Below are 143,437 nucleotides of genomic sequence, written 5' to 3'. Positions count from 1 at the left end.
CCCAGTTTCAGGGAAGTTTGGACCCCACCTTTTGTGCTCAGGCTTGTCTCAGAGAAACCTCCGTGAGAAGCTCAGGGGAAAGCAATGCATTTCGGTGGCATCAAAGTGGCTGGTCTCAAGCAGACCTTTTCCCTGATCCCCCTTCTCTCTGCAGCCCCCTGTACCCAGAGAAGGAGCACTGGCTTCTGGGCAAGCCAGAGCTAGAAACCCCTCACTTTTAGGAGTTTTACATTCAGACACAGGGTAGGAAAAAATCTAGGGCTGAATCCTCAGCTGCTCCAATTTCACCCTCCCTCTAGCTGAGTGGGGCAAGGCAAAGATGGCTCTAAACCAACTTTCTATTGCCTCCAGCCTTAGGGCTGAACAGGTCCTGGGCATTAGAGATGTAGGCATTGGCCTGCTCTAACCTATGCTGGCAGGACTGTTCTACCAGGGATCTTTGGAGCACAGTTGCATTCTAGCTCTGCCCCGACACGCCACCTCCTTACCCCCAACATGACCTCGATGCCAGAGCTAAGAAGGGGAGTAAAGGTTCCCCAGCACTGGGGTGAAGCCTCAGCTAAATGATTATAAACACCTGGCAATTCCCCCTGCACCCTTGGAATGGCACAGAGGAGATTTCACTGGGGCCAAAGTCCCTTAGTGTTTTCTTCTGTCCCTGCTAAGGAAAAGCTGCTTTAGCAAAGCAGGGAGATGGCCAAAGGTACGAGGCCACCCCATTGGCAAACTGCTCGGGGGAGGAGGAGACACATGCTGCGGCCGTGAGCAACGTCCAGCAGAGTCGTTGTGGCAGGACAACGGCGGGAATGAGTCCGTTTTCCCCGGGAATCCGCTGCTGGGCTCCAGCCAAGAACACTCTGTTATCGATAGAGGAAGCAAAGTTCAGCAGAACCTTCCCCGGTGCTCTTGCTGTTATTTACTGAGCTATCCAGCCAGCTGAATGCAGTCAACATAAGCCCAGGCTGGTTACACCAGCAAGTGAGCTGCAGGAGGGCATGGCCTGACGGAGAGGAGCTGGGATGGGGGAGAAGGAGAGGGAGCCCAGGCAGGGAAGAGGAGGCCACTAGGAAAGAGAGATCCAGAGAACACAGACATATATAATGTGACACCAAACCAGGGATGTCCCAGGGTGCACTTGTCTGTTACAGGAGTATCTAAAGAACAAGTGCCTGAGCAGCACTCAAATCCTCTCCCCCTGTTTGCCACAGGGGAGCAGGGGGCTATTGCTTCCTCTCCCGAATGGTGGCAGGGCTGGTACTGGTCTCTCCCTCCAGCAGATGGGGCAGTTCCCGAGTACCTGGGCAATGTGGTTTGGTAGCCATGTGCCCCAGGGTTCTAATCATGGCTCTGCCAATGACCTGCTGAGCGACTGTGAGCCAATCACTTAGCCTCTGTGAGCCAAATCCATCCGGATCAGGAGCGTTTCATTGGGGATGAGTTTGGCCTTTGGAGCCTGTGAAGAACGAGGCACTTTCTGTGCCTCGATTTCGAAGGGGAAGGGTTCTATATTGAATAGGTGCAGCTGGCACCTACTCTCCGCTGCTGAGTCTCCGAGGGCAGAGATAATCCTGCATCTACTGCTTACACACAGTGAAACGCATTCCCACCTAGACTGCAACAAACCTGTGGCCACGCCTGACTTCACGATTGTCAGCAGGCAGGACACCACTGGGAATATCATGCGCAGCAGTGGGACGAGAGCTTGGCTCCGCTTGCTCCAAGAGCATGGGGCCTCACCACTTGAGCAAAAGGGGAAGCTCAACTAGCTGTTAGCAGGTTAGGACCTATGATCCACAGTTGAACAGTCCCGACTCCATCCAGTAGAGGGCAGTGGTGCAAAATAGCCAGACGGTTGCAATAAACGCACAGAGACACGTACACCTTGCACATGGCAGTGAGACACATGTTCACATAGACTGTGCCTGTTACTCTGTATGCAAGACTGCAAGCATGCCCTTACCTGTGTGCCCATCACCAAATGCATTGGTGGACCTTCATAAAACATGCTTGCATTTTGCAAAGGCTAGTTTCCAGCGCATTGCCACTGGATAACACGGTTGGCGAGAACCCTGCAGGATCTGTCTCTTGTCCCCTGAGTGCTTCAAGGTAACATTTTCTCACCGGTTTTACTGTGTATGTAGACCTGGAATTTGACAGGGAGGAAGGAAAAAAAAAAAAAAAGGGACTGTTCTGATGGCAAGAAATCAAACATCCCTCTGCACCCCTGACCTTCATTGTCTTAAAAATGAGACAACTCTGCTACTGAGAAAACCTGATAAGAATTGTCAACAGTGACCAGTGTGGCTGCTGCTAGCCCAGGTCATGGTGTTGCAGGGTTAGCGAGCTTTCTGCTGAGTGCTAACAGCCTTCTTACAGCAAGCTCTGCCATGGTTTATTTATCTGCTTTATCTTATCCTGTACGACCCAGCAGCCTGGTTCTCCCCCTTCCTTCCACCTTTATGGATAAAACGGCTGGCATTCTAAAGCGTGGGTTGTTTCTGGCTTTTCTAAGACATACTCCACACTCAGATCTTCTGTGCGGATCCAGTGCCCTGTCTCGAACCATGAGCAAGCAGGGCTGGACAAAACAGTTTGGATACAGTATCACTCTCTTCTGCCTTCCCGCTGGGTGCAGATATGCCCACCTCTAGCTCAGGGTTTTGCCACATATGGGGCATCTTTCCTCTGTCACAGCATAGGAATTGCTCTGTGGTGCCCTCATCATGTCCACTCTGAAAGCAGGCATGCCTGGGAATGCCATCACATAGCAGGGTAATGCTGATTGACTGGCCTGGCTACACCATTCCCTCCAGTGTCATTAGACAGTGCAAACACATGGTTTGATGGTACGGTGCCCTTGGCGATGGTGGAACAGGATCTATCGAGTTGGAGAGGACAAGATCCTAGGAGCCAGCTGAGATTGCTGCAATGATCCGCCTCACTCAGTGGCCTTTCTTTCCTCCATTCTGCAAGGATCTTGAGTGCTGGCTCCTTGGGCATCAGAATCCACTGATTGGAGGGAAGCAAACCTCTGGCCAAGTGATGAGTGGCCCAGTCGTGTAAAAATAACACACTTCCCACAAAACCCAGCAAGATATATGAAGTGCCAACAACAGAGAGGGGCGATAAGCCCTTGGCAGAGCTGAGCAAGATAGGGAGCCTCAGATATAGGCCCTGCAGTGTGCGTGTTAGTGGAACACTCGATCAAATTAATAAAGCTCCATCATTTTCAGAGGGCAGTTACAGCCCCAGAAGGGAAAGCCGCAAAGTTACAGAAAAACTGAGCAAGGGCCGGAAGAGGCGAGAAAGTCTCTCTTCATGGCACCGGAGGCAATGCAGGTTTGATTGGGCTGCAAGGGTAATGGTAACAGTTGACGTGAATGGGAGAATTCTGGAGAGATGTCACAGCAGAAAGTCTCTCAGCTGGGTGGCTGATTACAAAGGAGAAATGGAGTGACAGAGGGTTTCAGAAATGGCTTTAGATACCAAAGCAGCAGAGGGATTATTTAGGGGCAGGGTACAAGAATAATAGGATGATATTGAAAAAAAGGTTGAATATCAGGAAAAACTTATCGACGGGGAGGTGTGCTAGAGTGAGTGAAGAATTTCCCAGGAGAAGTGGTGGAAGCCTCATGGCTTAGAGCATTTAAAAATAGACCAAGCCCTGCAGAGAAAATTGCTGTCCAGCCCTCAGGGCCTGCCCCTGAGCCCACTGAAGTCTTTCTATCGACTGCAGTGCAGTCTAGATGACCTGCTGTATCTGTAGCCCTCATCCTCACGTGTTCTGAACATCTCCCATGTGTTCAGCCTGCTAATACCCCTGCAAGGTAGAGAAGCATTGTCCTGTTATATAGGGGAGTCTGGCGCACAGAGAGACGGAGTAACGTGCTCAGGAACACACACAAAGTCTGTGGCAGGGCTGGGAATTAAGCCCAGCACCTCTGAGTCCTAGCCCAAGGTCGTCCTTCCTTGCGTGAGTCCCTGAACACAGATGCTAGACTTGATGGGAGATGCATGACAAAACAGGCGTTCTAAAGTACTCTGGCTCCTTGCTAAGATGGGAACTGGTTCACTTTCCATCTCCATTCTTCCACCTCTAGCCTGGGTTATGCAAAGTACAGCCATTCCACACCCATGGGGCAGATCCTCAGCTGGTGAAAATGGACTCCATTGATTTGGATGGAGCTATGCTGATGTACACCAGCACAGGATCTGGCTCATACTTCTGGTGCCATTTGGCATAGCAATGACTCAAAACCCCAGGCCAACCCATGTTACCCACAGTCATAGACTTTAAGGCCAGAATGAACCTAGTCTGACCCCCTGTATAACACAGGACAGAGAACCCCACCCACGAATGAACCCAATAACATGTGCTTGGCGAAAGCATAGCAGGGTTCTGCACAATTAGTAGAGCGGATACCCCATTATTGCCACTTGTGGGCAAAGTTACCCATCAGTCCAACCCATACTTAAACTAGATATACCAGGGGGATTTGGCTGTTGAGTCACTATTTAAAGTCCAGGGTAGTGGGGCTGGATTGTAGTCTGCTTTAGAACTTCAAACAATGTAATTAAGGCAAAAGCTTAACTGAGTGTGCTAATTTGACAGCTGGCAATTTGCTCAGGCTAGAGAAACTGTTTACATTCACCTTCCGCTGTGTTTGGTTTCTGATATGAGCAGAACAGAAGGCGATGCTGTGGGTGTTTTGTTCTCATCAGGTTTATGGGGGGTTCCTATGAGAAAGAGAGAGATAGGGACCGAAACCCTGCCAGGAACACGGGCAGTGCTGATTTTTCCCCTGTTAGCTTTAATGCAACTCAAATAAAAAGAGTGATTTAAAAGTCTTGTAATAAAATAACTCAAACAGAAGCAAATCAGCACAGCGCTTTACAGTCAAGGGCTTGGTGTTGTGTTATGTAGGATCTATGATTACACTCCTTTGTTTGCCTAGTACTCATGGGTGAATTGTTCGCAAATAACAGGTGAGTGTATTCAAGTCTGAAAAGGGACCCAAGTCTGGGATTAAAGCAAGGGGTCTCTAGGGTCATTCCTGGCTCCCTAGGTGACCTTGGTAAGCTTCTCGTACCCATAACTCGAGCTGAGATGAGTAGCACCTTATGCTGCAGACAGTCCCCAGTGAAGTCAGTGGTGACTGGTGAAGCTGTGGAATGTAAGAGTATTGGAATCTGGTCCTCAGTGTCCCTGCCCCTTAGCATTCCCAGATGTAAATCAGTGATAATAAGAAACTGTGGGGGCAAGTCTGATATTAGCCTGGGAGCAGACCTGCATTAAATTCCTGGCTCTGCCACATACTCCCTGTGTGACCTTGGTCAAGCCATTGAGCAGCTTTGTGCCTCAGTGCCCCATCTGTACAATGAGGATAACAGCACTGCCCTGCCACAGAGGGGTGGGTCAGGATAACATGGAAGACTGTGAGAGCTCAGATGCTAAGGTAACAGGACTGCCCTAGATAGATAGATAGATGGATCCAGGCTTACATATCAAAGATTTACAAACCCTAACCTACATGGAGATCTTTTTATTTCTAATTTCAGGGAGCACTGTTTTTTGGTTAATCTTGTTCCTTAAACATCCTCAGCATCCTCTCTGCAGTGTTATGAGCCCAAACGCAACAGTACTGGGCCAGTGCATAAGAACCATTGACATGAAACCAGCTGGATGCAGATATGAAATTAACCAGCTGGGTGTCAGTGTCCCAGCTGGGTGAAGTGCAGAAGATAAACACTCAGCATCAGTGGTGAAAGGTAAAGTTAGATGATGAAAATGTTAAGGGATGTGTCTGGCGTGTTCAATAGACATCAATGCAGAAGTGATCAGAAATGTTCAGAAGGTGACAATTGCTCCTCATGTCCCAGATGTTCAAAGATAGGTCAGGCCCCGCTTGTTATTTTGGTTGCCTAGACGCATCTGACAGGGAAGCATCTGACAGATTGCAGTGAAGTCATATTTGCAATTGCACTCACTCATGGCATCAGTGGACTTGCCCCAGAGGATGGGCCAGGTCAGCACTGAATGACTGAGGAGTGAATCATGCAACACCGTCTTTATCTGGCCCCATCCTCTGGATTGCTGCCCTGCCTGTGTTCGCTCCAGTAGGTTGTGCCGGGGGGGGATATGGAGCCAGCAGAGTGCCATGCGGTGAGTCCTTGCTGTTTCCCAAAGTGTGGGAAAAGTGTAATCATTCCAAACAATCAGAAACCAAACATGCCAGCAACAAGCAATAAGCCAGTGAGGAATTCAAATGTGCATTCCAAAGGAGGGATGACAGAGTGGGCGTTGGCTGCTGCGGCTGGGAGCTTGGACCGTAGCTCTGGAACATGCTCCAGTTTGTTCTCCCCTGTTGAATCCTCCATACGGCTGCTGAGTACGGAGGGGGGGTGAAGTGCCTGGGTGGGGCTGGGAGATGGGCAGTTTAGAGGAAAACAGGGGCATAGCTAGGATGTCTCCTCCCTTCTTCCCGGTAAAGTAGGACACCTGGTTATCCAAGGAGAGTCAGCATCGGGACCAAGGCCACCAATGCTAGAGGCCTCTGCATCCTGTTTGCTACAACACTGTGGAGCTGTGTCCAGGCCAGAACTTCTGCAGCACCGCCATGCGTGCGCCCCCCACACTCTCCAGGCTGCTGGCCCGTATTGGTGCAAGTGCGTTCAGGGGAAATCTGGCTTTCCCATAGTGCCTCAGGAAGGGGACAGAGCTGCCATTGGGCATGCCCACAGAGCACCTCCAGCAGCCTTTGGGGCACGGCCCTGTGGGACATTCGCTGCACGGAAGGGGAACGGAGGAGGACTAGCTAAACAGGTTATGAAGCAATGGTTGGAGGTGGGTGGTCCCGTTTACACCGCAGATAGCCTGGGCCATTGGCAGGGCAAGCAGCACACTCCTGCTGTGACCGTTCCTAACCGGGCTCCCAAAAAGAGCTGTCATCGCCTCTCATGTCACCCAGACTAACAGCACAGATGCTGTGCCACGGTGCTAAGCCCCTTTTATCTCGGGAAGCTGCCACCCTTGCCCATCCCATGGCCTAAGCAGGCGTGAGTGTGGGGCCATTGCTATCCCATCATGCGAAGCATGATGACTATCACAGACAGCCCCGCCCGCTGTACATATGCCCAGCTTTGGTCACTGTGAGAATGCACCCTCTGTGGGAGGGAAGGCGGAGACCAAGAGCCATTCCTGGGGATTGGATCGGGGGCCCGGGTGGGCTCCACAGGCCTGCAAACCTTCGAGGAGGGGTCAGGGAGCTCGCTTGGCCTCCACAGGGCTCATGATGCGCAGTCTCAGCCCCTCGCTTCTCCAAGCATTAAACTCAAATGAACAACACCGAGCATCTTTTGTGCAACGTTGCCCCCCTGGCTGTTTGTGGATCCCGCCTCCTCCTCTCTCCTCCATCACGTGGGGCCGTCCAATGGGCAGTGGCTCATTTCAAAGACACAAAATTAGGGCTACATGGCTACAGTGTGCCGTGTGCAGTGTGCCATCTTTCACTCATCGCTTCAGGCAGAGCAGCCAGCCGGGAGCTAGCCGCGTGCAATTGTTCACTGATGCTTTTCTTTGAAGCTCTCATTCATCCTCCAAGGTCTGCATTGATTGGGGACTCCAGGAAAGCATCTGCCTTCCTCCGCCTTCATCAATGACTTTCCCACATTAATCCACCTCTTCCCTTGATAACCACACTAATTACTCTCCGCTAAGTTGACTTCAGAAGATCAGTGGAGGATGGGAAGAGCAACATGTTACATGTTCTGGCAGCATCTTAAAGCTACAGAAGAGCCCTGTCAGCAAATGGTCCTTTGGTGAAGGACAGGATTGGGCATACCTTATAGATGGGGAGAAAGGTATATGTGCCTTGTGAAGCTAGCTAGGGTATTCAAAGGGGCATCATTTGAGCAGAGGAAAGACAATCTTGTGGTTAAGGCACTAAACAAGGATGCAGGAGATCTGGGAGGGGAATACAGATTCCTCACTGCATACAGACCTTGAGAATCGTTCAGTCACTGATGGTGTCACTTTGCCCACTGAAAACTGGGGATAATCTTCCTTTGGCTACTGAGATCGCAAGTTCTTTGGAACAGGGATTGTTCTTTAGGTCCTGTCGAGACCAGAGTTTTTGGGCCCAACTTTACCACACCTTGAGTGGAGGTCTGGTGTGGCGATGGTTTTAAGAAAGTTACGGATTTGGTATTCCCGTTAGACGTGAGGAAGCCAGTTTCTTGTGCTATTTCTGTACATTGAGCAAAGCATCTGCTTCCAGGCAGATTAAGGAAAACAAGAGGAAGGAGCAAAAGTAAAGTCTCCAGGAAAGGGCACGGTGGTGTCTCTGTCCTTGGAATATGCTCCCGCCATTCTGAGGACAAAATGGCTGATGAGCTCTGAACTAAGGAAGAGTTCTTAGAAATGTAAAGGTGCAGTAGACAGAGAAGAAAAAGCATCACAAGTTACAGAAGCTACATACCCCATATTTCTCTCTGTCTTTATTTACTCATGCATGATTGCGACATGGACTCCGCTGTGTGCCATCTGCTGAAAGCAGGCAATGTTGGTCACACCGTGTTTGCTGGGTCTGTGCTGAATAATATAGGCGGGGTTTTGTGTGGGTGAGGGACCTGCATGTCAGAGCTGAGCTGTACAGGACCATTGGGCTGCTCTACAAACAAATCACTTCAAAGCTTTTGGCTTGGTAAATACTGCCTGCATATCAACCCTGCCACTAGGGCAACCTTCCCTTTGCCTGGATTTCCCTCCAGCCTGAAAGGCTGAAATGTCACTCAACAGCTGAAACCTACAGAGTTAAAGGGTCTAATTCTCCACCTCCTGCACCTTGTGCAGCTATCTTCACCTGAGCAAGATGGGGGTTAAAAGGCTGTGTTTGTACAGCTCCTAGCACAATGAGATCCTAGCCCATGACTGGAACTCCTGGGGCTATAGGAATACAAATACCCAGGCTATATTACACCCACTTTGCACAGGTGTCAATAACCAGACCTGCTGCAGTAAAGAATCAGGGGCTGAGTCTCGTAATGTAGAGAATTACTGATACAGCGAGGGACAGTTCAGTCTCCTGGGCTCATTCAACCCTTGGCCTTTCCCTTTCATGGTGACTGCTGTGACATAGCCACTTATCCATGGGGGAAACAGAGACCCACAAAACTCATTTCACAGCAAAGACCCATCAGGTGGTGTCAAGGCACCTTTCTCAGAGGCAGTATGGTCTAGTGGATACAGCACTGGACTGGGGCTGAGGAAACCTGAGTTGTGTTCCTGGCTCTGCCACTGGCCTACTGGGTATCCTTGGTTAAGTCACTTCCCATCTATGCATCCTCTTCCACCTTTGTCTTGTTTATTTAGCCGGTGAGATCTTCAGCTGTGTGTATGTACAGCGCCTAACGTAATGGGCCCCTGATCTCAGTTGAGGTGCTATTGCAATACAAATAATAATGAATGATTTTGAATCAAGAGTGCCAATCCAGGAGGGTTAACTCTTATGAGAGGAGACCTCTGTCCAACGGCTGAATGTGAGCTCCCAGCTGCAGCCAAAAAGGCTGATGCGATCCCAGGCTGCATAAACAGGGGAAACTCAAGTAGGAGTAGAGAGGTTATTTTACCTCTGCATTTGGCCCTGGAATATTGTGTCCAGTTCTGGTGTCCAATTTCAAGAAAGACGTTGAAAAATTGGAGAGGGTTTGGAGAAGCACCGCAAGAATGAATAAGGGATTAGCCAGGATGGGCAGGGATGGTGTCCCTAGCCTCTGTTTGCCAGCAGCTAGAAATGGGCGACAGGGGATGGATCCCTTGGTGATGACCGGTTCTCAGGGCCGGCTCGAGGTTTTTTGCCGCCCCAAGCTCCGAGAGCGCAACTGCCCAAGCGGAAAAGAAAAGGGGGGGCCGGAACGCTGCCCCTGGAATTGTGCCACCCCAAGCACGTGCTGCTTTGCTGGTGCCTGGAGCCGGTCCTGACTGTTCTGTTCACTCCCTCTGGGGCACCTGGCATTGGCCACTGTCGGAAGACAGAACACTGGGCTAGATGGACCATTGGTCTGATCCAGTAGGGCCGGTCTTATGTTCTTATGTTCTTATGTTCTTAAAGGATTAGAAAATATGCGTCAAGGAGCTCAATCTATTTAGCTCAAGAGGAGGTTAAGGGGTGACTTGATCACAGTCTATAGGTACCTACATGGGGCACAAATATTTAATAATAGGCTCTTCAGTCTAGCAGAGAAAGGTATAACATGGACCAATAGCTGGAAGTTGAAGCTAGATACTTTCAGAATGGAAATAAGGTGTAAATTTTTAACAATGAGAGTAATTAACCAAAAAGAACAGGAGGACTTGCGGCACCTTAGAGACTAACCAATTTATCTGAGCATAAGCTTTCGTGAGTTACAGCTCACTTCATCGGATGCATGCTGTGGAAAGTACAGAAGACGTTTTTATACACACAATAATTAATCACCCATTTTTTCATGGTTTGTGTGTATAAAAACGTCTTCTGTACTTTCCACAGTATGCATCCGATGACGTGAGCTGTAGCTCACGAAAGCTTATGCTCAGATAAATTGGTTAGTCTCTAAGGTGCCACAAGTCCTCCTTTTCTTTTTGCAAATACAGACTAACACGGCTGTTACTCTGAAACCAGTAATTAACCACTGGAACAACTTACCAAGGGTCATGGCGGATTCTCCACCACTGGCCATTTAAAATCAAGATGGGATGTTTTTCTAACAGATCTGCTTTAGGAATTATTGTGGGGGAAGTTCTGTGTTATCCAGGAGGTCAGACTAGACAATCACAATGGTCCCTTCTGGCCTTGGACTCTATGAATCCTGGATTAACCATCTTGTCATCTTCCACCTTTCCCTGAAACCTTTTCTTTTTCCCCACACTGTGTCAATCACTGGTGCCAGAGATGGAAGCAGCCATTCCCGCCTGGGCATTTCCCTGTCCTACCCCCCATCCCTACTCGCCTTCAAACGAAAACAACTCCAGCTTGATAAAGCCCCTACCCGGCAACACAATTAGTCCTTTGTTTTCCTGTGGCAGCAAGATAGCGTTGGTGAGAGCCCCTCGCCCGGCACTTCCCCTTGGGCCTCTGGCTCCCTCCTGCTTTGTTCGGCTGCTGCATTGTTTGGGCGAGAGCGAGCGAGGAGTGACTGGAAAAGGCCAAGCGCTCTGCAAGTAGCCGTTGGCTTTACGGAGCTGCCATCTTGGCTTCCCCAGCTGAGCAGCCGGCGCTCCTCGAACCTCGCCTGCTCCCTCCCAGCCTGCCAGCTCTGTGAAGCAGGCCTGGGAAATCGCCCCTTTGTGCCACTTGTGCTTTTGAGACGGGTTGAAAATAATTAGGTCAGGTGGCTGGGTCACTCCGCGGGACTTTTAGGTCATGTTCCTCCCACCCGCCCGACCAAAAAGCCCCTTTTGTTCTGTCAAACGGGCTGTTTCCAGGAGGTTCGGGTGACTCAGCTGAGCTTTACCAGGCCCACTTTGAGCCCCTGTGAACTGCCTCAGAGCAACAATCCTCTCTGCCCAGCCCGTGGGCAGCAGCCATCCCCCACCGTGTGCGCCAAAGCCAGGGCTGCAGAAGGCTCTGAACACAGCACAACTGCCTTCAGTGGGGTTGCTCCTGATTTACACTGGTGTAATGATGGGAGGAGCAGGCCCCCCTTGTCCTGGGAAGCTGCTTCCCCCAGGGAGGGGGGTGTCTCACCAGGTCTGTAGGGAGCAAGTGGCAAAGGAGTTATAACCGTTGTTTTAAATATTGTCAATTCATATTTTAAATATAAACAACAATACCAAGAACCCATTCAAATGCTTCAGGTTCTAGCCTCTGGGGCAGCTACCAATCAGTTTCATTTAGTGGCGGACTGTGAATGACACAATGAACGACAGGCTGGAAGACTTTATTTAAAATAAGAGAATTAGTTAAAGCAAGCAGGCATTGCAACCTAATCTCATGCTGCATTTTTCACTCCCCTTCCAAGGCGAACGGGGCACCAGGGGGTCACTCCCTGGATGGAAGAATGAGAATAGAATCCTTTCTCTAGCGGTACCTCGATGGCGGATGAGTGTGCTAATCTAAATTAGTGTACGACCCTCGTTATAATCCTTTATAATAGAATCCCCTAATTAATTAGCAGTAAGCCTGCCTTTTTCCATATATATATTTCTGTTACCCTCAGTAAAATACCTTTTACTCCCTTGTTAGCTGTTTAATATTAACCCTCACCTTAGTTATCAGCAGCATAAATGCCATTCCAATAACTATCAACATAGAGAGCATGTATCCTCAACATTCACATTTTGTTGAAAACTCTTATGAAAACCAGGTAGAACCAAGCATGTTTACAACATGTCCTGGGGAGATGTCTTCACTTATCTCTAACTTGCATCTTAGCTATCTCACTTCCGTTCACCCACAATTTACCGGGTCTCGCTATTGTCCAGCCTAAATGTAAGGCAACCCCTACTCCTCCCCCATTCTCTACTTCCATTTAGGCACATTTCAAGTCAACGTAAATAAACACCACTTTTATAGGCTGAGCCCATCTGGTGGATGCCCCAGCTAAGCCCCCCTCAATGGAAAAGACAAATCCTGCCAAGTTACTCTGTTCCTTAATAACCACATGGCTGCCAAGCAAGCTGGGTCTATTGAGGGATAGGCTGTGACACTGAATTGTCCCCACATGTCTGTAGGAACAGCCTTGCTAGATCTGACCAGTGGTCCATCTAGCCCAGTGGCCTGTCTCTGACAGTGGCCAGCACCAGCTGCTTCAGAGGAAGGTGCAGGAAATTCCACCCTGGACAGTTATGGAATAACCTAGCCCTGGAACAGGTGGCATTATGTAGCTAGGGGCACTGGCTGTGCCAATGGATGGTGCAGGGGGAAAGCACCTGCTGTGCTGATGCGTGTGTCAGGTGGCGAGGGGAGCGCTATATGCTAACACCTCCATTGGTCCTGCCAACTGAATGCCAATGGGGTGATGGAAGTACCAGAGGTGACGGGAAAGAGATCCTGGCCCCCACACCCAACCCTGCTTTGCACCTAGATCTTAGCTGATACTTCACCCATATTTAATTCAAGCAGAAGTGCCATGGAAACTCCAGCCCTTTTCCCTTCCAAACGGGCTCCCAACTCAGAGATGGGGACTATGGAGGGATGGAAATCAGACAGGCGTGTTACCGTGGATCAGCGTTACTGAGAGTCAGTGCCGTTAGCCTCCTCCTGGACTAATCCCCACCACTCTGGCTTTAGGAGAAGATTTGCGGTGCGGGGTGGGGAGAAGCACTCGATTGCTAGGCAGAAAAATTGCTTTCTGGAAACAGGGGGCTGCTCTTTTTTGGTGCCTCCAGGTATTCCCCATCCTGACTCCTGCGACAGGCAGCTATAGTCTGGCCTTCAGCTCCAGGAACTGAATCAACAGGGTCCCTTGGCTAAACGTGTCCCAACTCCAGTGCTGAGCAACGTGCTCCAAGGCTCATTGTTGCCCTCCTCCACTCCAGTGGTGGCTGCTGCATTTCTGTTGTAACTGTGTCATGCGAAGAGCTTTGGAATCCTTAGACACCAAGTATTATAATGACTTAGATGGGGAAACCGAGGCACAGAGCAGTGAAAGTAACTTGCCCAAGGTCACCCAGTGGTGACCAGAGATGGGAATAGAAGCCAGGCATCCTGCATCCCAGTCTGTTGTGCAGACCACTAGCTAACACTTCCTACTCAGCCAGTAAGCTCTTGTTCCTGTGGTTAAGGTGATATGTAAAATATCAGAGACATTCCTGGATTTAAAAGATGAGAGAGCTGCTTCAAAACTGTGGTCTTCAGTTTGAAAAGTTTCTCCGGGCAGCTCCCCAGAGCAGCTCTGCGATAGGCAGGATGGGGAGATTTTTTTGAGTTTGTTCAGGTGGGGCAGGAAACTGAGACACCCGAAACTTTCAAATCCATCCTTGGCCGTGCACAATCATTGTTTAAGCTACACTGCCATCTAATGGCCACCAATACCATGGCCATACAGAGCTCTGCCCAATCTTTCTGGGTGGCGTCTGCACTAGGCTCTCCTTTGCTCCAAATTTCCTACTCTTGTTCTCCACAGTGCAGGTTCATAAGTGGTAACAAGCGCGGGTGTGCTAATGTAGACAGACCTCCGGGCAGCCGCCGGCATTTTAAGCCCGCTTTGGACTAATGCTGCTCAAGGCAGAGCTCGTCTACGATGAGGCTCCCTGGGCTGCTATTATAACTCACTCGCAAGTGGGTGTTATGCATTCTCCTCTGTGGCTGATCCCCACAGAGAATGTGAGTCTGTTACTGCCACAGTTAGGGAGCCTTGATTGCTTAGCTCAAGCTATAGCTGCTCCTGCTTTTAGCTCTGGAAATCCCTCTTTCCATCCCCAGCGTGTTGCCAGAATGGCAGCTGTCGCACTGCACCAGGTGGAGTTGCATTGATGGAAACTGTAGCCTAATGCAGCCAGGGCTTCTGAAGTTGACGGCAGCCTCCATGTCTCTTTCCCAGAACTCAGATCCCAGTAGATCGAGTGACTTGTCAGTGCCATGCTGACGGTGGACTCTTTAGGGCAGGGGCTAGATTTTTGTTCTGGGCTTGTATAGCCCCAAGCCCCTCGGGGTCCTTGTGTCTGACTGGGGCTCTCAGATGCTATCGCAATACAAATACCGAATGCCAACGGTCTCTCTCTCCTGTACACTTGCACCGAAGGCAGCTCCCCCGAGCTCTCCCAGGGGATCCTACAATTACAAACCTGTGTCTGAAAGCAGAAAGAGATTGGCCCATCAGCTGTCCTCAAGTTGGACTAAATCACCCTGGAATCCCTTCTGTCATTTCTGGATCCAGTGGTGACTGGTTGGGTGACCCCAACTTGGGCTGTGCCACGTTTCTTTAGTCTGGGTCTCCTTTGCCACGCAGGTGTCACAGCCCAGCCACTCCTTGCTGCATGAAAGCACCCAGCTCATTAGGTCTGCTTGAGACACTAGGGCTCAGACCCTCAGTTAGGAGCCTAAGGCCCTTTGAGGATCTGGGTCTAGCAGCCTAAAACAGGTGAAGCCAAGAGTCAATGAGACATGAGCCAATAGGGGGTGTCTGTTTGAACTGCCAGCGCTCTGATTGTAAACATTAGGCCCAGTGCTGTCTTCCTTGTGCACCTAACCCTGACCTCCACTGCCAAAGGCGTAAGGGACTCAGAATCATGCCCACTGCCTGTGAAAAGCAGCTGCCTGCCTGGCAGAATGGGCAAAAATTCCCAGACTCCTGCTATGTGTTGGAACTGCACACTAGGGGGAAGCAGGTAGCCGGAAATTCTTGAGAGATGCCATGGAAAGAAAGATCTGGTGTGAGACAGCTGTTGGGGTGAAAGAACGGGATAGCCTAGAGGAGAGACACATTCACTAGCTTGTAGGTGGGGCACAATTTTGCAGAAATCATTGGGGAAATTGCCTTGCTTTCTGCAGACATATTTGGATCAGATGCAATGGGCCAGATCCCCAGCAGGGGTATATGGGTGATCACTCTACAGAAGTCAACAGAACTATATTGATTTACCTCAGTTGAAGATCCAGTCCTAAGTTTCACGTGGAGAAAACGATCTAATCCATCTCCCTGCCCCCGCAGGGTTTCCTAGGACATTTTCTAGTGGTGGGAACATCATTCCTTCTCTTTGCATCGTTTCCCTTCTGTCCCTTTGCTAACACCTCTCTGTCCTTTTTCCCCATGGCTGTCCCTCCCACTTCTTGCCTTGCCCCCCACTGCCTCAGAGCCAGGCTTAGATTAAAGTGCATGGTGGCTTAGAGTTCTTTCAGAGCCAGTGACTATTTATAATACATCTGAGAGGCCCCTGGGACTCATACTCACCAAATTAAAATCAAATTTGCAGCTCACATGCAAACATAATGTATCCTTATCCGAAGATTGTACTGGTTTGCAACGCAAATAAACAGTAACACATGGCTGAGCCCGGAAAAGTAATAACCTCGTTCAAAACCCAGAATCAAAGCCAGGAGTCAAAGCGTGTGGAGGGTTTTTAAAGTGAAGTAGTCAAACTCAAATGCAATGACCATGCTGGATAGTTTAGACCCAGGGCCATATCCCCAGCAGGTATTGAAGCTACACTGATCAACATCACATGAGGAGCTAGCCCCAAATATTTAGGTTTTCTACAGACTTTTAAAAAAGGTTTTGCAAAAGCTGCTCTGAATGGAACTGTCTTCGTGACTAAAAACAATGCCAAGAGAACTCTTTCAAAATAAGCATGTTCCCTGCTGTATTTTGCAGCCCAAACATTGCAGCATTGTGCTAGGGCATGAGAACCTGAAAGTGTGAAATTGACTGAAATAGACTTAAAAGTCTGATATTTGTCAGAGGTGCAGGGCATCGCCAAACTCCTACTGAAGTCAAAGGGAACTGCAGGTTCTTCGACTCTGTCATAAGTACCTGTAAAGCTCCTGTCCCATCTGATTGTCTCCTAACAACCCTGTGAGGTAGGGCAGTGTTAGCATCACCATTTTATAGATGGGGGAACTGAGGCACAGGGACGCTAAGTGACTTGCCTAAGGTCACACAGGAAGTCTGTGATGGACCAGGACATTGCACCCATGTCTTGTCATTCCCAGCATAGCACACGGACCATTGGGCCATCGTCCCCATTCTTCTTAAGCACCTTCCATCCTAGGTGTGGCCTGCGAGCCAAGCTCCTGGGTCTCTTGTGATGCAGCGTGTCCGACTCCACCTTCACCATCTGGACGGGGGGCCACTCACGGAGACTGCAGGGCCCATCTCGCTTTGGTCCTTCCGCGCCCAGGAGGAGACTAATGGTAGAACCCAGTTTGCAGGGTCAGATTCACTCAGTGCAGGCAGGGACCATCTCGACAGTTAAGGAGGCTGCTCTAACGTACCCCAGGGGCCAGACAGCCCCTGCCCCCTACCAGCTCCGGAATACAGGGAGGGCAAAGGTGGCTGAAAGCCACCTTAACCTCGCTGTCCCATCCCTAGCATGAGCACCAGGAATGGATTAAATGAGCCCCAGGCCCCTGCTCTGAATTCTTCCATACCCAGTGTGTGGCCAGGCCTGAGACAATCTTGGCCGTTCGGAGCTGGGCACTACGGACAGCAGCTAGAGGAGGGAACAGCGCAAGTGACGTGGCTGCCTCGTCCCCGGGGAAGGTGGAATTCAGCCCCCAATTCCCCGAGTGGTGAAAGATGCTGGACTGAGTGCCCTGGAGCCCTGGCTCCACACCACAGGAACGGCACCAGAGCAAACTTCCAGGCCAAAGGCCCAGATGGGCCATGTTGGAAGGTGAGAGCATATGTGGAGCAGAGCTGGATTGGGGCTCACCCCACCCCCTGCTTTTCCATCCCGCTTCAACCTGCACCTAACCCAATGGTGTGTGACAGCATCATACCCCAGGGGCACAGGGGACTCTACTGTAGTGATATCTAGTGGTTATAGCAATGGACTGGGAGCCAGGAGTGATCATTAAGGTAACATCGGCAAATCACCTCATCTCCCTGTCCCTCGGGTTGCCCATCTGTAAAATGGGGACAATGATGCTTAGCCCCCTCGCAGGGGAGCTGTGAAACCCACATGTGCAGAGGGCATTGGGGTTACCAGAGGGAACAAAATAGAAGAGAGCAAAGTATCATGGTCTGGGCACCTTTCTTACTCTCTGTGTGCTGGCTGCCATTATTAATGTTAGGGGCCTTGGCTACTGAATATAATAAAGGTAAAGGGCTCTGGTGATGGGAATGAATAAAAACAGGAATCAGTTCAAGATCTGATCTATTATTATATTTACTGTGTAGCACCCAGAGGCCCCAACCAGGATGAAAGTCCTATTGTGCTAGGTGCTTATAGACACATAATGCACCCAAATGGTTTACAGTGTAAACTGACAAGACACCCCCCTCTCCCCACACACTTTGCCACAGATCTCCCCCAGCTCTAAAAACTTCTCTCTCCAATGAGCTGGAACAGGAAATTAGGCAGTAAGTTGAGCCCCTTTCTGTTCCTAATGAAATCGGTTGATTAAAATGCCTCCAGGGGAATATAAAGATGAGGCATGATGAATAATAGTTTCTTCTAAGACGGAGCTCTCAAGGGTTGCCCTTAAGAGATGGGGCCCTTCCTAAGGGGTCTGAATGGATCTATGGATCTACACTTTGCCTAGCTCTCCTCCATCAGCTGGAAATAGGCAGCAACAGCCTTGGGAAGGCTGGAAGCTACTGCTTGGGCATTGCAGCTCCAGTCCAGCAGCGTATCCTTCACGGCGGCATGAGAGAGGCGGGAGAGCTTGCTGCCTATGACTCTTGGCTGGGCTGCAGGCATTGTAATATGCGCTACAGATGGCGAGGATTAACTCTACACGTCACTATAGCCATAAAGGGAGAGGAGGAAAGCCGTTGACAGAACACAGATGGTAGCGATAAGGCCTAAAACGCTTGCTATTGCCTTAATGATCACTCCCATAGCGGGTGGTTTTCTGTCAAGATGATGGGCACACAGCTGTGCCGACCTGCATGGGCAGCTCTCTATTATCTGGGTACCAGAGCAACTTGTTCAGGAGAATGTCTTCCTTTCAGATTGACAATACCATGGATGTGATGTACTGGTCACGTCACCGGTTCCTTCCTACTCAGAGGCTCTGAAAGCCTTTATGATGGGTACCCTGGAAAGTCTCTCTCTTTCCAAGGGTTAATACAACAAACTAGGTTTCAAACTCTGGCTTAGGTCCCAGATGCACGCGAGTTTGGTGAGCCCAATGGCGGATGTTAAGTCACATCACAAAGTTGTTGTGCTTGGAGTAAAACAGAGCGAGTCCAGAGAGGAATCAGGAAAATACGTGCCTTGGAAGAAAGCTTAGCTGAACGGACTGGCATGAGCAAAGTGAAATTCCAATTCCAGTTCCAATTCTAGATAGCACCAGAGAAAGTCCACTCGCAAGGTACGGAGTGGCAACTCGCTCAACCAATGAAACACCAGCTCAAATCATTGCATCATCAGAGCAGCTCTCATTGGCTGAGCATAGGACGGGCTTACTTAGGCACCTCTATCAAACTATCAGACCATCCAGCATGATTGTCGGGTGTGCTCAGGAGAAACCCAGGGCTGGTGTCACAGATGCATGGGGTCCCGGCACTCATCTGCCATGTGGTTGGCTCTTGCACAATGCAATTAGCCTCTCATTTCCCTGCCCCTTAAATTCACCCACAGGAAAAAAATACGAGCAAAATTCTGTCTCTGTCCTGGTCTTTGTTCTTCCCATCTCTTTCAAGGCACCCTGCAGTTCTAAGTACAACTCTGAATCTTTATTTTCATCTAATTAACAACCTGCTGCTTGCTCTCCTCTGGACCTGTTGCAGAGAATCTGCCTAAGAAAGGAAGGTTGGAAGCTGACATCTATTTGCAGTGGCATCTCCAGCCCACGGGGCTTATACTTCCAGTGCCACATAGGGTACGGGTGGGGCCGGCATCAGGGAAAATGGCACCGTGGGCAAACTTGTATTTTGGCACCCTTTCTTTGAGTTTGAGAACAGCGGCTGGGCTGCACAGGGAGGAGTGTCTGTGCCCAGGGGTTCCCCTGGCTATACACCCCTTGACCACCTAGCAGGAGGAGAGCGAGTGCATAGCCACTGCCAGTGCCCACGGGAAGGGGAGACCAGGGGCTGGCCCGCTGGCTCGGCAGGGATGAGCCCTGCTGCCTGCATTGCCTGCCCAGCTGGCCAGGGGCTCCAACCCCGGGCTCACCCACACTCACCGCCACTCCAGCAGCCCAGGCCCACCAGCTTGCAGCACTCGGACGACACCCCCCCTGAGTAGGGCGCCCTGGGTGGTTGCCCACATGGCCTAACCCTAAGGCCAGTCCTGATTATGGGAAGTCAGTCGTGTCTGAATTTCCCTGCGATGGTTCTGGAGTTCTGCCCAGGCAGAAGAAAGGAGGGGGAAAAGAGGAGGGAGAATGCAAAGAAGGGGAACAGCTCTCAGCGCTCAGCAACACAAAAGTGGGAGCGGAAGTGAGGTTTGGGAAACCTCCTCCTTCTGCAATTAGGACAATGCACTTTGTGTCCCCTGCTTTAGCAGCCGATCCCCTGTGATGAGACTCTAATGTGCACCACTTGGAAACGCGGAGAGGGAGAGAGAGACTAGGTACCTGGGCAAACACTGCAGCTGATTCCACGGACAAGTGTCTGTTTCAGTCTTGGGTGCAGTGTTGTTGTAGCCAGGTCGCTCCCAGGATTTTGGTGACACAAGGTGGGTTAGGTAATATCGTTGATTGCACCAACTTTTGTTGGCGAGAGAGACAAGCTTCTCATCTGGGGAAATTAACTTCATAGGCATCTGGGGCATGTGCTGGCCTGTTCCAGCAGGTGTCACTACGGAGCTCGGAAGCTGCACGCCCCAGAGAAATTAACGCTGACCCCCAGGAAGAGCGTTGTCCCTGGCTGTGGCGGGCCCTGAGTGCTCTGTTGTTTAGAGATGGATTTTTGCCTCCCTCCTTGATGGCCTTTTTATCATCAGGGCCCCAGCAGCGGCTCCGATAAGGGCAGCATTAGCTGCTTCATCAGTATTGTGGGTCTTCTTTGTCGGGGCAGTGACAGAGTGCAGAGACGTTTCCCAGATAACGCCTCCCATGCCGTCCTCTGTCCTGGGACCTGGGGAGACAGAGCTTCTGATCAGAGGCTGAGCTTCTACAGCTGGAGCCCCCCTCCCCCAAACTGGGCAGCTTGCCCGGAGACCCAGGGCCCTGGCTTCCGTCATTTTTGCATCAATAGCCATGGATGTCAAGGCCAGAAGGGACCATTTCGTCTCACCAGCATAACCGTGGCTGTGGAATTCCCCACAGCGAGCCCGATAACGAGACCAAAGCTGGCTGGGAAAGCCCGGTCCAAAAGGTGTTGGAGAAGAAACAGGAACAGATCCGTCTCCATTTTCCAACCGGAGCAGTGGCCAGGGCCGGCTCGAGGTTTTTTGCTGCCCCAAGCTCCGAGAGCGCAACTGCCCAAGCAAAAAAAGAAGAAGAAGAAAAAAAAAGGGGGCCGGAACGCCGCCCCGGGAATTGTGCCGCCCCACGCACGTGATGGCTTTGCTGGTGCCTGGAGCCGGTCCTGCCCGTGGCTGGCAACACCAGCTCAGCCACAGTGGCATCACTGGCCACACTTAGCACCTGGGTGGGAGCGCCGGGGGTCAGCAGCAGCTAGCTCACAAGGGTGGATTTTAGCCCCTATATTCACATGGAAGGCTACTGATGCAGTGTGGTGGGCCGGGCCGGGCCAACCCTGGTGCAAGGCTGTCGTCGGTGTAGGTACGCCTCCTCCCCAAGAGGCTGTAGCTAGGAGGACAGGAGAATTCTCCCATCAGTCTGACGCTGTCTACACTGGGGGTCGGGGCGGTTTAACTGCACTGCTCAGGGGGTGGATTTTTCACACTCCGAGTGACATAGTTATACCGACCTCATTTCCTGGTGTAGGCCAGGCTTTGGTTGGCGGCTGTACCTCCATAGCCATCGCTAGATTGAACACGTGCCACACAAGCGGGCCTGTTTGACAGCTTTCTTCTGTCGTTCAGAGGCAGGGGGGGTCTTTCTACTTCCCTGACCAGCACACCCATCCCTGTTGTGTCTGGGTGCTGTTGGTGGACAGAGGCTGCTGGGGTAACCACAGCTAACGGGTGTCTCTCCAAGGCTGAATCCAGGCAGCAGAAATAAGATGAATGAGTGTTGGGGAGAAGGAAATTGTCTGGTGCTGGACTCTCGCTCGGTGCCTATTAGAAGGAAAGTGAATTGTGGCGGGGGGGTTAAAAGTCAACTTCTTTCCCATTCACACCTCTCTCCTCCCCGGCTCTTCCTCTCTCCAGGCCCCAGGCAGAGAGCAGGGGGCATTTCCAAGGTTATCAGTGAAGGTCAGCAGCTTGGACTGATCAGGAGAAACAGCCAGGATTGCAGTGTCGATGCAGCTGTGAGAGACTGAGGGAGAGGAGAAGGCTGGTGCAGTGGTTGGGGGGATAGCCAGAGGCTTAGGTTTAATTCCTGCTCTGCCACAAATTGCCTATGTGACCTTGGGTGAGTTATTTGGTGTCTCTGTACCTCAGGTCCCCATCTGTACAATGGGGTTAATAGCACAGCCCTGCCTCACGGGGGGCGGTCTGAGAAGCTAAATACCTAAGATTCTGAGGTGCTAAGATGCTATCGGGAACTCTATAAGTGCCTTCAAGGAACAGAGGAACCTTGCTGTATTACGTACACCAGCGACCTTTCAGAATAGCACCCAGCTGCCAGAGCAGCTCGATGCTGCCTGAGGGTTCCTCACCACAAAGGGAATCAGCCAGGGGCTTGTCAAGCGCTAATTTGTGCCAGGGCTGTTAGTTCACCAGAACTAAATCCCCTTTGAAAAGAGCTGGAAGGGTATTTCTCCAATTCTTCTCCCCTACCCGTAACTCAGCTTGGTGGACATAGTTACAGACACTGTGAAGCTTTAACCCTATTAGTGCCCGGATGTGAGATGCCGTCCCAACAAAACTGTCATCAAAAGCGATACATTTCCATGAAACGTTTTGATCTGAATGCAACAGTACTTCGATGGGGGGGAAAATTCATCACATTTTTTTCAACCCACTCTGCCTCCTGCTGCCCTTTAATTTCAAATTGAGCATAGTTAACTCCTTAATGCAGCATCTTAGACTACATCTACACTGCGAGCTCGGGGTGTGATTCTCCTGCTTACGTTCACACTCGCTCTTGCTCTCATCGGGCTAGTGTGCGTGTAAATAGCCGTATAGCACAGGTAGAATCACGGCTGAGCTGTACCGAGTACGTACCCACTGGCTTAGGTACTCGGCCTGGCTCAGCCATGCTGCCATTACCTGGCCACTGTGGCTACGTGGCTATTTCTGCTCCTGAGCTCAATGAGAGAGCACACGAGCCAGGGAACCACTCCCCCAGCTCGTAGTGTAGACGTAGCCGCAGAAGCTGCTGCCCTCTGCACAGACAAATGGAGCAGAGGCTGGCTTTATTGATCTGTATTTAGAAATATGAACAGTTATTTGTAAAGATCACCCAAAGCACTCTCTTCTCTCCTGTCCTTGTGGGTTTTGCTGTGGGACTTTGGTCTGACTTTGCAAAGCCAAAGCAATCCATCCTCACCTGGAGCACCGCCAATCTGTGCAAGAAAAGGCAGCTCTAATTTTAGCCTTGGACAAGGTTGTGTTTTTGCCCCCAGATGGCACTGATGGTGCCATGTAAAGTCCAGCCAGCCAGCAGCATTCAAAGGGCCTTGTGTTCTCATGGGGAATCTCAGCAGGAGATCCTGTCCGTCCTGCTGACCTGTCAGCTTGGCAAGTGGCAGGCACATGACAGAACCCTTCACAGCCATAGGTCTGAGACTCTCGTTTCCATCTGACTCCGGATGGTCCAGACTCTTAAGAGTTGATGAGCCCCATAAGTACTGCATCAACCCTGTGATGGCCCCAGCACAGGGGTGAAATTCACCCCTTTCTAGGAGCAGGGCAGCATACATGCATAGCTTCTCTTTCACACCAACCGATGGTGTTCACCGTTCTTCAACTCTAGGCTGGAGTCTGCATTTCATGTAGAGGGGACTTTGAGATGCCTCCCTCACTAACTTGCTGAGATTGATCCATTACCACACTGCCCTGAAACACTCTCTTGGAAAAGGTACAGAAAATAAATAGATGCACTAATATCGAGGAGGAACCATCCAGCAGCAGGGGAAGGGAGTCCACTAAGCTTAAGTTATTAGTGGTAAACATTATGGTAAGTGTCCAAAGCCCCAGCTGATATGAGGGCCCCATTATACCAACACAGAAAAGACCAAATCTTTAGAATGACCTTAGTGACAGAGCTCGGGGGAAGTGAAACTTTTGTTTCCCCATTTCCTTTGTTACGATGAGTCTTGCGGCCACTGCGCCCAATTCTGCAAGGTCCGCCACCCCCATTTGGCTCCAGCTGGAGCTGAGAGCACTCATCAGCTTCTAGGATCAGCCCCTTCATTGAGTGTAAGCATGATGGACACTGAGGCTAGTAGGGTCTTGAGTCTTTCCCTTAAGTCAGAAATAAGTCACACTCCCCAGCTCGAAGAGTGCAAAGAGACTAAGTCTTTTAGAGCCAGCGACTCCGAGGTGATTTGATTAATCTGGCAGTAGGAGAGATCTGGCTGTGCTGCCTTGTAACATCTGGAAGGCATTTCAGGCTTGCTGCATGCTACACGGCAGTCCCCCACCGTGGTTTATCTTTGGAGGGAGAGAGAGAGATTACAAAATCAAACCAAACTGCTGCATTAACACCACACGGCGAAATACCCTTCGGGCCCGCGTGAGCCAGCAGTGCTATAGGGCGCTAACCCAGCCAACGGTTCACTGTAATGTATATAACCAGTTAACATCCATTGGCATGTACCTGAGCAGGGCCTTCCCACTTCAAAGGCTGTGTGACAAACAGGCAGGGAACATTGCAGACAATTCAGGTGCTGTCATTCAATAATAACAACACCTAGCTCTCGTATAGCACTTTACAAAGGAGTTCAGTACCATCAGCCCCATTGTACAGATGGGGAAACCGAGGCACAGTGAGGTGAAATGACTTTCCCAAGGTCACCCAGCAAACCAGTGGCAGAGTCAGGAATAGACCCCCGCCCCCTCAAGTTTTCAGAATCCCATTACAATGCCCTAGCCACTAGATGACACTGCCTGCCAGCCTGGTTTCTTCCCTTCTTCCTGACTTTCTTTCACTCTGGCCGGTTTGATACTGGCATCGCTCCATGACAGCTGGTGGGAGAAGATCAAGTATTTTCATGGGAAATTGTTAATTTTTTTCAGTTTTAAAAATTTCTTATGACAAAAAAATGTAAACAAAAAACCCTGGTTTTTTTTAACTGAAAATGGTTTTTTTTTTCCGTTTTTTTTTTTAAGTTACCTGGAGTTATTTGGTTTTTCATCTAAAAACTGGAAAAAAATTGACCAAAATAAAAGGTGGTTTTTTTGGTCAAAGCCATTTTTATTAAAAACTCCATTGATTCAGGATCACCGAAAGCAGGACTAATTTCTGCTCTAAGTTCATGATTTGATTGGTTTCTTTCCTCACTGGCATCGTAAGGAGCTTTTCATTCCTCCCTTTGGTTATTCTCATATCTTGTATTCTTGCAAAGTGCAACATAGAATCGTAGAATCTGCATCTGCATCATTGCCCTTGTCTTCACTGCGAAGTTAACTCGAGTGTTGCCTCTGACTCCCGTCCCATCCACACACAATACCCCGTCACTCTAGTGAGGAGCTTTTATCTGAAGCTGGCGGGGCTGAGAGGGGATACAGGCCAAAGCTGGATTTAGCTCAACTCAGCAGCTGCCCTAGTGTGGACACAAGCTAGCGCCACTGAAGTGCCGATGGTCCTCCAAGGCCCACCTAGAACTCACAAAAAGGATAAACAAATTCTCCCACAATTCATTGGGAAAGAATTCACAGAGCGGCTCAGCTTAAAGTCACGCTAGGAGCCCTGGGTGATGCCCCCAGAAGCCAGGTGCCACACAGGAGTGAGCCCAGCACCAGTGTGGACACAGCCACTGGAGTGTCACTTTGCAGGGTGGCTGCTCTACTCAATGGGGTAGCTTGAGCTAACTCTGCCGTGAAGGTAGACCCAGAGACTTCTCCTTTCCCCCTCCTGATCCTGTTTATGAGCATCCAACGTCTAAATCCTCAGCTGGTGACACTTAATGTAGCTCCACAGAATTCAATGGAGACTTGGCGATTTATCCCAGCTGAGGATCTGGCCCTTATTCTTTGGTGACTGGATGAATAAACCATGTGAGCTTGTCTGTTGATCTCCTACTCTTTTTGACGGCCCTTCTCACCAGCACCATCTGCTATCATCAGATCAGCACTGCTCCTGTCTTTTCCCCAGATGGACACTACAGCCTTTGAGAGATGTGCCTGGGATAGTCATAAGAACTTAAAAACAGCCATCCTGGCTCAGATCAATGGTCCATCTAGCCCAGTATCCAGTCTTCTCACAGTGACCAATGCCCAGTGCTTCATGGGAATGAACAGAACAGGGCATGTTCCTACTATCAGCACCATCCCTTAGTTAATTATTTGGCTAAGATGATCAAGTTTATTATGATACTTGTGATTTTTTAAAAAAACAACCCTTTAATTAATTACAAATATTTTGCTAGGCCCATTCATTTCCCCTGCTCTGATGTTTAGAGATAGTTGTAATGCCTGTAGATCTGGTTGCTGCTGCTTGAGAGGGTAGGTGTAGCGAGAGGGTAAGTGTAAGTTTCTGAGGTCCCGCTGGCCTAAAATGTGTACCTTCCTTTTCCCACTCACACTTGACTGGTGCAAATCGCGGGACATGCTACTTTAACTACAACTAGCATCCACAGGCAGGAGGGTAGAAGAACAAGTACTGAGATTTTTATGCCACAATTCAACCATGTTTGCCAACTTGCAGGTGCATTTTCTGGGTGCAGAGGTATCCCTGCAAAAAGGAAGCCCCTTCCATTCTGAAAATGCACCCCCTAAAGGCTAGCATTTGAGCTTGCAGTCAAGTGCCCCAGCAATTCTCCACCTGCAGTTGATTTCTGGCATGAAGTGGTGGGTGCAATAGACAGTTGTTGTTTTTAAAGTGTGGCCCTTTCTTTGCCTACCTATTTCAGAGCTCTTCTGCTGTCCAGAGGAAATGCCTGAGTAGGACCTGAAGCAGCGACTGCTGCCGTTGCTGGTTAAACTCCTGTTGGCAGCCGTTATGCAGATCAGGCTCCTTCTCCCAGACATGCACTGGTCCTAAGGGGGACCCTAGTTGCATTTACCCTGTTTTGATGATGATGTTGTTCCTGTGATAAACTGAATTGATTAAGTGTGTTTGGAGAAGGCTCCAGAATTCCTCCCATTTCAAGTGCTTTCTGCTTCAAAGGAAAGGAATCTCCCTGGCTTAGGTGACACCGTAGGTCAGTCCAACTCGCCAGCGATCCTAGCCCTGAAACACCTCCCATCCGTGCCACAGAGCCAGAAATAAATCAAACACGCGGGAGTCATTTATTTCCTTAGACTTTCAAAGGTGTGTGAGGCAAGATCAGGTCAGAGGGTGAGGAGATAATTACACGGGTCACTTAAAGCTTTGGAAAGAAGCTGGCGTTCTGTGGTCCTGTTCTCTAACCCCGCCACTTTATAAACAGCAGGCTGTTTGTTGACACTCTGGCTCTTCCCAGCTGTGAGCCCATGATAGCATCCCATGGAACGTTATTTGCCCATGCAAGGCCTCGCGCGTTATGTCCCAGCATCACCGATACCGGCACAAAAAGCCGAGCTCCATATTTCTGTCCGGAGTCAATGGGAGTGTTCTCTTTATTATTATTTGTATTGCAACAGTGCTCAGAGGCTACCAACCAAGGATCAGGGCCCCCTTATGCTAGGTGCTGTGTACAGCCCCTACCCAAACTGGTTAGAGTTTTACCAAGCTGTTTCCCTTCACTTTTGTTCTGTCTGGGTTTCCAGATAGGCTGGTGACCATGTGGAACGTGAGCCACAAGCCCAATGTAATTTCCTTTGGTTTCTTTGGTTTAGAGAACTATTTTCTGAAAATATTTGTGCCGGGTGGCAGCCCATTTTCGGAAGTTTATTAAGCAGTCTGATAGGAAGAGAACGTGCAATGGCAGTTTTGGGGAGCTAGAACTGCCCCCCCATCCCAGCAGATGTAGTGTTGTGCTGGATTCTCATACCTGCAACATGCTCTGCTATTCAGGGGAGGAGGCTCAAGGACACCTGAGTTCTAGTCCTGTCTCTGCATCTCTCTGTGTCTCAACATCTTCATCGACGTAGAAAGAGGGTAATAGTTACTCACCTTTATAAAGTGTGTTAAGATCTTCAAGTTAACTCTGAGGTATTATTGTTACGTCGTTTCCTTTTCACAATGCAGTCTGAGATGGGGCATTTCAAGCCAACTGGGCCACTTTACAGCTTGGTCTAAAAATATTGCAGACATGGTGAATGTGCCGGCTACAGGGTGTGCTGGTCCCTTAAAGCAGGCGACAAACCCGACACAGCCCTGTTCCAGCCCAGAACCAAGGTATCTTGGGGGTTCACAAAGACACCACACATTCAGCTAACTTTCCCCTCTCCCAGAGCCCCTTCCTCTTGGGCACTCTCCTTCTTCTGAGGGAAGGCTGCCTCTTATGTCCCCCACTATCCTTCCCAGCATGTCTAGCAAGACCCTACAGTTCCCTCAGCCCCTCTGGGGACTACGGCCTCCAGAATGCCTGGGCTCTGGGCTGAAGTGGCAACTGGGCCGGTAGCTTGCCTTACAGGGCTAGCGCAACCTGCTGCTGTGTCATTGCTTCGTGAAACCAGATGGAGTTCAGTGGCTTCCTCCAAAATTTAAGGTGATTCTGGTTCCATTCAAATCCAAACCCCAAAGTAAGCCTGGGCTGCATGAACCACATCTCCTTCTTCCCCTTATCTCATCGTCACAGGTCGGGTCATCATGCAAGCGTCCGCCATCTTTGTCGGAGGCAGCGTGAAGGTCCACCTGCTTATCTTCTTTGGTGCAATCCTGCCATTTCTTCCTTGGCTTTCCTTGGGGTCTCTTTCTTACCACCGTCTGTTGCCACGCTATCTTCACCAGGCCCTCTTGGTTCATCCTCTGCATGAGCCACATTCGGACAGAAAATGTTCACACAAATGTCTGCAAATTGGAGCTGCCCCTATTCACCTTTCTGACCCTGAACTGGGCTTGAAAGTGCTGTGAGAAGTCAGTGCTTGACAAAAACCGCTGATGCTGGCAGGATATGAACAAGTCTACAAACCACCCCTCCACATTCTCTGTTGTGTCTGCTGCTGTCTTCTATGTGGGAATAGAAAGCTTCCCCCAGGCAGCTACTCTTGTAGTGGCTGAGTTTGATCAGAAACGTCTCCGGCTCTTGGGTGATAGATTAAATGGATAGACAAGGAAGAAAATAAAGGATGTTGCTTTGGGCCCATGGTTGCGTGGTTTTCTGCTCTATCCGGCTGCACTAATACACACACTTCAGCACATGAGTCCTCACCATCTTTCCATGCGGGTAGGTGTCCGGGTTTATTGAAAAGGGGGTTTTCAACTGTTGGCTTTTGCACCAATATTTTCCTTTCTCTCTCCAAGGGTGACCAGACTGCTGGGGAAAGGTGCACAAGGGATAGCACTGGAGTCTCAAGTCTTCTCCTGAGCCAGAAAACAGGTACAACAAGGACAGCAGCTTTCACACACACGTACATCCTTGCAAATATTCCTCCACCCTGTCTTGGAAGACAGTCTACCAGTGTATAATGCTGGTACCGTTCCATGGACTAGCACCTTGCTCCCTGGGTCACATAACTGACATAACTCCCACTGACATAACTCAACATCAGAATCCAGCCCTCTGGTTTTAGAGCGCAATGTTCTATGTTTTGTGACAGGGTCAGGTCAGATGGCTACAGGAGAGTGATAAATGGCAGATATATTAGCCCCAGGTTAAATAGGTCCCTTTTCCCTGGGTAAGGTAACAGGGAAGGTTCCAGAACAATCAGGAACTTTCTGGAAACAATTAAGGCAGGCTAATCAGGACACCTGGGTTTAAAAAGGAGCTCACTTCAGTTTGTGGTGTGCATGTGAGGAGCTGAGAGCAAGAGGCACTAAGAGCTGAGAGTGAGAACGCGTACTGCTGGAGGACTGAGGAGTACAAGCATTATCAGACACCAAGAGGAAGGTCCTATGGCGAGGATAAAGAAGGTGTTGGGAGGAGGCCATGGGGAAGTAGCCCAGGGAGCTGTAGCTGTCGCTCAGCTGTTCCAGGAGGCACTCGAGACAGCTGCATTCCACAGGGCCCTGGGCTGGAACCTGGAGTCGAGACCAGGCCTGGGTTCCCCCCAAACCTCCCAACTCCTGGTCAGACACAGGAGGAGTTGACCTGGACGGTGGGTTCTCGAAAATGGCCAAACTGAGGGCTGCCATGAATCTCCGAGGCGAGCAAATCCGCCAATAAGCGCAAGACCACCAGGGTAGAGGAGGAAGTTTGTCACAGTATATACAGCGCTCGTAGTATCATATTGCCAATAAAATACCCATGCAATAGCCGGGACAAGTACCAGCAGCAGAGTGTGCACTGGGTTTGAATCCTTATTGTACACAGTCAGACTGGAGCCACGTTTTAAAAGGAGGACAAGGTATGCTTCACATTAAAGGCACATTCATAATACTTTATAAACTGTTATGAAATGATTCGCAGATGGCTAAATAAATGGCTAATCAACTGTTCTAGATTGTTATAGCCTCTACCAGGACACTAGGTTAATGCGTTCACAACCATCTACAACACACATGGCTTATGTCTGAAACGTGCTTCCGGTGCATAGTAATCCGCTATTAACCTGAAACCACTTACAAATGCACCCTTAATAGAAAGTGTGACTGGAGGGTCTTTACTTGGATTATCCAATAGATTTAGGATCTTTTGTAAGTATCCGTTGAATAGGTCCAGCTCATTAGCAGGAGTGCTCTACATGATATGTTACCTTCCAGAAATATATTCTTTCCACAGGCAGGATTGTGTCTTTATCACACATCCATTAGAAAGCCTGGCTCTGTATTTATCTATGTGTCTGATGCAACAGCAGAACCGACATGGTTTAGCGTGGACTCCGCTGGGTACAAACGTCTTTGGAATCTAATCAGCTCTCGCTTTGTTCTTGAGACGTGAGCTATTACACTCCCATACAATGTGTAGGGTCCAATCCGTTAGCCTGTCAGACCTTTGGAGGCTTGTGTTCTAATCTGGACGAGGTGACAAACCGAGCGGCTTTGCTGGACTCAGCTGAGCTGAATGCCGCTCTCGACCGGAGCAGGCTTTGGAGCAATGCTCAGGAAGATCTGCCAGGAGAACAGCAGAGGGAGCTGTTGGTCAGGTTTGGCCCTCATTTTGCAAGGCCCAACTGGCAATTTAGTTACGCCCAAGTCTCAGTCCTTCATTTTCGTGATTTTAGGTATTAATTGCACTTGCCCAGAAAGGTCCAAAGAAAGAAATGTCTGGAGAAGATAATGAAGGCAATCAACTAAACCAAGAGGTGCTGCTGATCTGGGGATCCCAAGCCCCTGGTCAGTGCTGGGAAAGTGGATCCACTGGATCTAACTCAACCAGAAAGCATTGTTCTTAGACCTACAATATCTCATCACGTTGACAAACCATTGTATCTTTTTTGGGTGTTACAGCACATCCCAGACAGGCAAACTGCAGGAGGCCCAGAGGTCTGGAGTCAGTTCAGAGCAGCTCTCAAAAATGTGGATGCTGATTCCAAACATGACTTGGGTTTCCAACCCTGGGATAGGTGATAGCACAAGAACAGGCTTACTGAGAGATCCCCTTGCCTCCCTGCTTCCCAGAACACTGAGAGGAAGGATGGCCCAGTGGATAGGGCGCCAGATTAGGAGACCTGAGTTCAGGTCTTCGCTCATCCTGTGTGACCTTGAGAAAGTCACCCAGACTCCCTGTGCCTCAGTTCCCCTGCGGTGCAATGGGGAAAACAGCACTGACCCACCTCACAGGGGTGTGGTGAGGGGGAACGACATTAAAAATTGTGAGGTGCTCAGATACCCGGTAACAGGGGTCAGCGAAGTACTTTATATGGAGGACAGAGAGAACATCATGCAGCCCCAGCTATCCTTGTGGTATTTTGGTCTCAGGTTATAGCAGAGGTACATGAAAAAATAATTTTAAAACAAGATGGACTCAAGCCCTGCTCAGATTCATGTAGGGCTCAGTCTGGTGTGGCGCTGAGCATCCACCAGTTCCACTGACCTGGATGGGATTTCAGAGCACTCAGCATGCCGCAGGAGTGCTCACCACCTTGCAAGGGGCAGTTCTTACGCATCATGGTGGTGAGCACATTAGAGATACACAGGTGTGTAGACTGATAGGCTCTGGGGCTTTGGTTCTATCTTCCCTGAACTCTGGGGGAAATTCAGCTCTTTGATCTGGATCACAATATTGTGACTTGTGTATGCTGAAATAAATGTACAGGGCCCAATCCTCCCCAGGTGCCAACAGGTGGTGTTCCATTGAGCTGTGTTGATTGACATCATCTGACCCATAATCTGAAAAGTTCTGAATTAGTTGCTGGTTCTGGCTTGGACATGGGTTTGGGTTGGTTCTCATTTCACCCATGCCCAGTCATGTCTACAGTGTCCTTGTGACCATCAAAGGCTGAGGCAGAGTGTCAGACATTTTCACATCCCTGACAACACCACGGCTCCTAAACTCAGGCCTGTGCAAACTTTTTTTGGGGTGGGGGAGGTTTACAATATACTTTTACCTCTCCTCCTGCTAGAAACCTGCAGACATCTGGGGCAAAGTTCTGCTCTCAGATCAGCATGGCAGATTCCAGCTCTGAATTCTGCCTTCCATCTGTAGATTTCATTGTTTGGGTTGATAGAAAGTCTGCATGTGGATCTGGGTCCAGACCTGAGCTTCACGAATGTTTCTCGGTGTTTGGTGCTGGGGCTCTGGCTCAATCTCGTCTCTAATTAACACCAATATGAAACCCAGGCATCACAAGCGAAGGTGGAACTGAGATCTGGCATGCAGGTCCGAGAGCAGAATTTTGCCCTTCAGTTGGAGAGTCAATGCCTGACCCTTACCATGAATAGTGATTGCCATTTTTTTGGTGAAATCCATAGCTGCAGAGAAGGCCGTTTTGCAAGCTGGGTGCTGATCTGCTCCTAGGCATTTAAGATCACAAATGCACCTTCTCAAGACCACGGTTACTCTAGGGAGAGCAAATTTAGCTCCATCCTGCAAGGGGCCCAGCACCCTGAACTCCCATTGATTTTGTGTTGAGCTGACATTCACTCTGTACTTTCCAAGTCCAGACCTATAGTGAGTGAAGCAATATATACCCCAGTTACAGTAAGTGCTTTTCTTCTTGCTAACAGATTATTCTGATGACTCTTGTCAAAATCTCCCTGGATGCTCAGGCCTGAAACCTCCTTTAGAACAAAGGTCAGACCCCGCTCCCCCAAAAGATGCAGAACTGCCTTTTGGGGGAGTTTGTCCAAGCTCTCAGAAAGCACCAGTTGTGAAGGTATCATTTTAAACCCATTTGTGTGCAACTGCTAGTCATGTTTTAGTGCTCTAAACAAAATAATAAACCTAATGACAAGGCCTTTCCCATCTGTTTCCTCTGCTTATATATCTTTCAGTGCACGCTCGCACCAATTTGCTGATTCTCTTTGTGTATCCCCAGACACCATTCCCAGAGGGGGCTGCAGCTGTGCTGGAAAAGCACCACTTGTCTGCAAGAGGAGGTGTTTCTAGACCTGGTGGGCAAGACATACTATTTATAATTTGTATCATTGTAGCGCCTAGAGGCATGATCCAAACATACAGAGAGAGGCAGTTCCTGCCCCAAAGAGCTTACAGTCTAAATATACAAAGGTTGGGATGGGCAAGAGAGCGACAGTGAATAGATGGGAATAGACCTTAGGCTTCCTGACACAGTTCAGTGCCCTAACCATTAGACCATGCTGTCTCCTCTGGGCTGAATTTGGATCTCCATTGCATTCCCTTCAGTGGAGCTACTTCGGCGTTATCTCAGTATAGCAGCCCTATTGGCTTTGAACTGATCTTAAGGAGACCTTCTTTAAATCCTGTGTTTTTATGTTTTCCATATGCAATCAGCCTAAATTGTTTTGGGTTAAGGACAACAACAAGAAAGGACAAAAGTAAAGTCCGTGTGAAGGAGATCACAGTGTGTGTTTTCTCTATGAACAAAATGGCTGTGGAATTCTACCTGCAGGGAGAGTCCTTAAAAGTTAAAAGGCACAGTACCCAGAAAACAGAAGGCAGTGCAGCATCGTCAATCCAGAGAGCCCATCATGAAATGCAAAGTTTTTTAAAAATATGGGGCATTTTCTTTCCATGCTGCTCTGAAATCATCAACATGATGAAACAGAACTATTTTTTTTAAGTATCTCTTTTGTCTAATTCCATTTCCTTGCTGGACACTGTTCCATGTCGCTGAGCCAGCCAGTATCGCCACTCAGTGCCCTGCTCTGAGATCCCACTATGAACAAGATGCAACTTAAATGCAAGATTTAACAACATCCAGTCGATATGCACTGGCAGGTCACTTGAAACTCCATCAAGGCAAAGGGAATTACTTGGCAGAGACTAGGTGAACCATGACACAAAATTACATTGCTGAAGAATGCAATGAACCGCTCCCTTAAATGACCATGGCAGCAAGGGAGAGCTGAGAAGGCAAAGCAGAACTCAGCTGTCCCAGAATCCAACTCATTCTCTTATGGCTGTAATGGCTCCTACAGGGCTAAGAAGAGTAAAAGACATTGCAGAACCAGCCTTTGCGGTTTTGGACCAGGATAACATAACAATTTGTGTATGAGAGACAATGGTAACTGATTATTGCCCACCATGCTCCTCCTCCCATACACCGGGCCAGGGGAGGGGGTAATTAGATCTCAAACAGATCAATTTTAAATAAAGCATGTGTGTATGATGGGGGAAAATCCCTCCCAGTTTTGTGCGTCAGAAGTAGAACCTGGCCTGTTTCTTTCAGCCCTAGTCATCAGTCAACAGTGAGTCAACATGAGTCAACAGTGTGCCCTTGTTGCCAAGAAGGCCAATGGCATTTTGGGATGTATAAGTAGGGGCATTACCAGCAGATCGAGGGACGTGATCGTTCCCCTCTATTCGACATTGGTGAGGCCTCATCTGGAGTACTGTGTCCAGTTTTGGGCCCCACACTACAAGAAGGATGTGGAAAAATTGGAAAGAGTCCAGCGGAGGGCAACAAAAATGATTAGGGGACTGGAACACATGACTTATGAGGAGAGGCTGAGGGAACTGGGGATGTTTAGTCTTCAGAAGAGAAGAATGAGGGGGGATTTGATAGCTGCTTTCAACTACCTGAAAGGGGGTTCCAAAGAGGATGGCTCTAGACTGTTCTCAGTGGTAGCTGATGACAGAACAAGGAGTAATGGTCTCAAGTTGCAGTGGGGGAGATTTAGGTTGGATATTAGGAAAAACTTTTTCACTAGAAGGGTGGTGAAACACTGGAATGCGTTACCTAGGGAGGTGGTGGAACCTCCTTCCCTAGAAGTTTTTAAGGTCAGGCTTGACAAAGCCCTGGCTGGGATGATTTAGTCGGGAATCGGTCCTGCTTTGAGCAGGGGGTTGGACTAGATGACTTCCTGAGGTCCCTTCCAACCCTGATATTCTATGATTCTATGATCAACTTACATCAGTTTGTTTGCAAGGCTGTTCACAAGGAAAAGGCGTAGGAACTGTCCTTTTAAAATGAGAGCTGGATGGTGTTATGATGTCTTTCCTGAGGTGCCAGGGCGATCCTGGCATGTCCAGTAGTTATTTTAACAGACATCGGCCATGTGACAAGACATTAAACTGTTTCCTATGTTTACCAGTGACTGCTTTGTTTCTTTCATTAGTCTATCTCTTGATAGATTCCCATTCTGTTGTATTTGGACCTGTTCTGAATAAAGATAGGATTTGTATTTCTGCTGGACTGTGCCACTGCATTGTGCTTGGCTGTAAAAAAGTTTTAAAAAATCATAAAGAAACCAAACTGGCTCTGGTTTGATCTGAGTGGGGAGTGTGGTCTTGGGAACCAGGAGAGCGGGGTCCATTTCTTGGCTAGCCACCGACTTACTACGTGACCGTGAGCAAGTCACTTATCCTCTTTTCCTTCAATCTCCTCATCTGATAACGAGGCTGATGATAACCATACTGACCTAGCTCACCAGGGGGGTTGTGAAGATTAACTCATTTAGTGCTTACAAAGCGCTTTGAGATGCTCTGATGGAAGGTGCTATAGAAATGCAAAATATTCTTAATTATTTGCATCACAAGAGTGCCTCAAGACCCCAGTCTGGGACTGGGCCCCATTATTGCAGGCACTGCACACACCTGTATTAAAAAAGACAGCACTTGCCTCAAACAGCTTATACTCCTTGCTTCTGGAGTACGCTGGGAATGGCATGAGGTTGGGTTTCTGCACCTTTAACCGGGCCTTTAATCAGCTCCCCTAAATAATCTTGGGGTGGATCATTCCGGCAGGGATTTGAGGGGCAAAAGGCAGGGAGCAAAATGTTTGGAAATCAGGTTATATTGGCATCTCTTAAGTCTGCAGGCCTGACCTGGAATCTCCTGAGAAGACACTTTCTCTAGGGATTCCCTTCCTTTCCCCTGCTGATCCTCGCTGGATCCCAGTTTAAAAATGAGCAGAGGGGGGAATGTTATTTGACTGTGTCCGAGCCCACGGGAGGCAGTGGCTGTAACTGGTAGCACACGGAATGCTGGGTCAGGAGACTTGTGGGCAAGTCACTGAGCACCAGATTGGCAAGTGCTCAGCACCCACCAATGAGGATGGATTTTCAAGAACTCGGCTTCCAAGTAGGCACCTAAATAAATGATAGATTTCCCAAAGGGCTGTATACCCAGTGGGTGGAGCAGCTCTGAGAACCTGGCCTCTCGTCTGGGTGTCTCAATGGGTGCGGAGTGTTTTTGAAAACCCAACACTGGGGGCCTCTCTGCACTATAAAAATAACTTACCCGGGGTCCAGTTACAGCACATTGAAAAGTTGAGTTTCAATGAGGCCTAGCTGTCTCCAACCTGTCGTGTAATCAAGCTAAAGCCTTGTAAGTCTAACCGGTTGAGAGGTTAAATGTGTTGTAAGTGGGTCCCGTAGTAGGGCTGTTTTTGGAGAGGGAGACTTTTAGCTCATCTTGGCAGCAATGCTGCTGACCTGCCTTTGCAAAGCACTTTGCAATTCATGAAGGAACGGTATCAAGTTGAGCAGGTCAGAAGATTTTCGATGAAACGCATTTTCATCAAAATATGATTTTTTTTGTCAAAGCCAAAATGTTTTGTGGAGACACATCGATTTCAATGAGGTTTTCAACTGGAGGGTTGTCTGGCCACTTCTGATCAGAGAGACCGGAATTGAAAACCTGATCTTTTAAAGCCAAAACGTCACGTTTTGATCCAATTGCATGTCAGGACAACATTCAAAAGGTGTGTGTTTCATTGCAATGTGGAACAAAAACAAATTTTGAAAACTTGCGGAATGGACTTGTCATGCTTTGGCCAGCTCTAGTGTTAAGCATGAACCTTCAGGTGCCCAGATACCAGAGTGATGGGCATGGTCTAAGAACCTCAATATCAAAGAATAGATTAATTATTTGTGTTGATGTTAACAATGGACAGAGGATTAGGGGAGCTAGTTCACTGTTATTTGCTGTCAGGTGTGCTGGGGTATTTTGTAACCAGGTTTCGGTGCACAATTTGGCTAGGATGTACAGGAAGGGCTGGATTCTGACCACAGCATGGCAAGAATTGGACTTTGAGTTTCAGGGGCAATTTTGTGATTTTTTGAAATTTCTTTTGCTCCACAATGGAATGAAAATGAAAAAAAAAATTCAAAATTTCCTGTGAACCAAAATTCTAAAAAAAATATTCATTTTGGATTGATTTAAACATTTGTTTTGACAAAGTGGCAATGTTTTGTTCCTATTTAAACTTTTTCCCACTCTATAGTACATTTTATAATATAGAATTTAAAAAAATGTAAACACAAATTTGTTTTGAAACAGAAAATTGAAATGTCACAATTACAAAAAGGTCAAAACCAACCCACTTATCAAAACGCTTCTCTTACGTTTTGTCTCTAAATGCATTTTCATCAAAGGCGACATGTTTCTGGGAAACTTCTCAGTTTTGACAAGTGGGCATTTTCCGATGGAAAAACATTCGATCAGAAAATCCTCCCCCCCAGCTTTAATTTTGACCTTAGGTGCTGCCCTGAGCAGGGGGGTGTAAGCTCCCACCCCACCCCAGCAGTAGCCTCAGGATGCAAAAGTATCTGAGATACCCCACTGAGGCAGAATGCCTGCTCATTCTTCCCCTTGGCATGGGTTATTGTTGGCTGTATCAGCACCAGATTGTGCACCCGCCATGTGTCAATGAGAAGAGAGGGTGCAACTCAGTCCCTGCATGATTTCCACCAACTCCCTGCCCAGAAACTCCAGAGATGGTGTAAGTTGGCAAGTGGCCCCATTGCTCCTATGCACCTGGACCTAAGGGTGAGGTGAAAGGGAGGTTTTTCCTCCCTAGGTGTGTGCATAGTTCAAGTCACCATCTAACTCTCTATTTCCCAGTGGATTCGGCCTAGAGAGTATTGCCTTGCACGTTCCAGGCCTTGCCCTGATTTCCTGACTCTAGGAGGTCAGGAGATGACTCGTTCTCACTGCCTGTGGCTCCCCACGTTCTCCGGCCGTGACTCCTGCATTCTATTCTGTGCAACAGCGGTGGGAATAGCTGGGCCTCCTGGACCGGCTCGTGTTGTCCGGGAGGGCGACGGGCCTGCTGGGGGCTCGCCGGCGCGCTGGGAGGCCGAGCGGCTGAACTCGGCTTTCCGCCAAGTAACAAGACAGGGGCACTTTGAAATTACCCACCGTGGAAAAAGGCTTAATTATCTGCCTCTTCAGAGTCTCTATGCTCTTGAGGGCGCCACTGGAATGTGCCTTGTGGATGCCGCACCAGGCAGCTGAATGGAAGCGCCCCACTCTCTGACAGGAATGCAGCGAGGCTCTCGCTGTGCCATTGTTCCCTGGCAGGCTTTCAAGGAGCAACTGAACTGTAAAAATGAGAAGATGGAGGGAGGGGGGAAGTACAGAAGAAGGTGGATCTCCCTCTCACCCCCCATTGCTTTTAAAGGCACCCCACTGTTCTCATCCCTCGGTCACTCAATTTGCTAAGCCTGGTGGCTCTCCTAGTAGAGTATCCGTTGCCTTAGGTGGCACCAAAGGGGGGATCCCTCCATTGCCTTCCTATTCCTTAGCTTGAGAGGGTGGAGACAGCAAAGGCCCAGGGCGGCTTCCCCCTCCTCCCTTCTGCTCTCTCAAAGGCTTCACCTGCCATGGGACCAAGTGAGCCGTTTGCAGGGGAGGGAGGTTTCTTCATTAGCAGCCCTTCAAAAGCGCCACCTGCCAGGGTTCAGTGCTCGTGGCAGATTTCGGAGCTGCTCTTTCTGGCTCAAGAAGCTGGGCAGGTCCTTGTGTAGGAATCCACGCCCTTTACTCACTGCTCCACCAAGGTCTGGCGGTGGACCCTGGATTTGGGGTCCTTCCTCTTTGTAGGTGCTGCAGGGCCATGCTGAACTCTGGAGAATCCCATTCCCAGAGGGAAGTAGTGCCTGTAACTCCCGGCAGCTCTGCCAGGAGCTGCCCCCAATCAGAACCGCTTCTGGAAGCTCTGAGATTGTTGAGCTCGGCATTTTTGCTTCCGCTTTCCAGACAGGGCCGGGAAGGTGGCTTCGGGGCATCGGTTTGGTAGGGTGACTGACTTTTCAAAATGCAAAACCGGAACACCTGCAGGAGCCCTGCCCCCTTCGGTGGCCCCGCCCCTGCTTCTCCTCAAGACCCCGCCCCCTGGCCAGGCTGGAAGCCAGAGACAGGCAGTGGTCAGAGCTGCCCAGGGAGCCTGGGCAGCTGTGAAGAGCCTTGGACCCTCCACCTGTCCTGGGTGGGGTGCCCAAAAGCATCCCCTGGCCCGTATCCCCACTACCCAAGGCACACTGCCCAGGGGAGGTGGAGGGTCTGGCGCTCCACACAGTCATTCAGCCTGGGACTGGGACTTGACCTCTGCATTTCGGGATGGCCCCGCCCAGTTTGGGATGGGTGGTCACCCTACTGTTTGGGCCTGTAGTGTGGTCAGCAAGTCCCTTCCAGGACTGCTGACTCCAGGCCAGGACTTGAGAAGAGCCTAGGCCTGATTCGTCTCTCATTTACACTGGTGTAAATCAGGAATATTTGCAGTGATGCAAATGGAAAGACAGTGGTGTTAGTGGGAGGAGAATCAAGCCTACCATGTGGTGGCTTTAGAATAAGGCCTAGCTCTTTTCATCCCTAGCTCTCCAAGCACTCACGAAGGAGGAAGGGTAAGTACCAACATCACCATTTTTACATCTGGGGAAACTGATGCACAGAAAGCTGAAGCGGCTTGCCCAGGGTCAGAGCTAGGAATAGAACCCAGGTCTCCTGACTCCCAGTCCAGTCCAGTCTCTTATCAGCACAGACCATGTAAGTTGGTCTGGGACATAGAAAGACAGTGAGAACCAGAGGGTCTAGTTGTGTCCAGCAGACTTAGTTAACCGCCCCCCCCCCCATATATTTCATAACAAAGCCCTGTTTCTGCTCTGCTGTGAGGGGCCCATCTCTGCCTTGGAGATACACCCATTACTGCTGCCAATGCAAATCCACCAGCTGATGTTTCCTCCATTTCTTTTGTTCTCTGCAAAGACCTGAATTGGTTAGTCTCGAAGGTGCCACAGGTCCTCCTTTTCTTTTTGCGAATACAGACTAACACGGCTGTTACTCTGAAATTCCCAGTACAGGCTCTTCAGACTTCCTGGTGTGATTTTCAAATGTTCGAGTAGGATTCTCTGTGTCAAAATATTTCCCGGAGATCCTCTGCTATTTCCCTTGATCTTTATTTCTGTCTCACGTCTGCTGTTAAGAGAGAGAACCAGGAGACCCGATAATTAAAGTCCAGACACAATATAAACTCTGAGTGGTGGTTTTCACTCAGCTGATGGTGGAAGCATCCTTGACTTTTCGTTTGTTTCCATTTAGACCACCATTTTCTAGCAATGATTTCTTTCTCCTCTCTCTTCATCCCCCACATCTAGCTGACCAGGTGCAGCACTGCTGGATTTAGTTATCAAGCATAAAAAAAAAAAAGAAACTAAAAATACATAAGCTTTTACCATTGTGGAGAGAAAAGATGCAAAGGAAATAAACCCAGCAAGCAAATGCTGTCATCCTTCCATCAGCATGAGCTCTGTAGGTGTGGGTACCATGACAAAAAGGGCAATACAGACAAGGATATCGCCAACGCAGCGCTTTGGCATCTCTCCGTTTATTTGATAGGGAAGTAGATAATCCCGAGGTATCCCCTAGGCAGCGCTGTAGTGTGGAGGAGGAAAGGTGAGGTCAGAAATGTCTCCATCTGCTGGCGAGAAGGTCAAGGTGATCCAAAAGGTATAAGGCCTGGCCCTTTAATAAGGGAGCCAGTCTTGTAACTCTACCCTCTACAGAGGAGAGCAGACCTATATATGGGAGCATCGGCTGTCCTGCTTTCCTAGTGGGAAGACTTCACTTGGACTGAATGTGCTGCAGCATGACCTTGGGCCAAGTCACTTCCCTTCTCTGTGTGCTTTGAAATCTATGGAAAGTGCTAGGTATTGTTATCACAACCCTTCCCCTGAAGCCAGCTCCTCACCCTCTCAATTAAGAGGACACTCCCCTTTCCTAGCCCCTGGGGAAAACTGGTGGGGTCTGGCAACAAGGGGAGGCCTGGCTGCACGTGGCCAGTGCAAGGATCTTGGATGGGGATGTTCTCCAGGGCTCTTGCTAGCTCATGGACAGTTCATGGAAGGAGCCTGCTCTCAGGTGACACACACAATAGGGCTGGACCCAAGAAATAGACCCAGGATTTCAGGCAATGCAATTAGCAAACTGGAAGGCAAATTAACACACACATACGATCCTATATTCAGCAGCAGCTTCCATTACCTCTGTGCACCCACATTTTCCCCTCTCTCTCATCTAATCCCCTGGTTTTGCTTAGCCTCGCTGCAGTCATCTTCTCTGATACTGTCTGCTCCCATGCTGGAACCAGATAGTATGAGCTCAGCAGTGCAAACTTTGCCTTGTCCACATGCCCGGGACTGCTGTATTTGTTTTGATGGGCAAGTTGAATATTGTCACCACCATGAACAAGATCATTGTGTAGCATCTTGGACCCGGCGCTGGTATATTTTGTGGTGAAGTTTTGCAAGCCTGGTTGGTGTTTATGGTGGGGTAATCACATGTGCGACTGCAAATTCCTTTGAGCAAGGACTGGAGCGATCAATGGGGCAGCCCCACTTCTGCCAGGGTTGTCTTGCACAAAGGTACAGGTGCTTGTAAGAAAGAGGGGCCTGATCCAAATCCCGTTGAAAACAATGGGAGACTTCTACTGTGTTTCTAGGAGCTTTGGGATCAGGTTTTATATCAGACTCTTTGGGATCAAAAGTAGTCCTGGAGGAATCCAACTTGCATTAAGCAAGTGAATGGAAAGATCCTGCGATTCTGGAAAACCAATGCAATTTAAATCACAGTGGCAGCTTAGATTTTCCTTTCCATTGTTCTGCTTCTCTGCCTGGCCCTCTCAGACGCTCCTTGCCTTTCTTCAGAGGAAACTGGCAGCTACGCCTGGGCTTAAGGCATGGCAAGGCTATTGTGTCTAGGCAGATGTACAAATAAATCGGCAGCCTCTGGTATACGTTCCTGCCACCTAGCCCAGCTTAGGAATGTGCCTTTGTGTGTGTGTATTTCCATCACATCCTCTCTAACATTGTCTCACCAGGGTCAAGGGCTCTGGTTAAGCACCGTCCCTTTTTAACGGGAAAACAGGAAATGGAGTCGATTGCAGGGATTTGTTTTATTACCAAGCTAACGTTACGGCTTTTTACAAAGTAGGCCTGGGCTGGGGCACCGTCACGTCATGCACAGCTTAAAGCAGGGACCCAGAGCCTGGGCGAGGCTGCTGTGGTTCTCGATCTCGTCTGTTCCAGAAATCAGCACAGCTTAGTGTCCAGTGCATCTGTATACCCCAGGCACACTTCGTATTGGGCTTTGGTTGCTGAGCTGCGTGCTGTGATATGGTGACTCAGCTGGGAGAGATGTGGCTGATGAAGCATGATGGGAAATGCGGCCTGCAGGACCCCAACCCGCACTCCACTTTTAGCAGGTCAAATCCAGCTTCAGCTCAATCAGCTACAAGAGGCTGGAGAAATTCACAGCTGGCCTGCACTGTGTGTCGTCATTTACACCCAGTGCAAAGTGACTGGGTGGCTTTGCACACTTGCTCTTCCTGGGTGTAAACAGCTACAAAACACGCAGGGCAGCAGGACACTGAGCGCTGAGGTTACGTTCAGGCTGGCCAGCTGGATGGGGATCGGAGGGAGCGAACGGTGGGCAAGGGCCATGAGCAAAGTCAGTTGTTTGAACAGGGACGGATGGGAGGAAGTGGGGAGGGAACCAAGTGGCTTTTGAAATTTAAAAAAATGGCTTCAAAACGTTCCCCAAACTTCCCCTAAGTGCCAAGCCTCTCTGAGGCCAAAGCTGCTGTATGAAAGAGATGATCATTGTATGATAGGGCCAGCTGATGTAAATTGACCCAGAACTATGCTGATTTACACCAGCTAAGGATCTGGTCCTTGGACACTCTAGAAAAGCGGCCTAAAGACACCCTTATATCGCATAACCCCATCTTTCTCTCTCCAGGCACTCCCCCATCACAGGCGTTAATGTCTTTAGCTTCACTACACCCCCATGAGGCAGACTCATCACTCAGGGCAGGATTGTTCCCCATAGCACATTTTCTAGGTCAGGGCATGACACAGCAAGAAATGACGGGCGATGCTGATTCTTGGGGTAACTCAGTGGAGCTTGGTTTGTGGGGCTGACTTTGCTTCAGCATCTTACAAAGTCGCAGTTACAAACGTGCCATCAAAGTACCAAAGTTCAAACGGTGGGGAAACTGAGGCACAGAGAGACTGACCAAGATCACGCAAGACCAGGGTTAGACTGGATGACCCTTAGGATCCCTTCTAACAGTATGAATCATGATTCCGCCACTCCCCACAAACTCAGGGGAAGGGGTTTACTGGACAGAGCAAATTGTTAGCAAACATACCACCTTCCTTCGTAGGACACCAACCCATTTCATACCTCTCCCTGAAACCCAGAGATAGTCACTGCTGTAATTTAGTCAGCTAAATTTGATGTCCGATTAGGGGTTTATTTGTTTCTTTGCAGCTCTGTTTGTAATTTTCAAGGTGATATTTTAAAGTGCAAAGGTTCAGATGCTTTACTAGTGGATCAGAAAGAGCTTTTGGGCACTAGCTCCAGTTCCCCCCCCGCCCGCCCTCCCCGCATCAATCCTGCTGACACATTAGACTAACAGTTGAACATGCCTCAGGTCCAGAGGGACTCCCTTATGTTATCTGTGTAGAAACATCTGTAAGTGATCCCGCTGTGCCGTTTTACCAGTGTTTACACAGTAAAGATACACCACAGCAGACAGACTCAGAGGGCAGTGTTAGCTCTAGGATCTCTTCCTGCAAATGTATACGGGTGCCGGATTTCCAAGCTGGAAATTCCACCCCGATTCACTGATTTGCTCCAAGGGGCTGCATTGGAACCGCATTAAACTAGTGGGCTGGTTTTGTAGTTTAAGGGCCTGATTCACCCCTGTGTTACTAACCTGGAGCTTGCCACTGCTGCAATGCTCTGGGAACCCAACTGCAAGAAGGCAGGAGGGACTCAGCTCCTCAGTACTGGGTGGAGGGCTAGCATGGGCCATGGGTGACCTGGGTTCCATCCCTCCTCTGCCATGGACCATCTTGTGTGATCATGGTCAGCCTCTCAATTCTCCATATGAACAGTAGGCCTGCCCTGTCTCACAGGGATGTTGCCAGGTTAAATACATTAACAATGGCGACGGGGGTGCACCTAGAGAGATAAAAGTGAGGCTACTTGGGGGTATAAGATAACCGGATGTAGTTAGATAGAAACGGGTGGGGAAAGGAATAAGAATATCCGGTTTAGTGGCTAAAGCTGTGGATTGTGATATTTAAAATGAGAAGTGATCTCTTTATTATTTCATATCCAAGATGGACCAAAAAATGCATCTCCTCTGCCCTCTTCTAATGCTGGGGACCTGAGCAGAGCCCAGGGCAGCATTGTAAAGTGGGCGTGAGCCCTGCACAGCTGCGATTGTGCAAGGGGAGATTTGCTCGGGTGTCTCTTTCCACGGTTAGCTGCACAGGATCCTTTGTTCTTTCATTTTCCCATGAAGGGGTGGGGGGGGGGGAAGTGAATGAGGACTGTCAAAGGCACCCCAGTTAGAGCAGGGGCCTGGGAGTCAGAACTCCTGACTTTTTTTCCCAGCTCTGCTCCTGGCCCACTGTGCGTGCTTGAGCAAAAATCACCTGGCCTCTCTGAGCATCCACTTCTCTTTCCACTTGCAAGTGAGCATCCACTTGCAAGGGGGATAATAGCACCTCACCCCCTGGCTAGGAAGGTGGCGAATTAATCGCCCAAGTGCTGGGAGATCCTTGGCTGGAAGGGAGTAAAGAAGCAGTTTCTGACCGAGCCCCTGGCCTGGGGTCTGGCGAGTCGCTGGCTGCTCCCATCTAACCGTCAGCCCAGCTGCAGGCACATTCTGGTTTGTATCAGACCTCGCCTGAGGCTGGAAAGCTCAGCCAACACCCCGAAAAAACTCGCTTCGCTCTGCGGTTCACTCTGAAGCGGCCCTTCTCCAAACTAGGTTTGTTTTCCCAAAGAAACAGTGAGGTTTGGATGCTGCTTGCGTTGTTTAGGGGTGGGGTGAAGGGTCCTGCAGAGACTCAGACTGTTTGCTTTCAGTTTGCTTTCATATAAAGGCAGCTGAAGAAGTGGGGTTTTTACCCACGAAAGCTTATGCCCAGATAAACCTGCTAGTCTTTAAGGTGCCACCGGACTCCGTGTTGTTTTTGTGGATACAGACTAACATGGCTACCCCCTGATGAAAGGCAGCTGAGGCGGGGAAGGCACCCTCTGAGCAAACAGCAGAGAACAGCTTCCCACCCGGGGCTGGGCCATGCCACGTTGAGCTGCTCGCGGCACGGGGAAGTCTGGGTTTGAAGGGAACGAGGACAGTAACAGGGGTGGGGGGGCAATGAGACTCATTTACTGCTGGGCATTTGCGGCCGCTGATGCTCAATTAGGTGCAGATGGGCGCCAACGTGGGGGCATCTCCATCCAGCGCTGCTCAGAGTAAGCAGAAGAAAGATGATTTCAATTCTCCCTGAGCTCCTAGAGGGAGCTTCCTTCCACCCAGGAGGTTGTATCTGTTCCCTTCAGGTTTGCAGCATTCACTCGGACACCAGAGGCATCCCACTACTAAAGTGGGCATCTGAAACCTTTGTGAAGCGGGGGGCGGGTGGCACTCAGGAGCTTCAGTTTGGCAGAGCTCCTAAACTCGCAGCTAAGCAGAACTTTGCTAATGAGCAATTTAGCATGTAACCTGAAGGACTTCAGAAATCCATGTGAAGCTAGGCTCCTGTGGAGCTCCTAAGCAGGAGGTGGCCTTCTGGCAAGGGGCATAAGAAATAGGGCTGGCCAGAAAGCAATGATCTTGTTTTGCAAAAAAATGCCAAGGTTACGGAATGTTTTGGTTCTAGTGCCGAATGAAGTGGAGACCTTTTGAAAATATTTATGAAAAATACAGGACAGAGAGACTAGCCTACCCAGCCCAGAATGGCCTGGTACTTAGGGTCCTCCGAGGAGAGAGGGTATATCCTGGGTCAAGTCCCTCTTTTGAATAAAATTTCTTAACCAGCAGGCTACACTGAGGTGGCTCTTGCGCCCTCTCACATTTCTCTGATGGAAAAAAAGTTTTCTTGAATTTTTTTCAACCAGCTCTAATAAGAAATAATGGTCGTACTCAAAGGTTATCAGAGGTTTGCTGTCACCTGGGATGAGGTTTCCAGTGGGGTCCCATGGGGGTCTGTCCTGGACCTGGCACTATTCAACATTTTCATTAATGACTGGATACTGGAATGGAGACTATGCTTATAAAACTTGCAGATGGCTCCAAGCTGGGAGGGGTTGCAAGCACTTTGGAGGACAGGATTAGAATTCAAAACAACCTTGACAAATTGGAGAATTGGTCTGAAATCAACACAATGAAATTCAATAAAGACAAATGCAAAGTACTATACTTAGGATGGAAAAATCAAATGCACAACTACAAAATGGGGAAAAACAACTGAAAAGGATCTGGGGGTGATAGTGGATCACAAATTGCGTATGGGTCAACAATGTGATGCAGTTGTGAAAAAGGTTAATATCATTCTGGGGTGTACCAACAGGAGTGTTCTATGTAAGACACTGGCAGTAACTGTCCCGCTCTTCTCAGCACTGGTGAGGCCTAAACTGGAATAATGTGTCCAGTTTTGGGAGCTACCCTTTAGAAAAAGATGTGGACAAATTAGGGAGGCCAGAGGAGAGAAACAAAAGTGATAAAAGGCTTCGAAAACCTGACCTATGAGGGAAGGTTACAAAAAACTGGACATGTTTAGTCTTGACAAAAAAGGTTGAGGAAAGACCTGAGAACAGTCTTCAAATATGCTCAGGGCTGTTAGAAAGGGGGAAGTGATCAACTATTCTCCATGGCTACTGAAGGCAGGACCAGAAGTAATGAGCTTAATCAGCAGCAAGGGAGATTTAGGTTAGATATTAGGAAAATCTTCATAGCTATAAGGACAGTTAAGTACTGGAATAGGTTCCCAAGGGAGGTTGTGGAATCCCCATTATTGAAGGCTTTAAGAACAGGTTAGACAAAAATCGCTCGAGGATGGTCTGTGTTTACTTGATCCTACCTCAGCACAAGGGGCTGGACTAGAAAACTTCTCAAGGTCCTTTCCAGCCCTACATTTGAATAATGCAGGGCTTGAAAAACTCAGGGCTTAACTCTCTCATGCCTTTCATCTGAAGCTCTCAAGGGATTTTATAAATATGAATTCAATTAAATCAACATCTCTACCCCCCTGAAAGGTAGGCAAGAGAGCTCTCATTTCACTCACCAATGAAATGCAAACCCCTCTGGGGTATGACATGGCAGCTGTTTATCTGCACACTGCAAGCTAGCCCAAGAAATAAGGAGAACAGCATATCCAAATGGAACCGTGGGGATTTTTCAAGACTTGAAATTTTCAGCCTGCATCTTGAATCAACTAGTATTCATAAACCCACAACATGTGGGAGTAAAGGGCTGTATGATGTGAACTTACAAAAAAGAAGAACACTCAACTATAAAATTTCATAGGGAGTTTAGGAAAACTGTATGCCTTACGTGAGCTAAACGTGTTGAAGCACAGCCAGGTCAGAATTGAGTGGCTTCTGTAAATTATTCTCCAGCAAACATAATATGTTTAATCTTACTGTAACCGCAGAAAGTGGCAACTCAGATCTGGTAGGACCAGTTTTTATAATTACTTAGAGAAGGCCATATCTTGTATCCGTCACCCTCAGAAGCATATCCGTGTTATAGAGAATGGAATGCAGATGGACCAGCATACATTGGATGAGCCCTGGACTGGGGACAAAAGAGACTTAAAGCCACCTTTACATTCCCACTCCTGCTACACCATGGCATTAGGGCCACGCTTAGCTCATTCATCTGGTAGGAATCAGTATTGGAATCCGGGGAGAGCGTTTGTTTCAGAGTAAATGGGCTCCTTTCCGTCTGTGCTGTATCCTGCATACAGGGCAGCCAGCTTGTGAGGGATCGCTGGCAGCTCTTCTGTCCTGTCTATGCATAAGCTGCACTTGAGCAAGAAGAACATCTTTGTGTTGGCTGTCGTTGTTCGTGAATTGTCCAGGAGAGGGGTGTGTGTGCTGGGACTGGGGTGTGAAGGGGTGGGGGAGATAGGTGTAAATTACAGGGAAAAATAGTTTCCAAAGCAAACTAGTTCTGCAGATTCCAAAAGTTGTTTGGGAGTTTGTAACGCCTTGAACCCCTTGGGGTTAATCCCATCTCTTGTGGGTATCAGCTACTGTTGTAATTTCTTTATTACATCATCAGCTCTTTCTGGTGCTAATGTCCCTTTCCCTTTCCCTAAGCGCATCCTGCAATCCAGCCCTTCAATCGCTGCCCAGCCTGCGTCTTTGTGGTTCCTGAAGCACCCGTTGTGTCAAAACTGACTGTGAGTGTGTTCGCTGGAAACAAAATGAGCTTCCTGACCCAGGCCTCTGTGACGCCAGGGCTCCTGCCGCTGTGACTCCTTCATGGCTGAGCTAGACGCGTCCTGATCCTGAGGCTTCCACCTAGAAATGCTGACACAGCCTTGACGAGTGAGTGCAGCATGAACCGTCCCTAATCAGTGCTCCTCCTTCTCCTCCGTTCGTCAAAGCAGAGGAGGGGGAGGGCTGCAACCTGCTGGGCCACACCTGACAACTGGCAAGCCTGTGAATTTTTTGGTAGGACACCGCTGTGAGGAAGCTCGCCACGTGTCACAGCCTGGCGGGTTATCTGATGGAGGGATAAAAAGGGAGCCACTAGAGAAGGGCACTCAGAAGGGATCTTTATTGCCTGCAGATTCTCACTTGTTCCGAGGATTGCCATGGTCTATGAGTAAAGGGTTTGCCATGGTCTATGAGTAAAGATCTGCTATGTCATGAGCCAGTCAGAGTTACTGGCATGAGGACGGGTCTCAAACACCTGTAAACCCCTTTCTAGGAAGAAGCACCAAGGGTTTTGTTTCTCTGTGTGGAGCTGGTTGTAACGCACACACGCTCTCATCCACACTCGCACAGGTTCCTCTTTCCTCTCCAAGGCCAGCCACAGGCAGGCGGGATTAGTGATTTATTAATGAAGCAGAATAAAAGTGCAGCCGGAAATGTCTGCTCCGAGAGATTGGATAACATTCCGACCCACGGCCCTTTGTAGCCTCCAAACGGCTGCAGCTCCGAGAAGCGTGATATCCTTTTCCTTTCGGGCTGGCCAGCTCCCTCCCTCCGGCAGCCTGGCTGTCAGGGTCAGGCAGATGAGTTACTCCTCACCTAGCGGGGGGCAGAGGGAGCTGCTTTACACACAGAGAGGGAAAACCTACAGTACAAGCTGCTTAGCCAAGAGTCAGGTCCTTGAGCCAGGCTCAGAGGTGATGCATCAGGTGGTGTACTTGGGACTCTCAGGGTACGTCTACACGGCTATAGAAAACTGAGGCATGAGTCTCAGAGCCCAGGTCAATTGACTGAGGCTCGCAAGGGTTGGGCTGCGGGGCTGCTGTAGTGTAGGCATTTGGACTCAGGCTGGAGCCTGGGCTCTGAGATCCTCCCGCGTTGTGGGGTCTGAGGGCTCGGGTTCCAGCCTGAGCCCAAATGTCTATGCTGCAATTTGTAGCCCCGCAGCCTGATCCCCACTATCCCAAATCAGCTGGCCCAGGCAGGCCGTGGCTGTGCTGCAGGGCTGAGCCATACCCTCATGCTCCCTTACACCCGCTTAACCCATGCATGAGGGGAGCTAAGTTGTTGCCAGGGGCTCTGCCTTCTACATCACCCAGAACTTGGCCCTCTCTCTGCAACAAAGGGGAAGGAAAGTCTGGGCTACCTCCCCGAGGGAGCGATTCAAAGCTCCTGAGTCAATGCAAAGACGCTGACTTCAATGGGCTGAGAGTCAGACCCTTAGAGCTGTGAGATGGTGCTGTAACAAAGCCATGGGCTCTCAGTTCTTTACAGTTGCATCTCAGACCCTCACCCAAAAGCACTGAGTAAACTCACTCTGCTTTACAGGCTGCGTTGAACTCATGGGCATGTGCCTTAGACTCAGTGTCATGTTGGGATCTGAGGTGTGTGCTAACTCACATGACCAACACTGAAGAACAATGTTTGTGTGGAGCTCCGGAAGCCGGAGATGGGCCTGACCCCAGACCTGAATCTGAGCAGCCCTGAATTCTATGGAAAGGCCTATTTGTCCAATGGAAACCATCACGTTTCATGCAGTGAGTTTCAATGCAGTGGAAATGTGCAAATTGCAGTGTGTGTGTGTGTGTGTCTGGTGGGGGAGTACAGCAGGGGACCTCTTCTAGAACCAGCTTCTCCTCTGCACTGCAGCTATGTGCATCCTGCTCTCTTTCCTCATGCTGAGCATCCACTGATATCGATGGGTGTCTCCTACCTGGGAACAGAATGCAAACATGCAATAAAGATAGCCGCAGAGACTGCAGAGGTGTTTCCATTGTTCGTATCACACACCCGCAGGGCAGATCCCCCGCAGTCGACACCCACTGAAGATCTGGCCCCAAAACTCCATTACAAATAGCACTGAGAGCAGAGATGGTCCCAGGCTGTCAAGTTGGAAGTCCAGGGCTTTGTTTTGGGCCTAGCTGCCTGAAAACAACCAGACAATACTCAGATTCCCGGTTAGCGCTGGCAACCTGTGAAATCATTGGCAAAGTCCCCAGCGTAGCTCAAGGCGAAGAGCCGAGTCAGGCTTTGTTTGAACTGCTGGGACAGCATGAGTCAAACCACCGTTTTTGGCCTTTGATTTCCATAGTCCTTAAAAAAAACCCAACAAAGGGAGCCATCAGGGATTTACTATTATTATTACATTTAGAATGAAGGCATTTTTAACTGATGGGAGGATTAAAAGTAAACATCCAGAGTAAGATTGTTTCAAACAAAAATTGTTCTCAGGCTAAGATCTCGCCTAGGAAATCTGCAAATATTTATGGCTGAGTTGTAAGCTGCTGCGAGAAACGCTTTTCTAATGGAAAAGCTTAGCCAGGGCAGCTCATGCAGCGATGCTCCCATGTGTGGGCTGGGGGCTGTGTATACAAGAATCTGTCTGCGACAGGCCTGGGCCCCCTATTTATGATAAACATTTTGAATGGTAGAAAGAGGTCGTGTTACAACAAAGATCCATCACCTGGTGGTCCCTGCAGTTGAGAGATGCGGCCCAGCAGCAGTATAGTGTGGCAGGGTCTATGTCAGAACAAAAAGGCCAGGAGAGCCGAAAGGGGGAAAGAATGTACGGAGATGACAGACGTGCGCACACACGTCCGCCATTAAACTTCATCCAAAGGGGCGGTTATCTCTAAGTAGTGATTTCTTACTGGAAATTAGATCGGACCAGAGGGGACGATAATTGCTAACAAAGGACCCCAGGATGGAAATGCCATTCTAAAATATTCAGACTTTCTGTCCTTACAGGGGAGTCCGGGGAGAACAATATAAAAGACTAATATTCTGGATTGCTCTTTGGGAATATTGATGCTGCCCTTTTCTAGGGCCCAATTCTGCAAGGTGCAAGATGGCAGGAACCCTCCGCCCCCACATACAGCTCTGCATCTGGCAGGATCAGGCCCTTAATTTCCCTCTGCAGCTCTCCTAAAGATGTGAAATGCTCTAGTGGTCTCTTAATCTCCCCTGTGATGCTTTCTAATTCAGGGATCTTTGGCGACAGGCCTTGCCTCATAGGGACCGGGTGTAAAATCTGGGCCATAAATCCAGTTTTGCTTCTGAACCAAACCAAAGCTCAGGGCTGTTTACAATTATTATTTGCCCTGTGCAGAGCCTGGTGGTGCCAGCTGAGACCAGAGCCCATTGGGCCAAGCACTGGACACGGTCACTGCCTCAGAGTCCATCAAGCGTCGTAGAGTTTCAGGCCAGAAGGAACCACTAAAGCATCTAGGTTGATCTCCTGTATATCACAGGCCACCACCAGCACCCAGCACCCTCACGCTGAACCCAACAATGGAAACGAGACCCAAGTATCACAGCCCACAGGAGACTAGCCCATGATGTGCCGCGGGCAGAGAAGATGAGGGACTGAGGGGCACCGGGCCTGAGACCCCTGCAATGGCAGGGAAATGATTGCCTGCGATAGATTCAGATAATCCTGGCAAGTGACCCCCACTGCACGCTGCAAAGGAAGGTGAAAACCCCCCAAGGCCACTGCTAATCTGATCTGGGGGAAATTCCTTCCCCAACCCACGTATGGCATTTGTGATCGAAGGGCCAGATTTTTTAAGGTATTTAGGTGCCGAATGCCCATTGATTTCAAGGGGATGGTGAGGCACCTAAACCCCTTCAGAAGTCTGGCTCTAAGTAAACAAGTTGGAGGAAAAGTCAGAGCCAGAAAGTGTCATTATGCCCATTTTACATAAGGGGAACTGAAGCACAGAGGGATTAATTGACTCACCCAAGGGCATACAGGGAGTGGTGGCAGAGCCAGGATATAAATTCAGATCCCCCATAGTTCCAATCCAGTGCCTTAAACCACACATTCATCCTTCCAGGATTTAGGGTCAGGCGCGTTGCTGTCTATGAGGAGCAAATCACAGCTGAGGTCTTTCTGATCCCAGTCTTTTGAGAACAATCCAAACTCTTTGAAACATAATTTTTCTTCAGCATATAGTTTGGTCATAACAAATAAATATTTTAGCATCTCCCATCTGAGGCGCTCAGACACCTTTCCATGCACGGATTAACACAGCCTCCTAACAATCCTGACATCGGGAAGCACTATCCCATTGTACAGAGGAAGGAACAAAGAGGTAGAGAGAGGCTAGCAGCTTCTAATTTGGGGTACACACCTTTAGACACCGTATGGGCTCAATTGTCAAGGTGCAAAGCAACCCGTGGCTTCCACTGGCTTCAAATGGAATAGTGGGTGCTCAGCACCTCTGAAAATCAGCCCCCAAAACTGAGGAACTCAAAAGGGGAGGCCACTTTTGAAACTGTGTCCCAGCCTCCTACAGGGAGGCCAAGCTTCCTGCTCTCACCATTGGATTCCAGACTCATCGATCACACCCTTTAATATGAGACCAGCTCCGCTCACTCCCAAAGATGTGACAGCCAGGGCGTGTGCCTCGTGACTATCAAGGTCGATGGGGTTAATGGGAATTCAACCCTCCTGTGCCGAGATATTAACTGTTAATTGTTCTCTTTCATCTAAAGAGGAAGTGGCATTTATTTAGTTCATTACTTCAATAAAAGAGACGTCTCAGGATAATTTGGATCCAAAATAGCTCACAACAGGGCCATTAAATGTAGGTGGACAACACCTAGCAGCCTGTTTGGAACAGGAACCTGGAAAAAGCTAATGTAGGAGGTGGAAATGCTGTCTGCTTTCAAAGGCGTGGGGAAATTCGACTTGTGGAGAACACAGCTCCTCGCCGGGGCCAGAGTCTGGACTGACTTACATTGGCTGTAACTCCATTGGCTACGGCTATGTCTACCCCACTAGCGGGTGTGTGGGACTACCGGACAAGCATGTGCGCTGTCTCCTTGGGCTAGCACAAGCATAACTAGCAGTATAGTCAGGGTAGCACAAGGAGGCACAGCTCAGCCATGTTTCCACTGCCGCTATCTGTATTACCATGGCCGCCCTGCTATTTCTATTGATGCTAACTCAGTGAGACCTAGTGGGAGTCTGGGTACGCCAGCCGGGGAACCACACCCCGCACTTGTAGTGTAGACAGAGCTTTATGCCTGATTGACACTGGAGTCCGTGAAATCAGTCGGAGCACCAAGTAATACAATACGAACAGCGCGCTCCCCCGCTCAAGATCTGGAAGCACTTTAAAATGCAGAGAAGCGTTGTTATCAAACTGGGAAACTGAGGTGCAGAGAGGTCAGTTGCAAAGAGACTGCGAGGCACAGAACCCAAATAGTCTAATGACTAGCTCAGTGCTTCTCCTCTAAACTGGGCTGCCTCCCATATAATGGGCTATGACAGGACTGGGGCTGAAAAAGGGATTTCCATAGAAGCATGTGGCTTTGCGAAGACTTCTAGAGACCCCTCTGATGATCCAGTCTATCCCCTAGCATAATGGCTGGACAGCTTCCGTTACATTTGGTTTTCAGTGTCCTCTAGATAGAAGATGCTTGGTTTACACCTATCCCATCCTCTAGAGAGTGGTGACTGCTGGGTACATAAGAAATAAGGGGCATGGTCCTTCTTGCATCAACAAATACTGAATTGCATCTACTTTCCGGGAAGTATCAAAAGAACTCAGAGCACCCTAAATCCTGTCACAAAGTTCTATGCAATTGACAAGGAGGATGCTTTCAGGGACAGATAATTTTAGAATCTCCTGCCCCTGGTGCATGTTAAATCCCTGCGGCAGTGCTGCATTCACATAGTTTTATTTGGGGGAGCGGCGAGGCAGTGGTGGTTGCACTTAGTGGTATCTTTAATCGGAACCTCCGGGCACTCCTGTCAAATCTGTAGCAGACGGAGCCACAGATCCACCTCCTGGGAGAGCTCCCCGCTGACTCAAATTGGCACCATCTGATGGCTGCTTGGTGGCCTGTGTGAAATGAATGAGTGGCCTCCGTCGCCACATCACAAAACCCACCAGCAAAGGGAGCACTAAGTGTGTTTTCGCTGAGAGGCCTGGGCTATGGAGTGGACACGGGTGTTGTCTTCACAGCCGGAGGCAGGCCCACGCACGTTGGTGGGGTGTGTGTGTAGCGGGTGGGGTGGGCGGTGACAGGGCTGAGTGTTTGCACGGTAGGTACCAAGTGCTGTCCCTGTCCTGTGGGTCAGTAGAAGGCTTTTTTGTCTGTGGGTGCCTCTCTCTGAACTATTTATTGGGATGGGCACAGTCTGGGCCGCTGGAGCACCTGCAGCCCTCACACGGATCTGCCCTGTTGCAGAGCCAGTCTGGGAACAGCCGTGAATGGGACACAGCATCATCTATGCTAAATTTCTCCCACATTTTTCTGAGTGGGGCTATTCCCTTAAGGGATCCCGTGAGAGTCACGACTAACTGTCCTTCACCTTGGAAATGTGTAACAACGAAGGTCAGGAATGGAAAGGCCATGCTGTTTTTACCCAGTTTTAAGTGTCACAGGTCACTTGTCCAGCACCCTGCTAAATGGCAAATCAACTGATGGTAAATTTCCAGACATCTCCCATGAAATCGCCTCCCACCAAATTGCCTCGGATGGTTTAGTCTGTTTAATGTGCCCTGGAGCCCTGAGCAAAGGATCCATGAGACCAGGCAGTGACATCAACAATGGATTGTAAAGGACATGCATGCCCGCATGCGTGTGCTCGCCCCAAGTGAAAAGAAAAGCACAGACAAGGTGGCTGCTGGGAGTTGAATGAACAGCTTGCCTGCTGGTGGAAACAACATTCCTTCAGAGACGGAACGCTCCTCGTCAGGAAGGCCTGAAAAAAGCCAGGGACAAAAGGCGGAAGTGATGCCTGCTGTATCTGAAGTTATCTTGCCATTGCACTTGGGGGACTGTTGACTGACTGCTCTTTTCTGTTTCACTCCAGAGAAGCAGGAAACACTCATCTCCGCCTGGTCTCTTCCTGCCTTGACTTAACATTAGAACTGTGGTTTACCATACGCGAGAGTGAGGGAGTCGACCCCATGAACCTGCTGCTAATGGGGGTTGCCTGAGCAATCGTCTGACAGCACCACCTGGAGAGCTACTGAGGGGTGGTGGAGCCCAGCCCAAGGAGCAGCTCCATAGCCAAATGGCGGTGCAAATGCATTTATAATGCCGATAGCTCTCAGCAGAGCTAGAAGCTCTGTTATCCCTGGGGAGGTGCTTGTACTGGTTATGTCCACGGTCCCAACAGGGTCAGGGTCAGCTTTACTGGGCTGTGGGTTTTTAAATAACTCAGTGCAAGCTGTGAAATGACTGGTGTTAATTAAAAGTCATTAACGGACAAAGCTAGTGCCAGTGGTGCAGGGTTACACGATACCTGCCTCTCTCTGGGCATCGTCACGGCTCGCCCAGTGTGGTATACAACGTAATAAGGGTGTTTACCAGGCCCCAGGCCCTTTTGCTTCTGAGTCACTGGTCCCAGTGCTGCCCAGGTCAGTAGCACACGAAAGTCATCCCCACCTGAAGGCTATTTGGTGCCCTATATAAAATGAACTTCATGGTCTCACTCCAGTTCCCCATTGATAATCATCCACATCACAGCCCCGATTAGCACGAATTGGTTCCCCGTTAGGACTGAATGGTTGCTGAGACTGAAAACCCCTTTGGATCGCTAGGTTAGACTGGCAGTACCCTGGTATGGCATGATGTCGGGGAACTTCATGCTGCTGCTGCTGGCCAGGCTGGACCTGGGCTGTGGTTTTCCTTCCATGAAAGCTGCCTAAGGGATTTTGACCACATCCCATTAAAACTAAATGTCTTGGAAACTAGGTATCTAAATCTTCTACTCTGGAGTATGCAAAATCCTAGTGTCTGATGTGTGGAGCTGCCTTTCTCGATCTCGTCACAGCTCATAATCTAGCAATGATAATAAATAGTAAGACCCAACTGCAGTTAGAGCTGGTGATAAACAAATAAGACTGCTGATTTACTGAGAAGGGGGAATTTATTTGCTTACCCGTCATTTCATTTTAATTCAAGCCTCACACTCATAGTCCCTGCTACATTTGCTCAGAGGTTGCACGTCTCTAGAGGGCTTGTGTAAAGGACCCCAGGACAAGAACCTCTCATGCTGTTAACAACTCTTCCAGCATGTGGAAGTCCCCAGTGGCAATAGCTAATGGCACAGGAGGCTCTCAAAATAGTAGCACTCAGCTCAGGATTCTGGAAACAGCCGAGAGGTCTAATGTAAATAAAGGCCATTGTTTAAGGAGAGGTGCCGTGGTGCGGGTGGGGAGGCTGAAGTCTGGCAGAATTTGTCAGGGCTGATGGTTCCGCACTGGAATGTTTCAAATAGTTTTTATTAATGAAGGTTCTCTGCCTACCGATACACTTTTTTTAACATATGCTCTGTGTACTGTCGGCTCCATATACACTGGAGAAAGACCCACACCAGCGCACCTGATTCAACACAGCCATCCCCCGGTATGATTTAATCTTGAATTTGCAGCATAGATGGGAGCTGAATCATAGTTCAACTGTTTGTGCTACACCCCTGCAAAGCCCACGGCTGAGGCATGCTATAGGAACTTGTTTGCCCCATCTGCTCTGCAAGACCATGCCAGGCTTTAAATGTGGTTGGGGATGGCTGTGTATGATGGGTCCCCCAACACAGCATTTCTACAGGGCAGACAGGATCGTTGAATCATTGGCCTGGAAGTGCCAGTTCTGTGCTGAAAGGACTGAAAGGACATTCAGCTTGCCTCTGTCTTCAGTTCGGGCCTGGGGCTGTCCTCTGCTGAATTGCACCTTTGTATCTTCTTCCAGGGTTACGGCTCTGCAAATACCAGCAGCGACATCTGCACCTTCTAGAGTGACACTATTTTCTCTCTGGTGGTAGGTATGGAAGAAACACAAAGATACGCTCAATCAGACCACCCGCCTTTCTACGTTGTAGAAATGCTTCCTCTACACTAATAATACTTTGTTCTTTAATCAACTTCATTGGCTGAATTTCACTCATTAATCAATTATCTCAGTACTACTACGAAGTTGGTACTTTCATCACAGAGAGGTAACTTGCCCTGCTTAGTGCCACAGAGCGGACTGTGTTAGCCAGGGGATTAGAACTGAAGAATTCCTGTCTGCTGCGCAGGTCACTAGAATGTACCTCTCTCTCTACAGGACCTGACGCTGAAGGACCTAAAGCGAGGTGGTTTCATTTGGTGTGTTAAACCCATCAAGCTACATTTGATCTGAGTTGGGTTTCTTACAGGAGGATTTTCAACATTCAGTCAGATTGTGCTTTGTAGCAATCCACCTTTCCCCACGTTTGTTAGGCTTCAGTCGGGTATGGTCAAAAGTCCATTTTTACAAGCCATTCGATAGCCAAACCATTTGCCAGCACTGCCATTAGCATTGTGTAGTTCGCCCCCCGCACCCCCCTGGCCTGTGTGGGATTTCTGGTTCCTTTATCTAGTTTTACAACCCCCTCACACCGCCTCCACCCCTATATAACTTGGTTTGTTATTGTAAACAGCATTTTTATGATATATCATTTGTAGCTGTTTTTCCTGCATGCGTGAGAAAGAGCAAAAAAGGTGGAAACCCTTAAAACGTGCTTAGAAAATAATTGAAATACTCTAAACTCTGAGCTCTGTCAGAGAAGGAAAACAACAGGGACTAAGAAGTTGGGTTAAAAATATGTAACAATCAACAAGCTAGCCTGATGCTTTCCCACTGAGAAATTTGGAGCCCATCTTAATGTGGGATATCTGAGAATCTGGACTGAATTTAATTTCAGGTGTGAAGAATGCTGCTGAAAATGCAGCTCTTGTACTACGATCCTGTGGGCTACATTTTTTAAAGTGACTAGAGATTTTGAGTGCCTCAGTTTTACAGGGCCCAACTTGAGACCCTTTAAAGATGGGCCTGATTTTCAGATAGGGCTGAGCACTCACCCACGGAAAATCATCATTTAAGGCATTTCACGTTGGTCACCTGAAAATGGAGGCATCCAGAATCAGTGGTCGCTTTTGAAAAACATAGCCCTCCAAATTTTAAATCAACGTTACAGATTTAAATGTCTGGGACATTTCAGATGAGAATTAAGACATCTCCAGTTGAGTTGAGCCCAGGATCAACAATTTGGAGCTGAACCTAAACTTTCCCAAAGTTCAGAGGAGTATTGATCTAGGGTTTCAGACTCTTCTTTGTTTGTAAGTACAGGACAATGTAAACATTCACCAAACATTACACTAGCATCCGTTTTGCATGATGATCATGTCAACCGCACCTTAAAGTGCTTTTGTTTTTCTCTGGAAAAGAGAAAGAGAGAGACAACCCTGGGCTGAGCAGTGTTATGTTGACAGCAAATTTTCTAGGGCCCAGTTCCTAAACTCTCTTGAAAACAGGACTTCGTAATGGAAATGCTGAGCCAACAGTAATGGTGGTGTCCTGAACACAATGCTAATTAAGGAGAGGAAGGAGAACTGAAGCAGGATGTCCTGTTTGGCTGCCCAGCCTGGAAAATTTGTCACAAATAAAGAGCTTTCTCGTTCTTTGTCTTTATCCTTTTGCACAAGGGCCTCCCAGATGCTGCAAAAATGCATTTTCTTATCTTTCGCACATTCTTTCCCAGTGTTTCTTCTTGAAAATAGCTCCTGACAAGCATGTTGTTTCTCTGCCATATTCCCTGGCAGGCTATAAACAATGCCAGTTGGGAAATGAATGTCATCTCCCTGAACACCAAGCCAGTGTGCTGTTATCCCCTGCACAAAATCACTTGCGTGCAAAGGGCTGCTCAGCTCCGTGCACAGTGACTCCCAGAGCGAATTGTTCTCACAACAACCTGCAGCAGGCACAAAGGGACAAGCAAATCCAAATGCTGGCTCTCAAAACAGTGTCATGAAATGTGTCCTTGCCAAAATACACTTGCCACTGAGCTAGCTCTAGGGTGTGTTGCTAGCTGTGTTAGGTCTGAGAATAGAAAAATAAAAACAAAACGAAGAAAAACAATAAGATGAAATACATATTTAATCTGTTCCACTGTATTCCAGTGATTTTCATCATACATAATCTGTTAGAGAACAGTCCTAGGACTGCAGGGCGTTCAGCAGCTGTGGGCATAGGGCTATAGCAGCAATCGTGCTGGGTTTGAGGTACGGCTCTTGCTCTGGAGATAATGGTCTCCTGCCGCTACCCTCCCCAAAATCTGAGAGAAAACTTGATGCATTTATGGAAAATAAATGTGTCGAAACTGAAAATGTTTATTTCCAAAACAGGAGGCACTGGTCATGTGACAATGTTCTGGCCCAATGAGTTGGTCTCTATTCCATCAACCCACTGGTATAGATGTTATCACTTTGTCTATGACATTAACTCACTGTGCCTTTACTGACCTTCAAAGTCCTCATTGGCTTAGAGAACAGACCCATTGTGCCCTTCAGCCAGTGAGAGAGCAGCTTTTCACAAGAGTCTGATTCGTTAAAGGATGTTGCATTTTATGAATAAAGAGGCTAAAGGGTTATTTTTCTTTCTGCCAATAAATATTGGCCCCGGCCTTCCAGCAATCTCTTTGGCTGGCACAGGTTCCATTGCGTTTCATTGAGTAAGAAAGATCCTATAGCAGTGGAGAGAAAACCTTCACATCTTCAGACTGGCCATGGAACGCACTAAAAGCTGTATCTGCTTCTAGCATGTCTGCTTCCCCTTACGCTCTCCTCTCAGTGCAAGTGTTTAATGCATATAGATGGCACTTGCAAAGGTAGATCAAAGTCTAACTCTTGAGGTCCTTTCTTTCCCCTGTTTTCTCCCAGTCCTTCTCCTAGCTAAATCCCATTGATTTCAGTGAAAGCCTGAGTAAGGACTGAGTATCAAATGAGCAGGACCTCCGTGCTGAAAGAAACCTATGGAGCTCTCTGGACCATATTGACATCCGTGCTTGTCAGGCGGACCCATGTTGCCCCTTGCTTTGCTAATAGCCCCTGCCTTGTCCAGCTGCTTGTCATCTTCACACAGTCACCTCCACCCCTTCTTCTGCCAGCCCCCTGTGTACAGTACAACCTCCCTGAGCTCATCACAGAGCCCTCCTACAGCATCTTCCTTCCAAGCATCTCAGAGCGCTTTAGGAGCAGTAAGAAATTTGGTCTCTCTTAGGATATAGGTATTAGCCCCACTTTATGGAGGGAAAACCGAGGCGCAGAGGGTTTAAGTGACATGTCTGAGGTAATTGAACTAAGTCTGTAGCAGGGTTGGGAAGGGAACCCAGATTCACAAGTCCAGTGCTGTGACTCCCCACTCCTTTGTGGAAGATAAAATATATACTGGATATCCATGCTACGGAGCATTCTGCCTTCTAGCCAGAACAAAGCCAATTCCTTGCCCTTCAAAGAACTGTTTGCTGAGTGTTATGTTACACCAGTGGTTTTCAACCTTTTTTCATTAGTGGAGCCCTAAAAAATTTTGAATGGAGGTGTGGACCCCTTTGGAAATTTTAGATGTAGTCTGCAGACCCCAGGGGTCCACAGATCTTAGGTTGAAAACCACTGTTTTATGGTAACAACAACCTTTCATGGACCCCTGAGACATAACCTTTGGACCTCCAAGGGTCTGTGGTCCACAGGTTGAAAACCACTGTGGTACACAATGTAAATAGCCACAATCCAAAGTGGGGAGGAAACCCAGGCTCCTCTTATTTAGCTGTTTACATCGTCAAAAGCTCTATCTCAGATGATGGGAGAGAATCCCATGATAGAATTTCACCCAGGTGACTGCGCTCATTTTTCAGGTGTGTGTTTTCTCCATGGACGTGTCAGCCAATTAGCTCTTTCTCAGCATAGTCCACCAACTCTCTCTCTCTTTATCCGTCTCGCTGTCTTTCCCTTTTTGCTCTAGCCCTTCAGGCCACAGGCTGCATTCCTGATAGGCTATTTGTGCATTCTCTTACAGTGGGCCAAGTTCATTGTGAAGCTCTGTAGTCTGAATGACTAGGTGAGAGTTTGGAGAGTTTAATGCCAGGCTGACCAGGATTTCAGATAACCCAGAAATATGAACGGAACACAGTTGAGCCTGATCCTGAACATTATTACTCAAGTGTGGAAACTATACTTATATACATAGTCTCGTTATCCTCAGTGACCTCAGGGCTTAATATGTTAAAGAGACAGCTTAATACATAAGGGGAGAAATCCTGGCCCCATTGAAGTCAATGGGAGTTTTGCCATTGTCCTCAAGGGAGCAAGAATTTCTCCCTTGAACTCTAATAAATTCTGTCTTGTTGCTGTAGGTTGATTGGCTACATTCGTTAGGCCTTGTGTGAAATTAATCAGCTAATAAGGTAAAAGATGTAAATTCCGAGCAGCCTAGAGGTTAACACGGGCAATGAAACCGCAGAAGACAGAGCAGCCATAGAGAATGACACCATTTCCTGATATACGGTGACTAATAACAATAGAGGCCACTTCCAGATGCACCTTTGTCCAGCACAAGGCTCAGATGACACATAATTTTGACAAAGGTGATGCCCACTCCATTCACAAACAATTACATCTTTCACTAAGCTCCTCTATGATCTATGGTTGCGTGTTTCCAAGTGCTGGACGGATGGTGATGCGACTCCAGCTGCATGCCAATTGAATCCTGGTCCTCAGGACAAGGAATGTGAATGCCTGCCAAGATGTGGTTGGAGGATGGCAGTTTTAGCATCGGGAGCGGATTTCCCTGGTAGGGTTTTTTTATTCTATGCAGTGTTGTTGCAGCTGAGTCAGTCTCGGGATATTAGCGAGACAAGGTGGGTGAGGTAATACCTTTGGTTGGACCATCTTTACCCAGAGCTCTGGGTTTGGTCTCTCTCACCACACCAGTTGATCCAATAGAAGATATTCCCTCACCCAGGTTTTCATTGATGTACTTTTTGAAAATGCTCCTCTCTGTCGTATTTGCCCACCGATTACACGTACCCCAAAGTAGCAATCATTAGTTTAAGAGATGGCAGGCATTCGCTCTCCCAGCCCATGGGCAGATGTAAGCTGTCATGCAGGAGGAATCAGACCTAGGAGGTACATTCCCGAGAGTCCACAGCTTGGGCGGTCCTTCCGGGCAGATACGGGAGAGAAGGTCTGCAGAAAAAGAGCAGTGCTGCCGACAAGTAGCAAAGCTTAGGCTCAGTCCAGTTGCCTTGGCTGTGAATGCCTTGGCCAAGACCCCATTGCTGAGCACTGTGTGGACCTTCTCCCTCAGAGTTTGAATCTGGGTCCCACCAGCCTTAGCTTCCCTCTCAAATGCAGCTAGCTCACAAGGGTGTATCTTCATGTTGCAAGGCCCTAGCCTATTTAGGGCTTGAGAGACAAAGACCAGGATCCAAAACCTATGCCAATGCCCGACGACTTCAGTGAGTCCAGCACTTGTCCCCAGAACCTTAAAACCTGGTATTTGCTAGGTAGCCAGTGCAGATCACACAGAATAAATCAGTGTAGTCATAGGGCCGAATTCTGATCTCAGTGAGTTCAACTGGAAAGGGATTGGGCACTAAGAAGCTGGTTCTGCTGCTCATAGCGATCAATGGGACTGCCTGCCTGAGTGAAGCCTGTTCATGTAGGAAGGGAGCAAAAAAATTATGGATTTACTTATTGGGCCAAATTAAATTTCCTGGTGTGCCTGCATGGATTTCAGCAGAGTTCTCCCAGGGAGGAATCTCGCCCCTTTTGTCTAATTAGTTTCTGTTCCTTCCACTGACATTCACCAACATTCACTGCTGACATTGCCCAGCTGTGGTTTCATGGGCTGAACAAATATTTTGCTTGGAGGAGAGGAAACCTGCTCGGGACTAGCTTGTTTAAATATGTGGGAAGAATGATTCTTGCAACATCCCAAAGGCCCTCAATCAACCATCCCCTATAAATTACCTACAACACGTGTGGCAAGTGTGACAGGGAAAATGATGCTCTAGCTGCAGCAGCCAAAAGGGAGCTGAAAACTGGAACATCAGTTTAAGGCAGCGGGTCCTCAGCCGGTGAGAACTGTGGCATGGCCCCATGGTAGCCAATGGAGCGCTGCTGAGTTACTCCAGCTGAGGATCTGACCCAAAGTGTCCAGTAATTAGAGCCGGTAGCCAGGAGTCAGGACTCTTGGGTTCTAGTCTTGACTATTTCACCAGTGCCTCAGTGGTCCCATCTGTACAGGGAGTTTAACAGCCCCTACCTCAGGGGGCCATTGTGAAGTCTAATTAATACTTGTGAAGTGCTTTGAGATCTCCAGGAAAAAGACACCAGAAGGAGGTGAAACGTGCGATTTCCTTGTGTTTAGTTACATTGGGCCAAGATCTGAAGTCATGTTACAAGGGCTTATCCTGCCCGGTGCGGCACAGCATTGACTTTAGTGGGAATTCAGGGTGCTTGGTACCCGCAGCCTCAGGCTCTCCATTCGTACCCGGTCAGAACTTCCATTGGCTTCATCTCCAATGGGAACCTGGCCTGAGTAAGTAAGTTAGTTCATTAGTACCCATTACGCCTCTGGTGTTTAGGGTAGCAACGAAGCTCCTCCACACCTGTCTATTTCTGGCAAGTCTTTCAATGGTTCCCTAGCTGTGCCCAAGATTTTTCAGCTCGGCTTCCACAGCTCTTCGCTGTGTTGTTTTCAGGTGGCCTGGTTTTCGCTTGCCTTCACGTGTCCATTTGATTGCTGTTCTGGTGATGGACTCAGTGTCCATCCGAAGCACATGGCCAATCCATCTCCAATGCATCCTGGCAATGATGGTGCTCAGATCCTCTTGGCTGTACTGTGTGAATACGTCTTGGTTTGAGATTGTTCTGGGCCAAAGGATAGAGGATTTTTTGGAGGCAGGTTGTATGGAATGAAGACTATTTGGTCGTATCATACTTTGTCAGTCCCCAGCATTCTGCACTATAAAGTAGTGTTGGAAGTATGCAGCTCTGATAAATCCTGAGTTTGGTCTGGATGTTGTATTTTGATGATTTCCAGACTGTATTTAAGCCTGAGTAAGGTATGGGCACAAAATGAATAAGAACTTGACCCAACATATATATGTCTCTTAAAATGGACCCCATTTGCTAATTAAGGGCTCCCTTCAACAGCCAGTGAAGTCGATAGAAACACTCTTATTAATTTCATTGGGGGGTGGATCAGGGCTATAGGGCACAATCCTGCACTGAGGGAGTTCAGTGAGAGTTTTGTCATTAACTTTAAAGAGAGCAGCTTTGGCTGTTCCACTGTTAATTCTTGTCTCGGGGGCAGGTTGTACTGAAGTCCTATCTGCCAGCACTGGAGAGCTATCAATAGGGATATTTGGGAAGGAAGATAAGGACAGCTCTCTAAAGTCGTTGAAGTGCCTTGGGCCAGGAAAACTTTTGGAAGGGCTGCAGTAACAAATGGGAAATATTTTGCTAAAAAAACAGGGACTGTCCCTCCGAAACAGGGATAGTCGGCTGGTCTGGGCGACACCCTTCACCTGGAATAGCAAGTCAGGGCGTTTTCAGTAAGGACCCACCACTCCAGCCAGTATGAACCACTTGAACAAAGTCACTTGTGGCTTCTGGAATCATTACATCAGGAAAAGGCCTTTATGACTCTATTTGTGCAGGCAGCTCTAAATGCCTCGGCTTTTTATTCTTCCCGGCTTTTAAACTAAAGGTCAGTCTCTCTTCCCTTCCAAAAAAAGGTGAATTCCTTTTGACGCAGATCCCTTTCCCCTCTGGAGGAGAGTTTAATTGTTCTTAGGAGCAAACTCCAAATCTCCCCCTTGCATTCACTTCCTGTTTCCTGCCAGAGAGGAAACAGAGATTTCGGACTGTGTGAACCAGCATCCTTTATTTGAGGATACGAGAAAATAACCAAACGCTAATTCAGTGCAACTCCGTGCACTTTACCAGGGGCTTACAATACAAAAGAAAGAGAAACACATCTCCACCCTTTATCCATTGCATTGTAAACTGTGTAGTGAGTTGAGCATAATGGGTATTTATTAAACTTGCACTGAAATATTCGGTAAAGCCCAGTGCATGCAGAAAACCCTCCGCCCAGGAAGTTTTAGCTACCAAAAATAATCATTAGATCTAGTTAATATTTTTAACGAACACACATTCTTGGGAATTTCCTCTTCCTTTGGCTGAGATAAGTGCTTCAACAAAATACATGGCTGTGGCCATTTTGATTCACGTCAAATTTCAAAGAAAAACCCCATCAACAGTTCTTTTTTGTTGTTCTTCCTATTTCCTAAGTTTGGACTTCTGCATTCATTGCATGACTTTTGGGACTGAATTCTGCTTCTCTGCTACATTGGGGTAAATCCAATCAAGGCAGAAGGAAAGGCAGGAATGTAGAGCTCAGCGGTTTGAGCATTGGCCTGCTAAACCCAGGGTTGTGAGTTCAATCCTTGAGGGGGCCATTTAGGGATCTGGGGCAAAAATTGGGGATTGGCCCTGCTTTGAACAGGGGGTTGGATTACATGATTTTCTGAGGTCCCTTCTGACCATGATATTCTGTGAAAGACAGAGAACCTCTTTTGTATAGAGTCTTTAAAGCAATGGAGAGAATTTGCTGACAGGGGTATAATTCTCTATTCCACACTACAGGTGGCTTTAATAATTCTATAGAAAAAGATCATGCTCCATTCAATTCTATAGGTTTTCGAATAATATCTATAGCTCTCTAGTTCATTTCTATAGAACCCTACTGGTTTAGTGTCTATTAAATTCTATAGACTGCTCCAGAAGGAAAGTTAATCTGGATTTACACCTGTGCAACCAAGATCAGAGTTAGGTCCTTAGAGTATATTTTTCACTGCGACAAGGTTTTCAATAAGGAAAACTCTTCATTGCTCAGTACTGTTCTATTAATCAATAATAGATCTCATCCTGCAAAGCGTTTCTCATTGACTTATTGTGACTACATCATTATCGAATATCAAGCCTCTGTCTACCCATGGTGTTTATTCCTTTCTTCTATGCTTCCGAATTTGTCTTTTCTTTTGCAGTTTTTCTATATCTTTATTAAGATATTTGGAATCGGATGCTCAGTGATGTGCATGCTATCACTGCTGAGATTGAGGGACGTGTCGCACAGAAATAGCCTCTAGGATTCTAATCCCGTCTTGTGCCATTCGAGGAGGTGGGGAAAATACTTGCCTTCTTATTGTAAGGTCTCTTCATATGGGGTCAAATCCACTTCTGTGCGGAGAGCCAACACAAAAGTACCACTTAAGGCCTACTTCAGCCCTATGGTGAGTAATCCCTATGTATCATTTAAGTCCCATTTACTCATCCAACTTGTCCTATGGGCTGGTGTAGAACTTAAATGGTGCATAGGCTTTTTGCTGCACAGGGATGAATTTCATTCTCTGTACCCTTTTTCGATGACCTATCTCCTTTTTGGAGCCATACCTCACAGTGCTACATAGAGGCCCAATCTTGAAGGGATTTTAAGTCATTGGAGTCAACGGCAGAAGGCAGCTTTCATTAACCTGCATAATCATCAGGTTCCCTATATGAGAAGCAATGGCAACACGCTGATTTTTAAACGTTTAAACTTGATTTACTTCTAAAAATGTTCAGACACCAGACAAGCAGATCATTAAGGTTGGAAACGGGGGGGGGGGGGGGCAGGGGGGCCGGGGGAATGTTTCTTTGCTGCATTCACACAGTGTAGGAAGTGTCTGGGATTTATTTATACTCATTTGATCATTTAATGTCATTTACTATAGAACATTCCACACGTATATTTTATTTATTTGCTGAAAGAGGAGCTCGGCTTTTAGGAGTTACACTTTGTTGGCAAGTGGTTACTAAAAAAAAAAAAAAAAAAGGAAGAATGATGATGCATGTAATTCAAGACAGCATGCAGCAGATATCAGCCATTAGGTAATGATCTGTTGACATATCCTGTGCTGATATAAAACTAAGGGGAAATGAAAAAAAAAGAAAGAGACAAACATTAAGGTCTATTTGCTTCCAAAAACATTAGTGGGGTGATTATGGAAGTCATGGTTAACTGTTTATACAGAACCTTCTAATGGAAATGAAAGATAGGTGAAACTAACTGCATGAAATTAATGCCTGGATTTATGTATGTTTTTATAATGTAAGAGTTCCTCACTACAGACCTTATCCAAAGCCCGCTGACGTCAATGAGAGTTTTACCTCTCTGGGTTTTTGATCAGGTGAAGGTAAATTCAAGGATCTAATCTTTTTACATTCAAAGAATAGATGTATAATGCACACACACTGCCCTATCTTCAACCAATGTAAATAATTTGGGACAAAATACTCAGGTTCTTGTTCAGGCTTCGGTAGTCCTTTTTATCATAGGCTTCAGTGAAAGATGAGAACTAGGTTAGGTCTTCAGAGCCCAATCCTACAAGTTGCTAAGCCCTGAAAAAAAGCTATTTACCTTGGTGTGTATCATGCCTCTTCTGAACACAGCCCATTAGTGCCCAGCCGTACAAAGAGAAACATCTGAAACCACAAATGTGATTTGCCCCACCTTCCATTTCTTTCCTTTCTCTGGTTTCAGAGGAGCAGCCGTGTTAGTCTGTATTCACAAAAAGAAAAGGAGGACTTGTGGCACCTCAGCCCCAACAAGGGAGATATCTTTGAGATAAGGGAAAACTCTTTCTGGCAAGACAAACATGAACCATTATCCCACACCAAAGAGAAGATAAAGAAAACCACCAGGAAACTTTTATTGAGTCAGCTTGGCTCAAGAGCGGCTGTGAAATTACTGCCACGGATTTTCTCTTTTCCATCCCAGGCCCTATCACTCTACAAATAAGAATACCAAGGGCTGATCACCGAGAATATAGTTTGAAGATGAGTTCATTCCCTTCCCAGCCACTTCATCAAATGCATATCAGCTGAATCATCAGTGTTGCGTCATTTGTTACATTCATGACATTTGTTTCCATCTTACAGACATTTTGGAGAATGCATGATATTAGAAAGTTCAATAAAGGATGATTATTTCTATGCTGCCAGACGGATTGCGGCACCTACTTCCTGCTAAAATGAATGGGAATTAGGGATCTGAATCTCCTAGGCAGCATTCAAAGATCTCAGCCACTGTTTCTCTGATAACTTACTCTGCCCCCGCTTTCCTACTCTGTGTTTGTTGCTAGACCCAGTGTCATGGGGCAGTGACTCATGGGCGTGGCACCTCCTGTTGGTCATCCTGGGAATTACCTCTTCCGGCCAGGAGCGTCCTCTGCAGGCCGGTGTCTCGCCCACCGCTGTCCCCCATGTCCCTCCAGGACCCTGGTGCCCTTTACCCAGGGGTGCTGCCCACCGCAGCAACCCACAGTCTGGGTATCCCCACTCAGGGGAACCCCCAACCCTCTATCCCCACCTTACCTAAGGGGCTACTGCTGGTCATCATCTAGCCCCTGCTCCTTAGGGCAGACTGCTATCTGTAATAGCCACTCACCATCAGCAAGGGGGGTTGGACCAGCTGCCTCTGCCTATCTCTGGGCTGCCCCAGGACCCTTTCATAGGATTTTCACTAGGCCTGCAGCCCGGGGCTTTGCTAGGCTGGAGCTCCCCAGCATCCTCTGCCCTTCCCCAGCCCTGCTCCACCTTAGATACCCTTCTCAGCTCCCAGGCAGCCAGGTCCTTCTCTCTCTAGAAAGGTAGAGAGAGTATCTGTCTTTGCTTCTGGCCCCCAGCCCTCTTATAAGGGCCAGCTGGACCCTGATTAAGCTGGCCCCAGCTGTGGCTGCTTTCCCAATGAGCCTGCTTTTCCCATTCACAGCCCTCTGCAGGGCTGCTTTAACCCCTTCAGGGGAGGAGAGGGGTAGTCACCCCGCTACACCCAGATTTCCCAGCCTGCGAGAAAGACATTACTTTGCAAAGCTCTTCGGTAGCCTTCCCTCTCTCTTGTATCTGGTTTCCCTGGAACTCTCATTTGAGATCAGCAACATACCAGAAGCAAGAGGCAAGGTTAATAGCACGTGGGGGTCTGATTCGGCAACAGCCACCTTGAACTTAATACATTAGCTACACAGAGGCTGGCTCTATGGAGCGTCATTGTCAGTGCAGAGAATGCTGCTGTACAATTTCCATTGTGGTGTGGCAGCAGGGAGAATGCAGTCGAGCACTTTCCACGGCATATCGTTCTCGCCTGGGTCCTGATTCAGAAAAGCCATTTAGCATGTGCTCCAGTCCCTCCCTTTTCGAGACAGCACATGAGCACATATCTAATTTTAAGCACGTGCTCAAGTGTTTCCACAACAGAGATATTTTCCTGAATAGGGGCCTTAAATCCAGGCTCTGTGAACTCTTAGCTACCCAAGTAGTCCTTACCTGAGCAAGTCATTCCGCTAAAGTCAATGGGGCCATTTACTCACACAAGGACTGCTCATGCAAGTCAGCATTGGTGGGATCAGATCCTCAGGCTGCCGTTGGTCAAAACCCTTATCACTTCCAATGTGAGACTGGGCCCAGGGAGTTGAATGTTTTAAATAATAAATCAATAATGATTAGCTCATGGTGTTAAATTAGGAGATGTAGCAATAAAAGGCTTGATCCAAATGGAAGGATTCGCACTGATTTCAGTGCAGCTGGATCAGACTATTAATGAATCCTTTCTTTATTTATATTCTGCTAGCAGCTAGATGGCCCAGTTAGGGGTCAGGGCCCCATTTTGCTAGGTGCTGTACAAGCAGAGATGAGAGATGGTTCCTGCCCCAAGAAGTGCTAAACTTGAATTCTGAATGAGATGGGGTAAAATCTGATATTTCTAGCTATTTCCTTTAGTATGTAAAGGTGCAGCTTTGATCTTGGAACTTAGAAACCCTTTCTAATTCATATCTTCAGACAGCTCGGAAGCACCTCCTGGGAACTATGAATTGATAACAAGAATCAGGCAAGTTGAAACAATATGGGAAAGACTTGACATGAACAGACTTTCCAGAATGTTTATTTTTAAAAAGTTTGTTTGAGATCGGCTCTTTAAAATAAGATCATTAAAAAACCCCCATCACAAACACCAATGACATGCAGCCAAATAGTCCAAAAGTGACTTCTCCTTCTGGTCCTTCCAGTTGTTTGGTTCCCAGTGTGAAATACCTCCTGTGCCCTGACTTGGGACACCCACAGGCTGAGGCAACCCAAATCATTAGCCATTTTGACGCTCTTGGCCATGTTATAAATCCCTCAGACAGATAGATTAGACAGATTAATTGACATGTCCTCCATTCCCCATCACCTTAGTACCCGAGTGCATTGTGTGGTTTCCTGCTGAGAAAAGCTGGGAAATGTTGTTCAGACCTGGCTGAAATTCTTCACTGAAATATTTTTTGTTTGTTGTTTCATTTTGTTTGATGTTATTTCGTTGTTTTCTTAACAAAACATGGCTGTTTCATGAAAACAAATTGCCATGGGAAATGTCTGATGTCAATTACTCTTTTTGTTTTCAAAACCAATTGCTGGTTGCTTTTTTTCACCCCACAGTTTTCAGATTATCTATGAAAGCCCCCAAACTTCTGACGAGAAAAGTTGGCAAAATCTTTTTCATTTTTGTCCAAACATTTTGTCCAAACTTTCATTTTTGCCAGGCTTCCCCTTGCCCCCATTTTTTGACCAGCTGTACTGTGGGGCACCAGGTTCACCATGGTAGCTCCTTTCCTCAAAGCGCTCTGTTAACCATGTCTGCTCCGCATGGGTAGTTACCCAGCACTCCCTAAACTCCCAAAGTTCGGGTCTAGCATGTGCTAGGTTCACTGTAAAATCTGGGATGGATTCTCAGATGGACTCTCAAGACTCCTGCCTTGTTTGTTCCACTGTGATTGTCAGAAGGAATGGCTCTGGGACAGCTGGGATTCCCCTGTGCAATTATTGAGCGGTGTGCATCGAAATCCTAGAGGTGGCTTTAATCATAACCCACCAGTGCATCCCAGGCTATATCCACTGTGAGAATCCTATTAAAGAAAAGACAAAGATAAGAATAGCTGCAGTTCAACTCAGGGCAAGTAGCATGTATCAGAAACAGGATGTACTCTAGGGGTGAAGTTTTGTGTGATGCACTGGGCCCAGGTTCTTGGATGTGCACATGTGGCTATGAATTCAATGGGAGCAACATGGGCATATTGGAGCCCAGCATTCATGTCAGTGTTTTCTATTCACTCCAGGCGCTCCTAGGTGATGAACACCTGCTGTGCTGCTGGCTGACAGGTGTGTCCCCCCAGCAAATCAATGAGGCATGAAAGGATGAGAGCCGCTAGCCAGGTGCCATGGAAGCCCAGCGCGGAAAGATTTTGTTTTTTCCCAGGGTCCCCAAAGCGTTTCAGGTTTAAAATCCCATTTCCAGCCACCTTTTCCAGCTCAGGTAAGTATCTGATTTCTCTTTTTAACAAGGGAAAGAAAGCCAGTGGGGTTCCATGTCATCTGGAATAAAAGGAGTCACCTTTATGTAGCACATTTCATGCGTTAATCTAAAAAAAGCTTTATAGACTTCACTTGGTTAAGCATCACAACACCCCTGTGATTGTACTGTAGGTTTTATTATCCCTGGATGAGAAAATGGAGGCACGAAGATTAAATACCTTTCCCAAGATCACACAAGAAGTCACCGAACTAGAACGCAGGAAACCAAGGCCCAAGCCCAATCACTAGCTAATCCTCCCAAATTCAACGTGTTGCCATAGAAGCCTGCAAAGGATTTACATTGCACCCTAGCTACTGTTTAATTCACTGGCAAGGTTTCTGTAAACGTAGCAAAGCTCAATGCTAAAGAATCAGAAGCCAGATCCTCAGCTGGTGTAAGTCAGCATAGCGCTACTGAAGCGAATGGAACTATTCTGCTTTACACCAATTGAGGATGTGGCCCTACACAGGTGCCTAAAACAAATGTGAGAGGAGCAAGGACAAGTGGCATAAAAGGAGTTGCAAGAATGGAAATCTTGTAAATTAAAGCTCCATGGCATGCAATGGTGCTTTTGCCATCTGCTTTAGTTTGCTCCCTGCTTCTTTTAATACGACATTGCAGACGTTAATTAAAATGTCACACCTTTTCATGGAATAATATTCTCCCAGAAAATCATTCAGGTTGTTGATTAAAATGCGAGCAAACAGAATATTGCGGCAAGCGTATCCTACTGGGGACCAGCTGCATTCGTGCCCATAGTTTCCAAAAACTAAAAGTTCAAACCAGGCAGAATTCAGCTTCTCTGAAAAAGAGATGAGACTTTGGAGTTAGGGGGAATAAACATTTATGAGCAAATGGATCTCCTGTAGTGGGACAATAACAGAACAAATTAGCTAGTGGTTCTTCTACTTCAACTGCCACCAGAGACAAAGGATCAGGACCGTGGAATGTCGCTGAGATAGAACACAGCCACAGGGGCAAGGAAAACAAATGTCCTGGCTTCTCTCTCTCTCTCTCTTTTAGGGTTTTTCTGTCGTGCCCATCAGCATAGTATATGAGTGCTGAGCTGATAGATTTGATCTCCATGCCAATGCCTAGTGGACTTCCTAGAGGGCCACATGGAAACCTTTGGGTGCAGGGTGTAAGGACTGCCCCTGAATGTGCCCCGGGGGCCAAACTGCCCAAACAAGGGGTGGGGTGCCTGAGGAGAGCAGGCTAAACGATCCTAAAGGTTTATCTTCTAAGCGCCGTACGCCCTGCTCAAGACAGATGAAATGGCAGAGTTTGGCCCACAGCATTTTGCTCATTGTCCTTCCCATGGGCTAGGAAGCCCTGCTTCTTTGTTGTCTTCATTTTCTTCAGCACTCGTTATTTCCCACAAGTGCCCTAGCCTGAGCACCTCCAACAGGGGACCTTCTCTGCCCCGCCATTCGCTCAGCTTGCACCGGGCTGCCCCTTCTTGCAGGTATAGCATGCGCCTCCCTTCAAACCAAGGAGCACCTCCCAAGCAGCAGCTCAGCCCGGCACTGTACACACACGCGGACTGCAGTCCTGAGTAGCTCCAGTCAACACAGCACTGTGAATGTACACACCCACCCACCACTTCAAATGCACCCACAGAGACACACACACACGGATTGCAGGACTATCTACAATCAATACAGCACTTTGAATGTGTACACACCCACACCCACGGATTGCAGGACTATCTACAAGTCAATATCGCACTTTGAATGTGTACACACCCACACGCGCATACACCCCCCCCCGACCGTTTTTACCAAAAGTCCTGACCTCCACAAAAGGATAACAAATCTCTTGGAGATGAAGTGTCATTATTTCAAATTTAAAAATACACAATGTTGTGGCCTCTTGTGACCATTTCCTGCCTCACCAGTTAACGTGAACGGTACATTTCAGTAAACAGGAAATGTTTTCCACACATCACATTTTCATTCCCGCTGGCTTGAACGAAGAGGTCAGAAAAAGAGTTCTCCACTTGTCTCCCTGTGATCTGTTGCTGGGTGGGTGGCTGATAGGCTCTCAACAATGGACTGTGACCTATTGCTATGAGTAAGCGAGAAGACATGGGAAAGGATGGGTTAGAGCTAGAGGTAGTTGCTGGAGCTGAGTCTGGATCGGATCTTTCCCAAAACTCCGGGGGGTGGGGGGGGCGGGGTTTGAGTTTGGTGACCTGGGGATCTTGGGACATGAGATTGCTCAGCACTTCACATGAGTACTCAGCACTTTGCAGAACTGAATCCATGACTGCACGTTATAGAGCATTAGATGAACTCTGGATCTGAACTTCCCAGTGTGCGGGGTCTCTGATCTGACATTATGCTGTCCTCCCAGCTCTGGTTAGTTACAATTCTGTATTGCTTTCAGTGTATAATGCATCTGCCTTAGCCTGATCCAAAGGCCACGCAGGTCAATGGAAGTCATTCCAGGGATTTCAATGGACTTTGGAAAAGGCCCTAAATACACTATTCAGGACAACATGCACTACCCAATAGGCACCCAGATACCATGGTGATGGGTGACAGATAAATGCTTTGGAAAACAATGCTAATAATAATAATGAATTGTACACAGTTTGAAATGACATATTTTTAAAAATATCAAATTAAAATGATGGTAGTAAAAATAACATTGAAAAGGCTCCCACTAAGGAAAATAAGTAAATCCGGGAAATAAACTGTCAGCTGATTCAGCTAAGGTTAAGTTCACGCTTAAGTGCTTTGCCAAATAGGGATGGGGACACTTGTGTGCTTAAAGTTAAGCACATGCTAAAGTGTTTTGCTATCTCAAGGCCTTAAAACACTGAAGTATGCACCTAACTTTAGACATGCGCATAGTTGCTGTGATTTCAATGAGCCTGTTCACATGACTAAATGCTGCGCTGAATGGGGGTGTCTGGACATGCTTATGTGTGTGACTGAATCAAGGTGTAAATGAGCACAGGTGTAAGTGAAGATCTCACCCCTACCAGCACAGAGAAAGGGAGGCAGCGCAGCTGTAAAGACATGTGCTGTGTTTTCGGATTCTTTCCTTGCAGGTGGATTAGGTAAAATGAGCAACAGTTTCAAATATCTTACAAGGCATAGCATGGTTTTCAAAACGTCATTTCTTTTAATCCAAACTGTGAATGTCAATGTTTTTAAAAAGGGGAAAATACGTGAATTTCTACCCCGCCCCCAATCTTTGACCGGCTACGGCTGGCAGTTGTACCAGCCGTGGTAGTTAAACTTTGATTGTGGAGAATTTTGAAATCCTGACAAACTATGGATGAAAATATCGGTGGGTTGGCCTGGGGACAAAATTCCCATGTTCTGATGGGCTGTAATATTATGCATCCCAATGTTTTCTTCTTCTGTTTCCCAATGAATGTAGAGCGGATGCTAAAGTGCCAGATGGCGATCTCTAGACTAAATGCTAAGGGAGGAAGGATGACCTGTGAGGTTCAGTTCCCAGCTTGACTATAGACTTCCTGTGTGATCTGGGACAAGTCACTTATTCTACCCTAAAAGAACAGGAGGACTTGTGGCACCTTAGAGACTAACCAATTTATTTAAGCATAAGCTTTCGTGAGCTACAGCTCACTTCAGGAATGCATCCGATGAAGTGAGCTGTAGCTCACGAAAGCTTATGCTCAAATAAATTGGTTAGTCTCTAAGGTGCCACAAGGCCTCCTTTTCTTTTTGCGAATACAGACTAACATGGCTGCTACTCTGAAACCTGTTATTCTACCCTGTAGCTCAGTTCCCCATCTGTAAAATGGGATTAACACGTCTCTACCTTGCAGGGGTTATTGTGAGAATTTAAAAAAAACCCTTAATGATTGTGATGTATAATTCCATGCTTAGATATGAATAGATGCAGTAATTAATAATAGATATAATTAGATATTAATCCAAATCCAGGTACAGCATAGACTGTGCAAGCTTCTCCCACCAGCGTGCCCTGAACTAAACCTGGAGAGGCCATGTGAGAGCATTGACTTCCAGCAGGCCACCAGCTGGGGACATGCATGCCTCCCCCTTGGGAACTTGACTGAGACTCATTTTGTGTAGGCTGCCGGACAGCCAGCAGATGCTACTGGCTTTCAGTCACTGCTGCCCTGGGATGAGTTCCAACTGATGAAACAGATAGGAAAGGCTCATTATCTTCTGTCCAACGCAGTTGTGGCTTGGCCAGGGTTTTCTGGCTCACCAGGAGTTTAGGGGTGGGTAGGTTTTCTTCACCCATCAGCCACTTGAGAGCCCGTGTGTTTAAATATCTCAGTGCGGTGGGAGTGAAAGGGATGCTGTGTTCCGGGCGGGGTTTAACACTTCTAGAAAGAGTCCCACTTGATCTTGGCCTGAGTGCAGCCAGAATGTCCATGGAAAGCATCGGGGTGTGCTCCGGGATGGAGGGCGGGGGGGTCAGTTCCACTCGGCACACAAGTGGTGCCCAGCTCTCCCCCCAGCGCCAATCCCAAAGCCGTGTGATGGGACCTTGTTTTGTAGGCAGCGGGTCTGGGTTTAACACAGAGCCGGAGGGGCAGCCAGGCTCATTGCTAAAAGCTAAGACATGCCAGTGTCTCTGAAAAGCTCCCCACATCTATCTGCCCGGTCTGAGGGTGACCCTCAGAGTAGCTTGGGGAGCTCCAGAGAGGGGCTCTCAGTGCAGCCACTTGGGGCTGTCCGTGTTCTGTAAGTCTGTGGGTCCCAGCACCACACGGCTTGGAAGTGGCCTAGAGAGGCTCTTAGCCCCCCCCTCGCTATGACTGGGGTGTCACGGGGGAGCCCACGAGGGCTGCTAGCTCTGCCTTGTCCCTAGGCCCTGTCCTTCTCTCGGCCTGCTGTGAGCTGTCCGCTGTGTTTGTTCTGTTCTCTGAGCTCGTTATCAGCGAGCAACACACACAGGAAGTCCTGTCTGGGATTGTCCATTCCAATCCTGATTTATACAGGAAGAAAAGCATAAAAAGCCTCCCTTCCACCTCTAAAGGGACCTCCTGCCTGCCTGCAGCACCAGTGACCAGCCACGCCAGGGAGGCACAGGAGAGGAGCAGATGCAGCCAGCTGGGGAGGAGAGGCTTTGGCCATGCAGCAGCGGCAAACAGCAGAGGAGGTGGAGGCTGGGTTGTGGAGAGTTGCTTGGAGCAGAAGAAGGTGGCCCATTTCCCATGGCTGCTGCAGAGGGGCACAGAGAGGAGGAGAGGACATAGCAGGTACTGTATGCCAGAGTGGGCATAGTGCCCAAGGGCTGCAGGTGCTGGGGATGGGTAGGAAAGCCAGCACATGAGGGTTAAAAGAGATGCCAATCAGAGCCTACTTTATCCCAGTAGCAACAGGCCAGTTCCTGAGGTCTCTCTCCAGTGGCTTCAACACGGCTTTGAACATCAGAGAACATGAGACCAGAGAAAGGAACTGAGAACCTCAGGGTCTGGCTCAATAAATAAAAAAAGTAATGACCCTTACAGCAAAGCAGTTTTTTAAAGCAACTATTGGCTTCTTTTGAGATGAGCCCAGTGTGCTCACATAGGGCCAACTCCGCTCTCCGTTACACTGGGGTAAATCCGGAGGAATTCCTTTGTCTTCAGCATTGCTGAGGGCAGAATCCAGCCCTTCGTGCAAATTTTTAATTTCACTTCGCCATCTCTCAAGCTGTTTGTCTTGAAAAGAGGAGTGATGGAGGTCAAATATAAGTTTAATTTATGTACTGTCCATGTACAGGTCAAAGTCTGGGTTTTAAGGCTGTGGGAGCAAACAGAGACAGTGACAAGAACTATACAGGTAGAGCTCATTGGTTTCCATAAAGTTACTTTCTTTCACTTTCCCCTCTGCCCCATATTGGTACAATGATTAAGATTGCTATTGGTACTGCATATGATACATGCATGTTGGTCCATAGCTCTACAGTGCAAATATGCAACCCTTTCTCCTCCCTCATCACCCTCATAACAATGATTCAAAGAGCTCTAATGCAAAGCTTATTACTAATCAGATCCAGTTGTTTTCGATTACCAATGCTAAAAAAGTCATTAGGCAAAATACAGCGCAGAATGATCCCTAGGGGCTGGGAACGTCCCAGAAATCTCAAATAGGGGCAGCATATCCTGGATATTTAGTGTGCTTCTATTTGCTGAGAATTATCTGATTCTGGCAAGCAAGAAGTCAAAGATCGTCTGAAGTTACTGCTATATAGCTGGGTGATTTCCATACTTTCTGCCCTGATTCCCTGAACTGACCTGAGGAGTTCTGTGTGCTGTTAAAGAGCTGTCACATTTCACCCCAGAGGGGGCTGCATTTCAGGGGTAGGTGATGTTACATCTCTACAGTGTGTGTGTGTAGCCATATACTGCCCGCAATCCAGGGCAGAACACAATGTGGGTGGGCGGTCTGTCTTTTGTCCTTAGTTTGGAGGGTACTTTGGGTGTCAGTTATTGTGATACTCAAAAGGTGGCTGGCACTGGAGATAGAAGATATACAGAAGTAAAATGTTAGGGAATGCTTTTTCATTGGGCATTTTTTTTCTGAGTGAAAAGACGATTTTGTCATGGTAATTGGATTAATTCACTAAGCAAAGAATAAAAGAACAAGGAATTGTAGGTGATGAGCTGATGGGCAAGCTTCTGACGCTCTCTTCATTGGCCCTGGGAAGCTGATTGCATGAGACAGCGACACAGATGTAGTGGCTGGACTCAGACCCCGTCCCCCATCATTAAATCTGGATCTACTGTGGATCACAGCGGAATTAGCAGTGGGGTAAGAAAACGCTGACTGTAACTAGTGTGTATATTTGTTTGACTTTTTAAACATTGTTCCCTGTGACCCACAGTCTAATTCTGGTATCTGAATTTGCACCCCTCAGTAATATCTGAGACCCAACTCCAGTGGGTTCCCCCACAGCTAATGAAGAGAAATTGAATCTCAAAGCTTGCTCATTTTGACATATTTCTTTATAATATGGATTTTGTGGAGGGGCAGTAGATTTACAAATTGCAGCAAAAGAAATCTAAGTCTCAATCAATATACATGGGCAATGTGACAGTAAGTCAATTCGGAGCATAAGGGGGGAGATTTAATGTGTGCCTTCAAAATAGACACAAAAGAACAAAAAAAAAGGGAATGAGGGGAGGGGAGAGAACGGATGGCAGAAAAAACAAACTGGAGAAATTAAAATGTTCCCATATTCAATCTCTCTCTGCCCTCCTCTCCCACTACAATACCCACCCTACAGTAATGGGAATTCCAGTATTCCTCACTGGTCTGCTTCTTGTAAAGCCAATAAGCTAGAAAAGCTCTACTTTGGTCCATGCTTATGTGCAATCACTTTCGAACCAGAAACGGTCTCTTAGAATCAAAGGATCATAAGAGAAAAATGATCTATTTTAAAATGATTTCTTCTTGAAGCAACTATTTGTTGGCAGAGGTGTGATTTAAGGACCAATTTAATCCATGCATGCAACTCAGCTTGATTCCCACAATGGATTGAGGGCAGTATATTTCCTTAGGGAGTAATTTGCTGGGTGAATGTACAGGAAAAAACATGGGGGCTGATTTCTCTCCTGACTTATGCCCATTTTACACTAGTGTAATTCCACTGAAGTTAATGGCGTGACTCTTGATTGATCCAGGTGCAATAGAGACCCGTGTTTTGTAAGTTTCTCTCTCTTGACTTTTATACAGTGACCATCACTGTCTCATCTAAATGTTGTGCAAATAATATGCAAGCATAAGTAATAATATATAAAAAACCTGGCTAAATAATAATATTAATGTTGCTCATACATTTTCTTTATGGTGGAGAAAATTAGACTGCAGTGAATTATTGCCATAGTATTTAATTATAAGAGGCCAGTCCTGAGGTCCTCACTCAGTGTTTGTCTTTACACCAGCAAAACATTTACCTATTTGCCTGAATAATGACTGTTGACTTTGCATCAGAGGTGCCCACAGCACCGGGCGATAGGTGAGCTCACAGGCTAAAGGCTATGGGCCAGGTTCTTATCTCAATTTCACTTGCTTTAAGTTGCACTGACTTCAGTGGAGCTACTCTGGATTTACACCGTGTAACTGAGATCAGAGTCTGGTCCACAGCAAGTGCAGTAGAGAACAGAATGGTGGGCAGTCTTTTTTCTTAGCAAACTTTGTGAAATAGGGGTTGCTCCTCTGTTTCCTTAATTTAAAAGACCCCTTTAAAAGTCTTCCAAGCATTCCAATTGGAAAGGTTTTCCCTAAAAAATGAAATGCTTGGTATCTTAAAAAAGAAGCACTAAAGAATCATTTGTTACTTTAGGTATCTGTTCCTGGAGCTATGCTGCATGCAAACCCCCCACTGCAGTCCAGGAGAGGTCATTGTGTAGAACAGCTACTGGGTCAGTCCTGATTTTGTAGCAAAATTGTTGCAAATATGTTTTAAGAATTTGCTTATCTATCTATCTATCTATCTATCTATCTATCTATCTATCTATCTATCTATCTATCTATCTATCTATCTATCTATCTATCTATCCTGCCCTTTACTGCCTCTAAGGCCACAGTTCAGGAAAGCACTTAAGCACATGTTTAAGTCCCATTGACTTTGTTGGGACTAGATGATCGGGGATGGATCATTTGATAAATTGCCGTGTTCTGTTCATTCCCTCTGAAAGACCTGGCACTGGCCACTGCCGGAAGACAGGACACTGGGCTACATGGACCATCGGTCTGACTCCAGTGTGGCTGTTCGTATTCTCTTATGTTCATGCCTTCCTGAATAGGGATAGTTTCCTGAATCAGGGCTTTAGTACTGCGTCTCCTATTGTGTCCCCTCTGTTAGTCATTCCTATCCATTTTTCATATATACAGGGCACCATTTTCTTTCAGAGCCACAAGTCCCTTGTGGACCTAGAGCCAAAGCCTGTAGTCCTCCCTCAGGGCCCTACTGCAGCATTTGCTGCACACCCAAAACTCTGATGTCACTGGGAACTGGGTGTGCAAGGGATCCAGGATCCTATCTTTATCCCACACTCAGCCTTCAGTGCCTAGGATCTCATGTCAGCTCTGCTGACGTCAGGGGGTTTATGTGAAGCAGTGTGCCTAGCATATTGCAGCACATGCTGGAAGAATCTGCACTGCAGGTGACATGAGGATGAGGGTGTGATAGAAGAATTTTACCCTTAAAATTTAACCTGGCTTTTAATTTAGAACTGATGCTGTAAAGCATTTGGAGTGTGGAATAATTAACATTTTAGTCTGTGGGGAAAGCAGCGTTGCCGTTCTAAGACTCTGCATTGGCAGACAGATTTCAACTTTTTTACAAATAAGAAGAGATGATGCAGGAATGTTTCCTTCTTGGTCTTGAGCCAAACAATAATATTAGACATAGCAGGAGTCCACTTTTAATGTCTGACGGGGTGCACCGTGGGTGAATCATCCAGACTATCAGTTTAGGGATGGTATCAAATTCAGATAGACTTAAACTCAAGAACTAAAAGACATGAACATTCTTTTCAGAAATTCTATAGCATTAACAGAGCAATAGGACAGATTTTCAGTGGTGTAAATTACCACAGCTCCATTTAAATTACGGGAGAGATCCCAGTTTACACCAGTTGAGGATTTGTGCCCAGATACTCAGTGGTATTTAAATAACTTTGAAGATCTGGGCGTTGGCCCGGTGAAGTGAATATTACAGTCCTGGGCACTGAATGCTTCTCCACAGACAGGGGATCAAATAGACTTTTATCAGTTTATCTTCAGTCCTGCCCTAGGTGACACTGATGTCAGTGAGAGTTTGCCTGATTAAAGATTTGTCCTAGAAAAAGGAGCAAAAATTCAAACATTTTAGCAATTAAAATAATTGCAAAATTATAAATTGCTGCAATGCACTTCAGAAATAATTAAGCAATAAGATAACAGAGAGCTTGAATTATGGTGTATTTATTCCTACCTTGTGTGTTGTTATTAGATATGAAGCTAAACGCTGTGTGCCGTGAATGCAGTTAGGTGTGAATTAATCCACTCTCATTCACACATTGGTATCTGAGTATGATTTTACACTTCTGTTACATAACTAAGGAATAATCCTGCAAAGCTGAGCACCTGCTACTACTCATTGACTTGAGGCTGAGGGTGCTTGGAACTTTACAGGATTGGGCCCCAAATTTTCCAGTCAAATGTTTCACCTTAAATTCAGATGCAGTTTGGCAAAGAGTGGTGTAGTGTAGTGGGTTGAGCACAGGCCAGGGCACCAGCAATTCCTGAATTCTATGCCTAGCTCTGACACTAACTTTTCCTGTGGCCTTTAGTGAGACACATAACCGCTCTGCCTCCATTTCCCCATCAGTAGAGCAGGGATAATATCGCTGACCTCCCTCCAAGGGATGAGATGAGGATTCATTGTGCATGTTGATAGAATTCCGCCCTAGGAATTCAAAGACAACTGAAATATTTGTCCATGGAGTTGTGTTTCTGTGTTTGTTGGCAGATTTTGAACACGTCTGAAAGTACTGTGGCTGGTATAACATAGTGCTTAGGGATGGGCACTGAGTATGTATAACATTGCTCAAGGATGAGTATTAGGGGTGGGATAACACTCGCTTTGCGGATGACATAGCATATTCCTAGGGGTGGGCCACTGAGAATGGCATAACATGCTGCATGGGGAAGCTATTGTGAAATAAACTAGGGTGTACTCTTATTCCACTTGGGGGGGGGGAGGGGAGGGGAGGGCTTTTTGTTTCCAAAGGGGATTACGCTAAACTGCCCAAAGGCAGTGCAGAATAAGAGCATACACATGGAGAGCTAGTGTAGAATGGCTATTCCGGGCTATTCCTCCATGCAGACGAGCCCTGGGGATGGGATAACACACTGCTTGGGGCTGTGTACTGATGCTTTAAAACTGGGATTTTCAAAGGAGCTTAAGGAAGATGGGAATTAAGCACCTAATTCAGCCTCACACATTGCTTTGGAATGACTTGGATACAGCATAACATAGTGCTTGGGGGATGAATACCAGCTCTGAGTTAGATGGTCCCACCTGGAGTTCTTTTGAATCAACATGTTCATTTTCCTGCCTATTTTATAACTGGACTTTGGGACAATCTAAAGTCACACAGGACCTGATTTTCCTCTGGTGCCAGGTTTAAACCAGTGGCACTCCACTGACTTTGGTGGGGATACCCCCAATTTCTACCAGTGTAAAGGATCCTGCTCATGCAAACCCCACAGAGAAAATGTGTCCTCCAGGACTTGCATTGCACAGAAAGAAAATGTACCATCCCAAGGACGGACGCTGTCCTACAACAGCGCCAGTCACTTCTTTCCATCCCTTCGCCACCAACACATGGTTGCATTTTTGTAGTGTGGTTCCATTATAAATATTCGCTAAAAGTGTGCATTGAGATTGGGCCTGATCCTGTACTCCTGCTGCCCCACCCAGATAGTCCGGAGGGAGAGCTGGGTGCACAAGGAATCCAAAAGCAGGCCCAGAATGATCAAGATCTGAATCAAGGAAATCATACGTCAGGAGAATGGCCGTGCATAACCGTGGTTTTATTTGTTCCGACAGTAAGAAATCATGGTGCCGTTTAAAGGAAGCATCCTCCGTTCATGACAAATGACTGATTTCAACAGATCAGGTGAGTGACACAGCAGTGAAATGAAATCCAACACCTTTATGGACAAGCTTTTCACTTGGCTAATAGAAATATCTTTGGAAGCAGAGTTCCATAGCAGGCACTGTTCATTTCCCCCAGGCAGTCGAGCTGCAATAATAGACTGTGCATTAAGGTTATTACTGTCCCTGTGAGGCTCTCGGGAAGGGCTGTCTGTGCGTTGAGTTTACGAGATTAAATGAGTTTAAATAATTCCCCAGGGGTAGATGGATCCAGACGGAGGAATAAAACAATTCCCGTTTCGTGCTTACATAATGCAAGATGCCACACAAAGGGGAGCTGCCTTTTCAATCAGAGCCAATCACCTTTTCCTTTGGTGGGGTTGCTTATCACCTTTGCTTGTGGGGATCCGGACTCCTCTCATGTGCTCGCTCCGTCCCATCACACGCAGGGCACCTCATTCTCCACGCCCCTGCTCCTTGTCATTTACACCAGGCCAAAGGGGGGATAACGTGCTCTCAAGCCACAACGGCGGGGCGAGTGCCTCGGCTGATGGAGCGAGGGCGCCAGCTGAGGATCTGGCTCGTTGTGTTTCACGCTCACTTGGCACGGGTGTCAATGAATGCACAGCAGCGGAGAATCAGCCTCTAGCTCCAACCTTCAGCTGGTGTGACTGTGGGCAGGGGGCAGCTGGGCTTAAATCAGCAGCCTGCACAACTCCCAGACAGTAGACGTGCCAGCAATTTCTGAGCTGCTGTTGTCTATTTCCCCTAAATGTCCATGTGCTAAAAAAAAAACCCCAACCCAAGCCAGAGGGTAACAAATATTCCCATGTGGACCATATCCTGACCTTCCTTCACACACCAGGCTCCTGCTGGCTTTGGGGGAAATTCTGTGGACGGCCAGGTGGCAGGAGACTGCGCTAAGTTGTTTTAGGAACAATAGCGCGACTTTGCTCTAATTCCTTATGAGGAAAGATAGAAACAAAGCAAATCCTGGTTTGCACAAAGGGACTGAACAATTGTCTTTGATAATTGACCAACACATCTAACAAAATAACATGCAAAGTGAGGAAGTCTGTGGACAGCTGGGCCATTAGGCTTGATGTGTTCCTTGTAGTGAAACTGGGTTAGAGGAAATGAAAATGCACCAGGGACACATTTGGGCCCTAGCATTTAGGCTTTTATCTTATTCTGTTGTGTAACGTCATGTGTAAGGAGCTGATCCTGCGAACTGCTGAGCACCCCTGTCTTCACTAGAACTGGGCCCTCTGCCCTTGAGCTTTGATGCCTGGTTCTTGGAGTGTCATAGGATTTGTTAGGTCAGATTTATAGGTAAAAATTAGATCGACCTAGCTACCTGGCTCAGGGCTGTGAGAAATGTCGCGCCTCGTGCGACACTGTTAAGTTGACTCTTTGTAGACATGCCTAAGTTGAAGGAAGAATTCTAGCGTCGACTTAGTTACTACGTCTCGTAGAGATGGATCAACCGTGTAGGTGGAACAAGCCCTTCCGACACTAGGGCACTAGAGCGGCACTGTCAGTGGCCGCAGCCCTGGCTGTCCTGTAGACGTACCCTGAGATGTGTTGGTAATTTGGAGAGTTCTGAAGGCTATTTCACTGACTCTCAGACCAGAATTCAAATTCCCTTTAACTCATTCTTAGTGTACAAGCCACTCCGATTAATAATGGCATTCCTCGGTCATGCACCTGAGACATCCAGACCTTCACTGCTGCTTTTGGGTACCTCAAAAACCACTAGAAAGAGTTTTCCAAAGTTTTGCGAAGAGAAACAAATTGGCTTCTGAGCCTAATCCCTTGTGCACTGAGTCTCAGCCTACACTGAACTGAGTTATCAACCTCTGGAAAGAGAGATTTGAAAAAAAAACAAACACTCACAACCCAACCCTTTAATCACAATGACATAATTGGGACCACTTGGAAATAAAAGGCAGAATTAACACCCCCCACAAAACAAAACAAACAAAAACACCCCACCCTGCTATTTCCATGAAGTAGGGAGCAAACATTGCTCTAAAGTGCATTGAGAACACATGTGACAAACACATGGTTTAGTTTTGCATTCTGCGGGGGGAACATGTTAACCCGAAAAAGCCCTACCCCACCACGGGATGAACTCTTCTCTCTGGGGAAGCAGCAGTCTACACACCAGGCAACTCGATCGAGTTGGATGGAGAGCAATTTAACCCACCCAAGGAAACAGAACAGAAGGCAATTTAAACCACCCAAGGCAACTAACCCCCAGAGCTTTCAAATTGCGATTGGCTTTGAGATGGGTGGTTTGCTTGGCGCCCCCTAGCGAGCACGACAGGCAGGTGAGCAGTTTAGGTTTGGACACTCCGTGGCATGCTGGAGACCTAATCCTCGAGCCACCCTCACGCCCGTGTCCGTGCAAGGCGGCTGGGTGTGCTGTAGAGCTTGGCATTGGCAGGCTGGCTAGCAGCTGTGTTGAGGGGACCCTAGACAGGGCTGATCGTTGACAGAGGAGCCAGGAAGCGCTCACGAGCCCAGAATTCAGTCTCATTCGCCACCCCCTTGTGCAATCCGCAGCGAGGGGTGCGCTGGCTGGATCGGAGCGCACGTTGCTTCCCTGGGAAGGGGGTGATTTTAGAAACCAGTTCAGGGTACCACGCGTGGGGGGGCAGCCGCGGAACACGCACCCCGCTGGGATTCCCCCTTCACCCTGCTCCTCTTTGCACGGCCCTGCCCCGCTGTGATGGGTAAGCAGTCACCCCCAGGGCACGATCCGGATTCCGGACCCCTGCTGAGACTACCCAGAGAGGTAACCCCGGAGGTGACCATTAGGCGCAGGTGCAAAGGCGAGGGAGGATTTCCCCCTCCCCTGGGGGGGGGTCGGGAGAGGCTGCAGGTGGACCCCCCCTGGTAGGGGGTGTTTCCAGCCGCAGGGGGAAGGGGAGGCTGGGTCTTCCTTGGTGCAACGTGGATTCTCCCCCGAAATGCTTTGTGGGTTTCACTCCCGCGGTGCAGGGCTCGGCTCTGATCCTTTCCACGAGCTCATTGGATTAAGAGGCGAGGGACGCGGCAGAGCCCCGGGGGGAAGGACATGCAAAGGGGCTACAGACTGCGGGCTGGTCCGACAAGGAGGCAAAAGCTGGGGGCTGGGGCTCCTGCGTGTGCGCAGCTACTGTGGGGCAGGCGAGCTCCGGGAGTTCGCGCTCTCTCCCTCTCTGCAAATTCGCCTTCCTCGGAGCGGCAGGGAAAGTAAGTAGGCTGGAAATTGGAGATTGTAACTTCGTGGCTGAGCCCCGGGTTTGCAAACCGCTCTGACCAGGGGGCTGCAAAGTTTCGACTCACGTGCGTTGAGGTCTCTGCCCCCCCCCTGCTTGCTTTGCAATTCGGATTTCTTTGCACGCGCTGTGTCTGCTGGGTCTAACTTTGTGGGGGAAGCCTCCTCCTTGCAAAAAGGCAGCGATGGTGGTTGGGAGGGAATGGATGCACTGGGTTATTTGCAAAATCTTGACGCGCTTCGGCAGGAGGGGTACCCAAAGCGGCAGGAGCAGACCCGAAAGGGGCGAGCATAGGGGCCAGGTGGTGGTGGGGGGCGGGTTTGCAGAGATGCAAAGGTAGTGGCATCAGGACCTGCGCCGGCATCACAGATGCCCCTGCACCCAGTCATCCCAGACGCGTGGCTGGATCAGCCGGAAAGAAACTGAGCTGGTGACTTGGCCTGCCCTGATGGAGCCCCTAACATGGGGTCCCCCCTAGCAGGGTTACCCTGGGTCACTGGGTCCGCAGCGCGCGCCCACGCCGGCAACAGTTGCCTTGTCTTTTGCAGGGGAGCTCGGAATAGCTCCAGGGGTCTGTTTGACCCTTAGGAAAGGGCCCCCTCTAGCGGCTCTGAGACTGAAATGCCCAAAGGAGGGGAGGCAGCGAGATGGACAACTCCCTCGTTCAGGAAGTTGATGGCTGTTGACAGTTGTCTTAAGTGGGTGACTGACCTTCAGGGTTGACAATCTTAGCAGAATCCTGTAGCGCTTGCAGAAGGAGACACGTCTTCCCTGTGTGCCACAAGGGCAGATGTTAGAGTCATCTCTATTTTAAAAAAATGGCTAATTTAGAAAAAGATTTGTTCAAATTCTTAACCGGACACCCCAAAGTTTGGCAAAGTTTGGATCTGAGCTGGGGCTCATCTGAAATTTTTGTCTATCTATCTGTCTATCCATCTATCTAACCCCATCCACCCCTTCTTTCTAATCTTATCTATCTATCTATCTATCCCCATCCACCACATCCATCTATCCCCATCCAGCCCCTCTATCTATCCATCCCCATCCACCCCCCCCATCCCCATCCACCCCTTCTCTCTTTAGCATCACTGACTGCAGGATCTTGTCCTAATATGCTTACTGAATATGACATTTCAGCTGCACAGTACCCTACTGCAGAGGCCTGTGGAATACTAATGAGCCCCAGCACCTGTCCTGGCAGACTGGAGGAAGAATTGCCATGAGTAGTTTGGGGGTCCCTGAGAAAGTTGCTCTGTCTCTTGCTCAAGTCCCGAAGAGTTTGAATTACACATCTCCAGGTAGGATCGGGGCACTCCCGTGATGGGAACATGACTCCCAGAAGTCCCACATGACGAATGTCAGAATGGATCCTTCAGGAATGTTTTCACGCCCGGAGGTGAATGTGAGCTGGGGGGGGCTGAACCCTCCTGCGCCACTTAGAAAATAGTCCCCGACACAATGATTCAATAATAGACGTTAGCCGGTTCTTGGGTTTCAGCTACAGAGCTGGCGAAAGTAGGACAGCTGACACACAACATGTGATAATGTTTTCTGTTGGCTCCCGCAGTAGTTTAGGGACCAGCTCTGAGGGCAGGAGTTTTAGCGTATATTTTTGGATAGAAGTCAGATGCAACCACTGGAATCATATTTGGCTACAGGCGCTCATATTACAAGGCTTTGGTGCTTCCTAGCATTTCAGGAGCATAGAGCTACATACAGTAGCTTTATATGAACAGAGCAACGTACTTTACATTATAAAACATGAGGCACTGTTGAGATTAGAGAGAGTGTGCAAAAATGTATTGTGTTGGGGTTTTGTTCTCGTCACACACAGATTTTTCTGGGACATAAACAGGAAAAGCATTGTTATCGCTGCCAATCATTTTAGAAAAGAGATCAGAGAAAAGACAGCGCTAAATTACAATTTGACAAACAAGCATTAGGCGTCTTCTGCAGCTCTCAGGGGTCCTGGCTTCCTATGTGCATTAAAATGTGTAGAACAGCTCTAATTTGATCAAGATTGGATCTTGAGCTGACGTTGAACAACCCTGATTTTAAAACACTGTGGAGGCGGAGATACAGTCTGACGGGTGAGGGGAAAAACAATCCTGTTTTAGAGTCTTTGATTTTTAAAAACAGAACAAAACAAATTGTCCTTCTGGACCCAGGCCTCTTTGCCACCCCCACGCAGGCAAAACTCCTACCTCCATCAGTGGAGTTCGGTCGAGATGATCTTCGGGGTTTGATTTCGAACGCGGAATTCAGTCTCGTTGAAGAAATACCATTGGCATGGAGGATTATGATTTCACTGAGAATTTGCACCCTGCTCTAGCCTAGGTGAGGTTGGAGGGAATTAGAACGGCTTGGGTGGTCTGATGACCCTCCTAAGATGTCTCCCTGTGCGCTGAGGTGTGCAAAAGGGTTTTCTTTCCTTTCCATTGGTGGTTGACGTTCTTATTTCTGTAAATGAACCTAAGCTTGATTCCTTGTGGAGGCCAGCACCACAAATTACTAACTAGAGGGTGAATTTGGCGTAGGCAGCCAGCGCAAGCTCTGTGCAGCATCTGAGCAGGTGTTTTGTCACCCATGGTGGAAAAGATTTTTGGCCCCTTTCCTTCCCCCCACCCAAAAGGGGCAACAAAACAACTTGGTGGTGATTTGGCACCAGTAACGGGGTGGCTTGCCCCATGGGCTGGAGAGCCTAGGGCTAAGCCAGCCCTGAATACAGGATGAGCCCCACCTGAATGAGATCAAGTAATTCCCTATAAAGAGCAGCAGGGGGCTGCAGTGAAGTGGGGGGATTCCTTGGGCAACAGAAGATGAAGGAGCTGCAGCTGGCTTGAAGAAGCTGCTGTTGGGAGCAAGTTTGGTTCCTGGGAAGCCATTGAACTGTACTGGGGTTGGGTCAGAATGTGCTTAAGGAGTGAACACATACATTCAGCTCCCAGGTGGGGAATGTGTTAATTTTCTTTGGAATGGTGATTGTTTAAGGAGCCCTGGAGAAGGGGAAAACAGAGCCAGGGCACTGCACGTGCCTTCCCCCCCCCCCGCCCCGGCCACGAGGGGGCGCATGGGAAGCAGCCAACGCTATCAATGATCCTAAATACAAACTATTTAGGATTAATCAGACCAAATAGGGTGATGTGATGGCAGCCTCTGTGCCTTTACAAGAAGAGGGAGGTTTGCTTGTCAGCCTTCTGATGGAGTCTGCGGTGCTGTTTTGGGGCCAGGTGACTGTAAAGTCCTTTCTGGCCTTCAAATGCATGGATCTAGTCCACGGAACTGTCAGGGGTGAAACTGAGCTCAGGTTTTTAACCAGCTTCAAGCCATCCGTCTCTTTCTCAATTGCTTCTGTGGGCCGTTTCCCTCATGTTCTCTAGGGGCCCAATCCCGTGCCTGGGCATCACTGCATTTGTCCTCTTCAAGGATACAACCTGCCTGCTAATATGGGTCCCCTCATTGGCTGTAGATGACCTAATCCAGCCGTACCTTGAGCAAGAGTGTTTGAAGCGAGAGCCTGTGTTATCTTTTCTATAGCTCTTGCTCCTCTGATCTGGACCTCACTTTCCCCTCTGCTCCAGACCTTCCTCGCTGCTTCTGACCTCTTCCACGGTACCTCTGGACATAGGATCCAATCCATGAGGAGTTGGTTTGTGTCCCATCACCATTATTAGCCATGTGGCCACCTTGCTCTGCTTTGAACCAGATGCTCAGTTGGCGTTGCACCGGGTTTCAGTGGAGCTATACCAGCTGGAGAGCTGGAAATTCTTCTAAAGAAGTGCCATGACACGAGCCTGGATCATTCCAACTCTATTTCCAGCCTTGATTTCCCCTTTAACAAGCTTTTCACTATATCAATGTGATATCGCATTTCCATGGGGTTGTTTCTTATTAAGCTTGTGTCTCCCAATAAAAGTGATTTGTTTCAGAGAGTACAGTCAGAAAGGCTGACCCTCTTTCATTGTCATGTATTTGATTTGTTGTTTTTCTCCCTTTAACTTCCATCACCTGGAGGTCAATGGATTGTTTAAATTAGATATCATTATTGACCCGCTAGAACGCTGCCTTATGTATTTGCCTTCTGCAAGCAGAATCAATGCCTCTTTGTTCCCAACTTGGTTAGTATTGGCTTTGCAGAGAAAAGATTCAGCCTTCTAAAGCCCTGGAGAGGACCCTTGTGTTTAAGAGGGAATGAGACCTGATTTCACTATTTCATTTAGTGAGACATGTGCGGCTTTATGATGCCATATATATTGCAGACCTTTGTACTGGCCTCCCTGTCTGGCACTAGTATCATTCTGAAATATGCCACAGCTCAACAAGCCATTTACTCTATTCCTCGAAAAAGAAAAGCTTCTTAAACTTGTGGGTTTAGAAACTTGTGAGGCCAGATTTTCAGAGGGTGAAGATCAGTGTAATTTCACTGGCTTCATTGGAGCGATGTGGGTTTTTATGCCAGCAGAAGTTTTGACCCAGAAGTACTTAATGTGAATCAGATGCGAAATAACAATAACCCTCTCTAATTTTTTTAAGCACTTTTACATGGAACACCCTTCAGGCTCAGCTCTGTTACCTTCTTTTCTTATCCTTGCTGGTACATGCACAATGGTTTGGTATCGGAAGGCTGCTGAACATGCTGGGTTGTCAGTGCAGAGTGACTTGGGAGCTGCAGGCTGCATGGGTGCTTTGTTATTGTAGGGTTGGTTGTGAGCGTTGGCCGGACATACTGGTTTGTTATTACAGGGCGACTCGCTCGTGAGGGCTGGGCTGCACATGCTCCGTTGTCGTTGTAGGGTTACTTGTGAGCAGTGGGTGGCCGGCATTAGTGATGTTTGTTTATTTTAAAACCCATCAGGGGGACTGCTATCCTAATGTTACTAATCGTGCAGTAACAACGAGGCCGTGCTAGAGGCTGTACAGACAAATAAGAAATGCCAGTCCCTGCCCCAAAATGCTTAGGGTCAAACGAGACAAAGGAAATATTTTTATCCCCAGTGCCAGATGGGGCACCTAAAGTGATTTGCCCCAGGTCACACAGGGAGATTTTGGCTGAGCTGGGTATTGAACTCAGATGGCATGAGTCCCAAGCCAGAAACAACACCATGAAATTATTGTTTTTGCTGCTTCACTTTTAAAACCTACTTAGCTCCCACTGTATCATTGTAAGAGCATATCCCGCATTGCTTTGCTAGCGCACAGCAGGGAAATTCCTAGTCCCTTGGAGTGAAAGCAGCAAAACACCTTGCTCCCCTGTGCTGTCTTTTTCGATAGGGCCAAAGGGGGCTATTGAAATGTCACCGTCCCAGAAAGGACGCTGCTTGGTAAGGTCATTATTCTTTTGGTTCCAGGATTCCCCACTGAAGAGAGACATGCAGTAAGAGCCAGTGCTTTCCACTGAAGAGTGACACCCCTTCATGCCACACAATATCGCACAGCAGGAAAGAAAGAGCCAGCAGAGGACAGGAAATGCAGAGAATCAGCTGCCTCCTCACGGGATTTGTCTTAATCCTTGGTGTGACCAGCACTGAGCGTTTTGCCCAGTCAGGGTAAGCCTCTTCTTTGTCCATCCTTCAGAAGTCTGGCTTGCCGCATGCATACCGCTGGGCTTCTCTGCAAGCCACAATAAGGATTGGCCTTTCAGGGGGCCAGGCTCAAGGAGACATGAAAGGCCAAGTTCAGCCAGTCTGCTGCACATGAATGAGCCTCTTTCTAGGTGTGGGGACAGGCAAGAGACAACCTTGAAGATGCTTCTTGGGGTAGTGTAGGTGTTAGCAAGCGTTTGTGGTGTTTGTTTGCTGCGTCCATAAAGCAGAAAGCCATCCAAATACATTCAAGCTTATTGGTCTAGGTCCATGCAGCATATACAAAGAGAGTATCTTTGTCACTTGACTTGGGGAGTCAAAAAGCTAAATAGAGCACACACAGCTAAAGATTTCTTATTGTGTCTTTAGTGCACACTCCTGCATGCATAACACCCCCTTCAAGCATAAGTGCAAACACACTACCAACACACCCACCAGCATGCATTCACACACACTTACACATTCCAGATGCACCCCCCAGCCCGTACACATGTATATATGCACGCACACACAAATGACTGGTTCACCACGTTCAATATCCTGCCACAAGGAGCAGCCAATATGAGAGGCATCAAACTAGGGCAACATCTCATACCCCTAACTCAGCAATGCTGTAGATGGTGGAACAATTCCTTCCTGACCACCGTGCAATCAGTTTGTGCCTTGAAGCATGGGATTTGATGTCCCCTATCTTTGATCATGCATAACTGCTGTTAATATTGTTATTAGAGATGGGTTTGAACCAAACCCCTGGATCAAAACACTTTGAACTGGGGGGAAATTCAGATTTGGATATAAGCTGGGCAACGAGCCCTCAGCTCTCTAATGGGTCAAAACAGCATCCCAGCTCCAAAGCAAAACTTCCCCCTGACTGCCATCTTAAAATTTAGGGAAGTCTGGATTTGACTCCCCTCCTCCCCGAGTTAACTCATTTCCCACTAACTTTGGAAATATTGATATCTGGACCCCAGTTTTGTAGTTCTGACCTGTCTCGTATGGTTTTACAGTGAATGACCCAGCCCATTGCTACAGTATTGAATCTTTTGCAGTCCTGTAGTAAGGAAGTCCACAAGCTGAATCTCTCTGTCTTGTACGCACACACACGCGCACACACGCGCGCGCGCACACACACACACACACAAGGCTGGCTGCTGATATACATACACACAGCCAGAGTAGATAGATCTTTATAATAATGTCAGCAAAACTGCCTCTTTCATACCATTAATCCAGCAGGATGAAATGAGTTATCCTGAGTTAATGGAAGGCATCTGGTATCAGTGTTAATTTTCAGCACTTTAGTTCAAGTTTCTAATTTGTCTGGGAAGCTGCCACAAATAATCGAGTTTCTTAATGGGCTTCTACTCCAGAGGCTAAGATCTGTGCCAGACAACATCCAGCTGAACAGAACCTCGCAAGCTGGCAAAAGGGTGCAAAAATCTTTAACCAAGAACTCTTTGGATGTGAATTTCATGAACCTTTTACATTGTGTGTGTGTGTGTGGGGGGGGGGGGGGGGGGAGAGAAGATCCTGATCTCAGCAACCCCGGTGCAAATTTAGAGCTACTTAGTGGAAGGGATTTTACCACACTGAACAGAATCTGGTCCTTGCTGTTGATTTTTGTCATCACCTAGGTGTTGTTTTTCAGTGCTGTCACGGTCTCGGAACGAAAACAAATCAAAGGCCAGCTAAAAAATAAATGATTTTTCTTACAGCGTTGACATGTCCCCTTTAATCTGCTGTTCAGGGGAAAATGATTCCCCCCACTAATAGATTTGGATTCCTCTCCTTTGTACGGTAATTTTACAGCAGCCTGTGTAGGCCTCTGTTCTGAGACCTTGCATGCAGTCACCCAGCAGCCCGTTCGCTGCGGATACCTGTTCCCGACATTGGAATGAGTGGCATTGTTTTCAGGGAGATTGGAGATGGCCAGCCAGGGTGCCTGGATGCAAACTGTAGAGTAGCTTTGCAGCTCTGAGGGGGGAAGGGAGCGAACCTGCGGGTGTAGAACCTCGTCGAGATATGTGTAGAATATAAACTCTCAGTTGCGTGAGGCCTGCTGCAGTGGGGCAGGATATAGAGCTGATATTCAAGGGATTTACTCATGTTAAGTTTTGGAAGCCCCTATCAGCTCCTCTTCCCAACTGCACCCCAATAACTCTGCTCCAGTAAATGAGGAATTACGGGGGCCTTAGCAATTGCATCTTAACTGACCCTCTGTGAGGTTCTTGGCCAGAATCTCTGCTAGTGGAAATTGGCACAGCTCCATTGGAGGCATGGGGCCATTGACACTAGCTGAGAATCAGGTCCCTCAAGGGCCAAATGCAGCCATGGAGTAAGAGGGTACAGTTGCATAGACGGAGCTGGATTTGGCCCCATGGAGGGGTTTTCAGAGCACATTCCTTACCTGCATTCCTACACCTGCCTTTGGGCCTGATTCCCCGTTGCTTTATGCCTGTCGCTTTCACTTTGTGTGGGACACGATGCCTTCTGTCTAGCCGCAGGGTGTGCTCTGTAGAGATGCAGAAGAGAGCCGCTTCGTATGTGGAGTCCCATGTGCAGCCTGTCTACCAGCCCTACCTCACAACGTGCCAGGGACACTGGCTCTGCAGTTCGTACAGGTGAGGAGAGCAGCCTGCTTCAGGGAATGACGGGCGCCATTGCTGCAGACAGACAGGTGGCATCTGGCATAGCCAGTCTACTCCGGGGTTGGATTACAGTCTCCGGGAAAGCTGAGGACAAGGATTCGCCCAGAGACACAGCATCTCCCCGGGGTGCTTGTTCAGAGGTGTATAAGGAGCGATCACCCCTGCACACTAAAGGGAGGAAGACCATTCCCTGGTACCCCTGTTGGGAAAGACAGCAGTACTTGAATCTTGGGTGCGGGCCTGGCCCCTACTCCTGGGAGCATGTGGGCAGGGAGGGATAGGGAGTCGGCAGAGCCAGGCTGGCACAACAGGGGAAGTAAGTGGCAAAGGGATGACCTGGTTTACTCCCTAACCCTAGGAGCAAGGCAGGGGAAGGATTGTGACTCTCCCCAGGGTGAAGCAGTCGGCTTTCTCCGCACCCCATATGGGCTCAGTCCCTAACTCCTTTCCTGAACCTTATTGCAGAACCACATACAAGGTTGCCTATCGCCTGGCCTACAGGAGGTTTTCCCAGCCCATGTATATGTGCTGCCCCGGATGGAGACGGGCAAATGCCCACGCAGTCGGATGCAGCAAAGGTAAATGAGTGGCAGAGAGAGAAGAATATGGATCGTGATGAGATTGCAGCATCTCCCCTTTGGTGCCTTGGTCCTGCTCTCCCTTACACTGGTTTTACACCTGTCTTTTTTCATTGATGTCATTGGCTTTCTGCCTGATCTACACTGGTGTAAAAAAGAGCAGAATCAGTCCCATAGCCTTGAGAGGGACAGCTACAGCCTGGCTTGAGCACCGACCTGGGAGTCCGGAGATGGGGATTTTGTTCCTGACTTTGCCATTGACTTGGCAGGGGCCAATCACACCCTCTTGGAGCCTGAGCTCACCCATCCGTAACACAGGGATTGTACCTACTACCCCCATGTTGGCAAAAGGGTTTGTGCTTTGAGATCTCTGAATGAAAAGTATGGGCGTGGATCTCCTAGTACAGAATGCTGGTGAGAAGGAAACACAGTGCAGCTGGTGGAAAGGAAATACAGTGCAGACAGGGGCTGTTAACACCCTGCCGAGGGCTCTCAGCGCCTCTCTGATCACAACCTCTGTGTGCCTCAAAAGCCTATCCAGTCACTGCCCTTGTTACCAGATCTGTCTGAAATTAGTGTAATTCGCTCTTGTACTAGGCAGGCACTTTTCCTTCCAACATCCGCCTGTGAGAACAAATCGGTTTCAATTAGCCATTCATTTATAGCCTTGCTTTGCTTGCCTTGTGCATATATCGCTTTATTAGCTTGGCGTATACCAGAGGAGAAATTAATAAACCCTTTCCGCATAAATCAGCGGTAATGGAACAGCTCTGCTTTTCAGGGGAAATAGTGATGAACAGCGCAAAGGGAATGCCAAGCACATCAGAGGCTGATCTCTTACTAGATCAAACCAGACTGCGATATACTAACGCTTCCCAGAGCCTGTCACTGATTGAGAGCTGCTGCAGGCCCCCTCTTCACCCCCCCCCCACCCCACTTCCTTCGCAGACTCTAAAGATGTCTTCCTCTTTCCAGGGCTGGAATGGGTTAAGCTACAAATGAAAGACTGTTTATTGCACAAGTGGAAAGGCTTTCCAGGCATCACCTCAGTGCCATTCAAGACACCGTCCTAGATCTGTTGCTTCATTTGATGAGCTCCCGGAGTTATTAGAAGGCTGTATGAAAATACTGAGTTAGGCTGACCAGACAACAAGTGTGAAAAATCAGGACGGGGGGGGGGTAAAAGGAGACGGTAGAAGAAAAAGCCCCAAATATCAGGACTGTCCCTATAAAAGCGGGACATCTGGTCACCCTATACTGAGTTTCTGGGGCTGATGTCTCCTTTCTGATCTGCTCAGGGATCTCTGACCAACTCTGGGCCGGATTGCGAACCTCTTACATCCACTGGGAGCAGCTATTTGCACACGTCGTCTCGTTGCTGGCCCATGGGATCGGGGCGTTCACAGCCTTTGCCCTCTGTGAGTCACGGTGGTGTATTCTACCGCTTGTCTCACGCAGAATGCCCGTCAGCCTCACTGGACGTGCTGAGCGTAATACAGATCTGATTCACATGGAGGCTGTGGCATTCACGGGGTGGGGTCCTCAGCTGGTGGCAAGGGGCCGTGCGACACTGATCTTAACGGAGCTATGGGTATTGACAGCTGCTGAGGATCCGGCCCCATGGTTTCACTCCCCTTTAACAGTCTCCTGACTTCTGCTGGTGGCACAAAGACATGGACAGGAGTTCTCAAGTGTGTAATAAAATCTCCCCGACAACAGGAATCCGCAACGGTGGGAGCTGCATGTGGCGGAGGCCCGGACATTTGCCTCGGCAATATGGTGACCGTGCGTTACTGTTTTACAGCCATTTGCAGGGTGCCCTGTCAAAATGGAGGGAGCTGCTCAGCCCCAGACAGATGCACCTGTCCCCCAGGCTGGAGGGGGAAATCCTGCCAGACAGGTAACAGCTCTGGTTTCCCTGTTTTGTATTTCTGTATCTTCCCTGGGATTCCCTTTGCCAGGGCGATGGGAGCGGGGCGGGGCGGGGGGGGGGGGCAGCGGAATATAGCAGGTGACCCGTAGACGGTGATTTGCTGTGGCTGCCAAGAATCTCCTGGATAGGCCAGTGGCACTGTGAAGCGCACCCAGGCCTCATGGTTTCCTCTGTTGGCTCTCAGCAGGGAGTGAACCTGAGCCATGCACCACCAACGTCCCAGGCTGTGGGCTGAGAGAGTAACTCCATGCTCTGTTAGCTGCCAGAGAGTCTTTACACGGACCTGCCTGCAAAGGTGGACCCAGCACGCTTACCCCACCCGTGACACCAGCTGCATGGTGCCTCCATTCCATGCTTTTGGTCAGCCCCTCCGCGAGGCATCAGCACTGGACCCGACGCATGTAATGGGCCATCAGGCATCTTCAGCAGCTTAGTGCTGCCCTAGTCCTTGTGCCTTCACCCATGGTCAGGCCAGGTGCTTGTGCAAAAGACGCTCCCTGCTTCCTCGTGGGTGAGCCCCGTCATTTAGAACAAGGGCTGCCTTCCCAGGGGCGTGGGCATTGTCGATCATGGGCAGCGCTGGGGGAGGGATGATAGGACTGGCTCGTGGATCTGGGCTCTGGCACTGGGTGACTTTGGGCAGGTCACTGGACTTCTCGCTGACAGCAAAGGTCTGGGGGCAGCGTGGGGAGGGGAAGCGCTGTTTCGTGCCCACAGCTCCCACAGACCAGCAGGGAGGGCTTGGATGGTGTAACACTGTTGACCCAGCAGAGGGAGGCAGAAGCTAGCTTGTAGCTGGCAGATTGGGGTAAGGCATTCGGGTTGCTTGGTGGATTGGGGGTGTGTGTGGGGGTGCTAGCTGTGGGAGATGCGCTGGAGGCCTTCCCTCCATTCCCTCCCCCTTCTGCGAGTGCTGCGGCTGGATGCCATTGAAAAGCAAACAGGCCAGAGCCTCAGCTGGGGTAAATGGGTGACGCGCCCGTGATGGGGGGGGGGTGCTCGGCTGCTTTACACCACTTGAGAATCTCTCCCTAAATGGCCTTTCCTGCTCACTTTATTCGAGAAGCCTCATTTTGGGGGGGCTTCATGGTACACACCTGGAGCAGGCACAGGCCTGCCCAGCCCCAGCCCAGGAATTCAGTCCTGTCGCAGCCTTTCCATGGGCACCGCTCGGGCAAGCTGTGTGCCAGGCCATGTCTCATGTGGGTGGGAGTCGCTCAGCCTTAGCAGAGACCCACCAGAATCGTGAGCTAGTCCCACAATTGCTGCGAATCGGCCTGGCTCCGGGGACGGCAAGGGAGCGCTGCTGAGTTACACCTCCGGAGGCCTGCAAGGTGTTGCTGCCGTTCTAGGTACAGCGCAGCTCAATAAAATCTATTCGTGGTGCAGGCAGTGATTTTGCAGCCCACTCCGCAGTGGAGCTGGGTCTCCTCTCGCTTACCACAGTGTAACGCAGGAGTAACTGTGGATTCAAATGGTGTAAAAACCCGTCCCAGGCTAAATCAGAGGCCCAGTAAGTCCAGTTCATGGTAGGAGGCAGAGGCCTGACAGGTGTAAATCAGCTCTCTTGAAGCCGGTGAAGCGGCACGAACGTCCCCCAGCTGAGGATCTGGCGCATTTGTAAGTCCAAAGCATGTGTGTGGAGTAGGCACGACTCACTGGCAGGCTGTAGTGACAGCTTGGAGCCCAGCTCAAGAGATTTTCCTGGTGCCTAGAACAGACTTGCTCAGGCACGTGGGGGGAGCTGTCATGTTCATTTCACTTTGTGGGCACGGCTTTAATAACTGCCCCTGTGTGAGGCAAGGCTGTTGGGCTTCACACACATGCACGTGAAAGGCTAATAGCACCTCACCAGGGATGGCCTGGTGCGTAGCCAGAGCCAGCGGTGAACAGTGCTCACCCGATCGGGGGGAAGTGGGATCCAGCTCCAGAATTAGGGAGCGTTCAGATCAGGGGCTTTGTTTTTGCCCTTTTTAGACGTACTGGGCCTGATGCGTCACGGGGCTACTCCCGTTTTACCTGGTGCAGCATCAGTGGCGTAAAAATGGGAGTAACACAGTGGCGAATTAGGGCCATGAAATTTAGCTCCTGCTAGAAGAGAGACCCGAGCTGGCTGCATTGATAGCAAAAGAGATTCTTTACTGGGGCAGCCTGGGTATGGACAGACCCTGGGAGGTGCTCTCTAACTAATCCAGCCTGCTGTCACCGCACAGGTCTCCCCAACTTGTAGCCTGGATGAAGCCGTCTCACAAGGGATGGCTGACTGCTCTCAAGTCTTAGCTGTCCCCTGTACGCTCTTTGTGAGGGGCCCATGTCTTGTTTGGTGGTGTCAATCTGCCGCGCTCTGTGCTCACCCTGTCTTCACAAGGGCTGCTTCCTGATGGCCTGCGCTCACCCGAGCCCCTGTGAATTTAACCTCTGTACTTTCAGATGTGGATGAATGCGCTGGCCCGCACCACGGCTGCAGCCAGCATTGTGTCAACACGCGTGGGAGCTATGGCTGTGCCTGTCAGGCTGGGCACAGGCTCTCTGCCGATGGGAAATCATGCCATGCTTCGGCACCGCCCACTGAGACAGAGGCCTCTGCCTTCCCCGCCCTCAATCGATCAGGTAACAGCCACCCCTGCGTGGGCTGGAGCTAGTCCCTGGGCATTTTACTGCTTGGCTGGATGTTAATTGCATAGCCTTAACCAAAGGGTGTGAGGCAGCGGGGGTCTCTAGGAGCTAGAGCAGGGGTCTGGAAGCTAGGCTTCCTGGGTTCGAGGCTGACCTGTGACCTGGGCCAGTCGCCGGCCCACTCCGTGCCTCGGCCGTAAAATGGGGCTAATGGCTCGCGGTGAGGTTTAACCGAGTACTGGGCGAGACCGCCCCCTCGCTGGTGGGACTTCGGTCTGGCCAGTAGCTGGCTTCCAAAGCCCCTGAGACGCCATGATCAGCGTGGAGACAATGGGGTCAGCGCACCGTCACCTTTTCTCTGCGCGTGACTCCAGCGCCACGAGGACGGGAGTGGCGGCGACGCTGGTGCCGGCCCATTATTACTTTTGGTACGCGCTGTGACACTTCAAACTCGTACCGTGAGTAATAATGCGCTGCGGCCAGCACTGGCGACAGACGGGAGCAGCGCGGGGCGGAAGGGCTGCGCCGGCCCGTGTGGTCGTGGACGTGATCCCCCGGGGCCTGCCCTCTCGGCTTTCTCCTCTCCAGAGCTACCGGGGCAGGGCACCTTTCCGCCTTTGGGGCAATCGTGGCCGTCTCCTCCTGCATCACTGCAGCACGTTTAGCAGCACGGCTCAGGTTTGGTCACGATTATTTTTGGTAAACGTGACGCACGGGTCACGGGCAGCAAACAAAAATTCACGGGACCCTGTGAGCTGTCTGTGACGTTCGGGCTGGGTGGTGGGGAGGAACGAGAGCTGGAGTCCCGGAGGGATGGGAGGGACGGACCATCTGAACCCTACTGCCTCTGGGGGAAGGTGGGCGCACAGCCCTGGATCCAGCGGCTGCAACCATGGGGTGGGGAGTAGGCATAGGGGATGGGGCGCACAGCCCCGGCTCTGGAGCTGGGGGGCAGGGGCACACAGTCCCAGATCCAGCTGCAGGCGCACAGCCTCAGCCACAGGGGGGGAGGGGGCGCAACAGCCCTGGGAAGCCAAGAGGGGGGCGCATGGCCCCGGCCCCCCAGTGGAAGCTGGAGGATGGGGCACATGGCCCCAACCGCAGCCCCCGGAGGAAGCCCCAGGGCAGGGGCAGGGGAGCGCACGGTCCGGGTTCCAGCTGCAGGGCAGGGGCGCTGAAGCCAAAGAGGTCATGGAGGTCCGGTAAAGTCATGGAATCTGTGACTGCCGTGACCTCCGCGACTGAGGTCTTCTTTGTCAATAATTCTGTCGTGGTACAAGGGGCACAGTTCCACCCACGGCCCCAGCTTTATCGCTAGTCCTATGCAGGAGGCAGAGGGCTGAACGGGATAGAGTCCCACCCTCTTGAGCAAATTCTTTGCTACCCCAGCTGCCCAGCCCTGAGGACAGCAGCAGCGTGGCGGACAGTGCTCGAGGAAGGGTGCAGGTGCCCTTTTACTCTTCACACTGGGTAGATACAGCCCCACTGAAGTCAATGAAGCTGGGCTGGCTCGCCTCTGCTGTGGATCCAACCCATGTTGCTGTCGTCCAAGCCCATGGAAGGGTAGGACAGACCATGCATACACCACAGCCCAGCCTAGCAACACCTGCGCCGTTCAGCAGACCATCAGTGGCTATTTGTTTGGGCTTTGCGGACGGGGAGCAGGCTCCAGCGAGCTCATTAAGTGAAAGCAAGGCCCTGCTCAATCACGTATGCACAAGGACAATTGCTAGCACGGGGCAATGGGGCATCCCATTGCTAATTGTACCTTGCTGCAGCCCACTGTTGTGGGCCGGGCGTCAGACCCTTCCTGCTTTGCCAGAGGAGTGCAGCTTTAGGGCCCTGTGGATCCCAGACCCCAAACTGCCTTTTGAAAAGCTGCCAAAGCCAAGGAATGAAAATGAATCACTTTCTAAATATCGTTGGCACCTGAGCCTCTCTAAGGAAAAGTGTCAGAGGCTGACGGCCTTCTCTTAATTAATATCCTTTGGCCCTGGAGTAACCTCCTGTGTTTCCACCCAATTAGTTACAGCCAGGCAATAATTCTAAACATTCATCTCTTTCCTGTTCAGAACAAAGGTAATCCCACCCCCTCCCCGAATCACACACACATTTTGGACCCATGCTTTGCTACCCTGTGAGGGGGAAAAAGATGAACTGATCTCAGCCTGAAGAACCAAGGCTGGTTGTAGTTTGTGGGGTAATGTGCCCATCAGGATTAGGGTCAGAGGCTGGGGCTTGGACAGCTTTCTGTGTTTCAATGCCTTGTGATTTGCTACAGTGCAAAGAACCACGTTCTTCAGTAAGAACCAGCCCTCCTCGGGGGCTCAACTGAGGGCAGTTGTGTGTTTTCAATCAGGCACTGGTGTCCTGGCTGGTCATTACTGCACAAACCGCTTGCCAAAGTTCCTGGATTAGCTGCTGGTAAACTCGGCGGGGATGTCTAGCTTGTACGTAGATTGATAGGGGGGAAGCCGGAACTGTCGCTTGTTTTCATTCCTGCAGCTGGTCAATGAACAGCGAAGGGAGCATCCTGGTCTCAACAAGCATGTCAGAGGGTGGCATTTGGGGTGGCAGAGCACAGCCAGCTCATTCCCTCAGTCCGGCAAACCTCCGGGTTAACCCTTCGGCTGCTGCTCCGCCTAGGGTTGCCAGTGGCACCTGTCCAGGTTTTCCCAGGATGGCTGGGAAATCCGTCAGGGGTCTCAGTCCACACTGCCAACTCTGCCCATTTAGGGGCTCCTGGGTTTTTTGTGCCTCAGAGGTGGCCGCCCTTGCTCTACCATCACAGCCCGAATTTGAGGAGGACAGTTCACTCTGAGGGATTTTATTAATTCCTGTGGTGTTTTGCTCATGGCAGGCGCCTCCAGTGAAATGAAGGAAGAAATGCAAACCCTCAGGAGCCGGGTGGAAGTGCTGGAGCAGGTGAGCTCCCGTCAGCGAGCGCGGACAGAGACGCAGGTGCTCGTACTTCAGCCTTTTTTTGATGCACTTGTAATTCACAGTCAGAAGATTTGTCTCCAGCGCGTCATTGCACAGCTGTTCACATCCAGAATTTTTGCCCTTCAACGGCTCTATTTTTAATTTCGCCACCTAATCTAGTCTTGTCTTCTGGTATTAGCATTCCCAGCTGCGTCGCCCACCGCTTGCAGTGAACACTGTAACAACTCTCCCCGCCAGGAGCCCTCTTAGCACTAGTCAACTACCCCAACCCTCGGCTCTGCCAGCCCTGGAGATGGCCGCGCTGGCCGTATCAGCTGTTGGCAGGTCACGCTGGGTGGGTCTGATAGTGTAACAGAGAGGGATGAAAACTAACAGCTCCTCTCTTTTTCTCGCTCTCAAAAGAAACTCCAGTTACTCTTGGCTCCATTCCATAACCTCATGCCATCAGCAGCGGATGATGTCAGCACCGACCCCATCAGCCAGCTGTTCTACGCCCTGCGGCAGCTGGATAGAATTGAGTCCCTGAGTGAGCAGATCTCTTTCCTGGAGGAGCGACTGGAGACGTGTAAGTAGCAAGGGTAGTTTGGCAGTGCTCAGCAAGGAGAAGGCCCTTGGTTCTGGTTATTGCTAGAGATTGCACCGGTGAGTTCTCTTCTCCCCCTGCACCTATTACAGTGACACTGTAAGGCAGACAGGGTCCTGCTGCTGAGTTCTAATCGCTGGGTAGCGCTTCACCTCCTCAGCCTATGAGAAGCCCTTGTTTTTAAAGAGTAATCACCACCTGCGTTTTGGTAGAACGCTCTGGGAATGTCGCTCTAGACAATCTAGACAAGCTCACTTCAAAAAGCCACATCACTAACTTGAGGGGAGCAGGTGCAGCAGCGGCATGCTCTGATTTACCCCTTAGGAATGCACCCCAAAAATGGGCCATTTAAAGTACAAATGCCAGACTGCTTCCCTCTTGTAAAGCAGATCTAAGAAGTAGAATGGCAGACATAGCCCGCATGTGCAGACCAACTGGAGCGGTTATGTCTATGCCACAGTTAATCTACTTCCATGCCAACTCCAAACCCATCAGCTTGTAATTAATAAAAGATGGTTACAAACAGGCACAGTTTCATTTCAAAGCTGTTTGTGCGGGTGCTGAACCCGATCCATTAGTGCAGCATCCAAAGATGACAAACAGCTGCATGGAGATCACATGTTTTTGCGTGGTGGCAAGGATACATATTATCTCAGCTCGTTTTTATGCCACTGCTGTTCAGGGGCCATAAGCATCTACATCAGAAACTGCCTCAGATTCTAGGGTTTGTGGGTGCAGTGTCAGAACTCACTCCTTAGTGAAACACAATACAAAAGTTAACAGTCCAAGTAAGTTTGGTGAGTACAGAACTAGTTCAGATCATGAGTACAGGGAACACTGGGGGAAGTTGCTCCTAAAATTCTACAAATTTTTTTTCTGCAGTGCAGCAAATCAGTGCTGTTTAGAACAGGCAAGTTCTACACAACTTTGAACAAAAGCATTTGATGAAAACCTTCGCTTCTGAAAAAGTAGAACGAGCTGAATAATGACCAGGCATGGGGCTTAATTTCCCACCACCATGTTCATGTCAGCTGTAGTTATCCAGCTAGTACGTGGGTCATGGAAATTAACAGCAAGCTTTATGTTGATACTTATTTCACCATGCAGCCTTGTATAGGTTTGGTGTTTTCACACAGCTGCATTAATTTCAGTGTACAGAGCCCACAGTTGAGCACTGCTGCTTGGGATAGTATAATGTTTTATTCCCCATTACAATTTTAGTGTGTTTTGTTTTAGTATGTAATTTGCCAGCCGTTTACAACTTTTGCATTTGAAAGCCTTGTTTTCCATTAAATGCTTTTGATCAAACTTGCGGAGAAACCCAATCATTTGTCCACTCAGGAATTGGTGCTCAGCAACAATACAGCTTAATTCCTGATTAGTTACTCTGCCTCTAAATGGTGGAGGAAGTCCTACAATATACCTAGTTCCCATAGAGTTGCTTGTGTGTGTGTAAAAACACAGGCCCTACAAGACAAAGTCAATTTCCAGCTGGTTCCTATTATAAAGGGGCAAAACTTTTTCTGTTATTTGCTTTAAAAAAAACACCAACAAACCACCTAGGACCTTCCCTGAAATCTGGGACTTGATCAGCTGTGCTGGTCAAAAGTTACCTCCTTATATGTTTGTGGGAAAATGTCAAGAGTTACTGCTCTGTAGTGACATTTTTTGAAATAGGCTCACTCAGTCTTTTAAGTACACATTCTTATCACCAGCACGACCCTGGAATGTGGTGCTGTAAACTGGAATATTGACACATGACCTTGTGATGTTGCTTACAGTTCACACCTGTCACTAATTTGTGCCAGGTCACATCCTGCCAGCTGGATGTTTTTGCCCTTTGAAAACAAGAATGTTGAAAAATTAAGATGGAAACTAAGACCCATCACACTCAATTAAAGCATATTGATAGTGCAGAACCTGCCCCTGAACAGGGCTTAGGAAGGTAGCTGGAATTCCCTTCCTTCCATCCTCATCAGGACTCCAGGTTTTTAAGAAGTGGTGTCCGCAGGCTTCATTCGCAGGCACAGCTTTTCTTCCCCACTGTTCTATGTACGGGGTACTTGGCTGGCTGCATGGGCAGCAATCAGCAGCCACAAATAGAAAAATGCAGCTGTTCTTGGTTTAGAATGAGGCCTGTTGTAGCTTAGTGACCCTACAGCACTGAGATAAGAGTGACTTTTGGATCCCCTAACTTTACTGTGTCCTGAAAAATCTGAGCCCCCTAGGGAGTGGAATAGATGTGTTAAATGGTGAAATGCTTTGTGGATAAAAGACCAAATAACAAGGCCCTTAAAATCCTCTAGCTTCAACTAACATTGTGTGGTTTGGAAGCGTTATTTTGCTATGGTTTAATAGTTTAGCATTTGATGTTACTAGACGGTTGGGTTTAAATTCATTCCCAGACTGACTGTGTAAGGGTTCTACCCATAAATGCCTAGGACCTTCCCTGAAATCTGGGACTTGATCAGCTGTGCTGGTCAAAAGTTACCCCCGTTACAAACACCCTCAGATTGGCTGAGCTTGTGAAGCTTTACACCCAATTTAAAACAAAGTCCAGTCACACCCAGGAAGTTATACTAAAACAAAATCAGTGTGTAGACCAGGCCCCAGCCCCATCACCGGCCCCTAGACTAACGCTAGCTCTGGAATTGTCTGGTTTCAGGTTCATGTAAGAACGAACGCTAATAACAAGAGAAGCAGTACTTCATTATGGGAGCAGAGTGAATTTGTAACCCTGGATTTCCTGTCTCAGCACCTCTTGACCCAGCCTGGCGAAAGAGGCCACGACGCCTTCAGGACGATGTGGGATGGAGGCATAAAGAGCTTATTTTGATACGAAGGGCCCTAGTGTGTTTTTCTAAGAATTGAGCTGCTTGGAGACTGATTTTAAATTGGATTTATTTTTTGCCCCTATGGCAAAGTTGTATGAGATGCTCAGGGTTATAACACTTTCTTCCAAGCGCTTGGCCAGCTGGCACAGCATCAGCCAGTGCCACACAAGACTTGCTAAAAGCAAAACCATTTGGTGCTTGATTTGTTTGTGACGGAGAGTGAGGTGAAATCCTGGGCCAACAATTAATTGTGTGGTACCGCAGCATGAGATGATCTGTGCAAGCCGCAGCTTGTTTAGCTTAGAAGTCTACGTTGTTAAGAGCCTATATAGCCAGACCTTGCTATTGCTAGTACCCAGGGGGAAAGTTTTGCCAAACCACACATTGCTTCACTGTTAGAGCAGCAGATAGAGATACAGGAGGGCTGGATTTTGCTCCTTGGCTTTTCCACCACCTCCTTTTTACACATACCTGAAATTCACACAGATTCAAAATGGACCAAGTCAAATCTGGTCACTAAAACCTGAGAGAACTAGTATATATTCTCCATTGGAAGTGCTAGAGGGCGTGGCAAGAGGAGAGAGATAATCACTTTGCTTCTTAAAAATTGGCATCATTTACACACTGAAGCCTGGCACACTTGCTTGCCTATGTGTCAAGATAACCAGCCAGTTTTGCTAGCTAAACCAGCCTTGGCTCAGACTGGAACTAGGAGTGGTAGAATAGTTGTATTTAAAGTAGGAACAGATGCACATTGCCAGGTTGCTGCGGGCAAAGCCTGCCGTGCTCATGCCTCTTCACATGGTTATCTTAAGGCTGCTGGAGGAAGGGTCCTAATGTTTCTAGAAAACTAATGAGTCTTCTATGGTACAATGCTTTTCTACTTATAAACAGCTGGAGACTTGAGGTCTATTAGCCAAGCACTGTGTAGGGTGGTGCAGTTTTTGTATTAAAGTTATGGCCTGTACAGCTCTTGAGCACGGGCTTGTCATTGGTGGGTCAAGATGCTGAGCCATGAAGGAGGCCCAGTGGAAGCCAGTTATTCTACCCTAGGTCATGATTTCACTCATGGAAGCTTAAGGGCACAGTTACTACTGAAGCAGAGTCAGGCTGAGGAGGGTAGCAGCTTCCTTTCGCTTGGAGCCAAGGTGCAACTCGATTTAAATGCACACACCCAGGTAGGAAGCTGCAGGTAGAGAGGTCTGCATCTCTCCCCAGCTCCTGCCTCTGGAAGGGGGAACATCATCATGGTAACCATGGGGAAGGGTTGCAGTAGCATCTCTCTTCTTCACTGCCTGAAGGGGGCAATGGGATCCAGCAGGAAGTGGAGGGTACAAACAGCTGCCTAGGGAATATGACCAGCCCCTCCACACATACATAGGAGCATGGCTCCTAGAAGGCCTGAAGTTACTGGAACCCTTTAGTGTGGTCACCAGCTCTGCTTGAGCCTAGTGGAGGGCCTGCTGCTGGGAAATAGGGGAGCAGAAGGGAAGGGCTGGTAAGGAAGCTACTCAAGACCAGCTCATCTGTCCTTCTGGTGCTTTTATGGGGAGGAGAGGGTACTTACCTTTGGGTTAAGAGGAAGGGAGCCCAGGCTGTGTTCCCAGAGCCTCAGCCACACTTGGGTGAAAAGGATTGTATGCCAGGCAATACGCAGGCACCCAGTGCTCTGTAGCTATGTCCATACAGCATGTTACTATATAGCACATACAGAGCCCCACTCGTCTGCAGATACTAGATTTATATCCACAGATCTCTGCAGTTGTGGATGGCAGAGTGGATGCAAATCCAAAATTTGGATCTGTAGGGCTCCACACATTACCCTGTCTAAACAAGTCCTCCCTGCAAAGCTTGGACAAAAGCACTCCTTATGCAGGAGTCATTCAGTCCAGCTCATTAGTAGCAGGAAGCTCACTTGGCCAACCTCACCCAAGCTGTTCAGTGCTTGGTTGCGAGAACACTAAAGATTTTCTACAAAATTGGTAATGAGGGCAGGATCTCTGCAGTGATCCCTACGGCCATGCAATCTTTGACATGTATTGTGCCCAAACTAACAGCGATGCATTTGAGAGTGGAAGTGGCAGAACCTCCTACAGATTTGGTCCAGACACAGCTCTCTTCACCCACTACCTCACCACACTCACAGGGGGCAAAAGTGTGGGTAGCAACAGATTCTCAAATACCAAAGGGAAAACTGACAATATTGGGTACACTCCTCCACCTCCAGGAAAAGCTCCTCCAGGCAATAAGTTCAACCCAACCTGGGTTCGAATAAACCCCACACAAGACTTTCTATTTAAATAACTGCTTTATAAGAATGTACATTGATCAAACATACATTTAAACAACTAAAAGAATGGAACACGCTCAAGCTCTTTTCCCACCTCCGTCATAAACAGACAGACTTAGATTTATACATCTGATACAGAGTCATCATTGGCCAAAGAAAAATATCCACCCGTTATGACCTTACCATCCCAACTGCTCACTCCAGACCGGAGCCGCTGGGCAGGAGGGTATGAAATCTCCACAAGAACTTGGATGTTTGCTTCAACTACATAGCCATGTCGTCTGCCGTTCTTATGGAAGGGGAAAAGTGCTGCTTTGATTTCAGTACAGAACCAGTAAAAGAAGAAAACCCTCCTGCTTTTCAGTTCTGAAATCTGGATTGTACCAGATTGATGCTCCAATATTCATTTGTAAACACAGCTCTAGCTACAGCTTTGAGCCCTGTGGAGCTACCTACCCCCAGCATCCTCTATTTGGTTTCTCCCAGTTCTGCATTAGTGCTTTTTAAGCATTAGATTTGGTGTCCTTTATAGGAAGAAAAAACAGGAATTCAGTGATTGAGACAGCATCATCTCCACTGCCACCCACTGAGCAGGAGGCTTGGGGACGATACATTGCACAAGATTACTTTACAAGAAGAGATGCACTGCCTTTGTGGGAATGTTGCCTCAAGCTGACAAGGCCTCTCATCAAATCCCTGGGAGTTTTCATGGCTAAGGCCTGCTCCCCCAGAGACAATAAACATCTCTGCTGTTACTCCCTTTGAGACGGGCTCTACATTTCTACTGCTGGGTGAGGAGAGTCTGAAACTCAGTTTCCGGGAATCCCTCCAGCTACTGTTTCCCAGCTGGTAAATTCAGACCAAAGGAAACACTGGTTCAGGGCCATCATACCCCTCTCCCATCCAGCATATTTTACATCTCCAACACCATGGCTTTTGCAACTGACACGAACAGTCCTAGTAAGGCGAATGTTCCAAGACATGTTTGTATGGCAGGCACTGTCTTTTGGTCAATGCTTCAGACGTGCAATGTGTCGAACAGCAGAGGATAGCCCTTAGGAAGCAAGAGCAGCAACAAAGAATCTAGGTACAAAACCTAGATTAAAAACAATTTTAAAAAAAAAAAAACCAAAAAACAAAAAAAAACACACATTTGAGCACTGAAAGTGTTGCAACAAATACCAAGGAAGTGCCAGATCTACCCTTCCCTCAGCCCATCATACCTGGCACTATGCTAAAAGCAAGCCATCAGGTGGAGTAAAAGACTAAATATTAAGTCAGGGATGCTGGCTGTAATGCAAAACAATGGGGATGAGCAGAGACGAGTCCCTGTCTCTTTGTGGGTTTCTCTCATCTTTTAGTTTAGTTCTTGGCATGTTCATGCATCACTTACAAACCCCAGGGATTTTGTTTAGAGATAGCATCCCCATAGAGGTTTGCTTTACGGCAGCCATCAGGCTAAGTGTTTGGATAAAACCTACTAAGACACTATACAGCAGGTTTGGTTGGGTTGGGTTTTTTAGGTCTCCACATTTCCCCCTCCTGCCCCACCCCTAAATAAGTCCACATGGAGCTTGTCCACTCAGTGGACATGGAAACTTGACTTCATTAAGGGACAGCATCAAGAGTAGCTGGCCCCATAAGGCACATCTGTCCTAGCCCAGCAGCGCCCAAAGGAAGCATGTGTAGAGGCCCACCTAAAGAAAGCCTTAGGCTGCAAGATTGCTAGAAGTACTGGTGGGGAATTCACTCTGTCTGGAGAGCAAATAAGGGACTGACATCTGTCTAAAGCTTGCCCCAGGACTTCTGGTAAGAGAATCCTGGACATTTCAGTTCCCTGCTATGTCCTAGGACTTGGCCATTCCATCAGGAAGCGGTGAGCGGTTGGTCTCCCATCTTTGTCTGAGCAGAATCACAGATGCTTAGTGGGTCTTTAAACAACAACCCAACCAGTTGATTCAGCAAAAACCAAATTGTGTCGGAGGCAAGAAAGAATGAAACTGAGTGCTGGGCAGAGACCTTAGAAGTTGAATTTCAGCTGTGAGCAAGACTTATCACTAGGGCATCAGTCTCTGCCCATAAGCACTGGGAATGTACTAGTGGAGTGCAGCCGCATGAAGAGCGCTGTCTGAATAACTGCTCCCACCCTCATCTCCTCAAGCACCAACAGCTAGGGACAGGATGAAAGCAAGTTTTAATCCTCGGGAGGCTGCAAAGATGTACCTAACATGGTCTTTGGCATCCAGTGGATTGGCTCTGGCAAGCGTCAGGCTTACAGCATCAATGCCAGGACCTTAACGTGGTGTTCTGCAACACCTACTGTCCAAGCTGCGTGGCCTGAGCTTGCAGAAGAGTTCAGAATGGTCACTGCACTGGGCATCAGGACAGGAGCGCTTCACTAGCACTTGTAGGGTGTTTGAGAAACTGAGTGCAGGATACACTTCCCCATGGGAGATAACGAACCCACAAAGAGATTCACCCAACAGTAGAACTGGCCCAACAAATGGTGTTTGTCAACTAAGGTTACCCTAAGTAGAGGCTTAGGATTTGTCCAAACCTGCTGCAAACGACGGGGAGAAACCCCTTGGATATTTTGGCAATTGAAACAAGTCCTTTCAGTCCCTGCTATTTGGGAATACTATTGTTGAGGGCCCTGCCCTGAGCCGTTCGCCTCATTTGCCATGCCAGACAGTCTGAAAAAGGTCTCCCTCATGGTGCAGTAGCATCTCTCCGTGAGGTCCGTGACATCCTCAGCCTTCAGGCCCTTGGTCTCAATTGGCTGGAGCACTTCAACCCGGATTTTACCTAGGAACAGGAGAAGGAACTTAAGTTCTGCATTTGGCCATTAGATGGCCATTCTCCACCCTCCCTATGACTAAGATACCAGTCATAATCCCCAACTTCACAACTCCCGGTAGCCCAGCAGACATGGCCATAGCAGACAGCATAGCAAAGCTCGCATGTGCTAGTTACCAGGATACAGTTTAAGTGCACCATTACATCAGCTGTAACAGCCATTAGTGGGGATAGTTCATTTTCATCTGTGTCATAAGGCTGTGTACAAGTTCCTGGCAGCAGACTCAGACTCCAAGCGTTCATGGCTTCCTATTGCAGGAAATGCTGCAAACAGACTAACCCGGCAGAACTTGCAACTCCTTTCCCTGTCCCCACCAGGCTAGTGGCAGAGACCGTAAGAGCCTCCAATTAGAGTCCATTGCAAAAGGTCACCGGTGTGACTTTTTAGAAAGCAGGGTAATTTTTGTAGCTGTTACTAACAAAGATTCTCTAGAAAGGATTCTGACAGCATAACCCACTTACATACACAAGCAAGTGGCTATTAGCATTCAACAGAGCAGATTTTCTTGGACCTGTGTCGTGTCATGAGCAGCAACGTTACGCAACATACAAGGCCTGTGACACCCAGGGTTTTGCATTTCTACATTCAATACCCAAGTGTGTCTTAGGCCTCACCCTAGGGAGTGAATTGAACTACCTGGAACAAGATCTTACTCTCTGGGAACCTTTAGATCCTTGGAGGTATTTGGTGGGATCATAGGGGTAAGTTAATACATACACAGTAAGAGCATGGTCTGAAACAAGAAACTTCCACTCAATCTTTAAAGCTTTGCTTCTGCAAGTAAACTACTTCTGCTCCTCAATTGAGCTACACACCCTCTGGCCTTATCTAATCTGCTCAGGTCCCGGTCATTGAAAGCCACAATCAAGCCAAGGTGCGCTTCACTTGAGGCCAGGCCACTTGGCTCTCAGAGTTGAAGTCATCACATTTTTGATTTGGCTAGGTGATATTTCCCCCTTAACCCTCCCACCCATGGGGGCACACATTCATTTGGAACCCATGCAATCCTGTTTGGATTTCCCCAGACTGTAAGAAGTGCCAGCAACCCTCCCCATGGCTGCCCAGCAGTACAGTTCTCTGGTGGTGGTTTTTGCTGTGCAGAGCAAGATTTTTTTGGATAATTAAACCCACAGACCCTGCTGTTGCAACAAGCCTGCTAGAGCAAGCCACATACCCCCCAGATTCTCTTCTGAAGCAGCAGGAACCACTGTGGCATGCAATGGCATTTACAGGACTCAACAAGACTGCTAAGTACCCACTCAAGAAAAGTAACAATAGCTACTTCTGAAAGAAGTTCTTAGTTACTCAGTTCTCAGGGTGCCCTTTACTGTCACAAGGACTGGGTAGAGCCGTCAGGCAGAGCAGGTGCTGCCGAACCCAGCTAGGACAACACTTAGGAAGTCCTTGGGGAGAGAATTACAATTCATTCCTTTGACGCCAAAAGCTCCTGAGTGATCAGTTAAAGAAACTCCAGCCTCACCTTGCAAGAGTGTTTAGGAGGCAGCAGGAGCCCTTCAGGTGCTGTCTCTTACAGGACCAGGTGCATTTGATATTCTTGAGATAACAGGTCAGCCAAAAAGCCAACCCAGTGACCTAGCCTGCACGTGCTGGGGAAGCAGGCCGGAGCACAGGAAGCATCTGCTGATTACAACAGCCTAGGACATTGCCAACTGTGCACAACACAACAGTGTCAGGTGCTTTGTTCACACGTTCTCTTTTTGTCCATCATCTACTGCAAGTATGGGCCAGATGAGAGTTAACTGGACCACGCCTCAGTCAATTCTCTAGTGCAGCAGAGTGCTTACCCCTCTCCCTACGCCCCAATTTCTGTAGAGATATTTCTACCACAGGTCCAGAGCTGCCTCTTTAGGTAATAAGACCACAGCCTAGCTCTTACATAGCACTTTCCATCCAAAGATCTCAAAGTGCTTTTTCAAAAGGAGGTCAGTGTCCTCTCCATTTTACAGCCCCCTAGCCCAAGGCTCATCACGTCTGGAGGACAAGCCCAGCAGCGAGATTACTAAACCCGCAGACAATGGGAGAAGAATTGAGATGCCAGATGAGTGACACTGGGACAGGAGTGGCCTGGCGGTGAGCGAAAAGAGCAAGGAGACAGAAGCAGATGATTTTCTCCCCAAGGATTATCCTAAAAAGCTTCTAGTTGCTGCGGTCACTGCCTCCTTACTGGATTTGCTCATTGAAGCAAGGAGCTGAAAGGAACCGGGCATACGATATCCTGCCAGAGCAAACTGACCCACCGACAGCATCCCCTGACATTCTATCCCTGGGCCTCCCCACCCTTCCCAGGGGAGACTGCCTGTTGAGCCAAGTAATCTGGGGGGCTTTGGAAGGTTAGCAGCTGCTTAAGATGCTTGTAAGATGCAAGAATTTGATCCCTGGTCCCCAGAGGTGCCTAAATGCACCCTGCCTTGCATCTTAGAGCAGCTGGCCCAACACAGCACATAGAAACAATCCTGGCCCAGCACCAAGCATTGCCCCCTCTTGCCCATATGCTACTCTCACCACTGGTGTCAGGGTGCAACAGTTTAAGTGAAGGAGATTTGGAGGCTGCTTTTCAGAAGAGCTGAGCTCCTACTTGGGCACCTAAGGGCCAGATGGTCAAGAGAGCTCAATTGACTGAGCACTATCTGAGACGAGCTCTGCTGGGAAAAAAAAACAACAAACAACCCACCACAAACCATCTAGCCCTGATCATAGGTACTGAGTGCCTTGGACAATCTGGCTCTGGAAGACTCCAAGAAACTGAACAAACACAACTTAGTAAGAGGACAGCCACTGTGACAGGAATGCCCAAATAAAGATGTCTCAACAACTCTGCCTTGAGCCCAGCTTTTCTTCTGCTGGGAGACCAGAAATACAGAGTCCACCCATAAATAAGAGGGGTTCAAAGCAGTACAGTACCTGATGTAAATAGCTTCTTGGCTGGATTGTAAAATGAAGAGAACGAGGAATACACCACAGGAATAACTGGAACCTTGAAAGGGGAGGAGAAAAGTACCAGAAAGTTAGAGGTTTTTTGTATTACAATAGCATGGCACCCACCAACACTGAGCCCCCATTGTGCTAGGTTGTCTACAAATACAGAGCAGAGTTGTAACTCTGATGAGCCTACAGTCCCCAAAGCCAACAAAGGGTAGAAGTCAGTTACTCTCTCCATTCCCATATGTAAAATGGGGTAAAAGATTAAGGCCTGGATCTTCAGAATGGTATTAGGAGCTTAACTCCCATTGAAATCAATGAAAATTAGACACTGCCACACCTTTGTGGAGCCCAAGTGATTTTCCTAAGGTCACAGGGAGCTTGCAGCAGTGCTGGGAATTGACCTGAGGTCTCAGGCCAGTGCTTTAGCCACAAAGTTACTCTCCCAATTCAAAACCTCCTCAAGCCACCATCCTCCTCAGCCACGTTTAACCCTGCAACTCCCTAGGTTGAAAAGCAGCTCGAACATGCACCGCAAATGCCTCTGAGCACACAAGAGGGAGCAGGCCAGCTAGCGCTGGTTAAACATTTAGGAACAGGAATCACTGTTTGCAATCATTTATGAGCAAGGCAATGCCTCTCAGAGAAAGATGGAGAAGAAAAGGCAGCTATTTTTAATCTATCATTGGCAACTTACTGAGAATGTAAATGAAGCCAGCCACCTTGTCAGATGTTGTCCTTAGCCCAGTCTCTAGAAATCCATCTTTAATGACTTGTTACTGGGTGGTTAATTTGTACATTGATTTGTGGTCTTTAGCTGCAATTGGCTTAAATCAAGTCACAGGCTCCACACTGGGTTTGATCTGCCCATTAGAGATCAAGGAGGTTGAGACAAATATACAGGAAATAGATTAAGAACTACAATCTCAATATTTTCTGCTTCACTGTCAGTTATGGTCCCTTCTGCTCCTGGTATATTGAAGCTTGTTTACATACAAACATCATGCCCTCCACAAACACAGAATAGACCTGAGATAGCAAGCAGTACAGTGTTTGGTTTTCAGAGTCTGGTAGGACTTCCTAGCCTGAAGAAATCTGGAAGAAAACTGCCTAGCTACTCTGCTTCAAGTGAACTTCGTAAAGTTCCAAAGTAGTGGCCTGGGAAACTAGAATCCTCCATGTATCTGCTCAGTAGGCCACTGCACCATTGCAAGCAATATCCGCTTCCAGTGTGCTGGTGACCATTTAAATTGCATTTAAAAAGAAAAAAAAGAAAGAAAGAATTGGGTGAAGAGAAAAATGGTCACAGTACAATGGTCACAAAAGATAACTACTTTAGATGACAGACAGGAGTTGATCTTCAGCTGTAGAACCTTCCATGTTACAGTTTAATAAACTCCTCTAACCAACCACTACAGAGTTGGAAATTAAACGATCCAGACCACAGCCTGTATAAGTTGTGGCTGTTTCCCCAGGATGCACAACAGAGAGCGGGATGGATGCCATGTGCACTGGAGCATAGTCTATGCTACAAAGTTTTGGGCTATGTTGGCTAGCAGCATGCAAAGGAAAAAAAGTATCACCCCCTCAGCCGACTTAGCTATGCTGGCAAAAGTGTACAGCGTAGACCCAGCTGTGTCAATAAAAGAGCACTTCTGTCAGCACAGAAGTGCTGTTCAGGAAGGGGGTTTAGCTACACCAGCAGACAGCTCCTTCTGCCACCTCACTGTGTCTACACTGCGGGTAGCGTTAGCCTAGCTATCCTGGCAAAGCATTTGGAGGGTTGACAAGGCCTGAGGAATGGCTGACTAGAATCATATGCTCCCTCCCAAACCCCAATGACACACAGGAATACATAAGCATTCAAAATACAGGGCTGTCAGATGCTTAGCAGCCGCCATTTCAGAATGAAGGGGTGGCAACTAGCATATAAAGCCCCAGGAAGTATTCGGTTTCTAGGGCTGCAGACAAGTTTCTCCTGGGAGATAGCGGCTCTAGGTTGGCATGGCTGCTGCCTGCACCGCACCCATTAGAGATCGAAAAGGATACTTTCCCTGGGCTGTGGTGCTGCATCTTTCACCAGCACGGACTTAACTTTAAAAAAAGCCCAGAGATTTAAGATCAGATGGTCAGTCAGCAAATGGCTGGGGCCACTGAAGGATTCTGCTTTGGGAGTGGCGAGAAATCAGACACCTGCACGTCTCAGAGAGCACCAAATGTTCAGCCCACAAGCGGCACAGCTTCTGAAACATGCCTCGTTTCTAGTGCAGCAGAGAGTAACATTCACTGGTGGTTAATCTGCCCTCCACAAATGAGACAGGAACAATTTTTGGTTTTGGAGGTTCAGATCAGTTCAGCAGCCAAGAAGGGCTTGCAGAGACACCTCCATAAGCCAGCAATGGTTAAGCCAGAAGACTGAAGTTCATTTGCCCAAAGCGCAGAAGTCTTATGGTTTCTCCCTGGAACCTACCACTGTAGTATCCGAGCTTGAGATCTTTATATGCGAAGAAAAAAACCTGCTTGAGCTGAGAGTACAGCATGTCTGGCTATGGAGCCTGTGTTACACTGTGGAGGTTTGGTGTGTCTAAACCAGGATATGCATGCCTACGTGCTCCCAAAGCTTTGGAGAGGTTGAGGTTTGTTGTTTGGGGGCCTGTTTTGGATACAAGAGAGCTGGTGCAAGACCAAAGCACCAATGTGGGAAACCAGCACGACCAAGAAGAGGAGAACTAACGCAGTCCAAGATTTTGTCCTCCCAGTCTCTACCAGCCTAAATCTAGGCCAAACTCTTGTCTCTTTAGGTTCAGGTCCAGCTTCTGCAGGATACCTGCCAAGAGCCATTTCTTGGATTAAGACAGGGAAGCAAGGCTGCCTGCAAGTCACGCAAGTTCAAGGATTTCCCCATGGCCTGTCTATGTGCTAAAGGAAACCCCAATATTAAGATGCAAGTCATACTGTTTGCACTGTCTGGCGAGGCAGTAACTGATGGCTATCCAAATTAGGATAATTTAGGCCAAAAATCTGGTCTAAATTATCCTCTGTGGCATCATCACCTAAAATATTTAAGCCTTTTTAGGGGAAGAGTTAACAGATTTGGGGAGGGTGGGCAGGGAACACAGTTGCTCAAGCTAAATCATGCATCTCTTCCAAGCAGCTGAGTATCTGGCAAAAAATTCAGATTGGGAAGTTCACCTCTGGCTTGCCCCAGCCGGGTGTTAGGGTTAGGTCCACATGTATTGGCAGATATCGCTGAGAGACAGTCAAGTGGCTACTGGATAGAGTTACAGAATAAGCTACACTGCTGGGCCCCAGTTAATAGCCGAACTGCAGTATGGTGCTAGCTTGAGACAACATCCTTGTGGCATGGCCTTAGGGCTTAGAGGTGAGGTTGACACTGGAATCTACTGAGAGACCTTTAGCTTACTGCAATTGGTCCCCATTCAGCAGAATGGAATCCTCCCAGGTCCTCAAAATTCCCCTAAACCCACCTTTGCTGCAGCATCTGCTCCACAGTGGTAGGCCAGACCCCATCCTAGGGTGACCAGATGTCCCAATTTTATAGGGACAGTCCCAATTTTGGGGGGCTTTTTCTTATATAGGCACCTATTACCCCCCTGATCCCCTGTCCTGATCTTTTTACTCTTGCTATCTGGTCACTCTACCCCACCCACTCAGCAATTCTAGAAGACAACAACAATTAACATAAGGAGCTGTTCTGGGTGCTCCCTTGTTAGCCACTCAAGGATCTTGTCATTTTAAGAAAAAGAGTTAAAACAATGCCACAGGCTGCACAGGAAGGAGCAGCCATTTCCATAGAAATGGAGTCCAGAAGCTGCTTTAAAGGAACAAGCACTAACAAAGACTCCAGTGTTAAGGACTTGCATTCATTTCTTTACCCCTGAGGTTGTATTCAATCTTATAGGAGCCCCACACTGACAAGCTTGCAAGATGGGGCATCCAATGCTCTCCTTGCCCCAGTGCTTGCTAGATCACACCCTGCAGTAGGGGCTCTCGTCCTCACAGTAACTCATCCCCAGGAAGGAGGTAGCCATTGGCACAAACAAATTTAAATATACAAGAGGAACGATGCTCCCAGAAGCAACTGCTTGTCCTATCTATAGATCTGCAAACCCATCCCAGATGCTTTTCAATGGTTTGGCTCATCTAGGGCTGAGGGGGAAATACATTTTGCTGCATGTAGAGCCTAAGGTTTAGTGCACTGAAGCCTGTGCTCAGTCACCATTAAGTCTGATGGATCTGGTAGAGGCAGGGGTTTAAAGCCATGGTTTTCAACCAGGGGTACAGGTACCCCTGGGGGGTACCTCAACTCATCTAGAGATTTGCCTAGTTTTACCACAGGCTACATAAAAACCACTAGCAAAGTCAGTACAAACTAAATTTTCATACAGACAATGACTTGTTTACACTGCTCTGTGTACTACCCACTGAAATGTAAGTACAATATTTATATTCTGATTGATTTTATAATTATATGGTAAAAAAGTGAGAAAGTATTATGTCTGATTTACTAAGCAAGTGGTTTTTAAGTGAGGTGAAACTTGAGGGTATGCAAGACAAATCAGACATCTGAAAGGAGTACAGTCATCGGGAAGGGTTGAGAGCCACTGGTTTAAAGCCACCATAGTTCGCCATATTTAATAGCTACTCCAAGGTGCCTTTCATTTCAAGTTTAAGACTTGCCCCACAGGAGTACTCTGCGGGAGGGCCACCAAGAGGCAGCACCTGCACCTTCTGCACTTTCAGTGGGATCACTCAAGAAATGTTGCAGCCTTCAGCAATGTTGGACAAGCTGATCCCCCAGACCTCCCAGTACAGGGCTGTTCTCCAGAACCTGCCGAGTCACCAGTTCTTGTACTTGCAGGAACATGGAGAAGTCCTTAAACCCGGTTATGCAGCATTTGTATGTAGCAAAGCACATTTTAAATCTTGGTTTCTTCCAAGATATGGCACTAATCAATCAGTCCCGTCTTGCAGTGTGCTAAACAACGCAGACACCACAGCACCTGCCGGGTCACCATGCACTGTAGAGCAGGCAGCACCGAGGAAGTGATTCAATTGGCTAAAGGAGGGATCTAATTGACAAAGGCGGGTTCTAACCCAAGTTATTGCAGGCTAGATGTGTGACTTAGAACTATGACGTTAGAAGCTATAATGCAAGCTAGTAGTAGAAGGAGCCAAGTTAGCCAGAATTTGATCACGTTTCATGGGATTGTCCTGGAGGAGAATGCTAGCTACGCCATGGTATTGGCTGGCCATCATCTCCTCCCCATGCACCAAGGAGGGCAGTCCCCACCAACCCATTTATCTGAAAAAGTTTCAGGTGCCATTTTCAAAGGAGGCTCCCATACTTCTGGGAGCCCGGTGAGAAAGCTGCTTCTCTCTGCAACTTACTATCTTGGGTGCTCTGAAGACAGTGTTCACTTCAAAGGGTGTCTTTTATCATGCCCCCATTTTGGACCGCTAAAGAGCCCTGTGTTGCCAGTATCTGGTCACCATAGGTAGACCTTTCACTGGAAGGCCCGTATAGTGCTTTGGCTGTGAAAGAAGCTGACCAGCATTACCTGTGCCTGTATAGCGAGATGAAAAGCTCCTTTCTTGAACGGTAACAAGTCACCATTCCCGTTCCTCGTGCCCTCCGGGTACACCCACACTTTCACCTGTAAGACAGTGAGATAAACCATGAAGTCCATTTGTTGGCACACCAAAAGTTAGCTGTAGAATTAACCCACAACCTCTCTAGAGAGGTTCTGTCGGATCATAGATAGCATGCCTCTGTTCCTAGTTGTTTGGAACCCCCGCAGAAGATTTTGCTGCAGGGTATAGCTACAGCCAGGGCTGGCATTTGAAGTTTACACTAGCCACCAGGTACTAGAGGTCAGACAATAGTTCTCATAGTATCCCACCCTCCCGCATCCTTAATCCAGTGTCTGACTAATATTCCAGCACATGCAGCCCTCTACTTGGGAACAAATGCAAGCAGTGCCCAGCACTCACAAAGCCTATTGGCATATACTGTACTCACGTTCTCATCCAGCATGGTCTGGGCAACCTGGGCCATCACGGTCTTGGCATTGCTCGTACTCTTCCTGTTGATGAAGACGACACCACCCAGGTACATTATCAGGCCCACAGGGCCCATGTACAGCAGCTCCTTCTTGCCGATCTGAACACAGTTATCTGGGAGGATTTCCATCAACCCTAAGCCCAGGGTGAAGGGAGAGAGTGTAAGAAGCCCACCCACAATAAGCCATGACAACAAGAAAACCTCTCTCTCCACCCACAAACCAGATCGGCAGTGTACGAGTGACCCAACCCAGGCCTGCTGCCAAGCACCCAAAGTGAATGGGTGCAACAGGCTGCATGTACAGGAAGGGCAGCAGCAGCCAGAGAGCTTTGCAAAGATGATCCCTTGCCGATTCAAAAGCATTGCTAGCTCGCAAACCACCACGTGCCTTTCAGCAGCTTTCAGGCGTTAGACACCGAAGAGACGTAGTCATAAGAGGATGGAACGAGAAAGGGGCGTGGGGGGGAGGGGAAGGGAAGGAGACGTAAAATAACCACCTGTTCAACAGCTCTGCCTCAGGGGCTTCCTTGGTTCTGCAGCAGGAGCATGGCAGAAGGGACCCATGTGCTTGCCATGGCTAGGGGAGCCTCTTCCTCTCTAACAGGGGCTGCAGCCCAGAAAGGCAATTTTTTTAACGTTTTGCACTTACAGGGTGGCAGCAGGAGCCAATGGCTGGATCAACGCGCTGCGATGGAGGAAACTGCGGTTTTATTCCCAACTCTGCCATCACTCCTCACTTTGCCTTAGACCCTCCCTGCTTACTCCCCTGTCTGCAAGATGGGGTTACAACACCACCACCTTTGGAAGAAACAGGTGATCCTAAACTCTAGTTGTGTTTGTACAGCACCTGCACAATGGCTTCCTGGTCCATGACAGGCTAAGGCACTAGGATAAATAATAATAATGTCGTCTCAATTGCTGAGGCACCAGACAGGTTGCAGCTAGAAAGTAGGTGTACCAGAGTCTCCTCCCTCGTTTGAAGGGCTCCATTAGCTTATTTTCTGGTGGTTTGTTGTTAAAACCCTTTCACTACCCCTGTCATGCTAACGTTATCTATTAAGATGAACAAGCCTTTGGGACGTACCCAAGCGAGCCAGACAGTGCAACAAGAGGCATTCCAGCTGGCATATCTACCCATGGAAGGATGATGCACAGGATCCAATTACTGTCCCAACCTGGAGAAAGTGGAAGTATGGCCTCCAGGTGTTATTCCACATACCTCACTGCCTGGCTGGCCTTTTCTGTCTTTGCAGGACAGAGGGCTGCAAGCCAACCTTCCTAATAGGACAGCCTTCAAATTCTGAATGAAGTAACAGGCCCTAAGCCATGGGGAGACCTTGGCCTTTATTTCAGGGCAAGGGCAGAAGAACCTTTCCACTCAACTGAAGGCTAAGACTTGACCCATGCCTGCCATGGGTCAGTAATTGGGGTGGTACAGCTAAACCTGTTCAGAGCCTCAGCAAGCTGTAGTAACAAGTATCCTGCAGAGGATCACTAGAGAGCATGGGCAGAAGGAAAAAGGGGGGGCAGCCATATTCTTCTCCCGAGGGGGCACGAAGCCAGTCAGTGACCATTCAAACTAGGACTCTCATACCCCTGCTGTAAGCCACACTGAGTCCCTCTTGCGTGCCTGTGTTTGATTATCCCACTGCTGTTCTTACATCTGCCTCTGAAGCATCTAGCAGTGATCACTGTCATGGACTGGATACTGGACTAGATGGACCTTGGGTCTGATCCAGTCTGGCAATACCTAGATCACTACTTACCAGGCTACAGAGCTCAGCACTTCCACTGCTCTGTGGAGAGAGCCCAACCGCAAGTATACCCCTCCCTGCTCACCCAATACCCCATTACACTGCTCACCCAATACCCCATTACACTGTGCATCTCCCCACTCAAAACACTGCTGTAGCTTTCAACATCGTAAATGGCAATTCCCGTAGGCAGAACTGACCAATGCACTGTGTGACATACAGACAGGTCTCCTGGAGCCTCTTCCACTACAAGGCTTGGAGACTCCCCAAATCAGGGGCAAGCGCAGGATTTCCCCAACAGCAAAGCTAGGTGCACCCAACAGTTCACTTTCAAATGAGACAGCTTCTTTCTCAACCCAATCAACTCACCGATCATGTCCAGGATGCTCTGATGATTTGACACGATGACACATGGCTCCTCAATCTGGAAGTTCTCCAGACCTGTTGCCTCAAACCTCAGGCCATAAATATACTTGAAGTTCTTGACGATATTTTTGATGATTCTGCATAGAGAAAAGAGAAGTGAAGTCAGGGCAGCAGGTCTCATGGAGTCGACAATGTTTGCATTACGGTGTGGAAGATGCAGCACTAGTGCAGGAGAAAGAATCTGTTAAGGCAGAGGAACAGGCCTAAGGACCAAAAAAGGTGTCAACACCTCTCTCATTTACCTGCTCTCACACATGTCCTGGGATATCCCTGCATGAGCTGGAAGCTGCCTAATTTGCCCTGTAGTTTATTAGGAGGGACAGGAGGATGTAACGTCCTTCAATTCCTGTCCCAGAACAGTTGTCACATAACCCCACCCTCATCGACAGCCTCCCCGCACAAGGTCTTACACAAGGGTACCTTTGGACCAGCTTCCTCTGTGCAGTACTGCACACTGCTCCGCAGAACAGTCGCCCTCCCAGATCAGAGGTGTGCAGAGAAGCAGTGAACCCCTCATAGGACACTTTAGTGCCAAGGCTAGTCAATCAAACTACCATTTGCTCGCCCCCCCGACGCCAGCACTCTGCCACAGGCCTGCTGTGCTCCAAAAAGGTGTGACATTCTTCCCCAGTCTGGGAAATTGCTTTGACTTTCTCAGTCCAAGCTACATAACTGAAAGGCCCATATAAACAAAGGGCAAACAAGTTCTCTACTGAGCTCAATGATCAAACACACAAACTACAGGATTTTGTAGACCTCTCCCTGGAAGTCATTTGTTTATTTCTCTTCACATCTATCTGCACCATCATTGTAAGACACTGCCATCTGCAGGGGGAAAGCTTTGTCTAGTGAAACAGCCCACTACAGGAACCAGGTCAGTAGATTCACCACCTGCCATCTTCCAGCATGCAAGATGACTAGACATGGTACATTAGCCCTTATGTAATGCTACTTGAGATATCTGCCTAATGCAACTTATTTGGAGAGATGCTCACTCCAAAGAGCTTTGCGGGAAGGCACAGAGCAGCTTGGGATCCTTCTCAGTGCCATCTTGGCCAGTTATTCTTTACAAAGAAGCAAGGGTTCAATCCCGCAATGAACTCAGAGGAGAGCTCTGTATCTGTAGGGAGCACCACTGGCTTCAATGGGGCTCCCCACACAGGTACTGGGGTCCAGCCGCACAGACCCCATTGCTGCACTAAGAAGAGCTGCTTCAGAAGTTCTGGCAACAGAAAAAGTTGTTTCCTGAACCTGTTGGAGATGGGCCATGCTAGCCCCACTGTTGGGTTTCCCCAACACACTCAGTCTTGCCTACTGCTTTAGGCTGTGGGCTCTTTGGGCAGGAGCCATGTTTTCAGGAGAGCTCAGCACCCAGTGGCAGGACATTGGGCTGAGCACTGACGATGTGACTCAGTTTTGGGCTCAGCGCCCTACAGCACAAGCAGTCATTGTTTCTGAAACCAAGGGAGCCAATTTACAGCAATCTGGAAACAGCTGGATTAGTTTCTAGTAAAGAAAGTGAGAGTTTGGCTGTTTGCTGAGGGAATTCCATGGAGCAGAGACAGGATGACTCGTGCAGACTCAAGAACCAAGACCCCACCCTGTACAAGGATGCACACAAGCTTCCTGCCAGCAAGCAGAGATTAGGGTGCTGCTCCTACCACCCACACAGCTGGGTGGAGCCCTTATGGAATTAAGTGCCAGCCAGAGTTTCATTTAAATTAAGGTTAACAGTTAAAAACCAGAACTTCCAACTGCAAGCCTCCCATCCCTCTTCCCGGCATGCCACAGGGCTGGGACGAACAGAGCAATGACACAGGGCCAGGGCATTCAGCAGCTACCAGAGATAAGCTGCCCATACATTTCTAGCACCTATGCAAAGAGCCTGCTGTTCTGGATAAACCCCATATTTCACTGCTCCAACGCTCAGCCCTTCACCTCCTGCATGCTAACAGCTATGGGGGGGCAGGGGATGGCGCAGCCAGTAGGTGTCCCCATCGGAGAGGCAGAGGAAGCAAGTGCGTATGCTGGGAGTGTGCTGGAAGCTAACAGCCTCCCTCAGCAGATGTAGGGGATAAGAGAGATGGGGTGCGTGTGTGTAGAACACCTGAACACGAGCTGATTTTATTTTCTGTGCTTAAGTGCCAGAAAATCTCACTGCAACACGCACACTGTTTAAGACAAAAGACTTGATCTAATAAGAGAAGAGCGTGTGTTTGGATCTGTGCTTAGAAGCCATAGTGGTGGGACAGGGTCCCCCGAGCTCAGAATTGGAGTGTGGGGCCCAGAGATCAGCTGACCAGCGCATACTGGCTGTTTCAGGTGTGCGTGTATAGCTACTGCCACCTACAGGGGAGGATGATGAAGATGAAGGTGTGACAGCACATCTGGAACCTGGGGAAGGTTAATGAGGAATCAGAGTATTTCATGCTCCCCTAATGCTGGCAGGGGAAGGAGGGGTGTCTTGTTAAAGTGGCTCTCAGCTTGGGGGAAGAAGGAGTGAGCACCCTAACCAGACCTTCTCACACCATGGGCAGCAGCAGCTCCTCCCACCTTTCCACATGAACATGCCGGACAGCCAGGCACAGCCCCGCTTGCCGAGACTGAAGTTCCCCCCACCTCCCCTGCACCAGGCTTGAGACTGCCTGGGTTGAGCATTTTCACTCTCCAATAAGCCCCCCAGCAAAAGAGATGGCCATTTCCAAAGCTCCCGCTGGCTGCCACCTCCCCATCGGCAGGGAGCAGCAATTCTGTAGCCAGACAGGGCAAAGGCTGCAGTTTCATTTGCGCCCACACGGCAGCTTCTGCCAGCACAACTGTTTGTGCAGCTGCGCCCACCTCCCCACCTACCGTGGCTGAATGCATTTGAACTCACACAGCACTTCAGCGTGAGCCAGCATGTCCAGGGGCATTCACACAGAGCAGCATTCTCCCAGATGCTTTACCTCCCAGCTCTGCACAGAGGCTGGCTAAAGCAGATCATCAACATTGTTAGAGATTCCTACCCTCCATAGGGAGCAAAACATAGGCACACACACCCATGTCCCAAGCTAGACTTCGGTTAGGGGGGCAGACATGGTCAGCTGCCCTGGTTACTAGCAGAGTTTTAGCCACACAAGCCAGCATGCCTGCAGTTGGTCACGAGCACCCTTGTCTATACTACAAGTTAGTGTTTTCTCGCCTCCCTATCATCTCCACCTAGCTCTTATATGGCACTTTTCATCTGTGGACCTCAGAATACTTTAAAGGAGGTAAGTGTTATCCTTATTTTATAGATAGGGAAACTGAGGCCCAAGCCCAGCAGAAGAGGGACAGAGCCAGGTATAGAACCCAGTTCTCCCAAGTCCCCATCCTCTATCCACTAGGACACTCCAAGCATTTCTCCTGCTCTACCTGGATTCTCTTCATTACAGCATGGCTTCTGGGAGGGGACCACTCAGTTTTTCCCAAGCCTGCACGCTCAGGACAGTACAGTCTCCTCAAAAGCCCAACTAAATTTGAGAGAACTCTGCAAGTAGTTTTGGTTTGGACTGAACGGACTGGGGCTTTTACAGCCAGCTGAGTGGCATGCCAGAGGCGGACAACACCCACACCCAAGGGAGAATACATGGGGCTCCGTGCCAGCACTCGGGCTGGTCAGGACCGGTTCTTCCCCTGCAGAAAATGGATGAAAATTGACAATTTTTCACATGTTCAAGTTTTCCCACAGGAAGAGTTCAACTGGTAAAAACACCAGATTCAGGCAAAGCCATTTCTGACCAAACAAAAAACAAGAGTGAGAAAAGTAGCAGCTTTCTGCAAAGATCCTCATTTTGTCAAAAAACGATTTGCTATTAACAAAGTTGATCAAAGCGTCTGACTAGCCTGACTCAGCAGCTATTGGTTTTCCTAGACAGAAGCAAGGTCAGGAGAGGGCAACTTTTCCCTCCTGGATCATTACCAAATCCTATTGATTTAGGGTTACTAGAGAGATGCCGAGCGAGCCAGCGGGAGTCACTGACAGGACAGCACTCACTCCCCAAACTAGTCAGGTCAGCAGAATACCAGACGTGGCTGGATATCGGCAGGACTGGTGCTAGAAGACTCAAGTCCTCTATCTACCAGACACAGCCCAGGTAATGCAACGTGAGCACCTCTGCATAGCACTGATCCCAACACAGCAGGGCCGGTCAGTCCGGATGACTGTGGCCTACCCCGCACAGTGTCTACGCCAAGACTTGTGAGAAAGCCCCACTTCCTCCAGCTGCAGGAGTGGCTTGCACCAGGGACACGGACCCACAGAGAAGGGGACTGAGATGAGATTAATTTAATTCAGTAAAAAGAAAAGGAGGACATGTGGCACCTTGGAGACCAACCAATTTATTTGAGCATAAGCTTTCGTGAGCTACAGCTCCACTGAATGCATCCGATGAAGTGAGCTGTAGCTCATGAAAGCTTATGCTCAAATAAATCGGTTAGTCTCCAAGGTGCTACAAGTCCTCCTTTTCTTTTTGCGAATACAGACTAACATGGCTGCTACTCTGAAACCTGTCATTTAATTCAGTGAATCACAGTCCATGGACTGGCCTCCAGGAGACCAACTGGCCTCCAGGGTGAAGCTAATGGCTCCTGTCTGGTGTGACAAAGTTCCTCCTCTACCTTGGTGGGTCTTGCGCTTATTGGCGGATTTGCTCGCCTCGGAGATTCACGGCAGCCCTCAGTTTGGCCGTTTTTGTGAACCCACAGTCCAGGTCAGCTCCTCCTGTGTCTGACCAGGAGTTGGGAGGTTTGGGGGAACCTGGGCCTAGTCTCGACTCCAGGTTCCAGCCCAGGGCCCTGTGGAATGCAACTGTCTGGAGTGCCTCCTGGAACAGCTGTGTGACAGCTACAACTCCCTGGGCTACTTCCCCATGGCCTCCTCCCAACACTTTCTTTATCCTCACCATAGGACCTTCCTCCTGGTGTCTGATAATGCTTGTACTCCTCAGTCCTCCAACAGTCCGCGTTCTCACTCTCAGCTCCCCGCGCCTCTTGCTCCCAGCTCCCCACATGCGCCACACAAACTGAAGTGAGCTCCTTTTTAAACCCAGGTGCCCTGATTAGCCTGCCTTAATTGATTCTAGCAGCTTCTTGATTGGCTGCAGATGTTCTAATCAGCCTGTCTGCCTTAATTGTTTCCAGAAAGTTCTGGAACCTTCCCTGTTACCTTACCCAGGGAAAAAGAACCTACTTAACCTGGGGCTACTATATCTGCCAGGTGGAAATCAAGCCCGAGATGATTGGCCACTACCTGGGTGAGTTTTCCATCACTTACAAGCCAGTGAAACACCTCGCAGACCTGGTATCAGTGCTACCCACTCATCTAGGTTCATTCCTCTGAAGTAAATGATGCTTCGGGAAAATATTTTCTATATGTAAATAAAGAAAATGCTCCTGCAAAAAACCAAACCCCCACCCCCAAAAAACAAAACAAAAAATTCTCCTGTAGCTATCTGGCCTGACCCTGTCACACTGAGAAGCTACAAATAAAGTAGGTTTCCTTTTTTCTGGTTCTCAAGGTGTCCGAATGAGCCAGTGCTCCACACACTCATAGATTCATAGATATTTAGGTCAGAAGGGACCATTATGATCATCTAGTCTGACCTCCTGCACAATGCAGGCCACAGAATTTCACCCACCACTCCTAAAAAAGACCTCACACCTATATCTGTGCTATTGAAGTCCTCAAATTGTAGTTTGAAGACCTCAAGGAGCAGAGAATCCTCCAGCAAGTGACCCGTGCCCCATGCTACAGAGGAAGGCGAAAAACCTCCAGGGCCTTCCAATCTGCCCTGGAGGAAAATTCCTTCCCGACCCCAAATATGGCGATCAGCTAAACCCTGAGCATATGGGCAAGATTCATCAGCCAGATACTACAGAAAATTCTTTCCCGGGTAACTTGGATCTTACCCCATCTAAAAACCCATCACAGGCCATTGGGCCTATTTACCATGAATATTTAATTACCAAAACCATGTTATCCCATCATACCATCTCCTCCATAAACTTATCGAGTTTAATCTTAAAGCAAGATAGATCTTTTGCCCCCACTACTTCCCTCGGAAGGCTATTCCAAAACTTCACTCCTCTGATGGTTAGAAACCTTCGTCTAATTTCTAATCTAAATTTCCTAGTGGCCAGTTTATATCCATTTGTTCTTGTGTCCACATTGGTATGGAGTTTAAATAATTCCTCTCCCTCTCTGGTATTTATCCCTCTGATATATTTATAGAGAGCAATCATATCTCCCCTCAACCTTCTTTTAGTTAGGCTAAACAAGCCAAGCTCCCTGAGTCTCCTTTCATAAGACAAGTTTTCCATTCCTCGGATCATCCTAGTAGCCCTTCTCTGTACCTGTTCCAGTTTGAATTCATCCTTCTTAAACATGGGAGACCAGAACTGCACACAGTATTCCAGGTGAGGTCTCACCAGTGCCTTATATAACGGTACTAAAACCTCCTTATCCCTACTGGAAATACCTCTCCTGATGCATCCCAAGACGACATTAGCTTTTTTCACAGCCATATCACATTGGCAGCTCATAGTCAACCTATGATCAACCAATACTCCAAGGTCCTTTTCCTCCTCCGTTACTTCTAGTTGATGCGTCCCTAGCTTATAACTAAAATTCTTGTTATTAATCCCTAAATGCATGACCTTACACTTCTCACTATTAAATTTCATCCTATTCCTATTACTCCAGTTTACAAGGTCATCCAGATCCTCCTGTAGGGTATCCCTGTCCTTCTCTAAATTAGCAATACCTCCCAGCTTTGTATCATCTGCAAACTTTATTAGCACACTCCCACTTTTTGTGCCCAGGTCAGTAATAAAAAGATTAAATAAGATTGGTCCCAAAACTGATCCTTGAGGAACTCCACTGGTAACCTCCCTCCAACTTGACAGTTCACCTTTCAGTAGGACCCGTTGTAGTCTCCCCTTTAACCAATTCCCTATCCACCTTTCAATTTTCCTATTGATGCCCATCTTATCCAATTTAACTAATAATTCCCCATGTGGCACAGTATCAAACGCCTTACTAAAATCTAAATAAATTAGATCCACTGCGTTTCCTTTATCTAAAAAATCTGTTACTCTCTCAAAGAAGGAAATCAGGTTGGTTTGGCACGATCTACCTTTTGTAAAACCATGTTGTATTTTGTCCCATTTACCATTGACTTCAATGTCCTTAACTACCTTCTCCTTCAAAATTTTTTCCAAGACCTTGCATACTACAGATGTCAAACTAACAGGCCTATAATTACTTGGATCACTTTTTTTCCCTTTCTTAAAAATAGGAACTATGTTAGCAATTCTCCAATCATATGGTACAACCCCTGAATTTACAGATTCATTAAAAATTCTTGCTAATGGGCTTGCAATTTCTTGTGCCAATTCTTTTAATATTCTTGGATGAAGATTATCTGGGCCCCCCGATTTAGCCCCATTAAGCTGTTTGAGTTTCGCTTCTACCTCAGATATGGTGATGTCTACCTCCATATCCTCATTCCCATTTATCATGCTACCATTATCCCTAAGATCCTCTTTAGTCTTATTAAAGACTGAGGCAAAGTATTTGTTTAGATATTGGGCCATGCCTAGATTATCCTTGACCTCCACTCCATCCTCAGTTTTTAGCGGTCCCACTTCTTCTTTCTTTGTTTTCTTCCTATTTATATGACTATAGAACCTTTTACTATTGGTTTTAATTCCCTTTGCAAGGTCCAACTCTACTTGACTTTTAGCCTGTCTCACTTTATCCCTACATATTCTGACCTCAATAAGGTAGCTTTCCTTACTGATCCCTCCCTTCTTCCACTCCCTATATGCTTTCTGCTTTTTCTTAATTACCTCTCTAAGATGCTTGCTCATCCAGCTTGGTCTACAACTCCTGCCTATGAATTTTTTCCCCTTTCTTGGGATGCAGGCTTCCGATAGCTTCTGCAGCTTTAATTTAAAATAATCCCAGGCCTCCTCTACCTTTAAACCCATAAATTCTTCAGTCCAATCCACTTCCCTAACTAATTTCCTTAATTTTTGAAAGTCAGCCCTTTTGAAATCAAAAACCCTAGTTGCAGATTTATTTTTGTTAATCCTTCCATTCAATTTGAACTGAATTAGCTCATGATCACTTGAGCCAAGATTATCCCCTACAACCATTTCCTCTATGAGATCCTCATTACTCGCCAAGACCAGATCTAAAATGGCATCCCCTCTAGTCGGTTCAGCAACTACTTGTTGAAGGAATCCATCAGCTATCGCATCTAGGAAAATCTGAGCCCTATTATTATTACTAGCACTCATCCTCCAGTCTATATCTGGGAAGTTAAAGTCTCCCATGATCACACAGTTTCCATTAGTATTTACTTTATTAAAAACATTAAAAAGGGCTCTATCCATATCCAAATTAGATCCCGGTGGTCTATAGCACACCCCAAGCACTATCCTAGGGGAGGCTCTAATAGTTTTCTTCCCCAATTTAATTATTGCCCAGACAGACTCAGTCATATCCATTTCATCGCTTCTTATTTCTTTACATTCTATCTCATCATTGATATACAGTGCTACTCCACCACCTTTACCTTTATTTCGGTCTTTCCTAAACAGCACATACCCTTCAATACCTGTAGCCCAATCATGACTACTATTCCACCAGGTCTCTGTTATACCTATAATATCTGGTTTCACTTCCTGCACCAGTAACTCTAGTTCCTCCATTTTGTTACCTAGGCTCCTTGCATTAGTGTACAAACATCTTAATTTTTGCTGTTTGGCCTCACTCACATTCTGTACCCTATTAGGCACGGTTATTTTACTACCAGTATAATAGAACTCTACCACTCAAATAGAAACCTCCAGTGATTACCAACCCAGGCTGCATTCAAGTCTGCATCTTGACAGATCATTTTACTATAAGAGGAACGAACAGGAGACTGGCAATTGCTCAGAACTAGCATGCACAAACACACACACCAATTCGTTCTTTGCAGGAATCAGAGGCAGAGGTTTAGCCCATTTTGTCTCACTCCAGGCACAAAGTCAAAAGGACTGTGTGGTGGGGTTAGGAGAGTCAATGTGACTAAGTCAGCACAAGGATCACCAGTATCCTAGCCATGAGAATGACCCAATTTCCAACTCCACCTTCCTTCCCTCACCAAACCAGAGGAGAGGTCACTGCTCAGGAAACTAGGGCTCTGCAGAAAGCAGCAGGAGGAGCTGGTTACATATTAACCAAGAGCACATACTGGCAAGAATGAGGGGGTGGCTTGATGTTGTAAGAGGAAGGTCCAGGTTGCACAACATGTGAGGGGGTTGTCCTGAAACTGCTCAGACCATAAAGGGTGAAGTACTGATCTGGAGCAGAGCCAGAGCACACAGGGCCCGACTCATTCAGCAACACTAACTGGGCAAGAGGAGGGGCATTGCAGCTAGGATTTCCTCCAGTACATGTGGGGACAGTATTACAAAGGTCATAAGCCTCATGCTAGTGAGAGAGTCCGCAGGGGACAGGAGGAAACGGCATTCCTTTACCTCCCTGGTTACTCAGATGGGGTAACTAGGGGTTTCTACCGGCATAGCTACACTGTCCAGGCTTTGTAGTCTGTAGTACAGATAAATCCTGTCTGTCTTCCTCCAGTTCCTGACCCTACTGCTGCTCAGTCTTACGGAGTAGCAGCTGTACTAAACTGACCTAGCTGATAGAGCAGCCAACCTGCTGCAGCTTTGTCAGATCCCCGATGTCACTCCAGGGCCTCTGCTCTGTGTGTGTAAACAACACTGGCTCAGCTGTGCTCGCTTCATGTTTGTAAGGTTCTTTTCAACATTACATGCCAGAGGCCAAGTTTTTATTTTAAAACGAGACACTTACGTTCCGTACAAGTCACAGGCCCTCACCTGAGAGAGCTTCCTGACCACCAGACTGGATTTCACAAGCCTCAACAAGCCACACTTGATTGTTAAACTAAAACATTAAGTCTAATTAATCAACCAACATGTTATCAGAGACCTAAGAATGTATTTCCAAGGGCATGTCTACACAGCAACTAAAACCCCCACAGTTGGCCTGTGCCAGCTGACTCAGACTCACAACGCTTGCGTTGTGGGGCTGTTTAATTGCAGTGTTAACGCTGGTGCCTGGAATCTAGGACCCTGTGAGGTGGGAGGGTCCCAGAGCTCTGGCTGCAGCCCAAGCCAGACGTTCTGGTGTAGACCTTCCATGCCACAATTAAAACATCCCCACAGCCTGAGCCCTGTGTCAGCTGGCACAGGCCAGCTGCGGGTGTCTAACTGCAGTGCACCCCCCTCCCCCAGCACCAGAATATATTGTCAATGCAGGGTGCATTTCATGCTTCTGAAGTTCTAATGGGGCAGGCTACATGTTGGCAGCTTTAATGGGATTTCACAATCGGCTGTGTGTAACGAGTGACATCTGAGCCTCACGTTGGCACACAGTGACCTCTTCTCGGTCATGTTGGGTTTGACGTTATGGAGCCAGGAGTTGAATCAGCGGCAGGGGCAAGGATCTCTGTACCAGGCCATAAAGCCTGCCATGGGTATCTCTAAGCTGTGTGCATCATTCATTTAGTCAACTTTCATCAGTGCAGGTTAAACCTTAATCCACTAGTCTAGGTGCAGAGACTAGAGAATGGAGCCAGGTGACATGCCCGGAGACTAGTGCTAAGGGTTAAAAGCCAAAATCTACACACTTACTCCTCATACCATGACCCCCACTCTCCCAGATGTGTGTGCAGGTGTACACACACACACACACACACACACCCTCTACCCTTCCTACCACCTTTGGAGATAGACTGAGAATAAACTGCACTGACTTCAGTGATGCTACCTGAAGACAACAGTACAGGAATCACTGGCACCTGGGTACGGAATTAACCCAGCAAACATTTGGGTCCCATAACTCAAAGTTTGAATCCAGAGCTTCTGCAGGTGCACAGCTCACACTTCAATTCATCTGGATCAGAGCTGAAACACAAAGCTGAATTAGGCACTAACTGCTTACAGAAATACCAAGGCACAACACTATTTCAAGTACGTACACACACACACACACAGAGTCACAGGCAGTTCAGCTGTGCTCAGAACACCAGCCCCCAAACTAACCGTCAGCTCTGCTGTAAAGCCTGGCACCTGTCCTTCCTGGAAAAGGCAGGGTCAGCCCAGCCCCGCCCCTTATCTACAGCAATAGTGTATTCTGTACCAAACAGAAAAGGAGGACTTGTGGCACCTTAGAGACTAACCAATTTATTTGAGCATGAGCTTTCGTGAGCTACAGCTCACTTCCGATGAATTGAGCTGTAGCTCACAAAAACTTATGCTCAAATAAATTGGTTAGTCTCTAAGGTGCCACAAGTCCTCATTTTCTGTTTGCGAATACAGACTAACACGGCTGTTACTCTGAAACCTGTACCAAACAGGAGATGCAACATGGATACTCTCCCCCTCCCAGCAGGGGACTTGGCTCACAGACAATCCAGGAAGCGGCTATGCCAGAAAGTCTCTCATTCAGCATGTGCAATCCCGACACAGTGGAGCTGGACTTTAAAATAACTTGACCTTTGTTCTAACCACAACAAGTTAAAGCCAGGAGCCCCCACCACCAGCTTTCCTCAGAAGGCAGTTTGCCTCTAGGCAGGCCCAGCACTATCTGCCACCCTGGGTGGTAATTGGCCCAGGACTCCTGAAAGGTTGTTTAACTGTAATACCCAGGGGCACCAAAATACCAGCTTACCTTCCGCCCCCCCCCCCCACCCCCAATATTGAGATCCCAGAACCAGCGCTGCCTCGAGGCATAGCATTACGGCAGGCCAGCTGCAGGTTTTTAATTGCAGTGCAGACATACCCTTTGTGGCCCTGAGAGCCTCTGCACCTTGATGCCCCACATCTATAAAAAGTGTGATACTTTGTGCAGGATAGTAATTCTCATCATTGTGCTTAGTCTTTTCATCCAATCAGAGGGCCGGGGCATTGGCATGTCTCAGAGGGAACGATCCTGCTAACATGGCACAATACATTCAGAGTTCATAGACTGCAAAGCAAGTCATCATACGCCTGCCAGGATGCATGACCACCACAGAGCAGCACTAGGTAGGCAGCTAGTGCAGCGGTTGCGTTACACAAGCAGCATGCTGGTACAACACACATTTACAGTTAAAGGGGCACAGTTTAGTTTAACACCAAGATAGAGACAGTTCTACAACCCTCTGAATCTTAATGAAATCATTTCCACTGGACTTTTAATTCCATGAAAGACAGTTCTACTTGGATCATTTCCCAGGGGCGTTTGTAACTGCAGAACTGTGTTAGGTCAGTTGTGTATAACCTTTGCAGCACGCAGGGCCATGCTGGCAACATCCCAGGAAGTGGAGGACGGTGGCTTATTTGTATGCCTTTACATGCATTGAGTCACTGCATTCCCCATCCCAAAAAACTCATTTTGAGGAAGTACAGTACCTGGTTATCGGAATAGTTACATCTTGCATCTGACGAACCCACAAAAGCTGATGCCCAAATAAATCTGTTAGTCTCTAAGGTGCCACAAGGACTCCTCGTTATTTTTGCTGATACAGACTAACATAGCTACCACTCTAAAAATCTTGTCTTCAGTTTCCCCCATCTGCCATGTCAGTCCTCTGCTCACTCTCTTGCCTGCAGTCCCTCTACACAAGTCACTATTCTTGCTGGTCTCAACTCCCCACCCACTCTGGTGAAAAATCCTTCAGACCCACCCCTCACGCAGGAGGGCCAAACCTATCACTCCAGGGATCCAGGCTCTTGACTCTCCCACCACACTTCTACTGCAGTTTTGCTTCCCTACCACCACCCCCGCCCCCACACACACGTAGGCAAGGGAAAGGAGACCAGAGTAGTTGAGATGTCTGGGTGGTGATATAGGGAGAACTAATTTAAAAAACAGACAGCCAGCAGAGCCAAACAAGGACAAGTCAGTCAGCTCTCCAAAGAATGCTTGTTGGAAAAGGGAAAGCCCTTGAATATTGTTCTCTTTCTGAAGTGAAAAAGTCTTCAGACCAAAGTGTTGCAACTACAAACGCTATGATATCATAAAGAAAATTTCCCCAACGTGCCGATATTTTTTACCCACGGCTACAGAACGCTTTTTATCAAGGCAACAGAATTTTTATTTTGTTGATCTGTCAGAAAGACTCAATGGTCCACACAGAAGGCAAGATCTCAAGAAATATACACATCGGAAAGTGATGAAAGATTCAGAGTTCTCAGTGAATGACCCAAGGAAATTTTAAACATCTCATTGTAGCAGGACTTTCCTTTCAAGTACAGCGGTTGCTTTGACAACATTAGAACACCGCCTCGGAGGTCAAATGAAGTACAATTAGATTTTTCTTCCTTCCTCCAGATCTAAAGAGAGGTCATGGTAGCGAGATCAACAGCAAGAGCCCAGGAGAAGAAGTTTTTGCTTTTATAAAAGTACTTTTACATCAAGCACACTTTCGGGCTGCTTTGAAAGGACAGTTGTATAGTCTCAATAGATTGAGGTGTCTTTCAGTTTTGTGGTGGTTCCTACAAGCCCTTCTGTATCCTCAGCTGAAGTATGTTGTATATACTTTGCAGAAATATTCTTTAGCACAATAATACTGGTTCCTGTTAGACTAGTGTTCTGTAAGAGACAGCTGTATATGTAAACAGCCAATAGATAGGTCAGATACAAGTAGGTAACATGCAGTGCGGTTCCTGAGTTTTGAGAGATCAGTATCTGTTGTTGTGCACTATGAATGGCTTAAGAGGTGGACACAAAGATGCAGGGATTGTTGCGTGCAGCTCAAGGGAAAACTAGGTAGACTATTCCTATCTCTGGCCATGGCAGGCCACTGCTGTAAAAAGGTATACAGCAGTACCAGGGCACTGTTTTGACAGCTACACCTTTGCATTTAAAATATAGATTTGAAGCATGCAGGGAAACAGCCATTCTGAATCAACTCATTTTGCTCACATGCAAGCTCAACACAGAGTTCTGGCTTCTGCATCCCAGATTACATCATGTACCAATAGAAGTCACACTCTAGCTACTAAACTTCCACAACAGGATTATTACCATTGCACTGTAGTGAGACTACAAAAAAACCACTCGCTTGTCTCAGACCATCTTTATTTACTATCCAGGGGCATGTCATTCCACCTACCACTAACACATAGCTACCTCCAGGGTGGTACACAGAAGCTGCTTAATAGCACACAGCTACAATTAGAGATGGGACATGAATAAGGATGTCAGACCATGGAAACCATCCAAGGAATTTACAGATGTGAAACCACAACTAGAATTTGGCTAGGACTCGAAAAGGTTAACATCCCTACACTTCAGAAGAGGGGCCGCTTAGATACCGACCGGTCAGCCCCGTGTTTTCACATCTTATTCAAAAGACAGCACCTCCAGATACACACTTGAGAGTTAACAGACAAAGCTGACCGTTTTATGCGTCAGGATAGATCCGTGTTTGCTCTCTGAAAACTCCTTTGGTTGCTCACAAGATTATAATTAACCTCATATGACCCCAATGCAGAAGCACCCTCATGCTGAACTAACCCATAATCACTGCTGTTTCAAACTACTTTTTGAGGAGTGGGGAGGCATGGGGAAAGAGGACCGTGGCAGCGGACATAAACATGAAGCTGCCACATGTGCACTGTGTGTAGAGAGAACAGAAGCAGAATCTGGTAGCCAAGCTCCAACATACAGACAAGAGCAAAGGGACACACCACTTTCAGAAGCGACAGCTATAACTGTAGATGGACATATCTGGGGAATAAAGAGGTTTAACTTTGCTCTGAGCAGGGATCCCAAGGATGGTTTAAAAAGCCAGCAGCCCTTTGACAGGAAGGCTCCCAATACAGCCAAGTGGCGTCAGCATGGAGTGAGCAACAGCATTTCCCAGTTGAGGGAAAGGCTTTACGGTCCTGCTCTAGTTCAATACAGTCCTGTCAGTTATAGGACTAGCAGCACCTCTGAACACTTGCTGGTCTGAGTGCACCTCTCACGCCTTTACCTCTCCTGGGGTGGAATGCCACAGTTCTCCAACTCTTACCTAGGGGCCGGCCTATCAGCCATTCTTATCCCGCAGGTTTGACTGCGTTTTTGGCTGGACTCCAAAGGCGTCTGACCAATAGTCTACAGATTCTACAGTGACAAAACAGCCTTCTTAAAACCAAGTACTGTTTATATTGCAGTAGGAACAAAGCATTTAGATGTTAAAAAGAGTCTACCAGCATGTCTATCTTACCTAAGAATCCTCTGATGGTAACCTAGGCAGGCCTAGCTTCTACAGACACCTTAGCAGGTTCCTGCATCGCAGTCTGACTTGCCAAAATACACCCCATCGCCCATAGTGTTCCTTTTTAAACCTGCCACCACTCCTCTGATGGCCTGTATTCTGAGGCCCTTTCCTGTCCTGGCATCATCTCCTAATTCTCAAGCGTCTGCCGAGCAGTGGCCTGTCTTGAGCCATTTTCTCCCCACCCCAGCCCTCCATTAAACTAAACAAATACAGTCATACAGTAAGCATCCCAATAACCTGGGCAACATACAGTATTCATTAATTATTGTACAGCCATTCTAAATCAGGGTTCGTCAATAGGCAAACCAGCACCAAATCTGGACTGCCAGACGCTTTTGAACAGACCTCAAAAATATGTACTTATTTTTTTGTCCAGAGAAAAAAAAATAAAAATAATTTACTACCCCACTCTAAATCCATCACACCTGCACCTTAGCTCCCTGCTACCACAATGGATTTTTCACATTTGTAGATTTCTGGGACGTGGTCAGGACACATATGTGCCTGTAACAAGAAATGGTAATATGGAGTGTCTCTTTTCAGTTGCCCTCCCTGCTTCTCTCCCCCCCCCCCTCGGTCTCCCCCTTGCAAAAGCAAAGACACTTTTGTTTAGTCAGGGGATCTATCTCCCAAGTAAATCAGGACAGTGACAGGAAATTCTACAGCCATCTTCAGCTTGTCTGGACTCTGTACAACACCACTTTCAGGAGTACCAGAACCAGCATGATCAAAAAGATACTACAGCTGTGAAAGTCCCAAGTGTTCTCAAAAAAAGTGTTCTTGTGTGACTAAGCGATTTCCCGAAGATCCTCACCCCAACCAGGACTGAACATTGTCAGAATCAGAGCAACATAACCTCTAAATGTAGCAATGCAAACAGAAGTCTTATCTTTTCCACCAACAGAAGTTGGTCCAATAAAGTACAAGCTTTTGAGTTACACAGAGCTCTTCTTCAGGTCTGGAGAAGGAAGCGGAGTATCTGAGCTAAATGTGAGTTGGGACAGATTGTTAAGCAGAGGCAAAACAAATCAGGGCTCCAACTGGAACAGGTTACCTAGGCCCGAACACAGCTCACTACCTTTCTTTTATGTTAAGTGACTTCCAAGCTTTCACATCCTCCTCTGGCGATTTCAGTAATCAGGTGCATTATTGCGTAAGTGACAAGTTACTCAATCTAACAGATCACCCCCTCAGCCTGCTGTGTTTGACTCTAGGCAATGGGGTGGATAAAAAACTGAACAGATTAAAACTGCTTGAGTCATACAGTATTTAAAAAACCTCTGTCCAACTAATACATGTCTTCCAACTAGCAACTGAATGCATTAAAGCTATAGAAAATCCACACTCCCACTTCAAAACAAAACTACACACCTAAGAAGCAGAAAGGAGGACATTCTAATAATAAAGAGTCCCAAGGATGTTTATGGGGCAGATCACATCTTAACAGAAACTTCATGAAGACCTCTCCTTCATAAGGACACAGGTCACCTCTCTGCCAATTTGCAATAGCTTTAACATCTGTGGCCTGCGCCGTGCAGGAGGTCGGACTAGATGATCATAATGGTCCCTTCTGACCTTAGTATCTATGAATCCTTGGGGCTGCAACAGCAACTGGATACAGGGACAAACAAGGTTAGGAAAGTATTTAATGTATTTTTAGCCATCGCACCTTCTAATGCAGGTTAACAACTGGAAAGGAAGAGAGCCAGCACCCTGTGGCCTGACATCCCTTGGCAAGCTACTCGTGGTAAATGGGCCACAGTTCCATAGCTTACAGTACCTAACCACAAAAGCCGTCAGTGCTTTGGTTGTAAGCCTCTAAGGAGGTGTGTTGTTTTTGGGGGGTGGGGGGGGGCATTAACATCCTAGCTCTTCCTCCTCCCAGTGTTGCCTGCTACCAAGGCCTGTAAGCCAACAGAAAGCAGTTACCTGTTTTAGCCTCCTATTACTCAAGTCATTCAGAGCTGTCACAACACAGTATTTGTGACCTAGCTGTTGCGTTGACAGCAAAGGATTGCAGCACCATGACTACTGGATGGGGCCATCACTGAAGGAAGGGCGAGTCCAACCGGGCTATCACGAGGACAACGCTGGGGTTACAACACAAGACTCGTTTCGGGGTGCGGAGCCTTTCCACACTGGCTAACGGCAGGGCCGAGCGGCACAGAGGCGTGCTCACAAGCGGCCCCAGGACCCAGCGACCGCCCCGTCACACCCAGCTGGCAAACAAGCCCCCCTTTAAAGCGCTGAGCGCCCCCCCAGCCCAGGCGCGCAAGGGCCAGAGCAGGGTCAGTGGAGCTGGCGGGTCCCCGGTGGGGGGCACACGAGCGAGCAGCACCCGAAGGGCCCAGCCAAGGCCCCCCTCGCTCAGCAGGTTCGCCCGCTCCCCCCCCAGTTTCCCCACAGGCTGCGCGGGGGGCTCGGCCGCCCGGCTCCCCACCGGGGGGCGCTTCCCAAGCCGGCTCAGCCGGAGGCGGAGCGGGGCCGGGGCCGGGGCCCCCCCGCTCCCGCCGCACTCGCCTCATGTTGCGCACGGTGCGGCCGCCGTGCCGCAGCAGGCAGAGCGGGACGGCCAGCGCCGAGGCCGCCAGGCACAGGACGCAGTAGACGCCGATCTTGAGCTGGAAGCGGGCGGCGGGGCTGAGCGCCAGCAGCGCGGGCAGCAGCAGCAGCAGCAGCAGCAGGGCTGCGCCCCCCAGCAGCCAGCTCGGCTCCATGCTGCCCGGGGACCCTCGAGGCCGGGCTGCGCCTCCGCGGCCGGCCGGGGACGCGGCGAAGTCAGCCCCGAACTCAGGCCCGTCCGCCAAGGGGCGGCCCCCGCCGCCCTTAAGGGGCGGTTCGCGCACCCCGCCCGGGGGAGGGGATCGGCCGGGCTCGCCTCGCCCCGCCCCGCCCCGCCCCGCCTCGCCTGGCCTCGCCTCGCCTCGCCTCGCCTGGCCGGCCAGGGCTCCGCTCCCCCGGGCCCGCGCCGCGAGCTTTCCTTCCTCCCCCTGGCATCCCCCCTTCCTCCCCCTGACACACTCACTCACCCCTTCCTCCCCCCTGGCACCCCCCCTTCCTCCCCCCGACACACTCACTCACCCCTTCCTCCCCCTGACACACCCCCCTTCCTCCCCCTGACACACTCACTCACCCCTTCCTCCCCCCGACACACCCCCTTCCTCCCCCCGACACTCTCCCTTCCTCCCCCTGACACACTCACCCCTTCCTCCCCCCTGGCACCCCCCCTTCCTCCCCCCGACACACTCACCCCTTCCTCCCCCCGACACACCCCCCTTCCTCCCCCTGACACACTCACCCCTTCCTCCCCCCGACACTCCCCCTTCCTCCCCCTGACACACTCACTCACCCCTTCCTCCCCCTGACACACTCACCCCTTCCTCCCCCCTGGCACCCGCCTTTCCTCCCCCTGACACACTCACCCCTTCCTCCCCCCGACACACTCACCCCTTCCTCCCCCCGACACACTCACTCACCCCTTCCTCCCCCCGGCACCCCCCCCTTCCTCCCCCCGACACACTCACCCCTTCCTCCCCCCGACACACTCACTCACCCCTTCCTCCCCCTGACACACCCCCTTCCTCCCCCTGACACACCCCCCTTCCTCCCCCTGACACACTCACCCCTTCCTCCCCCCGACACACCCCCTTCCTCCCCCCGACACACTCACCCCTTCCTCCCCCTGACACACTCACCCCTTCCTCCCCCCGACACTCCCCCTTCCTCCCCCCGACACACTCACTCACCCCTTCCTCCCCCCGACACACTCACTCACCCCTTCCTCCCCCCGACACACTCACTCACCCCTTCCTCCCCCTGACACACCCCCCTTCCTCCCCCCTGGCACCCCCCCTTCCTCCCCCCGACACACTCACCCCTTCCTCCCCCCGGCACCCCCCCTTCCTCCCCCCGACACACTCACCCCTTCCTCCCCCCGACACACTCACTCACCCCTTCCTCCCCCCGGCACCCCCCCTTCCTCCCCCCGACACACTCACCCCTTCCTCCCCCCGACACACTCACTCACCCCTTCCTCCCCCCGGCACCCCCCCTTCCTCCCCCCGACACACTCACCCCTTCCTCCCCCCGACACACCCCCTTCCTCCCCCTGACACACTCACTCACCCCTTCCTCCCCCCTGGCACCCGCCTTTCCTCCCCCCCGACACACTCACCCCTTCCTCCCCCCGACACACCCCCCTTCCTCCCCCTCGCATCCCCCCTTCCTCCCCCTGACACACTCACTCACCCCTTCCTCCCCCTGACACACCCCCTTCCTCCCCCCGACACACTCACTCACCCCTTCCTCCCCCCGACACTCCCCCTTCCTCCCCCTGACACACTCACTCACCCCTTCCTCCCCCCGACACACTCACTCACCCCTTCCTCCCCCCTGGCACCCGCCTTTCCTCCCCCCCGACACACTCACCCCTTCCTCCCCCCGACACACCCCCTTCCTCCCCCCGACACACCCCCTTCCTCCCCCCGACACACTCACCCCTTCCTCCCCCTGACACACTCACCCCTTCCTCCCCCCGACACTCCCCCTTCCTCCCCCTGACACACTCACCCCTTCCTCCCCCCGACACACCCCCCTTCCTCCCCCCGACACACCCCCCTTCCTCCCCCCGACACTCCCCCTTCCTCCCCCTGACACACCCCCCTTCCTCCCCCTGACACACTCACTCACCCCTTCCTCCCCCCTGGCACCCCCCCTTCCTCCCCCCGACACACCCCCTTCCTCCCCCCGACACTCTCCCTTCCTCCCCCCGACACACTCACCCCTTCCTCCCCCCTGGCACCC

The 143,437-nt window shown here is 48.6% G+C and overlaps 2 protein-coding genes across 11 annotated transcripts; one reads left to right on the top strand and one right to left on the bottom strand.

Annotated features, from left to right (window-relative positions):
* Positions 1 to 77,306: 77,306 nt before the first annotated feature.
* Positions 77,307 to 107,125, top strand: EGFL7 (EGF like domain multiple 7). Of its 10 annotated transcripts, none has more exons than XM_073314773.2 (11): positions 77,310 to 77,578; positions 83,905 to 83,974; positions 88,356 to 88,516; positions 92,567 to 92,764; positions 95,299 to 95,421; positions 95,914 to 96,026; positions 97,831 to 97,926; positions 100,390 to 100,569; positions 103,436 to 103,536; positions 103,921 to 104,083; positions 106,767 to 107,125. In XM_073314773.2, the coding sequence occupies exons 4-11, from the start codon at positions 92,685 to 92,687 to the stop codon at positions 106,787 to 106,789; spliced, it is 879 nt and encodes a 292-aa protein (XP_073170874.1). In that variant the 5' UTR covers positions 77,310 to 77,578; positions 83,905 to 83,974; positions 88,356 to 88,516; positions 92,567 to 92,684; the 3' UTR covers positions 106,790 to 107,125. The 10 variants fall into 10 exon arrangements, with proteins under 10 accessions (XP_073170879.1, XP_073170874.1, XP_073170873.1 ...); XM_073314772.2 differs by lacking the exon at positions 88,356 to 88,516 and adding an exon at positions 80,650 to 80,728; XM_073314770.2 differs by lacking the exon at positions 88,356 to 88,516.
* Positions 107,126 to 109,224: 2,099 nt separating this feature from the next.
* AGPAT2 (1-acylglycerol-3-phosphate O-acyltransferase 2) lies at positions 109,225 to 141,470 on the bottom strand. Its single transcript, XM_073314781.2, has 6 exons — positions 141,155 to 141,470; positions 123,231 to 123,364; positions 121,066 to 121,241; positions 120,605 to 120,700; positions 115,005 to 115,077; positions 109,225 to 112,030 (listed from the first exon to the last, which is right to left on the bottom strand). Exons 1-6 carry the CDS (start codon positions 141,349 to 141,351, stop codon positions 111,864 to 111,866), a joined length of 843 nt encoding a protein of 280 aa, XP_073170882.2. The 5' UTR covers positions 141,352 to 141,470; the 3' UTR covers positions 109,225 to 111,863.
* Positions 141,471 to 143,437: the final 1,967 nt, after the last annotated feature.

Source organism: Lepidochelys kempii, chromosome 16 (assembly GCF_965140285.1).
Source record: "Lepidochelys kempii isolate rLepKem1 chromosome 16, rLepKem1.hap1, whole genome shotgun sequence".
NCBI classification, from domain to species: domain Eukaryota; kingdom Metazoa; phylum Chordata; order Testudines; family Cheloniidae; genus Lepidochelys; species Lepidochelys kempii.
The sequence above is the reverse complement of the archived record's forward strand: the minus strand, read 5'-3'. Positions and strand labels throughout refer to the sequence as shown.

What these genes read in the sequence shown, in the direction of transcription:
- EGFL7 (XM_073314770.2), top strand. Translation starts at nt 92,685, where the DNA reads ATGCAGAGAATCAGCTGCCTCCTCACGGGATTTGTCTTAATCCTTGGT. An exon ending in GGGGAAATCCTGCCAGACAG is followed by an intron (nt 97,927 to 100,389) that starts GTAACAGCTCTG and finishes CTGTACTTTCAG; the next exon opens with ATGTGGATGAATGCGCTGGC. An exon ending in GGAGGAGCGACTGGAGACGT is followed by an intron (nt 104,084 to 106,766) that starts GTAAGTAGCAAG and finishes GTCTGGTTTCAG; the next exon opens with GTTCATGTAAGAACGAACGC.
- AGPAT2 (XM_073314781.2), bottom strand. Translation starts at nt 141,351, where the DNA reads ATGGAGCCGAGCTGGCTGCTGGGGGGCGCAGCCCTGCTGCTGCTGCTG. An exon ending in CGCACCGTGCGCAACATGAG is followed by an intron (nt 123,365 to 141,154) that starts GCGAGTGCGGCG and finishes TTCTCTATGCAG; the next exon opens with AATCATCAAAAATATCGTCA. An exon ending in GAGCATCCTGGACATGATCG is followed by an intron (nt 121,242 to 123,230) that starts GTGAGTTGATTG and finishes CCCTGGGCTTAG; the next exon opens with GGTTGATGGAAATCCTCCCA.